At 46.5% G+C, this 144,179-nt stretch overlaps 1 protein-coding gene and 1 long non-coding RNA gene across 6 annotated transcripts; one reads left to right on the top strand and one right to left on the bottom strand.

Moving 5' to 3' along the window:
• Positions 1 to 39,568: 39,568 nt before the first annotated feature.
• LOC146404480 (melanoma inhibitory activity protein 2-like) lies at positions 39,569 to 46,431 on the top strand. The gene has a single exon (XM_085017272.1). It carries the CDS (start codon positions 44,595 to 44,597, stop codon positions 46,194 to 46,196), a length of 1,602 nt encoding a protein of 533 aa, XP_084873398.1. The 5' UTR covers positions 39,569 to 44,594; the 3' UTR covers positions 46,197 to 46,431.
• A 3,936-nt stretch (positions 46,432 to 50,367) lies between these two features.
• On the bottom strand, positions 50,368 to 143,616 carry LOC110258474 (uncharacterized). 5 transcript variants are annotated; one of them, XR_014840479.1, is made up of 9 exons: positions 143,485 to 143,616; positions 117,720 to 117,813; positions 88,202 to 88,435; positions 78,991 to 79,131; positions 68,939 to 69,065; positions 68,741 to 68,827; positions 59,870 to 59,944; positions 58,974 to 59,320; positions 51,299 to 52,955 (listed from the first exon to the last, which is right to left on the bottom strand). It is a non-coding gene; the product is annotated as an uncharacterized LOC110258474 (long non-coding RNA). The 5 variants fall into 5 exon arrangements; XR_014840477.1 differs by lacking the exons at positions 51,299 to 52,955; positions 58,974 to 59,320; positions 59,870 to 59,944; positions 78,991 to 79,131 and adding exons at positions 61,736 to 62,761; positions 87,932 to 87,973; XR_014840476.1 differs by lacking the exons at positions 51,299 to 52,955; positions 58,974 to 59,320; positions 59,870 to 59,944 and adding an exon at positions 61,736 to 62,761.
• Positions 143,617 to 144,179: the final 563 nt, after the last annotated feature.

Genomic DNA, 144,179 nt, shown 5'->3' with positions numbered 1-144,179 from the left:
AGCTGTGCTGGGGGAAGGCTCTGGAGAGGAGATCCAGTGCAATTCAGCATCAGCCACTCTGCTAGCATACTCTCCTTGGGACAGTAAAGATACACACCCAGGCTATGGACATTTGCCCAAGTGTTACACTAAGGGGCAAATTTGCTACTTCACCCCTGAAAATGCAATCCAAGCTGGCTGCCCAGTGGGTGTCTGCTTTAGCTCTCTTAAAAGCTTTAGGAAATCAAATTTGAGGACCCACACACCCAAGTGCACACACGCCTGGTGGAGAAGCACCTCTGGTCAGGTCACTTGGTACCTTGATTCCTGCATTTGGGGTAGAGTGAAGGCAAGTGGTGAGCTGGGTAAAGCAGCCCAGGTGCTCTCCAGGTCACATCTGTATCATTACAGCTGCTTTCCCTCACAAGATGTCATCCTGGCATTCCCCACCCTTGGTCCCAGAACTCCAACTCCAGAGCAGAACATGCTCTCTCCACATGCAGACTCACCAGACCTACAAACCAATTCTCCTCTCCCTCCTCAGCTCTTTGAACTTCCCAAAGCAAAGACAGTTCCTACCACCACAGAGAAATGACTCCTCTTCTTGCAATACAATAAGGCAAGAGACCAGGTCAGCTGCTGCCTCCACCTGCATTGCTCTGTGCTAGGTTGGAAAGTGCCAGCCTTACCTTGCTGCTGTGTTGTCTATGCCTCTGAGGTATTCTGGGGGTCACCCAGTCCACCTTCTGCTGGTTGGCTCCCACCAGCTTTCAGGAAGCAAGTGTCCTAGGATGAGAACCCATGCCCAGGGCTTCCCTTCTATTAATCACCCCTCTTCCCAGAACTGCTGTCTCCACCCTGGCAAAATGATAAGGAGCATGGGAATTTGAAGTGGCACTGACTTGCCCCAGCGGTGTGTGCTCCTGGTTCCAGTGCTTTCCACCCATGGGCAGGTAAGGCTCACAGCACAAATTGCCTCCCAGCAGCTGCCTTCTCACCAGCCCCAGTGCAGAAGCTCCTGCTCTGCCCCAATGCCTCTCACCCCCTGCATGCTCCAGGCTTTCACTGCACATCCTTTTCCCTCTGTAACCTCTTCACTTTCCCCTTCTTCTTTCCCTGTTCTTGCTTACCTCATAGTCTCTTTTTCCAAAAGCCGACACCAGGTGCTTCAAGGAGTGGAGAGTCCTTCCCTCCTCAACAACACCTCCTCCACCTGGGGGTGGCAGTCTTAGCTACCCACACTGCTCCTGGGTTTCTGGGGTGCTTCTGTAATGCTCACACTGCCTCCAGAGACCCTACTGCCAGGCTTCTGAGCATGCTCATTTGCCCTGCTGGTGTGGCCATGACTCACACTTGCCTCCTCAGCCTGCAGGATGCCCCTGGAACAGGATGAGGGAACCCTGTTGTATGAGAGCCCAGCCACACACCCCCACCCCTGTGGGCTCCCCAAAGTTGGGAGACTCACCAAGCCAGTGTGGCCACATGTGTCCCCTGATTGCAGGCCAGGTCCTTCAAGAGCAGATTTTGTTGGCCCGTTAGTTTCATTGTGTTCTCTCCTAAATTGGTTTTCTTAAATTGCTTGTAAATATTGGAAGGAAGTAGAGTTTTGGGAACAATTCACTGATGTTAAAACACTGGCTCAGTTACATTTATTTTGTTACTTTTCCCATCACACTCATGGCATATGATTGAATCTGAGCCACATCTGTGACCTATGCCACAGCTGTGGCAACACCATTTCCTTAACTGACTGTGCCACAGCAGGATCTCCTCAGTTTCATTCTTTTACAAAGAAAAGCTTTCTCTTTCTCTTCCACTCCTGTTCAATGTCATCAGTATTTTAGCAAAGGGAACATAGGATGAGACATGATACCAGATCTGAGTTCAGAAAGGGACTGAAAAGTCACCTAGTCCACCCGCTTGTTTCTCCATCAGCCCAAATCTCAATGGTAACATTTTACTTTCCTTCTAAGGTTACCTTAACAGCATCCCCACACCCAGTTCCTAGTTACATTCCTGACCTGCACTATCTAGAAAGGCTGTCTTTCTCCTAACATGAATATACTATAAGAATATTTAAATATACTTCCCTGCATTAGGTTCTCAGTGGTTTCCACCCCCACATCTTCCCTAAAACTTCTATCAAAATGTCACCAAAGGCCCCCCAATGGGTTAACCCAAGGGACTGTGTGTAGTTCTCAACCCAGCAGACTTCATGGGACCCTGCTGGTTGCCACCTTCTTTCTATGCTGAGTATAAATGTGCCTTTGCCTAAATTCTTCCATCTTGCTTCTAGTGCTTTGCCTCTAATCTACCTTTCCCAGACCCTATTCTCTTCTTCCAGCAAACTTTTAACTAGCGCTGGCCTGGGTGGCCATGAGCAAACAGAGCAGAGAAACGCTCTGTATGCAAAGGGATACACAACAGGGACGCTATCCTCCTGAAAAAGATGAGGATTCATGGTGACTTATAGCTTCTTCAAATCTGGAATTCACACAACAGCCCACTTGCTATGTGGTGACTGATTCAGAAAGACCAGAGTCAGGATTTTCACAGCAAAGAACAGCTACTTGCTGTTACCAGAGTCCATGCACAGTAAATTAAACTGCAGCCTGGTTGACCCACTAATGTTCTCACTTATCAAACTACAATAGAGCTAACAGGTTTCCTTGTTCTCAAATAGGCATGACATCCTACAAGATACATATGAGGGGATTCATTATAAATCCCATCATCTCAGGTCCCTATATAGAAATCCTCAATGGAGTCTTGCTGGATTTAGAACACAATCTGTACTCCTTATGCTGCTCTAGAAGGCTAAAATATTTGGTCCCTGCCTACTTTTCAAATCTTCCTGGTCTTCTTTGTGGATCCTTCAAATATATCCCCCTGAATCCAACCTCTCAAAAGAGAAAAAAATTAGATTTGAAAAACTTGTGTATGTTCATTCCATGTAATAATATATACCAAATCATTGAATAAGATACATAGTATATGATATTGTTATAAAGTTCAAAAGTGAAAAACTCTAAAAATACATTGTTTGGAATAGATTCATAATGTTTATGGTGAAAATAAAAGAAAGCAAGAGAAGAAACAAAGAAGAGTAAGATGGTAGAGTTTCCAGAAGAGGGAGGGGAGCCCTGGATGGATCAGGAAGAAGAGGGAGGCTGCACTTTACATTTAAGCCACAGGAACTCCATGTATATCACATGTGATCTTTCATCTGTACCCAATGTTTCATAATTCAAAAAAACAACTGAAGACCAAGTCTACAGTGGCACAACATGGCTGCCTGCAACTGAACTACAATTCAATTTACCATGAACCATCTTGAACGACAGCCACTGCTCTTTGTGGGCAATATCCTAATTCAAGTGCTTCTGGATCAACCACAACTTAACAAGCCATAACAATTCTCTTACAGGAATTACACATTAGGATAGAATTACAAATCGCTTCTTGGCCTTTTGGCTAAGATCATGTGTAGAATAGAATTATATCACCACATATTTGTCTCTTTTTCAAAATATATCATCCAGTGACATCATCCTTTGCCCACAGACCCTACTTTGCATCCATCCAGCATAGATCTGAGACCTGTAATGCCCGTTAGCAGCCATTGTGCAGTGGTTATTTTCCCAGGACACCGAGGCCAGGCTGGTTTGGTTTCTTGTGTTCCACACCATCTCTAGTGAGACATATCAGAGTCAACTTTGCAAACATAAGTTCCCAGCAGCCTTCAGCTCTGCCACATCATCTAAAGCAGGTCACTGACACATCCTTGGCAGTTCAGACATTCCTGGTATGTCTTTTGAGGAATGCCCAGATGCTAAAGGGACATCTAGATCACTCTCCTGAGTTCAAATCTTGGCTCCCCCTCTCAACAACAAGCTTGCCTTTGAGTTAAGATTTAACATGGGAATAATGAATTGCTGGACCTTCTCTCTCAGGCTATGGTAAGGATTAAATGAGATAAATCATGAATGCACCAAAAGGAGGGGCTAATCTGCTCAGTGAGGGCCAGAAATAAAAATTACTAAAATTACTGCTGTTGTGTTGCTATTATTGTTATTATCAGTACTAATAGAATGATGATGATGATGATGTGTTATCCTCATCCAGTGGAGATGACCAGATGATGATGATGATGATGATCTGAGCTGACTGGAAAGACAAGTCAGATAAACATGAGTTTGCACTAAAAGATCAAATTTCAGAATGGAATTCTTGAAGGACAAAGTTGAATTGGGTATTAGGAAGGAAAAGAAGGTCAGTAGAGAGGCATCAATAGAGAAACCAAGGTCCAGAAGAAAGAAAAATTGTAAATGCAGGCCACACAGGGCGCTCAGGGTCTATCGCTGCAAGTGGAGGGAGAGCAGACAAGGGCTGAGAGCTTGGAGGTGGGCAGCCTGGAACCCTCCACTGTTATCTGTCACCAGTGCTGTTATCACACACCTACTCCCTCTTCTCAGGCCCAGGACAAGGGACAGAAATGCAGCCTCATCCATCAGGCCATCACCTAGGCTCTATCTCCCAATGGGCTTTCTCTGCTACGGATCTTGAATCACCCTTAGCATCTCACTGTGGCCTGCTATGGATGACAAGGATGTGGTTCAGCAAGCTGGATTCCCTGTCAACAGACCACCAAGAATCAAAGTCTTATGGCCCACAGTGCAACAGTCTTGAAATTTTTTCAGAAAACTTGTGCCTCTCTGGCACCTTGCACTATCCCCCAACTCACTAAGGCCCTGATCACCATCTTGAATCTCTTTGGTTCCTCTTGGTCCATCAAGCAGAATTCAGCCCCAAAGACTCCCTGTGGGGATAACAGGAATTGCAAGGCATGGACTGAATGGGAAGGGTTGCCTACATCTCTGAGCCTGTCTCTAAAGCCAGTCCCAGAACCCCATCCACAGCACACAGGAGGTGGGGCAGCTGGTGTGAGTGGGAAGCATGGGGGCCCTGGGCACAGACAGAGGGGTGTGGAGCCCTAATCAGACACCCAGGAACCACATGAACTCCCCTGACTTACTTCCCACTCCAGTCAGTTTTCTCAGTTACAAGATAATACTCTTATCACTGAGATGCTAAGGTAACTCAAATCATGCGGCAAAGAGTTTTATGAAAGCAACTAGAATTCATAGGTTCTGATAAATACTGCCTCTTCCTCTCTGCTTCTTCCTTCTCCCATCTTATGCAGGATGATTTCAAGTGCTTCTAAGGTATTTCTAGACTCCCAATTTTAAAGGAACTCCTGGGGGATTACAAGCAGAATCTAATACCAGCTTCTAAATTTATTGCTAGGTCTTCACACTTGGTTATAAAAAATATAACGAGAAAGACTGGGTTAAATACAATGTGATTAACCTCATGAGTAGATGGAAGTTTTAATGACTCTTTGTCCAACAAGCTCTACATGGATGTCTCTTCCCTAATACTTGTCTATTCAGTTTTCATTTTGCCTTCTTTCAGAGCACAGATGAAAGAAATATAGAAATCCCAGGATGATTTTTGTTCCTTTGTGATCTGTCATGTGGAAGAGATGACACTTGCTCATCAAGACGCTTCTGAAGAAGAGCAAGGGCTGCTCTAAAAGATATCACCCAGCATAGCACCTACTGTAACTCAGACAGGGTAGTGTTGGCATAGGGGTAGACAAACTTAGAAGGACAGAGAGCTCAGAAACACACAGATGACAAAGGTGGCAATGAGCAAAGATGGTCTTTTCAATAAATAATGCTAGGGTGATAGTGTATGTACATATTGAAAAATAAGTTTAGGAGTTCCCATCGTGGCGCAGTGGTTAACGAATCCGACTAGGAACCATGAGGTTGCGGGTTCGGTCCCTGCCCTTGCTCAGTGGGTTAACGATCCGGCGTTGCCGTGAGCTGTGGTGTAGGTTGCAGACGTGGCTCGGATCCCGCGTTGCTGTGGCTCTGGCGTAGGCTGGTGGCTACAGCTCCGATTAGACCCCTAGCCTGGGAACATCCATATGCCGCGGGAGCGGCCCAAGAAATAGCAACAACAGCAGCAACAACAACAAAAGACAAAAAAAAAAAAGAAAAATAAGTTTAGATATCTACCTCATGTGAGAGAATACACACTAATAAAAATTGATGGTTAACACGGACTTAAAAGTTGAAGGTATAAATTTGAAATTATGAGAAATCTTTTTCTAAATGCTATGACCTTGGTGGGAGAAGGATTTCTTAAATCAAATACAAAGAAGCTCAGTGATAAAGAAAATGAACAGATAAATTATCTTATTATAATAATTAAGGATGTCGAGTCCACATTGTGGCTTAGAGGCTTAAGAACTAGACTAGTAGCCATAAGGATTCACATGCAATCCCTAGCTTCACTCAGGGGGTTAAGGATCCAGCATTGCCACAAGCTGTGGTATAGGTCACAAATGCAGCTCAGATCTGGTGTTGCTATGGCTGGGGTGTATATAAGCAGCTGCAGCTCTGATTCATCCCCTAGCCTCATACTTCCATATGCTGCAGGGCTGGCCCTAAAAAATAAGGGGGAAAAAAAGGAAAAAATAAAAAGAATTAAGAATTCCAGTCCAGGAGTTCCCACCATGAAAGCAATGGGTTAAGAACCTGACTGCAATGGTTCTGGTCACTGCAGAGCTGCAGGTTTGATCCATGGCCTGGTGCAGTCAAAGAATCCAGCATTGCTACAGCTGTGGCTCAGATTCAGTTCTTGGCCTGGGAAATTCCATATGCCACAGGTACAGCCATAAAGTTTAAAAAAAGAAAATACCCATTCAAACTCTGAGACAGAGAACACACCTGTGGTGGCCAAGGAGGAGTAGGGGGTGGAGAAGGGACAGATTGGGAGCTTGGGATTAGAGATGCAAACTATTACATGTAGATTGGATAAAAGATAATGTCCTGCTGTAGAGCCCAGGTGACTATACTCAATATCCTGTAATAAACCATAATGGGAAAGAATAAGAAAAAGAATATAGATATGTATCACTGAGCTATTTTTCTGTACAGCAGAAATTAACACAACAGGGTAACTCAAGTACACTTCAACAAACCTAAAAAAATTTAAAAAAGGAATGCCTGGTCACCACAGATCTCTAAGGAAAGTGTGGATAAGAAAAGACAATAGTAGAACGAAGAAGAATGTTCCCAGCACATCACAGACAAAAAAATGCCCTCTTGAAAATACAAAGAAAAAAGGCAAAATGAAAACTGAATAGACAAGTATTTCCAGCCAAGGCCATAGGAAAAGATAGTTGAGCATATTAGGAATCAGAGAAATGATCATTAAAACCACAGTGATGTATTATTCTACAAATCTGATTGGCAAAAATCAATGCCTGATACTATCATATACAGCAAGAATGATAAAGATGCTGCATTCTTATCACTCTATGATAAGAACACAGGTCAGAAAACTCTGTAAAACAATTTGGCTTTATTATATAATATGATGTCTATTTGTTACCCTGGGAACCATAGTTTTCTCATACATAAACATTGTAAACATATATTTCTTTGAAAATTTTGGAAGATTTGTCTTGAAATTGGGCAAACAAAGCCCTAAAAACCCCACAGGGAAAAGACAGCAAACAGATGAGGGCACAAGAAAGGCCAGGAGGCTGACTAACCTTCACAAAGGTAGCTTGCCCAACCCAGGTCCAGGTGGGAGGAACCCAGTGGGTCCCCTGAGGACAGGAGGACAAAAGCCAGGCCCACCAGGGAGGTGACAGCACTGCCAGCTGTGGGACTGCCACCCTGGGGGATCTAAGAGAGATCCCCACCAACCAGAGGAGGGACCTGAGGCTAGAGGAGGCAACAGAAAGGTGGAGGGGACAGAAGGAAGAAGCAACTGGGCCCAAGCACAACAGGGAAACACCCATTGGAGGAGAGGCCTGCTGAATGCAGAGACCGAGGAACATACGCGATTAACTTGTATGACCCGCATCAGTTGAAGATGCATTGCTGCCAGCTGGGGCCTGGCGAAGATGGGCAAGGGACAGTCAGGATCCTGGACCCTTGGCCAGGGCCCTGCACAGGATGGGAGAGCAAGGCTCAACCCCTCTCTGCCTCACACTTCCAGGGGGTGTTCCTGGGCAGGGGTGAGAAAGCAAGCAAGCCCTGTGACCAATCTCAGTTCTGGGATCACTCAGCAGGAGGCAGTACCTACAAGCAGCACTTCCAGCAAACTGGGGGTTGGGGCCAATAGCACAAAAGAAAAGCCTGCAGAGAGTGGAACCAGGGCACAGGATTCTTGCTGCCTTGGGCCTGTCTACTGAACCTCAGCACCAAACCACTTGCACAGCAAGTCCCTGGAAATGGTTCCTAGGTTTGGTGCTCACCCAACCACAACACTTGCAAAACCTATTAGGACTCTTGCCCTCTGATACTCTTCCAGGTTTTACACAAGGAAAGCCTAGGAAGGGCAAGGCTGAACCACCGGCAACTGCGGAGTCACGTTAGGGTACCATAAAGCACTCCACATACACATCAAATAAATGGAATCGGTAAGGGTGACTGTACCGCACGGTCAAAACCACTCAAGGAGACAATGCACTTAATCAATGCTCTAGCCCAACAGTTTTTAATTTCTTTCTTCCTTCACTGAGATATGTGGAGCCTAAATCTGCAATCCTCATTCAGTCACTCAATGTAAGTATGTTACAGATCATATTTGCAAAACAGTGACCATAATAAAAAGACGAATAAAAACCATGGTTCCTTCCCTCAAGATGATGACCTCTGGATAAAATATGTACATGCATACATGTTGACACACACACAAACACACACATGCACCGAAAAAGGTTACTGTTCAAGATAGGATGAAACACAAGAAACAGCTACAAATATACTGTTATGGAAGGTCAGAAAAGAAAGGAATTGATTAAGAATGGCAAAAAAGATATTCTGATGTAACAGAAATGACAATTCCAATGAGCATTGACACATTGTTTAAACAAACCAATTCCCTAGGACCTCTCACAGATTACTGTCATTCCATGGATGTCAGAACTTACCAAAGAAATTATGAAAGATGACTGGATGATTCACACTTTTGTGCACTTACCTAAATGTTGAAATTGGAGAAAATGAAAGTGTGAGTTTCAGAAAAAACGAATGCACCCTCCAGGTGGACAACGTCTGAGGTCGTCGCCTGTCTTGCCACCAGCCTGATCATTTTCCAGGTGGGAAACCTGACAGCCAGCAGAGCCAGGGCACCGCCTGACCTTCGAGGTTGGCTCGTGGCCACATCCAGCTCCAGGCGGCCATCCGCCCTTGGCTCGCCCCAAAGGCACTGCTCAGGTGACATCACTGAGCAGGGGGCGGAGCCATCCGAGAGCAGGGCTTTCTAGAACCTGGCGGGCCTCCCCCTCCCCCAGCCCCAACGGCCATCTGCCCTGGTTGCCAGGCACCCGCGTGTTGGGGCGGCAGAGTTCCGTGGGGTCAGTTGTGGCCCACGGGCAGAGGCAGAGCGGTGGTGCCTGTGGGGCCGCAGAGGGCCTGCTCCCTGCCACCACAATGTTTGGGCTGCCGGCCCTGGAGCTCCTGGGGGACACTCTCCTGGTGCTGTCGGACACCTTGAGAGGAGTTCTGGGTCTCCTGGGGCTTCCCTGGGAGACCCCACTCTGGGCCGCTCTGCTGGTCTGGGTCGTCCAGAGCGGCCGTCCTTTCAGAAGAGGAGGAGAGCTGGCCGAGAGGGGTTCTGGCTGGGCCGAAGTCTACAGAAAGGCCGGGGGGAAGAACGGACGGAGGGCCCGAGGCCTTGAAGTCCTCCAGTCACCCGCTGTGGAGGCCAGCGCTCCCACGTTGCAATGCCTGTGCTTGGCGGCACTTCCTCCCATCCCCAACACGTCACCTCCCAACAGGCAAGGCTTCCTGGGAAAAGGACGCAAGAGCCAGCCCTCTCACCTCTGCTGTCTCGGGCTCATGTGGGCTCGTCTCCAAGGACAGATCCAGTCCCTTGGAGCCACCTCAGAAGCGTACCAAGCCCAAGGGACCCAGGCCCAAAACGCCTTGCAGACAGCCCAGGAGAAGGTCCACCACCTCCGCGAGAAACTCATGGTTGGGCTGCAGGAAAACGCTCATCTTCGGCAATGCCTGGAAAGGCTCTGCCGGGAAACGGAGGGATGGAAGCAGAGAACGCGGGTCCTGAGGGGACAGAAAGATGTGCTGGCACGTTTACACACACGGAGCCGGTGGGTCCTGGAGGAGAAAGGGAGCCAGCTGCCATCTCTGGCTGAAAGCACCCTGAAGACCATCCATTGGCCTGAGCCCTGGGAGGCAGAGGGACCCCGAGTTGCGGACCATGACCACCCCCCGGCCCGGCGGCCGCAAGCCCATCGGAAGCGTCTCATGGACCCTGGGCACGGCGAAGGGTCCCTGCAATGGCACGAAGAGCACGTCGAGGCCATCTCCAGAAAACGGCCTGAAGACCATCCACTCAATGGAGAGCTGGCGGGACAAGTACAAAGGCTCCAAGCCGAGTGCGCGTCCTTGCAGGCGGACAACACGCAGCTGGAAAGGGAGATTCAGGGGCTTCGGCTCCAACTCAGGATGCTGCCTCAATTACATGAAGAGCACCTCAAGCTGCTCCTCAGAAGATCCATTGAGGAGGAGGCTCGCGGCCTCGCCTTCCAGAAGAAATGCCCCCAGGTGTTCAGGCGCCTGGGCTCTCTGTGTCAGCAGGGCAGAGTCTACAAGAAGCGAGCGGAAGACGTGGGCAGAGAGGTGGCCAGGACCGCTGTCTCTTACCAGAACGGGATCCTCTTCCATGAGACAAGAGCCCACGAAACAGGGATGGCAGCTCTGTGGGCGGAGAGACAGCTCCTGCAGCTCAGAAGGGAAAACGCGGCCATGAGACAAAGGCTGGCCCACCTCCACTTCGAGCTCCAGCCTTGCCCCAGCAGGGCTGTGGCGCCTGCTGTTCCACACAGGGCCCACAGGTGCCCGCAAGTCCCCGGGCAACCCCTCGCTCCTCAGCTTCCCCAGGAAGCGGGACGCTCGCACCGGGAGGGCTCGGCCTTCCCCAGTCCCACCCAGGTTGGATGCCTTGGTCAGACAGACAGCTGGGTCGAAACACCCACCGCCACGCCGAGACCTACACCTGTGACATCGCCCTAGACAGGGACAGTGGATCTCTCCCTTTCCAGTCCACCTGCTCTCTTGAGCTGATGCTCTCCCTCCTCCCAGTTACGTCTGCTGGCACCAGCGTGCCTCATCGGTATTGGCTCCGATAGGGCCCATATCATTTCGTAACCTTCTCAGGAATACCTGCATCTCGGGGTCCTGGGCCCTCACATTGAACGTGGATAAGGATTGTATTTTGATTTCAATAAATGGTCCCCTTTTCACGAAACCATTGTGGCCGTCTCACATTCATCCTTTCAACTCACAAAGCTTCCTTGACTAGGAGAGGAAGTGTGAGAAATTGGGGAAAGGAACTTCATCTTTCCCCTCATGCATCCTCACTGTGGTATGGTTTGGTTGTTGTTGTGTTTTTTTTTTTTTTTTTTTTGATTGTTTGTTTTGGTTCCACAGATGCCAAAGAAGGCCAAATGAAGCCGCCAAACCCAAAACCGACCGATGCCTTCCCCTCCCTTTCTCCTGGCACCACGGAGGCCTTCCCCCATCTGGCTCTGACCATCCGGGGGCTTCTGTGGAGAACTCCAAGCCTGGCTTCTTCCCTCCTCGGGGCACCTGCACTGGCCGTTCTGGCTGCTGGCCTCTCCCCATGGCTGGGGCCCTATCGTCCAGCCTCAGCTCAAAGGCCACCTCCTCCAGGACGCCTTCTCTGGCCACCATGCTGAAAGGGGTGGCCCTCCCTCACCCCTGGAGAACCTCCCTCTCACACAGGGCCTTCGGTGCACGGCTGCTGGCCAACATCACCCCCGCTGCTCTTTGCTGACGGCTTGAGTGCCTGCTGCGACAGGTCACCTCCAACTGGATGGCAGCCTGCAGCTCGGTGGGGCTGGGACCTTGTCAGGGGGCTGGGGGACCCCTTAGCCCAGCATGCAGCACAGAGGGTAGGTGGGAAACAGGCAGGGCCCAAATGGGTGGAGGAAGGCGGTTTGGAGAAGTGCTTGGACCCAGGGACTTCCGTCTCGACCCCAGGGCCTAGATGAGAGCACCAGGGCACACTGTGCTCCAGGTGGACCCAACACAACCAGGCCCACCTCAACAGGCCCTCCCCAAGTGCAGACCAGAAAGGACAGCAGGGCTCTCCAGGCTGTGGTCCCCTGTGTCTTCTCAGGGGGTCCCAATCCTTCCCTCACCCCCACCACAGCCTGAATCCACCTTCCTCTCACAGCTCCGACCTCTGAGAAGAAAGCTCATGAACGGGATTAGAGTGGAATCCTTGGAGGGAAATGGAGAAGGCTCACAGTGACTCCTCCATGAGACGATGTGCCTTTGTCTGGTGAGATGAAGTTAGGCTGTGTCAGATGGGAGCTTGTCCGTGTGTGTGTATGGGGGGTGTGTGTGTGTGTGGGTGGGTGGGTGGGTGTGTGTGTTTGTATGAGTGTGTGTGTGGATAGATGTGTTACATCACGGAGGTGGTGTATGGATACACGTATGCCTGTACCTACACTGAAAAGGCAATAAATACAATACATCATATGTATGTTAGGATGCCATATATATTCCTTTTCCCCAGGAGAAGTTCAGTGTCCTTTCCAAGCAAACCACTCTGCAGTCGACAAGCAGGAGGCTGACGGGACGCGGCACTTTTTTCTTTTCCGGCTGTACCTGCGGCATGCGGACGTTTGGGGGCCAGAGGGAGTGTCCGAGCCGTATGTGCAGCCTAGGCCAGAGGTATCAAGAGCAATGCTGGACGCTGGACCCCCTGCTCTGGTCCAGGGATAGAACCAGCAATGCCACAGACACACGCCAGATCGCGAACCCGCTCTGCCACAGCAGGAACACCTCATGACCTGTTTGCAGAGCAAGCATATTTGGCCCCCCAAGGAAGGGCTCCATGACGTTCTGGCTGGGATGGCTCCTCAAAGGAGAGTCAAGAAGGCACGGGAGCCAACACCCCAGCTTGTGCCCCAGTCACTACCAGGGATGCACCAGAGGCTCCAGGTCCTGTGGTCAGGTGCGGAAATGCACACAGACCCACCTAACTCTCACAGCAGCCGTCTGTGTGTTACAATGGTTCCCGTTGGTCGCATGGGGAAACTGAGCCTGGGGTCGTGACCCTGTCCTGGGATCACGTCACTGGTGGGCAGCAAGGCCAGAAGGAGATGACAGAAAGCCTGTCTCTGGACCCCATGCTCCAAACCAAGTCTCTCAAAGTGGGGTACCTGAGAAGCAGGATCATCCCCCCCCGCCACCGCCTCGCAACTTGGGGTTGTCTGGGTTTGGGCCGACCCAGGTCATCCGGAAGATCCCAGGCCAGAGGTCTTCCAAACCTGTGCCACAGGAGTCCCCGCTGTGGCTCAGCAGAAGGGAATCTGACTCGTAACCATGAGGGCATGGGGTCAATCCTTGGCATCGCTCAGTAGGCTGAGGAGCCAGCATTGCCGTGACCTGCGATTTGGGTCACGGACACGGCTCGGGTCTGGCCTTGCTGTCCCTGTGGGGTCTGCTGGCGGACGCAGCTCTGATTCCACCCACAGGCTGGGAACTTCCAGGTGCCGTGGGTGTGGCCCTAAGAGGATTCAAAATAATCCAAAAACTCTGCACCACCCTAGCTAGGAACCAGAGCCACGGCAGTGACAACACCAGATCCTGAACCTGCGGAGCCGCCAGCCAACGGCGGGGTATCTGTTCCAAACGCCAAGGTTTTCGGTCCTATACCAGATCCACAAACTCAGAAACCCTGGAGGCGGGTTCCAGCCCTCCGGGGCTGAGAAGGCCCTCTGCGGCATTCTGACTGGTGCTCACCTTTGGCAAGCATCACTGGAGTCCTTCCGAAGAGACACGGGTTTCTGAAGGGAACACACCGTACAGCTTCAGAGCCACGGACATGCTCAGATAGGAACCCAGCTCAACACAGCTCACGCAGGGCCAGCCACCATCTCCCCCGCAGGGCACTCCAGCGTGGCCTGAGGGGTCAGGGCGAGAAGCAAGGGGGACAACGTGGGGACACGAGGAAGCCGCCCCTCCCCCCAAATCACCCTCCACCTCGAGGAAGACTGCAGCTCGTTTCAAGACAGTCGGGTCCAGGACGACGTTGCTGGCCAAAAGCCAACCGCTTTCCTCTCCACATGGATTTCTCTTTCTTTGGCCAGCCACGCCTGTGGCCTGGGCCACAGCCACACCAAGCCACACCAAGCCACACCTGCGACCTCCGTCACACCTTGGGGCAATGCCGGATGCGCCACCTACTGAGCCAGGCCAGGCATTGAGCCTGCGTCCTCAGAGACCATGTCAGCTCCTTAACCCCCTGAGCCACCAGGGCATCTCCACCCCTTTCCGCGTCCTCCCTCGCTCTCGTTCCTGCTAGGGACTGCAGTGAGGGAAGAGTCATTCGGTGGGTGTGTCCCAAGGGGAAGACACGTCTAGGACAGCATGTTCTCATGCACCACCCTGGGAGGCGGAGCGTGTCATTGTCCCCATTGTGCAGACGGGGATACTGAGGCGCAGCAAGGTGAACAGGCCTGGTGTCATACAGCGAGCAAGCAGGTGGTGGAGCTTGGATGGGAACCCAGACCGGACAGGTGGAAAAGTCTGGATCATGCCCTTGCAACACAAGGCCTGTGCAGCTGAGGGGTACCCCCAGCCACAGCCCTTCGTCCCCCGGGAGTCCTCTGACCAAGGCCGCGTGGAGTCCAAGCTCCCTCGGCATACACACACACACATCAGCATGCCAGCGGTGAGCCAGGGGGCCTAAAACCCAAGGATGCCTCAGGCTCTGGACTTCGTCATTCATTTTGCTATGGAACAGTCCTTGTCTTTACAGCTCATCAAGCCAAAACCAAAAAGCCGGTTGGAAGACTCGGCTACCATTGGTGGGAAAGGAAACCAAAGAATACATTTATACCTCTGCCTATCCTTCCGTAAACTTCCTACATATGGAGTTCCTTAAAGATGCTGAAAAGCTATCTCTACCTAGGAAGATGCCAGGAAAAATGGGGCCAGGGCAACTCAGTTCTGGCAGGCCGGGCTTTTTCTTTCAAACTCCATTTTGGGACCTTTGACCTTTGTGGATCCATTGCCCGTGAAAAGAAAAAGGACAAGAAAGTCTAATCCCTGGCTACTCGCTCATGCGGTGTCTTCTGAAAAAGCAACCCGTTTAAATGGTACAACCAGCCTCTCCACCAGTCTTTTGGACAACAGGCACCAGGGAGTTCCTTTTTTTTTTTTTTTTTAATGGGAAACCATTGGCATGCCCACTGTCGCCAATTTCGTAGGAAAACATGTCCACACCTAACGTCTCTCTTCCTTTCCCTCGCCCCTGCGACACCTCGGTGCTAAGGCTTATTATGCACGAGTCCATTCAGCTCTCTGTCCACCTCTTTCGCCATCCACACAGAGGGCACAGAGCGCCCGTGCAGATTGACCCTTCGCCTTTCCGGGAGCAACGGTGCTCTCTGGTCCTGGTGGAGGATCTTCCCATTCTTGGGAGCAGTAGTTCGTTGCATGAACCACAACTTTTTCAAGAACCAATGGGGAGTGGGTCTTTCTCTTCTCTCTATCATGCCCAATAAAGGCCACACTGTAGATCCCCGTGTCCACGGTGATAGCATGGCAATGGATATCATTCTTTGGATAAAATTCCCTCACTAACTTATGCCCTGGGCAAAGATGCAGAGATTCCGGACCTTGCTGCCTCAACACCAACAGGAGGCCTGGTGTATCTTTACAAAGAAAGAAAAAGCTGTGATCTTGACTTTTGAGGGCCTCACCCGTGGCATGGGGCAGTTCCTAGGCTAGGGGTCAATTCGGAGCTACACCTGCCGGCCTACGCCACGGCCACAGCCACGCAGGGTGCGAGACGCATCTGCAACCTCATCCAGAGCTCAAGGGTCCTTAACCCACTGAGCAAGGCCAGGGATCAGACCCGCTTCCTCATGGGCAGGACTTGGGTGCACTACTGCTGAGCCACAAGGGGAACTCCGTTTGGAGCACCTCCCCTTGGGCACTGTTGGAAGTTGGACTATACGAATGGATGAGTTTCAGGAAAAACGAATGCACCCTCCAGGTGGACAACGTCTGAGGTCGTCGCCTGTCTTGCCACCAGCCTGATCATTTTCCAGGTGGGAAACCTGACAGCCAGCAGAGCCAGGGCACCGCCTGACCTTCGAGGTTGGCTCGTGGCCACATCCAGCTCCAGGCGGCCATCCGCCCTTGGCTCGCCCCAAAGGCACTGCTCAGGTGACATCACTGAGCAGGGGGCGGAGCCATCCGAGAGCAGGGCTTTCTAGAACCTGGCGGGCCTCCCCCTCCCCCAGCCCCAAAGGCCATCTGCCCTGGTTGCCAGGCACCCGCGTGTTGGGGCGGCAGAGTTCCGTGGGGTCAGTTGTGGCCCACGGGCAGAGGCAGAGCGGTGGTGCCTGTGGGGCCGCAGAGGGCCTGCTCCCTGCCACCACAATGTTTGGGCTGCCGGCCCTGGAGCTCCTGGGGGACACTCTCCTGGTGCTGTCGGACACCTTGAGAGGAGTTCTGGGTCTCCTGGGGCTTCCCTGGGAGACCCCACTCTGGGCCGCTCTGCTGGTCTGGGTCGTCCAGAGCGGCCGTCCTTTCAGAAGAGGAGGAGAGCCGGCCGAGAGGGGTTCTGGCTGGGCCGAAGTCTACAGAAAGGCCGGGGGGAAGAACGGACGGAGGGCCCGAGGCCTTGAAGTCCTCCAGTCACCCGCTGTGGAGGCCAGCGCTCCCACGTTGCAATGCCTGTGCTTGGCGGCACTTCCTCCCATCCCCAACACGTCACCTCCCAACAGGCAAGGCTTCCTGGGAAAAGGACGCAAGAGCCAGCCCTCTCACCTCTGCTGTCTCGGGCTCACGTGGGCTCGTCTCCAAGGACAGATCCAGTCCCTTGGAGCCACCTCAGAAGCGTACCAAGCCCAAGGGACCCAGGCCCAAAACGCCTTGCAGACAGCCCAGGAGAAGGTCCACCACCTCCGCGAGAAACTCATGGTTGGGCTGCAGGAAAACGCTCATCTTCGGCAATGCCTGGAAAGGCTCTGCCGGGAAACGGAGGGATGGAAGCAGAGAACGCGGGTCCTGAGGGGACAGAAAGATGTGCTGGCACGTTTACACACACGGAGCCGGTGGGTCCTGGAGGAGAAAGGGAGCCAGCTGCCATCTCTGGCTGAAAGCACCCTGAAGACCATCCATTGGCCTGAGCCCTGGGAGGCAGAGGGACCCCGAGTTGCGGACCATGACCACCCCCCGGCCCGGCGGCCGCAAGCCCGTCGGAAGCGTCTCATGGACCCTGGGCACGGCGAAGGGTCCCTGCAATGGCACGAAGAGCACGTCGAGGCCATCTCCAGAAAACGGCCTGAAGACCATCCACTCAATGGAGAGCTGGCGGGACAAGTACAAAGGCTCCAAGCCGAGTGCGCGTCCTTGCAGGCGGACAACACGCAGCTGGAAAGGGAGATTCAGGAGCTTCGGCTCCAACTCAGGATGCTGCCTCAATTACATGAAGAGCACCTCAAGCTGCTCCTCAGAAGATCCATTGAGGAGGAGGCTCGCGGCCTCGCCTTCCAGAAGAAATGCCCCCAGGTGTTCAGGCGCCTGGGCTCTCTGTGTCAGCAGGGCAGAGTCTACAAGAAGCGAGCGGAAGACGTGGGCAGAGAGGTGGCCAGGACCGCTGTCTCTTACCAGAACGGGATCCTCTTCCATGAGACAAGAGCCCACGAAACAGGGATGGCAGCTCTGTGGGCGGAGAGACAGCTCCTGCAGCTCAGAAGGGAAAACGCGGCCATGAGACAAAGGCTGGCCCACCTCCACTTCGAGCTCCAGCCTTGCCCCAGCAGGGCTGTGGCGCCTGCTGTTCCACACAGGGCCCACAGGTGCCCGCAAGTCCCCGGGCAACCCCTCGCTCCTCAGCTTCCCCAGGAAGCGGGACGCTCGCACCGGGAGGGCTCGGCCTTCCCCAGTCCCACCCAGGTTGGATGCCTTGGTCAGACAGACAGCTGGGTCGAAACACCCACCGCCACGCCGAGACCTACACCTGTGACATCGCCCTAGACAGGGACAGTGGATCTCTCCCTTTCCAGTCCACCTGCTCTCTTGAGCTGATGCTCTCCCTCCTCCCAGTTACGTCTGCTGGCACCAGCGTGCCTCATCGGTATTGGCTCCGATAGGGCCCATATCATTTCGTAACCTTCTCAGGAATACCTGCATCTCGGGCTCCTGGGCCCTCACATTGAACGTGGATAAGGATTGTATTTTGATTTCAATAAATGGTCCCCTTTTCACGAAACCATTGTGGCCGTCTCACATTCATCCTTTCAACTCACAAAGCCTCGTTGACTAGGAGAGGAAGTGTGAGAAATTGGGGAAAGGAACTTCATCTTTCCCCTCATGCATCCTCACTGTGGTATGGTTTAGTTGTTGTTGTGTTTTTTTTTTTTTTTTTGATTGTTTGTTTTGGTTCCACAGATGCCAAAGAAGGCCAAATGAAGCCGCCAAACCCAAAACCGACCGATGCCTTCCCCTCCCTTTCTCCTGGCACCACGGAGGCCTTCCCCCATCTGGCTCTGACCATCCGGGGGCTTCTGTGGAGAACTCCAAGCCTGGCTTCTTCCCTCCTCGGGGCACCTGCACTGGCCGTTCTGGCTGCTGGCCTCTCCCCATGGCTGGGGCCCTATCGTCCAGCCTCAGCTCAAAGGCCACCTCCTCCAGGACGCCTTCTCTGGCCACCATGCTGAAAGGGGTGGCCCTCCCTCACCCCCGGAGAACCTCCCTCTCACACAGGGCCTTCGGTGCACGGCTGCTGGCCAACATCACCCCCGCTGCTCTTTGCTGACGGCTTGAGTGCCTGCTGCGACAGGTCACCTCCAACTGGATGGCAGCCTGCAGCTCGGTGGGGCTGGGACCTTGTCAGGGGGCTGGGGGACCCCTTAGCCCAGCATGCAGCACAGAGGGTAGGTGGGAAACAGGCAGGGCCCAAATGGGTGGAGGAAGGCGGTTTGGAGAAGTGCTTGGACCCAGGGACTTCCGTCTCGACCCCAGGGCCTAGATGAGAGCACCAGGGCACACTGTGCTCCAGGTGGACCCAACACAACCAGGCCCACCTCAACAGGCCCTCCCCAAGTGCAGACCAGAAAGGACAGCAGGGCTCTCCAGGCTGTGGTCCCCTGTGTCTTCTCAGGGGGTCCCAATCCTTCCCTCACCCCCACCACAGCCTGAATCCACCTTCCTCTCACAGCTCCGACCTCTGAGAAGAAAGCTCATGAACGGGATTAGAGTGGAATCCTTGGAGGGAAATGGAGAAGGCTCACGGTGACTCCTCCCTGAGACGATGTGCCTTTGTCTGGTGAGATGAAGTTAGGCTGTGTCAGATGGGAGCTTGTCCGTGTGTGTGTATGGGGGGGGGTGTGTGTGTGTGTGTGTGTGGGTGGGTGGGTGGGTGGGTGTGTGTGTTTGTATGAGTGTGTGTGTGGATAGATGTGTTACATCACGGAGGTGGTGTATGGATACACGTATGCCTGTACCTACACTGAAAAGGCAATAAATACAATACATCATATGTATGTTAGGATGCCATATATATTCCTTTTCCCCAGGAGAAGTTCAGTGTCCTTTCCAAGCAAACCACTCTGCAGTCGACAAGCAGGAGCCTGACGGGACGCGGCACTTTTTTCTTTTCCGGCTGTACCTGCGGCATGCGGACGTTTGGGGGCCAGAGGGAGTGTCCGAGCCGTATGTGCAGCCTAGGCCAGAGGTATCAAGAGCAATGCTGGACGCTGGACCCCCTGCTCTGGTCCAGGGATAGAACCAGCAATGCCACAGACACACGCCAGATCGCGAACCCGCTCTGCCACAGCAGGAACACCTCATGACCTGTTTGCAGAGCAAGCATATTTGGCCCCCCAAGGAAGGGCTCCATGACGTTCTGGCTGGGATGGCTCCTCAAAGGAGAGTCAAGAAGGCACGGGAGCCAACACCCCAGCTTGTGCCCCAGTCACTACCAGGGATGCACCAGAGGCTCCAGGTCCTGTGGTCAGGTGCGGAAATGCACACAGACCCACCTAACTCTCACAGCAGCCGTCTGTGTGTTACAATGGTTCCCGTTGGTCGCATGGGGAAACTGAGCCTGGGGTCGTGACCCTGTCCTGGGATCACGTCACTGGTGGGCAGCAAGGCCAGAAGGAGATGACAGAAAGCCTGTCTCTGGACCCCATGCTCCAAACCAAGTCTCTCAAAGTGGGGTACCTGAGAAGCAGGATCATCCCCCCCTGCCACCGCCTCGCAACTTGGGGTTGTCTGGGTTTGGGCCGACCCATGTCATCCGGAAGATCCCAGGCCAGAGGTCTTCCAAACCTGTGCCACAGGAGTCCCCGCTGTGGCTCAGCAGAAGGGAATCTGACTCGTAACCATGAGGGCATGGGGTCAATCCTTGGCATCGCTCAGTAGGCTGAGGAGCCAGCATTGCCGTGACCTGCGATTTGGGTCACGGACACGGCTCGGGTCTGGCCTTGCTGTCCCTGTGGGGTCTGCTGGCGGACGCAGCTCTGATTCCACCCACAGGCTGGGAACTTCCAGGTGCCGTGGGTGTGGCCCTAAGAGGATTCAAAATAATCCAAAAAATCTGCACCACCCTAGCTAGGAAGGAACCAGAGCCACGGCACTGACAACACCAGATCCTGAACCTGCTGAGCCGCCAGCCAACGGCGGGGTATCTGTTCCAAACGCCAAGGTTTTCGGTCCTATACCAGATCCACAAACTCAGAAACCCTGGAGGCGGGTTCCAGCCCTCCGGGGCTGAGAAGGCCCTCTGCGGCATTCTGACTGGTGCTCACCTTTGGCAAGCATCACTGGAGTCCTTCCGAAGAGACACGGGTTTCTGAAGGGAACACACCGTACAGCTTCAGAGCCACGGACATGCTCAGATAGGAACCCAGCTCAACACAGCTCACGCAGGGCCAGCCACCATCTCCCCCGCAGGGCACTCCAGCGTGGCCTGAGGGGTCAGGGCGAGAAGCAAGGGGGACAACGTGGGGACACGAGGAAGCCGCCCCTCCCCCCAAATCACCCTCCACCTCGAGGAAGACTGCAGCTCGTTTCAAGACAGTCGGGTCCAGGACGACGTTGCTGGCCAAAAGCCAACCGCTTTCCTCTCCACATGGATTTCTCTTTCTTTGGCCAGCCACGCCTGTGGCCTGGGCCACAGCCACACCAAGCCACACCAAGCCACACCTGCGACCTCCGTCACACCTTGAGGCAATGCCGGATGCGCCACCTACTGAGCCAGGCCAGGCATTGAGCCTGCGTCCTCAGAGACCATGTCAGCTCCTTAACCCCCTGAGCCACCAGGGCATCTCCACCCCTTTCCGCGGCCTCCCTCGCTCTCGTTCCTGCTAGGGACTGCAGTGAGGGAAGAGTCATTCGGTGGGTGTGTCCCAAGGGGAAGACACGTCTAGGACAGCATGTTCTCATGCACCACCCTGGGAGGCGGAGCGTGTCATTGTCCCCATTGTGCAGACGTGGACACTGAGGCGCAGCAAGGTGAACAGGCCTGGTGTCATACAGCGAGCAAGCAGGTGGTGGAGCTTGGATGGGAACCCAGACCGGACAGGTGGAAAAGTCTGGATCATGCCCTTGCAACACAAGGCCTGTGCAGCTGAGGGGTACCCCCAGCCACAGCCCTTCGTCCCCCGGGAGTCCTCTGACCAAGGCCGCATGGAGTCCAAGCTCCCTCGGCGTACACACACACACATCAGCATGCCAGCGGTGAGCCAGGGGGCCTAAAACCCAAGGATGCCTCAGGCTCTGGACTTCGTCATTCATTTTGCTATGGAACAGTCCTTGTCTTTACAGCTCATCAAGCCAAAACCAAAAAGCCGGTTGGAAGACTCGGCTACCATTGGTGGGAAAGGAAACCAAAGAATACATTTATACCTCTGCCTATCCTTCCGTAAACTTCCTACATATGGAGTTCCTTAAAGATGCTGAAAAGCTATCTCTACCTAGGAAGATGCCAGGAAAAATGGGGCCAGGGCAACTCAGTTCTGGCAGGCCGGGCCTTTTCTTTCAAACTCCATTTTGGGACCTTTGACCTTTGTGGATCCATTGCCCGTGAAAAGAAAAAGGACAAGAAAGTCTAATCCCTGGCTACTCGCTCATGCGGTGTCTTCTGAAAAAGCAACCCGTTTAAATGGTACAACCAGCCTCTCCACCAGTCTTTTGGACAACAGGCACCAGGGAGTTCCTTTTTTTTTTTTTTTTTAATGGGAAACCATTGGCATGCCCACTGTCGCCAATTTCGTAGGAAAACATGTCCACACCTAACGTCTCTCTTCCTTTCCCTCGCCCCTGCGACACCTCGGTGCTAAGGCTTATTATGCACGAGTCCATTCAGCTCTCTGTCCACCTCTTTCGCCATCCACACAGAGGGCACAGAGCACCCGTGCAGATTGACCCTTCGCCTTTCCGGGAGCAACGGTGCTCTCTGGTCCTGGTGGAGGATCTTCCCATTCTTGGGAGCAGTAGTTCGTTGCATGAACCACAACTTTTTCAAGAACCAATGGGGAGTGGGTCTTTCTCTTCTCTCTATCATGCCCAATAAAGGCCACACTGTAGATCCCCGTGTCCACGGTGATAGCATGGCAATGGATATCATTCTTTGGATAAAATTCCCTCACTAACTTATGCCCTGGGCAAAGATGCAGAGATTCCGGACCTTGCTGCCTCAACACCAACAGGAGGCCTGGTGTATCTTTACAAAAAAATAAAAAGCTGTGATCTTGACTTTTGAGGGCCTCACCCGTGGCATGGGGTGGCCTAGTTCCTAGGCTAGGGGTCAATTCGGAGCTACACCTGCCGGCCTACGCCACGGCCTACGCCACGCAGGGTGCGAGACGCATCTGCAACCTCATCCGGAGCTCAAGGGTCCTTAACCCACTGAGCAAGGCCAGGGATCAGACCCGCTTCCTCATGGGCAGGACTTGGGTGCACTACTGCTGAGCCACAAGGGGAACTCCGTTTGGAGCACCTCCCCTTGGGCACTGTTGGAAGTTGGACTATACGAATGGATGAGTTTCAGGAAAAACGAATGCACCCTCCAGGTGGACAACGTCTGAGGTCGTCGCCTGTCTTGCCACCAGCCTGATCATTTTCCAGGTGGGAAACCTGACAGCCAGCAGAGCCAGGGCACCGCCTGACCTTCGAGGTTGGCTCGTGGCCACATCCAGCTCCAGGCGGCCATCCGCCCTTGGCTCGCCCCAAAGGCACTGCTCAGGTGACATCACTGAGCAGGGGGCGGAGCCATCCGAGAGCAGGGCTTTCTAGAACCTGGCGGGCCTCCCCCTCCCCCAGCCCCAACGGCCATCTGCCCTGGTTGCCAGGCACCCGCGTGTTGGGGCGGCAGAGTTCCGTGGGGTCAGTTGTGGCCCACGGGCAGAGGCAGAGCGGTGGTGCCTGTGGGGCCGCAGAGGGCCTGCTCCCTGCCACCACAATGTTTGGGCTGCCGGCCCTGGAGCTCCTGGGGGACACTCTCCTGGTGCTGTCGGACACCTTGAGAGGAGTTCTGGGTCTCCTGGGGCTTCCCTGGGAGACCCCACTCTGGGCCGCTCTGCTGGTCTGGGTCGTCCAGAGCGGCCGTCCTTTCAGAAGAGGAGGAGAGCCGGCCGAGAGGGGTTCTGGCTGGGCCGAAGTCTACAGAAAGGCCGGGGGGAAGAACGGACGGAGGGCCCGAGGCCTTGAAGTCCTCCAGTCACCCGCTGTGGAGGCCAGCGCTCCCACGTTGCAATGCCTGTGCTTGGCGGCACTTCCTCCCATCCCCAACACGTCACCTCCCAACAGGCAAGGCTTCCCGGGAAAAGGACCGAAGAGCCAGCCCTCTCACCTCTGCTGTCTCGGGCTCATGTGGGCTCGTCTCCAAGGACAGATCCAGTCCCTTGGAGCCACCTCAGAAGCGTACCAAGCCCAAGGGACCCAGGCCCAAAACGCCTTGCAGACAGCCCAGGAGAAGGTCCACCACCTCCGCGAGAAACTCATGGTTGGGCTGCAGGAAAACGCTCATCTTCGGCAATGCCTGGAAAGGCTCTGCCGGGAAACGGAGGGATGGAAGCAGAGAACGCGGGTCCTGAGGGGACAGAAAGATGTGCTGGCACGTTTACACACACGGAGCCGGTGGGTCCTGGAGGAGAAAGGGAGCCAGCTGCCATCTCTGGCTGAAAGCACCCTGAAGACCATCCATTGGCCTGAGCCCTGGGAGGCAGAGGGACCCCGAGTTGCGGACCATGACCACCCCCCGGCCCGGCGGCCGCAAGCCCATCGGAAGCGTCTCATGGACCCTGGGCACGGCGAAGGGTCCCTGCAATGGCACGAAGAGCACGTCGAGGCCATCTCCAGAAAACGGCCTGAAGACCATCCACTCAATGGAGAGCTGGCGGGACAAGTACAAAGGCTCCAAGCCGAGTGCGCGTCCTTGCAGGCGGACAACACGCAGCTGGAAAGGGAGCTTCAGGAGCTTCGGCTCCAACTCAGGATGCTGCCTCAATTACATGAAGAGCACCTCAAGCTGCTCCTCAGAAGATCCATTGAGGAGGAGGCTCGCGGCCTCGCCTTCCAGAAGAAATGCCCCCAGGTGTTCAGGCGCCTGGGCTCTCTGTGTCAGCAGGGCAGAGTCTACAAGAAGCGAGCGGAAGACGTGGGCAGAGAGGTGGCCAGGACCGCTGTCTCTTACCAGAACGGGATCCTCTTCCATGAGACAAGAGCCCACGAAACAGGGATGGCAGCTCTGTGGGCGGAGAGACAGCTCCTGCAGCTCAGAAGGGAAAACGCGGCCATGAGACAAAGGCTGGCCCACCTCCACTTCGAGCTCCAGCCTTGCCCCAGCAGGGCTGTGGCGCCTGCTGTTCCACACAGGGCCCACAGGTGCCCGCAAGTCCCCGGGCAACCCCTCGCTCCTCAGCTTCCCCAGGAAGCGGGACGCTCGCACCGGGAGGGCTCGGCCTTCCCCAGTCCCACCCAGGTTGGATGCCTTGGTCAGACAGACAGCTGGGTCGAAACACCCACCGCCACGCCGAGACCTACACCTGTGACATCGCCCTAGACAGGGACAGTGGATCTCTCCCTTTCCAGTCCACCTGCTCTCTTGAGCTGATGCTCTCCCTCCTCCCAGTTACGTCTGCTGGCACCAGCGTGCCTCATCGGTATTGGCTCCGATAGGGCCCATATCATTTCGGAACCTTCTCAGGAATACCTGCATCTCGGGGTCCTGGGCCCCCACATTGAACGTGGATAAGGATTGTATTTTGATTTCAATAAATGGTCCCCTTTTCACGAAACCATTGTGGCCGTCTCACATTCATCCTTTCAACTCACAAAGCTTCCTTGACTAGGAGAGGAAGTGTGAGAAATTGGGGAAAGGAACTTCATCTTTCCCCTCATGCATCCTCACTGTGGTATGGTTTAGTTGTTGTTGTGTTTTTTTTTTTTTTTTTTTGATTGTTTGTTTTGGTTCCACAGATGCCAAAGAAGGCCAAATGAAGCCGCCAAACCCAAAACCGACCGATGCCTTCCCCTCCCTTTCTCCTGGCACCACGGAGGCCTTCCCCCATCTGGCTCTGACCATCCGGGGGCTTCTGTGGAGAACTCCAAGCCTGGCTTCTTCCCTCCTCGGGGCACCTGCACTGGCCGTTCTGGCTGCTGGCCTCTCCCCATGGCTGGGGCCCTATCGTCCAGCCTCAGCTCAAAGGCCACCTCCTCCAGGACGCCTTCTCTGGCCACCATGCTGAAAGGGGTGGCCCTCCCTCACCCCCGGAGAACCTCCCTCTCACACAGGGCCTTCGGTGCACGGCTGCTGGCCAACATCACCCCCGCTGCTCTTTGCTGACGGCTTGAGTGCCTGCTGCGACAGGTCACCTCCAACTGGATGGCAGCCTGCAGCTCGGTGGGGCTGGGACCTTGTCAGGGGGCTGGGGGACCCCTTAGCCCAGCATGCAGCACAGAGGGTAGGTGGGAAACAGGCAGGGCCCAAATGGGTGGAGGAAGGCGGTTTGGAGAAGTGCTTGGACCCAGGGACTTCCGTCTCGACCCCAGGGCCTAGATGAGAGCACCAGGGCACACTGTGCTCCAGGTGGACCCAACACAACCAGGCCCACCTCAACAGGCCCTCCCCAAGTGCAGACCAGAAAGGACAGCAGGGCTCTCCAGGCTGTGGTCCCCTGTGTCTTCTCAGGGGGTCCCAATCCTTCCCTCACCCCCACCACAGCCTGAATCCACCTTCCTCTCACAGCTCCGACCTCTGAGAAGAAAGCTCATGAACGGGATTAGAGTGGAATCCTTGGAGGGAAATGGAGAAGGCTCACGGTGACTCCTCCATGAGACGATGTGCCTTTGTCTGGTGAGATGAAGTTAGGCTGTGTCAGATGGGAGCTTGTCCGTGTGTGTGTGTGTGGGGGTGGGTGGGTGGGTGGGTGTGTGTGTTTGTATGAGTGTGTGTGTGGATAGATGTGTTACATCACGGAGGTGGTGTATGGATACACGTATGCCTGTACCTACACTGAAAAGGCAATAAATACAATACATCATATGTATGTTAGGATGCCATATATATTCCTTTTCCCCAGGAGAAGTTCAGTGTCCTTTCCAAGCAAACCACTCTGCAGTCGACAAGCAGGAGCCTGACGGGACGCGGCACTTTTTTCTTTTCCGGCTGTACCTGCGGCATGCGGACGTTTGGGGGCCAGAGGGAGTGTCCGAGCCGTATGTGCAGCCTAGGCCAGAGGTATCAAGAGCAATGCTGGACGCTGGACCCCCTGCTCTGGTCCAGGGATAGAACCAGCAATGCCACAGACACACGCCAGATCGCGAACCCGCTCTGCCACAGCAGGAACACCTCATGACCTGTTTGCAGAGCAAGCATATTTGGCCCCCCAAGGAAGGGCTCCATGACGTTCTGGCTGGGATGGCTCCTCAAAGGAGAGTCAAGAAGGCACGGGAGCCAACACCCCAGCTTGTGCCCCAGTCACTACCAGGGATGCACCAGAGGCTCCAGGTCCTGTGGTCAGGTGCGGAAATGCACACAGACCCACCTAACTCTCACAGCAGCCGTCTGTGTGTTACAATGGTTCCCGTTGGTCGCATGGGGAAACTGAGCCTGGGGTCGTGACCCTGTCCTGGGATCACGTCACTGGTGGGCAGCAAGGCCAGAAGGAGATGACAGAAAGCCTGTCTCTGGACCCCATGCTCCAAACCAAGTCTCTCAAAGTGGGGTACCTGAGAAGCAGGATCATCCCCCCCCGCCACCGCCTCGCAACTTGGGGTTGTCTGGGTTTGGGCCGACCCATGTCATCTGGAAGATCCCAGGCCAGAGGTCTTCCAAACCTGTGCCACAGGAGTCCCCGCTGTGGCTCAGCAGAAGGGAATCTGACTCGTAACCATGAGGGCATGGGGTCAATCCTTGGCATCGCTCAGTAGGCTGAGGAGCCAGCATTGCCGTGACCTGCGATTTGGGTCACGGACACGGCTCGGGTCTGGCCTTGCTGTCCCTGTGGGGTCTGCTGGCGGACGCAGCTCTGATTCCACCCACAGGCTGGGAACTTCCAGGTGCCGTGGGTGTGGCCCTAAGAGGATTCAAAATAATCCAAAAAATCTGCACCACCCTAGCTAGGAAGGAACCAGAGCCACGGCACTGACAACACCAGATCCTGAACCTGCTGAGCCGCCAGCCAACGGCGGGGTATCTGTTCCAAACGCCAAGGTTTTCGGTCCTATACCAGATCCACAAACTCAGAAACCCTGGAGGCGGGTTCCAGCCCTCCGGGGCTGAGAAGGCCCTCTGCGGCATTCTGACTGGTGCTCACCTTTGGCAAGCATCACTGGAGTCCTTCCGAAGAGACACGGGTTTCTGAAGGGAACACACCGTACAGCTTCAGAGCCACGGACATGCTCAGATAGGAACCCAGCTCAACACAGCTCACGCAGGGCCAGCCACCATCTCCCCCGCAGGGCACTCCAGCGTGGCCTGAGGGGTCAGGGCGAGAAGCAAGGGGGACAACGTGGGGACACGAGGAAGCCGCCCCTCCCCCCAAATCACCCTCCACCTCGAGGAAGACTGCAGCTCGTTTCAAGACAGTCGGGTCCAGGACGACGTTGCTGGCCAAAAGCCAACCGCTTTCCTCTCCACATGGATTTCTCTTTCTTTGGCCAGCCACGCCTGTGGCCTGGGCCACAGCCACACCAAGCCACACCAAGCCACACCTGCGACCTCCGTCACACCTTGAGGCAATGCCGGATGCGCCACCTACTGAGCCAGGCCAGGCATTGAGCCTGCGTCCTCAGAGACCATGTCAGCTCCTTAACCCCCTGAGCCACCAGGGCATCTCCACCCCTTTCCGCGGCCTCCCTCGCTCTCGTTCCTGCTAGGGACTGCAGTGAGGGAAGAGTCATTCGGTGGGTGTGTCCCAAGGGGAAGACACGTCTAGGACAGCATGTTCTCATGCACCACCCTGGGAGGCGGAGCGTGTCATTGTCCCCATTGTGCAGACGGGGACACTGAGGCGCAGCAAGGTGAACAGGCCTGGTGTCATACAGCGAGCAAGCAGGTGGTGGAGCTTGGATGGGAACCCAGACCGGACAGGTGGAAAAGTCTGGATCATGCCCTTGCAACACAAGGCCTGTGGAGCTGAGGGGTACCCCCAGCCACAGCCCTTCGTCCCCCGGGAGTCCTCTGACCAAGGCCGCGTGGAGTCCAAGCTCCCTCGGCGTACACACACACACATCAGCATGCCAGCGGTGAGCCAGGGGGCCTAAAACCCAAGGATGCCTCAGGCTCTGGACTTCGTCATTCATTTTGCTATGGAACAGTCCTTGTCTTTACAGCTCATCAAGCCAAAACCAAAAAGCCGGTTGGAAGACTCGGCTACCATTGGTGGGAAAGGAAACCAAAGAATACATTTATACCTCTGCCTATCCTTCCGTAAACTTCCTACATATGGAGTTCCTTAAAGATGCTGAAAAGCTATCTCTACCTAGGAAGATGCCAGGAAAAATGGGGCCAGGGCAACTCAGTTCTGGCAGGCCGGGCTTTTTCTTTCAAACTCCATTTTGGGACCTTTGACCTTTGTGGATCCATTGCCCGTGAAAAGAAAAAGGACAAGAAAGTCTAATCCCTGGCTACTCGCTCATGCGGTGTCTTCTGAAAAAGCAACCCGTTTAAATGGTACAACCAGCCTCTCCACCAGTCTTTTGGACAACAGGCACCAGGGAGTTCCTTTTTTTTTTTTTTAATGGGAAACCATTGGCATGCCCACTGTCGCCAATTTCGTAGGAAAACATGTCCACACCTAACGTCTCTCTTCCTTTCCCTCGCCCCTGCGACACCTCGGTGCTAAGGCTTATTATGCACGAGTCCATTCAGCTCTCTGTCCACCTCTTTCGCCATCCACACAGAGGGCACAGAGCACCCGTGCAGATTGACCCTTCGCCTTTCCGGGAGCAACGGTGCTCTCTGGTCCTGGTGGAGGATCTTCCCATTCTTGGGAGCAGTAGTTCGTTGCACGAACCACAACTTTTTCAAGAACCAATGGGGAGTGGGTCTTTCTCTTCTCTCTATCATGCCCAATAAAGGCCACACTGTAGATCCCCGTGTCCACGGTGATAGCATGGCAATGGATATCATTCTTTGGATAAAATTCCCTCACTAACTTATGCCCTGGGCAAAGATGCAGAGATTCCGGACCTTGCTGCCTCAACACCAACAGGAGGCCTGGTGTATCTTTACAAAAAAAGAAAAAGCTGTGATCTTGACTTTTGAGGGCCTCACCCGTGGCATGGGGTGGCCTAGTTCCTAGGCTAGGGGTCAATTCGGAGCTACACCTGCCGGCCTACGCCACGGCCACAGCCACGCAGGGTGCGAGACGCATCTGCAACCTCATCCAGAGCTCAAGGGTCCTTAACCCACTGAGCAAGGCCAGGGATCAGACCCGCTTCCTCATGGGCAGGACTTGGGTGCACTACTGCTGAGCCACAAGGGGAACTCCGTTTGGAGCACCTCCCCTTGGGCACTGTTGGAAGTTGGACTATACGAATGGATGAGTTTCAGGAAAAACGAATGCACCCTCCAGGTGGACAACGTCTGAGGTCGTCGCCTGTCTTGCCACCAGCCTGATCATTTTCCAGGTGGGAAACCTGACAGCCAGCAGAGCCAGGGCACCGCCTGACCTTCGAGGTTGGCTCGTGGCCACATCCAGCTCCAGGCGGCCATCCGCCCTTGGCTCGCCCCAAAGGCACTGCTCAGGTGACATCACTGAGCAGGGGGCGGAGCCATCCGAGAGCAGGGCTTTCTAGAACCTGGCGGGCCTCCCCCTCCCCCAGCCCCAACGGCCATCTGCCCTGGTTGCCAGGCACCCGCGTGTTGGGGCGGCAGAGTTCCGTGGGGTCAGTTGTGGCCCACGGGCAGAGGCAGAGCGGTGGTGCCTGTGGGGCCGCAGAGGGCCTGTTCCCTGCCACCACAATGTTTGGGCTGCCGGCCCTGGAGCTCCTGGGGGACACTCTCCTGGTGCTGTCGGACACCTTGAGAGGAGTTCTGGGTCTCCTGGGGCTTCCCTGGGAGACCCCACTCTGGGCCGCTCTGCTGGTCTGGGTCGTCCAGAGCGGCCGTCCTTTCAGAAGAGGAGGAGAGCCGGCCGAGAGGGGTTCTGGCTGGGCCGAAGTCTACAGAAAGGCCGGGGGGAAGAACGGACGGAGGGCCCGAGGCCTTGAAGTCCTCCAGTCACCCGCTGTGGAGGCCAGCGCTCCCACGTTGCAATGCCTGTGCTTGGCGGCACTTCCTCCCATCCCCAACACGTCACCTCCCAACAGGCAAGGCTTCCTGGGAAAAGGACGCAAGAGCCAGCCCTCTCACCTCTGCTGTCTCGGGCTCACGTGGGCTCGTCTCCAAGGACAGATCCAGTCCCTTGGAGCCACCTCAGAAGCGTACCAAGCCCAAGGGACCCAGGCCCAAAACGCCTTGCAGACAGCCCAGGAGAAGGTCCACCACCTCCGCGAGAAACTCATGGTTGGGCTGCAGGAAAACGCTCATCTTCGGCAATGCCTGGAAAGGCTCTGCCGGGAAACGGAGGGATGGAAGCAGAGAACGCGGGTCCTGAGGGGACAGAAAGATGTGCTGGCACGTTTACACACACGGAGCCGGTGGGTCCTGGAGGAGAAAGGGAGCCAGCTGCCATCTCTGGCTGAAAGCACCCTGAAGACCATCCATTGGCCTGAGCCCTGGGAGGCAGAGGGACCCCGAGTTGCGGACCATGACCACCCCCCGGCCCGGCGGCCGCAAGCCCATCGGAAGCGTCTCATGGACCCTGGGCACGGCGAAGGGTCCCTGCAATGGCACGAAGAGCACGTCGAGGCCATCTCCAGAAAACGGCCTGAAGACCATCCACTCAATGGAGAGCTGGCGGGACAAGTACAAAGGCTCCAAGCCGAGTGCGCGTCCTTGCAGGCGGACAACACGCAGCTGGAAAGGGAGCTTCAGGAGCTTCGGCTCCAACTCAGGATGCTGCCTCAATTACATGAAGAGCACCTCAAGCTGCTCCTCAGAAGATCCATTGAGGAGGAGGCTCGCGGCCTCGCCTTCCAGAAGAAATGCCCCCAGGTGTTCAGGCGCCTGGGCTCTCTGTGTCAGCAGGGCAGAGTCTACAAGAAGCGAGCGGAAGACGTGGGCAGAGAGGTGGCCAGGACCGCTGTCTCTTACCAGAACGGGATCCTCTTCCATGAGACAAGAGCCCACGAAACAGGGATGGCAGCTCTGTGGGCGGAGAGACAGCTCCTGCAGCTCAGAAGGGAAAACGCGGCCATGAGACAAAGGCTGGCCCACCTCCACTTCGAGCTCCAGCCTTGCCCCAGCAGGGCTGTGGCGCCTGCTGTTCCACACAGGGCCCACAGGTGCCCGCAAGTCCCCGGGCAACCCCTCGCTCCTCAGCTTCCCCAGGAAGCGGGACGCTCGCACCGGGAGGGCTCGGCCTTCCCCAGTCCCACCCAGGTTGGATGCCTTGGTCAGACAGACAGCTGGGTCGAAACACCCACCGCCACGCCGAGACCTACACCTGTGACATCGCCCTAGACAGGGACAGTGGATCTCTCCCTTTCCAGTCCACCTGCTCTCTTGAGCTGATGCTCTCCCTCCTCCCAGTTACGTCTGCTGGCACCAGCGTGCCTCATCGGTATTGGCTCCGATAGGGCCCATATCATTTCGGAACCTTCTCAGGAATACCTGCATCTCGGGGTCCTGGGCCCTCACATTGAACGTGGATAAGGATTGTATTTTGATTTCAATAAAAGGTCCCCTTTTCACGAAACCATTATGGCCGTCTCACATTCATCCTTTCAACTCACAAAGCTTCCTTGACTAGGAGAGGAAGTGTGAGAAATTGGGGAAAGGAACTTCATCTTTCCCCTCATGCATCCTCACTGTGGTATGGTTTAGTTGTTGTTGTGTTTTTTTTTTTTTTTTGATTGTTTGTTTTGGTTCCACAGATGCCAAAGAAGGCCAAATGAAGCCGCCAAACCCAAAACCGACCGATGCCTTCCCCTCCCTTTCTCCTGGCACCACGGAGGCCTTCCCCCATCTGGCTCTGACCATCCGGGGGCTTCTGTGGAGAACTCCAAGCCTGGCTTCTTCCCTCCTCGGGGCACCTGCACTGGCCGTTCTGGCTGCTGGCCTCTCCCCATGGCTGGGGCCCTATCGTCCAGCCTCAGCTCAAAGGCCACCTCCTCCAGGACGCCTTCTCTGGCCACCATGCTGAAAGGGGTGGCCCTCCCTCACCCCCGGAGAACCTCCCTCTCACACAGGGCCTTCGGTGCACGGCTGCTGGCCAACATCACCCCCGCTGCTCTTTGCTGACGGCTTGAGTGCCTGCTGCGACAGGTCACCTCCAACTGGATGGCAGCCTGCAGCTCGGTGGGGCTGGGACCTTGTCAGGGGGCTGGGGGACCCCTTAGCCCAGCATGCAGCACAGAGGGTAGGTGGGAAACAGGCAGGGCCCAAATGGGTGGAGGAAGGCGGTTTGGAGAAGTGCTTGGACCCAGGGACTTCCGTCTCGACCCCAGGGCCTAGATGAGAGCACCAGGGCACACTGTGCTCCAGGTGGACCCAACACAACCAGGCCCACCTCAACAGGCCCTCCCCAAGTGCAGACCAGAAAGGACAGCAGGGCTCTCCAGGCTGTGGTCCCCTGTGTCTTCTCAGGGGGTCCCAATCCTTCCCTCACCCCCACCACAGCCTGAATCCACCTTCCTCTCACAGCTCCGACCTCTGAGAAGAAAGCTCATGAACGGGATTAGAGTGGAATCCTTGGAGGGAAATGGAGAAGGCTCACGGTGACTCCTCCCTGAGACGATGTGCCTTTGTCTGGTGAGATGAAGTTAGGCTGTGTCAGATGGGAGCTTGTCCGTGTGTGTGTATGGGGGGTGTGTGTGTGTGTGTGTGTGTGGGTGGGTGGGTGGGTGGGTGTGTGTGTTTGTATGAGTGTGTGTGTGGATAGATGTGTTACATCACGGAGGTGGTGTATGGATACACGTATGCCTGTACCTACACTGAAAAGGCAATAAATACAATACATCATATGTATGTTAGGATGCCATATATATTCCTTTTCCCCAGGAGAAGTTCAGTGTCCTTTCCAAGCAAACCACTCTGCAGTCGACAAGCAGGAGCCTGACGGGACGCGGCACTTTTTTCTTTTCCGGCTGTACCTGCGGCATGCGGACGTTTGGGGGCCAGAGGGAGTGTCCGAGCCGTATGTGCAGCCTAGGCCAGAGGTATCAAGAGCAATGCTGGACGCTGGACCCCCTGCTCTGGTCCAGGGATAGAACCAGCAATGCCACAGACACACGCCAGATCGCGAACCCGCTCTGCCACAGCAGGAACACCTCATGACCTGTTTGCAGAGCAAGCATATTTGGCCCCCCAAGGAAGGGCTCCATGACGTTCTGGCTGGGATGGCTCCTCAAAGGAGAGTCAAGAAGGCACGGGAGCCAACACCCCAGCTTGTGCCCCAGTCACTACCAGGGATGCACCAGAGGCTCCAGGTCCTGTGGTCAGGTGCGGAAATGCACACAGACCCACCTAACTCTCACAGCAGCCGTCTGTGTGTTACAATGGTTCCCGTTGGTCGCATGGGGAAACTGAGCCTGGGGTCGTGACCCTGTCCTGGGATCACGTCACTGGTGGGCAGCAAGGCCAGAAGGAGATGACAGAAAGCCTGTCTCTGGACCCCATGCTCCAAACCAAGTCTCTCAAAGTGGGGTACCTGAGAAGCAGGATCATCCCCCCCCGCCACCGCCTCGCAACTTGGGGTTGTCTGGGTTTGGGCCGACCCATGTCATCTGGAAGATCCCAGGCCAGAGGTCTTCCAAACCTGTGCCACAGGAGTCCCCGCTGTGGCTCAGCAGAAGGGAATCTGACTCGTAACCATGAGGGCATGGGGTCAATCCTTGGCATCGCTCAGTAGGCTGAGGAGCCAGCATTGCCGTGACCTGCGATTTGGGTCACGGACACGGCTCGGGTCTGGCCTTGCTGTCCCTGTGGGGTCTGCTGGCGGACGCAGCTCTGATTCCACCCACAGGCTGGGAACTTCCAGGTGCCGTGGGTGTGGCCCTAAGAGGATTCAAAATAATCCAAAAAATCTGCACCACCCTAGCTAGGAAGGAACCAGAGCCACGGCACTGACAACACCAGATCCTGAACCTGCTGAGCCGCCAGCCAACGGCGGGGTATCTGTTCCAAACGCCAAGGTTTTCGGTCCTATACCAGATCCACAAACTCAGAAACCCTGGAGGCGGGTTCCAGCCCTCCGGGGCTGAGAAGGCCCTCTGCGGCATTCTGACTGGTGCTCACCTTTGGCAAGCATCACTGGAGTCCTTCCGAAGAGACACGGGTTTCTGAAGGGAACACACCGTACAGCTTCAGAGCCACGGACATGCTCAGATAGGAACCCAGCTCAACACAGCTCACGCAGGGCCAGCCACCATCTCCCCCGCAGGGCACTCCAGCGTGGCCTGAGGGGTCAGGGCGAGAAGCAAGGGGGACAACGTGGGGACACGAGGAAGCCGCCCCTCCCCCCAAATCACCCTCCACCTCGAGGAAGACTGCAGCTCGTTTCAAGACAGTCGGGTCCAGGACGACGTTGCTGGCCAAAAGCCAACCGCTTTCCTCTCCACATGGATTTCTCTTTCTTTGGCCAGCCACGCCTGTGGCCTGGGCCACAGCCACACCAAGCCACACCAAGCCACACCTGCGACCTCCGTCACACCTTGAGGCAATGCCGGATGCGCCACCTACTGAGCCAGGCCAGGCATTGAGCCTGCGTCCTCAGAGACCATGTCAGCTCCTTAACCCCCTGAGCCACCAGGGCATCTCCACCCCTTTCCGCGGCCTCCCTCGCTCTCGTTCCTGCTAGGGACTGCAGTGAGGGAAGAGTCATTCGGTGGGTGTGTCCCAAGGGGAAGACACGTCTAGGACAGCATGTTCTCATGCACCACCCTGGGAGGCGGAGCGTGTCATTGTCCCCATTGTGCAGACGGGGACACTGAGGCGCAGCAAGGTGAACAGGCCTGGTGTCATACAGCGAGCAAGCAGGTGGTGGAGCTTGGATGGGAACCCAGACCGGACAGGTGGAAAAGTCTGGATCATGCCCTTGCAACACAAGGCCTGTGGAGCTGAGGGGTACCCCCAGCCACAGCCCTTCGTCCCCCGGGAGTCCTCTGACCAAGGCCGCATGGAGTCCAAGCTCCCTCGGCGTACACACACACACATCAGCATGCCAGCGGTGAGCCAGGGGGCCTAAAACCCAAGGATGCCTCAGGCTCTGGACTTCGTCATTCATTTTGCTATGGAACAGTCCTTGTCTTTACAGCTCATCAAGCCAAAACCAAAAAGCCGGTTGGAAGACTCGGCTACCATTGGTGGGAAAGGAAACCAAAGAATACATTTATACCTCTGCCTATCCTTCCGTAAACTTCCTACATATGGAGTTCCTTAAAGATGCTGAAAAGCTATCTCTACCTAGGAAGATGCCAGGAAAAATGGGGCCAGGGCAACTCAGTTCTGGCAGGCCGGGCTTTTTCTTTCAAACTCCATTTTGGGACCTTTGACCTTTGTGGATCCATTGCCCGTGAAAAGAAAAAGGACAAGAAAGTCTAATCCCTGGCTACTCGCTCATGCGGTGTCTTCTGAAAAAGCAACCCGTTTAAATGGTACAACCAGCCTCTCCACCAGTCTTTTGGACAACAGGCACCAGGGAGTTCCTTTTTTTTTTTTTTTTTAATGGGAAACCATTGGCATGCCCACTGTCGCCAATTTCGTAGGAAAACATGTCCACACCTAACGTCTCTCTTCCTTTCCCTCGCCCCTGCGACACCTCGGTGCTAAGGCTTATTATGCACGAGTCCATTCAGCTCTCTGTCCACCTCTTTCGCCATCCAAACAGAGGGCACAGAGCACCCGTGCAGATTGACCCTTCGCCTTTCCGGGAGCAACGGTGCTCTCTGGTCCTGGTGGAGGATCTTCCCATTCTTGGGAGCAGTAGTTCGTTGCACGAACCACAACTTTTTCAAGAACCAATGGGGAGTGGGTCTTTCTCTTCTCTCTATCATGCCCAATAAAGGCCACACTGTAGATCCCCGTGTCCACGGTGATAGCATGGCAATGGATATCATTCTTTGGATAAAATTCCCTCACTAACTTATGCCCTGGGCAAAGATGCAGAGATTCCGGACCTTGCTGCCTCAACACCAACAGGAGGCCTGGTGTATCTTTACAAAAAAAGAAAAAGCTGTGATCTTGACTTTTGAGGGCCTCACCCGTGGCATGGGGTGGCCTAGTTCCTAGGCTAGGGGTCAATTCGGAGCTACACCTGCCGGCCTACGCCACGGCCTACGCCACGCAGGGTGCGAGACGCATCTGCAACCTCATCCGGAGCTCAAGGGTCCTTAACCCACTGAGCAAGGCCAGGGATCAGACCCGCTTCCTCATGGGCAGGACTTGGGTGCACTACTGCTGAGCCACAAGGGGAACTCCGTTTGGAGCACCTCCCCTTGGGCACTGTTGGAAGTTGGACTATACGAATGGATGAGTTTCAGGAAAAACGAATGCACCCTCCAGGTGGACAACGTCTGAGGTCGTCGCCTGTCTTGCCACCAGCCTGATCATTTTCCAGGTGGGAAACCTGACAGCCAGCAGAGCCAGGGCACCGCCTGACCTTCGAGGTTGGCTCGTGGCCACATCCAGCTCCAGGCGGCCATCCGCCCTTGGCTCGCCCCAAAGGCACTGCTCAGGTGACATCACTGAGCAGGGGGCGGAGCCATACGAGAGCAGGGCTTTCTAGAACCTGGCGGGCCTCCCCCTCCCCCAGCCCCAACGGCCATCTGCCCTGGTTGCCAGGCACCCGCGTGTTGGGGCGGCAGAGTTCCGTGGGGTCAGTTGTGGCCCACGGGCAGAGGCAGAGCGGTGGTGCCTGTGGGGCCGCAGAGGGCCTGCTCCCTGCCACCACAATGTTTGGGCTGCCGGCCCTGGAGCTCCTGGGGGACACTCTCCTGGTGCTGTCGGACACCTTGAGAGGAGTTCTGGGTCTCCTGGGGCTTCCCTGGGAGACCCCACTCTGGGCCGCTCTGCTGGTCTGGGTCGTCCAGAGCGGCCGTCCTTTCAGAAGAGGAGGAGAGCCGGCCGAGAGGGGTTCTGGCTGGGCCGAAGTCTACAGAAAGGCCGGGGGGAAGAACGGACGGAGGGCCCGAGGCCTTGAAGTCCTCCAGTCACCCGCTGTGGAGGCCAGCGCTCCCACGTTGCAATGCCTGTGCTTGGCGGCACTTCCTCCCATCCCCAACACGTCACCTCCCAACAGGCAAGGCTTCCCGGGAAAAGGACCGAAGAGCCAGCCCTCTCACCTCTGCTGTCTCGGGCTCATGTGGGCTCGTCTCCAAGGACAGATCCAGTCCCTTGGAGCCACCTCAGAAGCGTACCAAGCCCAAGGGACCCAGGCCCAAAACGCCTTGCAGACAGCCCAGGAGAAGGTCCACCACCTCCGCGAGAAACTCATGGTTGGGCTGCAGGAAAACGCTCATCTTCGGCAATGCCTGGAAAGGCTCTGCCGGGAAACGGAGGGATGGAAGCAGAGAACGCGGGTCCTGAGGGGACAGAAAGATGTGCTGGCACGTTTACACACACGGAGCCGGTGGGTCCTGGAGGAGAAAGGGAGCCAGCTGCCATCTCTGGCTGAAAGCACCCTGAAGACCATCCATTGGCCTGAGCCCTGGGAGGCAGAGGGACCCCGAGTTGCGGACCATGACCACCCCCCGGCCCGGCGGCCGCAAGCCCATCGGAAGCGTCTCATGGACCCTGGGCACGGCGAAGGGTCCCTGCAATGGCACGAAGAGCACGTCGAGGCCATCTCCAGAAAACGGCCTGAAGACCATCCACTCAATGGAGAGCTGGCGGGACAAGTACAAAGGCTCCAAGCCGAGTGCGCGTCCTTGCAGGCGAACAACACGCAGCTGGAAAGGGAGCTTCAGGAGCTTCGGCTCCAACTCAGGATGCTGCCTCAATTACATGAAGAGCACCTCAAGCTGCTCCTCAGAAGATCCATTGAGGAGGAGGCTCGCGGCCTCGCCTTCCAGAAGAAATGCCCCCAGGTGTTCAGGCGCCTGGGCTCTCTGTGTCAGCAGGGCAGAGTCTACAAGAAGCGAGCGGAAGACGTGGGCAGAGAGGTGGCCAGGACCGCTGTCTCTTACCAGAACGGGATCCTCTTCCATGAGACAAGAGCCCACGAAACAGGGATGGCAGCTCTGTGGGCGGAGAGACAGCTCCTGCAGCTCAGAAGGGAAAACGCGGCCATGAGACAAAGGCTGGCCCACCTCCACTTCGAGCTCCAGCCTTGCCCCAGCAGGGCTGTGGCGCCTGCTGTTCCACACAGGGCCCACAGGTGCCCGCAAGTCCCCGGGCAACCCCTCGCTCCTCAGCTTCCCCAGGAAGCGGGACGCTCGCACCGGGAGGGCTCGGCCTTCCCCAGTCCCACCCAGGTTGGATGCCTTGGTCAGACAGACAGCTGGGTCGAAACACCCACCGCCACGCCGAGACCTACACCTGTGACATCGCCCTAGACAGGGACAGTGGATCTCTCCCTTTCCAGTCCACCTGCTCTCTTGAGCTGATGCTCTCCCTCCTCCCAGTTACGTCTGCTGGCACCAGCGTGCCTCATCGGTATTGGCTCCGATAGGGCCCATATCATTTCGGAACCTTCTCAGGAATACCTGCATCTCGGGGTCCTGGGCCCCCACATTGAACGTGGATAAGGATTGTATTTTGATTTCAATAAATGGTCCCCTTTTCACGAAACCATTGTGGCCGTCTCACATTCATCCTTTCAACTCACAAAGCCTCGTTGACTAGGAGAGGAAGTGTGAGAAATTGGGGAAAGGAACTTCATCTTTCCCCTCATGCATCCTCACTGTGGTATGGTTTAGTTGTTGTTGTGTTTTTTTTTTTTTTTTTGATTGTTTGTTTTGGTTCCACAGATGCCAAAGAAGGCCAAATGAAGCCGCCAAACCCAAAACCGACCGATGCCTTCCCCTCCCTTTCTCCTGGCACCACGGAGGCCTTCCCCCATCTGGCTCTGACCATCCGGGGGCTTCTGTGGAGAACTCCAAGCCTGGCTTCTTCCCTCCTCGGGGCACCTGCACTGGCCGTTCTGGCTGCTGGCCTCTCCCCATGGCTGGGGCCCTATCGTCCAGCCTCAGCTCAAAGGCCACCTCCTCCAGGACGCCTTCTCTGGCCACCATGCTGAAAGGGGTGGCCCTCCCTCACCCCCGGAGAACCTCCCTCTCACACAGGGCCTTCGGTGCACGGCTGCTGGCCAACATCACCCCCGCTGCTCTTTGCTGACGGCTTGAGTGCCTGCTGCGACAGGTCACCTCCAACTGGATGGCAGCCTGCAGCTCGGTGGGGCTGGGACCTTGTCAGGGGGCTGGGGGACCCCTTAGCCCAGCATGCAGCACAGAGGGTAGGTGGGAAACAGGCAGGGCCCAAATGGGTGGAGGAAGGCGGTTTGGAGAAGTGCTTGGACCCAGGGACTTCCGTCTCGACCCCAGGGCCTAGATGAGAGCACCAGGGCACACTGTGCTCCAGGTGGACCCAACACAACCAGGCCCACCTCAACAGGCCCTCCCCAAGTGCAGACCAGAAAGGACAGCAGGGCTCTCCAGGCTGTGGTCCCCTGTGTCTTCTCAGGGGGTCCCAATCCTTCCCTCACCCCCACCACAGCCTGAATCCACCTTCCTCTCACAGCTCCGACCTCTGAGAAGAAAGCTCATGAACGGGATTAGAGTGGAATCCTTGGAGGGAAATGGAGAAGGCTCACGGTGACTCCTCCATGAGACGATGTGCCTTTGTCTGGTGAGATGAAGTTAGGCTGTGTCAGATGGGAGCTTGTCCGTGTGTGTGTGTGTGGGGGTGGGTGGGTGGGTGGGTGTGTGTGTTTGTATGAGTGTGTGTGTGGATAGATGTGTTACATCACGGAGGTGGTGTATGGATACACGTATGCCTGTACCTACACTGAAAAGGCAATAAATACAATACATCATATGTATGTTAGGATGCCATATATATTCCTTTTCCCCAGGAGAAGTTCAGTGTCCTTTCCAAGCAAACCACTCTGCAGTCGACAAGCAGGAGCCTGACGGGACGCGGCACTTTTTTCTTTTCCGGCTGTACCTGCGGCATGCGGACGTTTGGGGGCCAGAGGGAGTGTCCGAGCCGTATGTGCAGCCTAGGCCAGAGGTATCAAGAGCAATGCTGGACGCTGGACCCCCTGCTCTGGTCCAGGGATAGAACCAGCAATGCCACAGACACACGCCAGATCGCGAACCCGCTCTGCCACAGCAGGAACACCTCATGACCTGTTTGCAGAGCAAGCATATTTGGCCCCCCAAGGAAGGGCTCCATGACGTTCTGGCTGGGATGGCTCCTCAAAGGAGAGTTAAGAAGGCACGGGAGCCAACACCCCAGCTTGTGCCCCAGTCACTACCAGGGATGCACCAGAGGCTCCAGGTCCTGTGGTCAGGTGCGGAAATGCACACAGACCCACCTAACTCTCACAGCAGCCGTCTGTGTGTTACAATGGTTCCCGTTGGTCGCATGGGGAAACTGAGCCTGGGGTCGTGACCCTGTCCTGGGATCACGTCACTGGTGGGCAGCAAGGCCAGAAGGAGATGACAGAAAGCCTGTCTCTGGACCCCATGCTCCAAACCAAGTCTCTCAAAGTGGGGTACCTGAGAAGCAGGATCATCCCCCCCCGCCACCGCCTCGCAACTTGGGGTTGTCTGGGTTTGGGCCGACCCATGTCATCCGGAAGATCCCAGGCCAGAGGTCTTCCAAACCTGTGCCACAGGAGTCCCCGCTGTGGCTCAGCAGAAGGGAATCTGACTCGTAACCATGAGGGCATGGGGTCAATCCTTGGCATCGCTCAGTAGGCTGAGGAGCCAGCATTGCCGTGACCTGCGATTTGGGTCACGGACACGGCTCGGGTCTGGCCTTGCTGTCCCTGTGGGGTCTGCTGGCGGACGCAGCTCTGATTCCACCCACAGGCTGGGAACTTCCAGGTGCCGTGGGTGTGGCCCTAAGAGGATTCAAAATAATCCAAAAAATCTGCACCACCCTAGCTAGGAAGGAACCAGAGCCACGGCACTGACAACACCAGATCCTGAACCTGCTGAGCCGCCAGCCAACGGCGGGGTATCTGTTCCAAACGCCAAGGTTTTCGGTCCTATACCAGATCCACAAACTCAGAAACCCTGGAGGCGGGTTCCAGCCCTCCGGGGCTGAGAAGGCCCTCTGCGGCATTCTGACTGGTGCTCACCTTTGGCAAGCATCACTGGAGTCCTTCCGAAGAGACACGGGTTTCTGAAGGGAACACACCGTACAGCTTCAGAGCCACGGACATGCTCAGATAGGAACCCAGCTCAACACAGCTCACGCAGGGCCAGCCACCATCTCCCCCGCAGGGCACTCCAGCGTGGCCTGAGGGGTCAGGGCGAGAAGCAAGGGGGACAACGTGGGGACACGAGGAAGCCGCCCCTCCCCCCAAATCACCCTCCACCTCGAGGAAGACTGCAGCTCGTTTCAAGACAGTCGGGTCCAGGACGACGTTGCTGGCCAAAAGCCAACCGCTTTCCTCTCCACATGGATTTCTCTTTCTTTGGCCAGCCACGCCTGTGGCCTGGGCCACAGCCACACCAAGCCACACCAAGCCACACCTGCGACCTCCGTCACACCTTGAGGCAATGCCGGATGCGCCACCTACTGAGCCAGGCCAGGCATTGAGCCTGCGTCCTCAGAGACCATGTCAGCTCCTTAACCCCCTGAGCCACCAGGGCATCTCCACCCCTTTCCGCGGCCTCCCTCGCTCTCGTTCCTGCTAGGGACTGCAGTGAGGGAAGAGTCATTCGGTGGGTGTGTCCCAAGGGGAAGACACGTCTAGGACAGCATGTTCTCATGCACCACCCTGGGAGGCGGAGCGTGTCATTGTCCCCATTGTGCAGACGGGGACACTGAGGCGCAGCAAGGTGAACAGGCCTGGTGTCATACAGCGAGCAAGCAGGTGGTGGAGCTTGGATGGGAACCCAGACCGGACAGGTGGAAAAGTCTGGATCATGCCCTTGCAACACAAGGCCTGTGGAGCTGAGGGGTACCCCCAGCCACAGCCCTTCGTCCCCCGGGAGTCCTCTGACCAAGGCCGCGTGGAGTCCAAGCTCCCTCGGCGTACACACACACACATCAGCATGCCAGCGGTGAGCCAGGGGGCCTAAAACCCAAGGATGCCTCAGGCTCTGGACTTCGTCATTCATTTTGCTATGGAACAGTCCTTGTCTTTACAGCTCATCAAGCCAAAACCAAAAAGCCGGTTGGAAGACTCGGCTACCATTGGTGGGAAAGGAAACCAAAGAATACATTTATACCTCTGCCTATCCTTCCGTAAACTTCCTACATATGGAGTTCCTTAAAGATGCTGAAAAGCTATCTCTACCTAGGAAGATGCCAGGAAAAATGGGGCCAGGGCAACTCAGTTCTGGCAGGCCGGGCTTTTTCTTTCAAACTCCATTTTGGGACCTTTGACCTTTGTGGATCCATTGCCCGTGAAAAGAAAAAGGACAAGAAAGTCTAATCCCTGGCTACTCGCTCATGCGGTGTCTTCTGAAAAAGCAACCCGTTTAAATGGTACAACCAGCCTCTCCACCAGTCTTTTGGACAACAGGCACCAGGGAGTTCCTTTTTTTTTTTTTTTTAATGGGAAACCATTGGCATGCCCACTGTCGCCAATTTCGTAGGAAAACATGTCCACACCTAACGTCTCTCTTCCTTTCCCTCGCCCCTGCGACACCTCGGTGCTAAGGCTTATTATGCACGAGTCCATTCAGCTCTCTGTCCACCTCTTTCGCCATCCACACAGAGGGCACAGAGCACCCGTGCAGATTGACCCTTCGCCTTTCCGGGAGCAACGGTGCTCTCTGGTCCTGGTGGAGGATCTTCCCATTCTTGGGAGCAGTAGTTCGTTGCACGAACCACAACTTTTTCAAGAACCAATGGGGAGTGGGTCTTTCTCTTCTCTCTATCATGCCCAATAAAGGCCACACTGTAGATCCCCGTGTCCACGGTGATAGCATGGCAATGGATATCATTCTTTGGATAAAATTCCCTCACTAACTTATGCCCTGGGCAAAGATGCAGAGATTCCGGACCTTGCTGCCTCAACACCAACAGGAGGCCTGGTGTATCTTTACAAAAAAAGAAAAAGCTGTGATCTTGACTTTTGAGGGCCTCACCCGTGGCATGGGGTGGCCTAGTTCCTAGGCTAGGGGTCAATTCGGAGCTACACCTGCCGGCCTACGCCACGGCCACAGCCACGCAGGGTGCGAGACGCATCTGCAACCTCATCCAGAGCTCAAGGGTCCTTAACCCACTGAGCAAGGCCAGGGATCAGACCCGCTTCCTCATGGGCAGGACTTGGGTGCACTACTGCTGAGCCACAAGGGGAACTCCGTTTGGAGCACCTCCCCTTGGGCACTGTTGGAAGTTGGACTATACGAATGGATGAGTTTCAGGAAAAACGAATGCACCCTCCAGGTGGACAACGTCTGAGGTCGTCGCCTGTCTTGCCACCAGCCTGATCATTTTCCAGGTGGGAAACCTGACAGCCAGCAGAGCCAGGGCACCGCCTGACCTTCGAGGTTGGCTCGTGGCCACATCCAGCTCCAGGCGGCCATCCGCCCTTGGCTCGCCCCAAAGGCACTGCTCAGGTGACATCACTGAGCAGGGGGCGGAGCCATCCGAGAGCAGGGCTTTCTAGAACCTGGCGGGCCTCCCCCTCCCCCAGCCCCAACGGCCATCTGCCCTGGTTGCCAGGCACCCGCGTGTTGGGGTGGCAGAGTTCCGTGGGGTCAGTTGTGGCCCACGGGCAGAGGCAGAGCGGTGGTGCCTGTGGGGCCGCAGAGGGCCTGCTCCCTGCCACCACAATGTTTGGGCTGCCGGCCCTGGAGCTCCTGGGGGACACTCTCCTGGTGCTGTCGGACACCTTGAGAGGAGTTCTGGGTCTCCTGGGGCTTCCCTGGGAGACCCCACTCTGGGCCGCTCTGCTGGTCTGGGTCGTCCAGAGCGGCCGTCCTTTCAGAAGAGGAGGAGAGCCGGCCGAGAGGGGTTCTGGCTGGGCCGAAGTCTACAGAAAGGCCGGGGGGAAGAACGGACGGAGGGCCCGAGGCCTTGAAGTCCTCCAGTCACCCGCTGTGGAGGCCAGCGCTCCCACGTTGCAATGCCTGTGCTTGGCGGCACTTCCTCCCATCCCCAACACGTCACCTCCCAACAGGCAAGGCTTCCCGGGAAAAGGACCGAAGAGCCAGCCCTCTCACCTCTGCTGTCTCGGGCTCATGTGGGCTCGTCTCCAAGGACAGATCCAGTCCCTTGGAGCCACCTCAGAAGCGTACCAAGCCCAAGGGACCCAGGCCCAAAACGCCTTGCAGACAGCCCAGGAGAAGGTCCACCACCTCCGCGAGAAACTCATGGTTGGGCTGCAGGAAAACGCTCATCTTCGGCAATGCCTGGAAAGGCTCTGCCGGGAAACGGAGGGATGGAAGCAGAGAACGCGGGTCCTGAGGGGACAGAAAGATGTGCTGGCACGTTTACACACACGGAGCCGGTGGGTCCTGGAGGAGAAAGGGAGCCAGCTGCCATCTCTGGCTGAAAGCACCCTGAAGACCATCCATTGGCCTGAGCCCTGGGAGGCAGAGGGACCCCGAGTTGCGGACCATGACCACCCCCCGGCCCGGCGGCCGCAAGCCCATCGGAAGCGTCTCATGGACCCTGGGCACGGCGAAGGGTCCCTGCAATGGCACGAAGAGCACGTCGAGGCCATCTCCAGAAAACGGCCTGAAGACCATCCACTCAATGGAGAGCTGGCGGGACAAGTACAAAGGCTCCAAGCCGAGTGCGCGTCCTTGCAGGCGGACAACACGCAGCTGGAAAGGGAGATTCAGGAGCTTCGGCTCCAACTCAGGATGCTGCCTCAATTACATGAAGAGCACCTCAAGCTGCTCCTCAGAAGATCCATTGAGGAGGAGGCTCGCGGCCTCGCCTTCCAGAAGAAATGCCCCCAGGTGTTCAGGCGCCTGGGCTCTCTGTGTCAGCAGGGCAGAGTCTACAAGAAGCGAGCGGAAGACGTGGGCAGAGAGGTGGCCAGGACCGCTGTCTCTTACCAGAACGGGATCCTCTTCCATGAGACAAGAGCCCACGAAACAGGGATGGCAGCTCTGTGGGCGGAGAGACAGCTCCTGCAGCTCAGAAGGGAAAACGCGGCCATGAGACAAAGGCTGGCCCACCTCCACTTCGAGCTCCAGCCTTGCCCCAGCAGGGCTGTGGCGCCTGCTGTTCCACACAGGGCCCACAGGTGCCCGCAAGTCCCCGGGCAACCCCTCGCTCCTCAGCTTCCCCAGGAAGCGGGACGCTCGCACCGGGAGGGCTCGGCCTTCCCCAGTCCCACCCAGGTTGGATGCCTTGGTCAGACAGACAGCTGGGTCGAAACACCCACCGCCACGCCGAGACCTACACCTGTGACATCGCCCTAGACAGGGACAGTGGATCTCTCCCTTTCCAGTCCACCTGCTCTCTTGAGCTGATGCTCTCCCTCCTCCCAGTTACGTCTGCTGGCACCAGCGTGCCTCATTGGTATTGGCTCCGATAGGGCCCATATCATTTCGGAACCTTCTCAGGAATACCTGCATCTCGGGGTCCTGGGCCCTCACATTGAACGTGGATAAGGATTGTATTTTGATTTCAATAAATGGTCCCCTTTTCACGAAACCATTGTGGCCGTCTCACATTCATCCTTTCAACTCACAAAGCTTCCTTGACTAGGAGAGGAAGTGTGAGAAATTGGGGAAAGGAACTTCATCTTTCCCCTCATGCATCCTCACTGTGGTATGGTTTAGTTGTTGTTGTGTTTTTTTTTTTTTTTTTTTTGATTGTTTGTTTTGGTTCCACAGATGCCAAAGAAGGCCAAATGAAGCCGCCAAACCCAAAACCGACCGATGCCTTCCCCTCCCTTTCTCCTGGCACCACGGAGGCCTTCCCCCATCTGGCTCTGACCATCCGGGGGCTTCTGTGGAGAACTCCAAGCCTGGCTTCTTCCCTCCTCGGGGCACCTGCACTGGCCGTTCTGGCTGCTGGCCTCTCCCCATGGCTGGGGCCCTATCGTCCAGCCTCAGCTCAAAGGCCACCTCCTCCAGGACGCCTTCTCTGGCCACCATGCTGAAAGGGGTGGCCCTCCCTCACCCCCGGAGAACCTCCCTCTCACACAGGGCCTTCGGTGCACGGCTGCTGGCCAACATCACCCCCGCTGCTCTTTGCTGACGGCTTGAGTGCCTGCTGCGACAGGTCACCTCCAACTGGATGGCAGCCTGCAGCTCGGTGGGGCTGGGACCTTGTCAGGGGGCTGGGGGACCCCTTAGCCCAGCATGCAGCACAGAGGGTAGGTGGGAAACAGGCAGGGCCCAAATGGGTGGAGGAAGGCGGTTTGGAGAAGTGCTTGGACCCAGGGACTTCCGTCTCGACCCCAGGGCCTAGATGAGAGCACCAGGGCACACTGTGCTCCAGGTGGACCCAACACAACCAGGCCCACCTCAACAGGCCCTCCCCAAGTGCAGACCAGAAAGGACAGCAGGGCTCTCCAGGCTGTGGTCCCCTGTGTCTTCTCAGGGGGTCCCAATCCTTCCCTCACCCCCACCACAGCCTGAATCCACCTTCCTCTCACAGCTCCGACCTCTGAGAAGAAAGCTCATGAACGGGATTAGAGTGGAATCCTTGGAGGGAAATGGAGAAGGCTCACGGTGACTCCTCCATGAGACGATGTGCCTTTGTCTGGTGAGATGAAGTTAGGCTGTGTCAGATGGGAGCTTGTCCGTGTGTGTGTGTGTGTGTGTGTGCGTGGGTGGGTGGGTGGGTGGGTGTGTGTGTTTGTATGAGTGTGTGTGTGGATAGATGTGTTACATCACAGAGGTGGTGTATGGATACACGTATGCCTGTACCTACACTGAAAAGGCAATAAATACAATACATCATATGTATGTTAGGATGCCATATATATTCCTTTTCCCCAGGAGAAGTTCAGTGTCCTTTCCAAGCAAACCACTCTGCAGTCGACAAGCAGGAGCCTGACGGGACGCGGCACTTTTTTCTTTTCCGGCTGTACCTGCGGCATGCGGACGTTTGGGGGCCAGAGGGAGTGTCCGAGCCGTATGTGCAGCCTAGGCCAGAGGTATCAAGAGCAATGCTGGACGCTGGACCCCCTGCTCTGGTCCAGGGATAGAACCAGCAATGCCACAGACACACGCCAGATCGCGAACCCGCTCTGCCACAGCAGGAACACCTCATGACCTGTTTGCAGAGCAAGCATATTTGGCCCCCCAAGGAAGGGCTCCATGACGTTCTGGCTGGGATGGCTCCTCAAAGGAGAGTCAAGAAGGCACGGGAGCCAACACCCCAGCTTGTGCCCCAGTCACTACCAGGGATGCACCAGAGGCTCCAGGTCCTGTGGTCAGGTGCGGAAATGCACACAGACCCACCTAACTCTCACAGCAGCCGTCTGTGTGTTACAATGGTTCCCGTTGGTCGCATGGGGAACCTGAGCCTGGGGTCGTGACCCTGTCCTGGGATCACGTCACTGGTGGGCAGCAAGGCCAGAAGGAGATGACAGAAAGCCTGTCTCTGGACCCCATGCTCCAAACCAAGTCTCTCAAAGTGGGGTACCTGAGAAGCAGGATCATCCCCCCCCGCCACCGCCTCGCAACTTGGGGTTGTCTGGGTTTGGGCCGACCCAGGTCATCCGGAAGATCCCAGGCCAGAGGTCTTCCAAACCTGTGCCACAGGAGTCCCCGCTGTGGCTCAGCAGAAGGGAATCTGACTCGTAACCATGAGGGCATGGGGTCAATCCTTGGCATCGCTCAGTAGGCTGAGGAGCCAGCATTGCCGTGACCTGCGATTTGGGTCACGGACACGGCTCGGGTCTGGCCTTGCTGTCCCTGTGGGGTCTGCTGGCGGACGCAGCTCTGATTCCACCCACAGGCTGGGAACTTCCAGGTGCCGTGGGTGTGGCCCTAAGAGGATTCAAAATAATCCAAAAACTCTGCACCACCCTAGCTAGGAACCAGAGCCACGGCACTGACAACACCAGATCCTGAACCTGCTGAGCCGCCAGCCAACGGCGGGGTATCTGTTCCAAACGCAAGGTTTTCGGTCCTATACCAGATCCACAAACTCAGAAACCCTGGAGGCGGGTTCCAGCCCTCCGGGGCTGAGAAGGCCCTCTGCGGCATTCTGACTGGTGCTCACCTTTGGCAAGCATCACTGGAGTCCTTCCGAAGAGACACGGGTTTCTGAAGGGAACACACCGTACAGCTTCAGAGCCACGGACATGCTCAGATAGGAACCCAGCTCAACACAGCTCACGCAGGGCCAGCCACCATCTCCCCCGCAGGGCACTCCAGCGTGGCCTGAGGGGTCAGGGCGAGAAGCAAGGGGGACAACGTGGGGACACGAGGAAGCCGCCCCTCCCCCCAAATCACCCTCCACCTCGAGGAAGACTGCAGCTCGTTTCAAGACAGTCGGGTCCAGGACGACGTTGCTGGCCAAAAGCCAACCGCTTTCCTCTCCACATGGATTTCTCTTTCTTTGGCCAGCCACGCCTGTGGCCTGGGCCACAGCCACACCAAGCCACACCAAGCCACACCTGCGACCTCCGTCACACCTTGAGGCAATGCCGGATGCGCCACCTACTGAGCCAGGCCAGGCATTGAGCCTGCGTCCTCAGAGACCATGTCAGCTCCTTAACCCCCTGAGCCACCAGGGCATCTCCACCCCTTTCCGCGGCCTCCCTCGCTCTCGTTCCTGCTAGGGACTGCAGTGAGGGAAGAGTCATTCGGTGGGTGTGTCCCAAGGGGAAGACACGTCTAGGACAGCATGTTCTCATGCACCACCCTGGGAGGCGGAGCGTGTCATTGTCCCCATTGTGCAGATGGGGACACTGAGGCGCAGCAAGGTGAACAGGCCTGGTGTCATACAGCGAGCAAGCAGGTGGTGGAGCTTGGATGGGAACCCAGACCGGACAGGTGGAAAAGTCTGGATCATGCCCTTGCAACACAAGGCCTGTGGAGCTGAGGGGTACCCCCAGCCACAGCCCTTCGTCCCCCGGGAGTCCTCTGACCAAGGCCGCGTGGAGTCCAAGCTCCCTCGGCGTACACACACACACATCAGCATGCCAGCGGTGAGCCAGGGGGCCTAAAACCCAAGGATGCCTCAGGCTCTGGACTTCGTCATTCATTTTGCTATGGAACAGTCCTTGTCTTTACAGCTCATCAAGCCAAAACCAAAAAGCCGGTTGGAAGACTCGGCTACCATTGGTGGGAAAGGAAACCAAAGAATACATTTATACCTCTGCCTATCCTTCCGTAAACTTCCTACATATGGAGTTCCTTAAAGATGCTGAAAAGCTATCTCTACCTAGGAAGATGCCAGGAAAAATGGGGCCAGGGCAACTCAGTTCTGGCAGGCCGGGCTTTTTCTTTCAAACTCCATTTTGGGACCTTTGACCTTTGTGGATCCATTGCCCGTGAAAAGAAAAAGGACAAGAAAGTCTAATCCCTGGCTACTCGCTCATGCGGTGTCTTCTGAAAAAGCAACCCGTTTAAATGGTACAACCAGCCTCTCCACCAGTCTTTTGGACAACAGGCACCAGGGAGTTCCTTTTTTTTTTTTTTAATGGGAAACCATTGGCATGCCCACTGTCACCAATTTCGTAGGAAAACATGTCCACACCTAACGTCTCTCTTCCTTTCCCTCGCCCCTGCGACACCTCGGTGCTAAGGCTTATTATGCACGAGTCCATTCAGCTCTCTGTCCACCTCTTTCGCCATCCACACAGAGGGCACAGAGCACCCGTGCAGATTGACCCTTCGCCTTTCCGGGAGCAACGGTGCTCTCTGGTCCTGGTGGAGGATCTTCCCATTCTTGGGAGCAGTAGTTCGTTGCACGAACCACAACTTTTTCAAGAACCAATGGGGAGTGGGTCTTTCTCTTCTCTCTATCATGCCCAATAAAGGCCACACTGTAGATCCCCGTGTCCACGGTGATAGCATGGCAATGGATATCATTCTTTGGATAAAATTCCCTCACTAACTTATGCCCTGGGCAAAGATGCAGAGATTCCGGACCTTGCTGCCTCAACACCAACAGGAGGCCTGGTGTATCTTTACAAAAAAAGAAAAAGCTGTGATCTTGACTTTTGAGGGCCTCACCCGTGGCATGGGGTGGCCTAGTTCCTAGGCTAGGGGTCAATTCGGAGCTACACCTGCTGGCCTACGCCACGGCCTACGCCACGCAGGGTGCGAGACGCATCTGCAACCTCATCCGGAGCTCAAGGGTCCTTAACCCACTGAGCAAGGCCAGGGATCAGACCCGCTTCCTCATGGGCAGGACTTGGGTGCACTACTGCTGAGCCACAAGGGGAACTCCGTTTGGAGCACCTCCCCTTGGGCACTGTTGGAAGTTGGACTATACGAATGGATGAGTTTCAGGAAAAACGAATGCACCCTCCAGGTGGACAACGTCTGAGGTCGTCGCCTGTCTTGCCACCAGCCTGATCATTTTCCAGGTGGGAAACCTGACAGCCAGCAGAGCCAGGGCACCGCCTGACCTTCGAGGTTGGCTCGTGGCCACATCCCGCTCCAGGCGGCCATCCGCCCTTGGCTCGCCCCAAAGGCACTGCTCAGGTGACATCACTGAGCAGGGGGCGGAGCCATCCGAGAGCAGGGCTTTCTAGAACCTGGCGGGCCTCCCCCTCCCCCAGCCCCAACGGCCATCTGCCCTGGTTGCCAGGCACCCGCGTGTTGGGGCGGCAGAGTTCCGTGGGGTCAGTTGTGGCCCACGGGCAGAGGCAGAGCGGTGGTGCCTGTGGGGCCGCAGAGGGCCTGTTCCCTGCCACCACAATGTTTGGGCTGCCGGCCCTGGAGCTCCTGGGGGACACTCTCCTGGTGCTGTCGGACACCTTGAGAGGAGTTCTGGGTCTCCTGGGGCTTCCCTGGGAGACCCCACTCTGGGCCGCTCTGCTGGTCTGGGTCGTCCAGAGCGGCCGTCCTTTCAGAAGAGGAGGAGAGCCGGCCGAGAGGGGTTCTGGCTGGGCCGAAGTCTACAGAAAGGCCGGGGGGAAGAACGGACGGAGGGCCCGAGGCCTTGAAGTCCTCCAGTCACCCGCTGTGGAGGCCAGCGCTCCCACGTTGCAATGCCTGTGCTTGGCGGCACTTCCTCCCATCCCCAACACGTCACCTCCCAACAGGCAAGGCTTCCTGGGAAAAGGACGCAAGAGCCAGCCCTCTCACCTCTGCTGTCTCGGGCTCATGTGGGCTCGTCTCCAAGGACAGATCCAGTCCCTTGGAGCCACCTCAGAAGCGTACCAAGCCCAAGGGACCCAGGCCCAAAACGCCTTGCAGACAGCCCAGGAGAAGGTCCACCACCTCCGCGAGAAACTCATGGTTGGGCTGCAGGAAAACGCTCATCTTCGGCAATGCCTGGAAAGGCTCTGCCGGGAAACGGAGGGATGGAAGCAGAGAACGCGGGTCCTGAGGGGACAGAAAGATGTGCTGGCACGTTTACACACACGGAGCCGGTGGGTCCTGGAGGAGAAAGGGAGCCAGCTGCCATCTCTGGCTGAAAGCACCCTGAAGACCATCCATTGGCCTGAGCCCTGGGAGGCAGAGGGACCCCGAGTTGCGGACCATGACCACCCCCCGGCCCGGCGGCCGCAAGCCCATCGGAAGCGTCTCATGGACCCTGGGCACGGCGAAGGGTCCCTGCAATGGCACGAAGAGCACGTCGAGGCCATCTCCAGAAAACGGCCTGAAGACCATCCACTCAATGGAGAGCTGGCGGGACAAGTACAAAGGCTCCAAGCCGAGTGCGCGTCCTTGCAGGCGGACAACACGCAGCTGGAAAGGGAGCTTCAGGAGCTTCGGCTCCAACTCAGGATGCTGCCTCAATTACATGAAGAGCACCTCAAGCTGCTCCTCAGAAGATCCATTGAGGAGGAGGCTCGCGGCCTCGCCTTCCAGAAGAAATGCCCCCAGGTGTTCAGGCGCCTGGGCTCTCTGTGTCAGCAGGGCAGAGTCTACAAGAAGCGAGCGGAAGACGTGGGCAGAGAGGTGGCCAGGACCGCTGTCTCTTACCAGAACGGGATCCTCTTCCATGAGACAAGAGCCCACGAAACAGGGATGGCAGCTCTGTGGGCGGAGAGACAGCTCCTGCAGCTCAGAAGGGAAAACGCGGCCATGAGACAAAGGCTGGCCCACCTCCACTTCGAGCTCCAGCCTTGCCCCAGCAGGGCTGTGGCGCCTGCTGTTCCACACAGGGCCCACAGGTGCCCGCAAGTCCCCGGGCAACCCCTCGCTCCTCAGCTTCCCCAGGAAGCGGGACGCTCGCACCGGGAGGGCTCGGCCTTCCCCAGTCCCACCCAGGTTGGATGCCTTGGTCAGACAGACAGCTGGGTCGAAACACCCACCGCCACGCCGAGACCTACACCTGTGACATCGCCCTAGACAGGGACAGTGGATCTCTCCCTTTCCAGTCCACCTGCTCTCTTGAGCTGATGCTCTCCCTCCTCCCAGTTACGTCTGCTGGCACCAGCGTGCCTCATCGGTATTGGCTCCGATAGGGCCCATATCATTTCGGAACCTTCTCAGGAATACCTGCATCTCGGGGTCCTGGGCCCCCACATTGAACGTGGATAAGGATTGTATTTTGATTTCAATAAAAGGTCCCCTTTTCACGAAACCATTGTGGCCGTCTCACATTCATCCTTTCAACTCACAAAGCTTCCTTGACTAGGAGAGGAAGTGTGAGAAATTGGGGAAAGGAACTTCATCTTTCCCCTCATGCATCCTCACTGTGGTATGGTTTAGTTGTTGTTGTGTTTTTTTTTTTTTTTTTGATTGTTTGTTTTGGTTCCACAGATGCCAAAGAAGGCCAAATGAAGCCGCCAAACCCAAAACCGACCGATGCCTTCCCCTCCCTTTCTCCTGGCACCACGGAGGCCTTCCCCCATCTGGCTCTGACCATCCGGGGGCTTCTGTGGAGAACTCCAAGCCTGGCTTCTTCCCTCCTCGGGGCACCTGCACTGGCCGTTCTGGCTGCTGGCCTCTCCCCATGGCTGGGGCCCTATCGTCCAGCCTCAGCTCAAAGGCCACCTCCTCCAGGACGCCTTCTCTGGCCACCATGCTGAAAGGGGTGGCCCTCCCTCACCCCCGGAGAACCTCCCTCTCACACAGGGCCTTCGGTGCACGGCTGCTGGCCAGCATCACCCCCGCTGCTCTTTGCTGACGGCTTGAGTGCCTGCTGCGACAGGTCACCTCCAACTGGATGGCAGCCTGCAGCTCGGTGGGGCTGGGACCTTGTCAGGGGGCTGGGGGACCCCTTAGCCCAGCATGCAGCACAGAGGGTAGGTGGGAAACAGGCAGGGCCCAAATGGGTGGAGGAAGGCGGTTTGGAGAAGTGCTTGGACCCAGGGACTTCCGTCTCGACCCCAGGGCCTAGATGAGAGCACCAGGGCACACTGTGCTCCAGGTGGACCCAACACAACCAGGCCCACCTCAACAGGCCCTCCCCAAGTGCAGACCAGAAAGGACAGCAGGGCTCTCCAGGCTGTGGTCCCCTGTGTCTTCTCAGGGGGTCCCAATCCTTCCCTCACCCCCACCACAGCCTGAATCCACCTTCCTCTCACAGCTCCGACCTCTGAGAAGAAAGCTCATGAACGGGATTAGAGTGGAATCCTTGGAGGGAAATGGAGAAGGCTCACGGTGACTCCTCCATGAGACGATGTGCCTTTGTCTGGTGAGATGAAGTTAGGCTGTGTCAGATGGGAGCTTGTCCGTGTGTGTGTATGGGGGGTGTGTGTGTGTGTGTGTGTGGGTGGGTGGGTGGGTGGGTGGGTGTGTGTGTTTGTATGAGTGTGTGTGTGGATAGATGTGTTACATCACGGAGGTGGTGTATGGATACACGTATGCCTGTACCTACACTGAAAAGGCAATAAATACAATACATCATATGTATGTTAGGATGCCATATATATTCCTTTTCCCCAGGAGAAGTTCAGTGTCCTTTCCAAGCAAACCACTCTGCAGTCGACAAGCAGGAGCCTGACGGGACGCGGCACTTTTTTCTTTTCCGGCTGTACCTGCGGCATGCGGACGTTTGGGGGCCAGAGGGAGTGTCCTAGCCGTATGTGCAGCCTAGGCCAGAGGTATCAAGAGCAATGCTGGACGCTGGACCCCCTGCTCTGGTCCAGGGATAGAACCAGCAATGCCACAGACACACGCCAGATCGCGAACCCGCTCTGCCACAGCAGGAACACCTCATGACCTGTTTGCAGAGCAAGCATATTTGGCCCCCCAAGGAAGGGCTCCATGACGTTCTGGCTGGGATGGCTCCTCAAAGGAGAGTTAAGAAGGCACGGGAGCCAACACCCCAGCTTGTGCCCCAGTCACTACCAGGGATGCACCAGAGGCTCCAGGTCCTGTGGTCAGGTGCGGAAATGCACACAGACCCACCTAACTCTCACAGCAGCCGTCTGTGTGTTACAATGGTTCCCGTTGGTCGCATGGGGAACCTGAGCCTGGGGTCGTGACCCTGTCCTGGGATCACGTCACTGGTGGGCAGCAAGGCCAGAAGGAGATGACAGAAAGCCTGTCTCTGGACCCCATGCTCCAAACCAAGTCTCTCAAAGTGGGGTACCTGAGAAGCAGGATCATCCCCCCCCGCCACCGCCTCGCAACTTGGGGTTGTCTGGGTTTGGGCCGACCCAGGTCATCCGGAAGATCCCAGGCCAGAGGTCTTCCAAACCTGTGCCACAGGAGTCCCCGCTGTGGCTCAGCAGAAGGGAATCTGACTCGTAACCATGAGGGCATGGGGTCAATCCTTGGCATCGCTCAGTAGGCTGAGGAGCCAGCATTGCCGTGACCTGCGATTTGGGTCACGGACACGGCTCGGGTCTGGCCTTGCTGTCCCTGTGGGGTCTGCTGGCGGACGCAGCTCTGATTCCACCCACAGGCTGGGAACTTCCAGGTGCCGTGGGTGTGGCCCTAAGAGGATTCAAAATAATCCAAAAAATCTGCACCACCCTAGCTAGGAAGGAACCAGAGCCACGGCACTGACAACACCAGATCCTGAACCTGCTGAGCCGCCAGCCAACGGCGGGGTATCTGTTCCAAACGCCAAGGTTTTCGGTCCTATACCAGATCCACAAACTCAGAAACCCTGGAGGCGGGTTCCAGCCCTCCGGGGCTGAGAAGGCCCTCTGCGGCATTCTGACTGGTGCTCACCTTTGGCAAGCATCACTGGAGTCCTTCCGAAGAGACACGGGTTTCTGAAGGGAACACACCGTACAGCTTCAGAGCCACGGACATGCTCAGATAGGAACCCAGCTCAACACAGCTCACGCAGGGCCAGCCACCATCTCCCCCGCAGGGCACTCCAGCGTGGCCTGAGGGGTCAGGGCGAGAAGCAAGGGGGACAACGTGGGGACACGAGGAAGCCGCCCCTCCCCCCAAATCACCCTCCACCTCGAGGAAGACTGCAGCTCGTTTCAAGACAGTCGGGTCCAGGACGACGTTGCTGGCCAAAAGCCAACCGCTTTCCTCTCCACATGGATTTCTCTTTCTTTGGCCAGCCACGCCTGTGGCCTGGGCCACAGCCACACCAAGCCACACCAAGCCACACCTGCGACCTCCGTCACACCTTGAGGCAATGCCGGATGCGCCACCTACTGAGCCAGGCCAGGCATTGAGCCTGCGTCCTCAGAGACCATGTCAGCTCCTTAACCCCCTGAGCCACCAGGGCATCTCCACCCCTTTCCGCGGCCTCCCTCGCTCTCGTTCCTGCTAGGGACTGCAGTGAGGGAAGAGTCATTCGGTGGGTGTGTCCCAAGGGGAAGACACGTCTAGGACAGCATGTTCTCATGCACCACCCTGGGAGGCGGAGCGTGTCATTGTCCCCATTGTGCAGACGGGGACACTGAGGCGCAGCAAGGTGAACAGGCCTGGTGTCATACAGCGAGCAAGCAGGTGGTGGAGCTTGGATGGGAACCCAGACCGGACAGGTGGAAAAGTCTGGATCATGCCCTTGCAACACAAGGCCTGTGCAGCTGAGGGGTACCCCCAGCCACAGCCCTTCGTCCCCTGGGAGTCCTCTGACCAAGGCCGCGTGGAGTCCAAGCTCCCTCGGCGTACACACACACACATCAGCATGCCAGCGGTGAGCCAGGGGGCCTAAAACCCAAGGATGCCTCAGGCTCTGGACTTCGTCATTCATTTTGCTATGGAACAGTCCTTGTCTTTACAGCTCATCAAGCCAAAACCAAAAAGCCGGTTGGAAGACTCGGCTACCATTGGTGGGAAAGGAAACCAAAGAATACATTTATACCTCTGCCTATCCTTCCGTAAACTTCCTACATATGGAGTTCCTTAAAGATGCTGAAAAGCTATCTCTACCTAGGAAGATGCCAGGAAAAATGGGGCCAGGGCAACTCAGTTCTGGCAGGCCGGGCTTTTTCTTTCAAACTCCATTTTGGGACCTTTGACCTTTGTGGATCCATTGCCCGTGAAAAGAAAAAGGACAAGAAAGTCTAATCCCTGGCTACTCGCTCATGCGGTGTCTTCTGAAAAAGCAACCCGTTTAAATGGTACAACCAGCCTCTCCACCAGTCTTTTGGACAACAGGCACCAGGGAGTTCCTTTTGTTTTTTTTTTTTAATGGGAAACCATTGGCATGCCCACTGTCGCCAATTTCGTAGGAAAACATGTCCACACCTAACGTCTCTCTTCCTTTCCCTCGCCCCTGCGACACCTCGGTGCTAAGGCTTATTATGCACGAGTCCATTCAGCTCTCTGTCCACCTCTTTCGCCATCCACACAGAGGGCACAGAGCACCCGTGCAGATTGACCCTTCGCCTTTCCGGGAGCAACGGTGCTCTCTGGTCCTGGTGGAGGATCTTCCCATTCTTGGGAGCATTAGTTCGTTGCACGAACCACAACTTTTTCAAGAACCAATGGGGAGTGGGTCTTTCTCTTCTCTCTATCATGCCCAATAAAGGCCACACTGTAGATCCCCGTGTCCACGGTGATAGCATGGCAATGGATATCATTCTTTGGATAAAATTCCCTCACTAACTTATGCCCTGGGCAAAGATGCAGAGATTCCGGACCTTGCTGCCTCAACACCAACAGGAGGCCTGGTGTATCTTTACAAAAAAAGAAAAAGCTGTGATCTTGACTTTTGAGGGCCTCACCCGTGGCATGGGGAGTTCCTAGGCTAGGGGTCAATTCGGAGCTACACCTGCCGGCCTACGCCACGGCCACAGCCACGCAGGGTGCGAGACGCATCTGCAACCTCATCCGGAGCTCAAGGGTCCTTAACCCACTGAGCAAGGCCAGGGATCAGACCCGCTTCCTCATGGGCAGGACTTGGGTGCACTACTGCTGAGCCACAAGGGGAACTCCGTTTGGAGCACCTCCCCTTGGGCACTGTTGGAAGTTGGACTATACGAATGGATGAGTTTCAGGAAAAACGAATGCACCCTCCAGGTGGACAACGTCTGAGGTCGTCGCCTGTCTTGCCACCAGCCTGATCATTTTCCAGGTGGGAAACCTGACAGCCAGCAGAGCCAGGGCACCGCCTGACCTTCGAGGTTGGCTCGTGGCCACATCCCGCTCCAGGCGGCCATCCGCCCTTGGCTCGCCCCAAAGGCACTGCTCAGGTGACATCACTGAGCAGGGGGCGGAGCCATCCGAGAGCAGGGCTTTCTAGAACCTGGCGGGCCTCCCCCTCCCCCAGCCCCAACGGCCATCTGCCCTGGTTGCCAGGCACCCGCGTGTTGGGGCGGCAGAGTTCCGTGGGGTCAGTTGTGGCCCACGGGCAGAGGCAGAGCGGTGGTGCCTGTGGGGCCGCAGAGGGCCTGTTCCCTGCCACCACAATGTTTGGGCTGCCGGCCCTGGAGCTCCTGGGGGACACTCTCCTGGTGCTGTCGGACACCTTGAGAGGAGTTCTGGGTCTCCTGGGGCTTCCCTGGGAGACCCCACTCTGGGCCGCTCTGCTGGTCTGGGTCGTCCAGAGCGGCCGTCCTTTCAGAAGAGGAGGAGAGCCGGCCAAGAGGGGTTCTGGCTGGGCCGAAGTCTACAGAAAGGCCGGGGGGAAGAACGGACGGAGGGCCCGAGGCCTTGAAGTCCTCCAGTCACCCGCTGTGGAGGCCAGCGCTCCCACGTTGCAATGCCTGTGCTTGGCGGCACTTCCTCCCATCCCCAACACGTCACCTCCCAACAGGCAAGGCTTCCTGGGAAAAGGACGCAAGAGCCAGCCCTCTCACCTCTGCTGTCTCGGGCTCATGTGGGCTCGTCTCCAAGGACAGATCCAGTCCCTTGGAGCCACCTCAGAAGCGTACCAAGCCCAAGGGACCCAGGCCCAAAACGCCTTGCAGACAGCCCAGGAGAAGGTCCACCACCTCCGCGAGAAACTCATGGTTGGGCTGCAGGAAAACGCTCATCTTCGGCAATGCCTGGAAAGGCTCTGCCGGGAAACGGAGGGATGGAAGCAGAGAACGCAGGTCCTGAGGGGACAGAAAGATGTGCTGGCACGTTTACACACACGGAGCCGGTGGGTCCTGGAGGAGAAAGGGAGCCAGCTGCCATCTCTGGCTGAAAGCACCCTGAAGACCATCCATTGGCCTGAGCCCTGGGAGGCAGAGGGACCCCGAGTTGCGGACCATGACCACCCCCCGGCCCGGCGGCCGCAAGCCCGTCGGAAGCGTCTCATGGACCCTGGGCACGGCGAAGGGTCCCTGCAATGGCACGAAGAGCACGTCGAGGCCATCTCCAGAAAACGGCCTGAAGACCATCCACTCAATGGAGAGCTGGCGGGACAAGTACAAAGGCTCCAAGCCGAGTGCGCGTCCTTGCAGGCGGACAACACGCAGCTGGAAAGGGAGCTTCAGGAGCTTCGGCTCCAACTCAGGATGCTGCCTCAATTACATGAAGAGCACCTCAAGCTGCTCCTCAGAAGATCCATTGAGGAGGAGGCTCGCGGCCTCGCCTTCCAGAAGAAATGCCCCCAGGTGTTCAGGCGCCTGGGCTCTCTGTGTCAGCAGGGCAGAGTCTACAAGAAGCGAGCGGAAGACGTGGGCAGAGAGGTGGCCAGGACCGCTGTCTCTTACCAGAACGGGATCCTCTTCCATGAGACAAGAGCCCACGAAACAGGGATGGCAGCTCTGTGGGCGGAGAGACAGCTCCTGCAGCTCAGAAGGGAAAACGCGGCCATGAGACAAAGGCTGGCCCACCTCCACTTCGAGCTCCAGCCTTGCCCCAGCAGGGCTGTGGCGCCTGCTGTTCCACACAGGGCCCACAGGTGCCCGCAAGTCCCCGGGCAACCCCTCGCTCCTCAGCTTCCCCAGGAAGCGGGACGCTCGCACCGGGAGGGCTCGGCCTTCCCCAGTCCCACCCAGGTTGGATGCCTTGGTCAGACAGACAGCTGGGTCGAAACACCCACCGCCACGCCGAGACCTACACCTGTGACATCGCCCTAGACAGGGACAGTGGATCTCTCCCTTTCCAGTCCACCTGCTCTCTTGAGCTGATGCTCTCCCTCCTCCCAGTTACGTCTGCTGGCACCAGCGTGCCTCATCGGTATTGGCTCCGATAGGGCCCATATCATTTCGGAACCTTCTCAGGAATACCTGCATCTCGGGGTCCTGGGCCCTCACATTGAACGTGGATAAGGATTGTGTTTTGATTTCAATAAATGGTCCCCTTTTCACGAAACCATTGTGGCCGTCTCACATTCATCCTTTCAACTCACAAAGCCTCGTTGACTAGGAGAGGAAGTGTGAGAAATTGGGGAAAGGAACTTCATCTTTCCCCTCATGCATCCTCACTGTGGTATGGTTTAGTTGTTGTTGTGTGTTTTTTTTTTTTTTTTTGATTGTTTGTTTTGGTTCCACAGATGCCAAAGAAGGCCAAATGAAGCCGCCAAACCCAAAACCGACCGATGCCTTCCCCTCCCTTTCTCCTGGCACCACGGAGGCCTTCCCCAATCTGGCTCTGACCATCCGGGGGCTTCTGTGGAGAACTCCAAGCCTGGCTTCTTCCCTCCTCGGGGCACCTGCACTGGCCGTTCTGGCTGCTGGCCTCTCCCCATGGCTGGGGCCCTATCGTCCAGCCTCAGCTCAAAGGCCACCTCCTCCAGGACGCCTTCTCTGGCCACCATGCTGAAAGGGGTGGCCCTCCCTCACCCCCGGAGAACCTCCCTCTCACACAGGGCCTTCGGTGCACGGCTGCTGGCCAGCATCACCCCCGCTGCTCTTTGCTGACGGCTTGAGTGCCTGCTGCGACAGGTCACCTCCAACTGGATGGCAGCCTGCAGCTCGGTGGGGCTGGGACCTTGTCAGGGGGCTGGGGGACCCCTTAGCCCAGCATGCAGCACAGAGGGTAGGTGGGAAACAGGCAGGGCCCAAATGGGTGGAGGAAGGCGGTTTGGAGAAGTGCTTGGACCCAGGGACTTCCGTCTCGACCCCAGGGCCTAGATGAGAGCACCAGGGCACACTGTGCTCCAGGTGGACCCAACACAACCAGGCCCACCTCAACAGGCCCTCCCCAAGTGCAGACCAGAAAGGACAGCAGGGCTCTCCAGGCTGTGGTCCCCTGTGTCTTCTCAGGGGGTCCCAATCCTTCCCTCACCCCCACCACAGCCTGAATCCACCTTCCTCTCACAGCTCCGACCTCTGAGAAGAAAGCTCATGAACGGGATTAGAGTGGAATCCTTGGAGGGAAATGGAGAAGGCTCACGGTGACTCCTCCATGAGACGATGTGCCTTTGTCTGGTGAGATGAAGTTAGGCTGTGTCAGATGGGAGCTTGTCCGTGTGTGTGTATGGGGGGTGTGTGTGTGTGTGTGTGTGGGTGGGTGGGTGTGTGTGTTTGTATGAGTGTGTGTGTGGATAGATGTGTTACATCACGGAGGTGGTGTATGGATACACGTATGCCTGTACCTACACTGAAAAGGCAATAAATACAATACATCATATGTATGTTAGGATGCCATATATATTCCTTTTCCCCAGGAGAAGTTCAGTGTCCTTTCCAAGCAAACCACTCTGCAGTCCACAAGCAGGAGACTGACGGGACATGGCACTTTTTTCTTTTTCGGCTGTACCTGTGGCATGCGGACGTTTGGGGGCCAGAGGGAGTGTCCGAGCCGTATGTGCAGCCTAGGCCAGAGGTATCAAGAGCAATGCTGGACGCTGGACCCCCTGCTCTGGTCCAGGGATAGAACCAGCAATGCCACAGACACACGCCAGATCGCGAACCCGCTCTGCCACAGCAGGAACACCTCATGACCTGTTTGCAGAGCAAGCATATTTGGCCCCCCAAGGAAGGGCTCCATGACGTTCTGGCTGGGATCGCTCCTCAAAGGAGAGTCAAGAAGGCATGGGAGTCAACACCCCAGCTTGTGTTCCAGTCACTACCAGGGATGCACCAGAGGCTCCAGGTCCTGTGGTCAGGTGCGGATATGCACACAAACCCACCCAACTCTCACAGAAGCCCTCTGTGTGTCACAATGGTTCCCGCTGGTCGCATGGGGATACAGATTCTTGGTAACCTGGTCCTGTCCAGGATTCATATAACCGGTGGGCAGCAAGGCCAGAATGAGATGACAGAAAGCCCGTTTGTTGACTCCATGCTCCAAACCATTTCTGTTAAATTGGGGTGCCCAAGAAGCAGGATCAACCCCCCCGCCTTACAACTTGAGGTTATCTTCTTTGCTCCGACCCGTGTCACCTAGAAGGACTCAGTATAGAGAGGTCTTCCAAGTCTGTGCCACATGAGTCCCCACTGTGTCTCAGCAGAAGGGAATCTGACTAGTAACCATGAGGGCATGGGGTCAATCCTTGGCACTGCTCAGCAGGCTGAGGAGCCAGCATTGCTGTGACCTTCGATTTGAGTCTTGAACATGTCACAGATCCGGCGTTGCTGTCCCTGCAGTGTCTGCCCACAGTTGCAGCTCTGATTCCCTCCACAGCCTGGGCCCTTTTAAGTTCCATGGGTGTGGCCCTAAGAGAGTGATAAAAAGTCCAAAATTTTACACCACACTAGGAACAAGAGCCATGGCAGTGACAATACCAGATCCTGATTCTGCTGAGCCATCAGAGAACTGCTTTCCATCTATTCAGAGCAATGTTTTTGGTCCTATTCCAGATTCACAAAATTAGATATCCTTGGGCCTGTATCCTGATCCTCAGCACCAAAACCATGTCGACAGTTAATCCTTGGAAATGGCCCCTAGCATTGGTGCTCACCCAACCTCATTATTTGCCACTCACATTAGGACTCTTGCCCTCTGATCATCTACCAGGTTTCATTCAAGGAAAGTGTCAGAAGGGCAAGGCTGAAGCACCAATGACAGTGAAGTCTATCACCTTACAGTATCATCAATTTCTCCACATAACCATCCAACAAATGGATTCAACAAGGTTCACACTACTCTACTGTAAAAGCCAACCAAGGAACCAACACACTTGATCAATGATTCTAGCCCAACAGCTTTTACTATCTTCCTTGTTTCACTGAGGTATCTGGGGACTAAACCAGAAACCATCAATAATTCATTCAGTCAGAGTAAGTATGTTACTGATCACACTTGCCAAACAGCGACCATAATTGAAAGATGAAAAAAAAAAACAAGGATTCCTTCCCTCAGGATGCTGACCACTGAATAAAATGCACACACACACACACACATTCATACATACACACACACACACACACATACACACACGCATGCACCATACACTTCAAGATAGGACTAAACACCTGAGACAGCTACAAAGATGCTTCTACCAGAGATCATGATAAAAAAAGCAGTTGCTTATAAAGGGCACAACAGATTTTTTCTCCTGTATCGGGCCTGCTGATCCCAAAGAGCGTGGATTCATTTTTTTCACACTCTATATCCCCCAGAACCTCTCACTGACCATTTTCCTTCTATGGACCTCAGGCTTTCTGGAATAATTGCTGAAAGGTGACCAAATGATGCCTCCCAGTCACCTTTATGGACCTCTCTTTTCTCTGCACACAGCTAAGATGTTGGCCACCCCACTGTTTCTTAAAATGCCATTCCCTACCCTCTCTCCCTCTTTCAGATGACCTGACACAAGCACTACCCCATCCCAACCTAGACCAAAATGCACCCCACTGGAAAACCTTAGGAAAGCTAACCCAAATATCACCAAAAACATATGAAAATGCACTGATTCCATACCTACATAAATATAGACAGACACACAGAAACACATAAGTAGACGCAATGTTGGAAAATAGCAAGCAAGTGCCAAAAGCCACAGACTTTTCCAAATGTGCCATCTAGGAATGAACTTCCTAAATGACCAACGTCCAAACACATAGCCAGCGAGGAAGTGAGCCAAACAACCAAGCACCAGGCACCAGGCACCAAGCACCAACCTCAGAGGTCCAGACCTTCCCAAATTCGAGCCCATGCTGGGAATGCTTCTCATTGACTCTTTGGGGACACCCGCTTCCCAGAGAAATGACAGCCTGACCTGGATATGGGCTCCTGAGGAAAGTGGAGACAACCTACTTCATGAACTGACATGCAGAGAGACAAGCAGACTATGAACTGACAACGACGAGACCAGGACACCAGCATCCAGGGAAGAAGAGGATCTGTGGAGGATTTCTGCTCAGGCACATCTGAAAAGGAGGCTTTGGGCACTCATGGGGCCCAGCCTGCCCATCCGCCAGACAGCCCTGGGATCCCAGAGGACCTGAAGGTTGCCTCTGGCCAGGTTCAGTCTAGCCCAGGCTGCTGGGGTGCCCTGGGCCACTCTGAAGTGGGGTCAACTGCCGAGCAGGCACCACCCCATCCAAGATCAGCAGCCAGGGTGTCTCCTCTGAGCCCAGGGACTCCAGGAAACCAAAATGGACAAAAATATCTTGACACTGGTCCAACCAAAACATCTATAGCCCCATGGGGAAAAGGGAACAAACAGAAAAGGGCACAAGAAAGGCCAAGAGGCTAACTAACCTCCACAAAGGGACCTCACCTGACCTGGGACCAGGCAGGAGGCACCCAGTGGGGCTCCTGAGGATAGGAGGCCAAAATTCAGGCCCACTGGGGACGTGACAGCACTGCCAGCTGCCCAACTGCCACCCTGGGGGGTCCAAGAGAGATCCCTGCCAGCCAGAGGAGGGACCCAGGGCTAGAGGAGGCAACAGGAAGGCAGAGGAGACAGAAGGAGAGAAGGGAGTGGGCCCAAGCCCAACAGGGCAACACCCACAGGAGGAGAAGCCTGCCACACAAAGCAACCTAGGGAGGGGCCTGCTTACCTTGGTGACCCGCACAGGTTGACAATGCCTTGCTGCCAACTGGGGCCTGGGGAAGATAGGTGAGGGATGGTCAGCATCCTGGACCCCCAGCCAGGGCCCTGCCCAGGGTCCAACGCCAGATGGGAGAGTGTGGCTCGAACCCTCTCTGGCTCACACCTCTAGCTCTGGCTCCTGGGCGGGCAGACAGCAAGTGAGCCTTGTGACATGCCACACTTCTGGGTTCACTCAGCAGGAGACATGCACCTGCAAGCAGCACAGCCAGGAAGCAAAGGGGCTGGTCTAACAGCACAAAAGGAAAGCTCACAGGGGGTGGAACCAGGGCTCAGGACTCCTGCTGCCTTGGGCCTGTCTCCTGAACCTCAGCCCCAAAACCACTTGGATAGCTAATCCCTGGAAATGGTCCCTAGCATTGGTGCTCAACTAACCTCAACATCTGCAACACATATTCGGACTCTTGCCCTCTGATCATCTACCAGGTTTCATTTAAGGAAAGCCTAGGAAGGGGAAGGCTGAATCACCAACGACAGTGCAGTCAGTCACCTTACAGTACCATCAAGTGCTCCACATATCCATCAAACAAATGGAGTCTACATGGGTCACTCTACTCCATGGTCAAAGCCAACCAAGGAGCCAATGCACTTGATCAATGGTTCTAGCCCTACAGCAAAAGTTGTTTTTCTGTTTCGTTTGTGACCTTGGGGCCTAAATTGGCAACCATCAGTCAGTCGGTCATTCACCATAAGTGTTGTCTTATAGATCGCTTGTGCCAAACACAGTCCACAAGTCAAAGATGAATGAAACCATGTTTCTGTCCCTCAGGAAGCTGACCACTGTCTACCACAAATAACAAAACCAAGAAATAAAATCATACATTCATGATACTGCTCAAGATGGGACTAAACCCTTGAGACAGCTACCTACAAAGATACTGCTCCCATCATTCAGAAAAAAAGGAGTTGCTTACAGAAGGCACAACACATTTTTCACATCTAACAGAACTGCTGATCCAAGGAGCATGGGTTCCTTTTTTTCATACTTGCTCTCCCCCAGGATGTCCCACTCACCGTTTTCCTTCCATAGACCTCAGACTCTAATGAATTCTTCCTGGAATGTGACTGATGGATCCCTCTGCATCCCCTTGATGGGCCTCTCTTTCCTCTGTACACAGCTTAGATATGGATGCCCCATTGTTTCAAGTGCGATCATCTCTCACCTTTCGTCTTTCCAATGACCTGACACAACCACTAGCACCATCCCAACCAAGACCGCAATGCACCCCATTGGAAAACCTTAGGAAAGCTAACACAAATTCCACCAAACATATATGAAAACCCACTGATTTCATACATACATACCTACATACATACATTCAGACATAAATAAATAGAATCAGTGCTTTAAAATATCCAGCAAGTTCCAAAAGCAACAGACTTTTCACAAAGTACCATCTACACAAAAACTTATTAAATGCTCCAATGTGCAAACACTTAGCAGGCAAAGGAGCAAGCCAGACAACTAACCAACCACCAACCATCAAACTCCAGTTTCCACACTCTCCCAATTTAGAACACTGGGAAGAATTTTCAATGATTTTGGGGAAAACAGTGTCCCAAAGAAACCATAGCCTGCTCAGGATATCAGCTCATGAGGAAAGTGGAGACCACCTCCTTCGTTCACTGATATGCAGAGATTCCAGCAGAATATTAACTGACAATGATGAGACTAGCAAACCAGGATCCACAGCAGAAGAGGATCTGTCATGGATTAATGCTCATGCTTTGTGTGCTAGGGGGGCCCACCCTACCCAGCCTGCAAACAGCCCCGAGAACCCAGGGGGCCTGAAGCTCGCCCCCAGCCAGGTTCGGACCAGCCCAAGCTGCCTGGGTGACCTGTGCATCCACCTGCCTGTCTGGAGACACACCAGGCCTCCGGTCTCCATCTCTGAGCTGAAAACCCATAGCTCATGTGTTAAGCTGATGTTCCTTTCCCTTGTTTTCACATATCTATTAGAGGATTTTGATTTATGGTTACCTTGGGTTTCATATATGTTGATCTATATCAATGTCTAGTTGTTTTAAACTGATACTCATTGAAGTTCAAATAAGTTCTAAAAGATCTACTCTTTTATGCCCTCCCCCATATTTTCTGTTTTTGATGTCCTCTTTTCCATCTTCTTATCTGTCCCGTAACTATTTGTCATAGGTGGAGTTGATTTTATAATTCTTTTCAAACATTCATAGTCGCTTATTTAAGTGGTTTCATTCACAGCCTTTTGTATGTTTCCTTCTTTCTTTCTTTTTTTTTTTTTAGGGCTATGAACACAGCATATGATTTGACACCAGAGCTGGGGGTGGAATCACAGCTGCAGCTTCTGGACCACACTTCAGACACAGAAATGCAAGATCTGAGCCACATCTGTGACCCGTGCTGCAGCTTGTCCCTATACCAGATCCTTAACCAGTGAGGCTAGGAATTAACCATGCAGCCTCCTGGATATGAGCTGGGTTCTTAACCTGCTAAGCCACAATGGGAACTTCCATTTTTTGCCTTTAAAGTCGGATTTTCCCCTTGCTATCCATTCTTATCTATCTTTTGTCTTTTTTGGGAGCTACACCTGTGGCCTATGGCAGTTCCCATGTTAGGGGCCAGTGGAGCTGTAGCTGCCAGCCTGCACCATAGCTCAGGGCAACACAAGGTCCTTAATCCACTGAGTGAGGCCAAGGAACAAGCCCATGTCCTCATGGATATGAGTCGGGTATGTTACCAATGAGCTGCAATGGGAACTCCCATTATTTCTTGTAGTCTTTTCTTTTTCACTGCAAGAAGACCTTTGAATATTTCTTATAATGTCAGTTGAGGACTGATGAGCAGATATAGGGAGCGGTTAACATACTTGAAAAACAATTGCAACCACATATCCAAACCAAACACTAAATTCACCAAAACCAAAAAGAAGAGAAAACAACCCTAAAGTAAAAGGAAATCATCCAAGAAAGAAAGAATGAAAAAGATAAGAAAGGAATGAAACAAAGTGAAACACTAACTCAACTGGGACATGAGTTATAAAACACAATAAATACATATTTTTCAATAATCACCTTAAATGTCAATGGACTGAATGCTCCAATCAAAAGACAGTGGCAGACTGCATTAAAAAACAAAAAGCCTACAATATGCTGCCTCCAAGAGACACAACTGAGGGCAAAGACCCCTATAAACTGAAACTGAGGGAATGGAAAATGATATATCATGTGAATGGAAAAGACAAGGAAGCAAGTCTTTGTAACATTCACCTCAGACAAAGTAGGCTTTAAAACAAAGGCCATAAAGAAAAGCAAAGTAGGACACTAATGATAAAAGGAAAATGTAAGAGGATATTACAATCATCAATATATATGCCTCTAAAATAAGAGCATTCAAATACATAAAATTAATACTAACAGACATAAAAAGACAAATTGAGGGGGATACAATAAGGTTAGAGGAGATTTTAACACCCCACTCACATCAATGCACAGGTCCTTGGGACTGAGTATCAGTAAGCCAAACAAGATCTTCAATGACACAAAAGAAACATTACGCTTAATGATATTTTCAGGACTTTATACCCAAATGTATACATTACATCCAAAAATATCAGAATATACATTCTTTTCAAGTGCATGTGGAATAGTCTCATGGACTCACCGCATATGGGGGCATATAACTGAAGTCAACAAATTTCAGAGTAAAGAAATTTCTTCAAGCATCTTCTCTGACCACAATGGCATGAAACTAGAAATCAACCACAGGACAATAAAATAAGACTACATGGAGACTAAACAACATGCTACTAAACACACACAATGGGTCAATGAGGAAATCGAAAGGGAATTTTAAACATACCTTGAGATAAATGACAGAGAAAACACAATCAGTCAAAATCTATGGGATGCTGCAAAAGCTGTTCTCAGAGGGAAGTTCATAACAATACAGTCCTTCCTCAAAGAAGAAGAAAATCATCTTCTACCTCCTAAAAGCATTAGAAAAAGAAGAACAAACAAAAAAGAAAGTCCTCAAAAGGAAGGAAATCATAAACATCAGAGAGGAAATCAAGACAATAGAGATTCAAAAAACAACAGCAAAAATTAAGAGAACCAACAGCGGTTCTTTGAAAGGGTAAAACAAAACTGACAAAACTCTGGACAGACTCACCAAGAAGAGGAAAGAACTCATATCAACCCAGTGAGAAATGGAAAAGAAGACATCTCAACAGATACTACAGAAACACAAAAAACCAAAAGAGAACACGATGAACAATTAAAATGCTAACAAATTTGACAACCCAGAAGAAATGGACATTTGAGACACATGAATTCTTCCTATCAAGGAGAAATAGATATGTTGAACAGAATTATCATTAAAAATGAAATCAAATATGTAAGAATAACATTCACTACAAGCAGAAGTTCAGGACATGATGGCTTCAGGAGCAAATTGTACCAAACATACAAGAAGGAATTTAGACTCATCCTTCTTAACCTTCTCCACAGGGTGCAAGAATAAGGAACATTCCCAAGGACATTCGATGAAGCCACCTTCACCCTCATAGCAAAATAAGACAATGACATTACCAAAAAGAAAATTATAGGCCAGTATCTTTGATCCATCGAAACGTAAAAATTCTCAACAAAATTTTAGCCTACTGAATCCAACTACATATAAAAAAGATCATACACCATGACCATGTGGGATTCATCCCAAATTCACAAGGATGAGTAAGCATGTACAAAACATTCAATGTCATACACCACATTAAAAAAAAAGGAGAGTTAAAAACCAGAAGAGAAGTTCGACAGCTACAGAAAAAGCATTTGAAAAAAATCCATCTTCCACTCATGATAAAAAAAACTCTAACCAATTTGAGTAAAGAGGGAATATGTCTTAACATAACAAAGGTATATTATCTTTATATCCAATAAAATCCTCAGTGGGGAAAAGCTGAAAGCCTTCCACTAAAATATGGAACCAGACAAGGATGCTCACTCTAACCCCTTTTATTCAACCTAGTATTAGAACTCAAAGCCATGGTAAGCAAACAAACCAAAATGAAAGGGAATACGAGAGGTAAAACTCTGACTCTATGCAGATGACATGATAGCTAGAGCAAAAACCCTAAGGGCTCCACACAAAAGCTACTTGAACTGAACGACGGATTCAGCCAAGTTGCAGGACACAAACTATCACTCAGAAATTGGCTGCATTTTGGTATACTAACAATGAAATATTAGAAAAGGAATATAAAAATACAATGCCTTTTCTTTATTTATTTTTGTCTTTTGCCTATTCTTGAGCTGCTCCCACGGCATATGGAGGTTCCCAGGCTAAGGGTCTAATTAGATTTGAAGCCATCGGACTATGCCAGAGCCACAGCAATGCAGGATCTGAGCCACATCTGTGACACACACCACAGCTCATGGCAATGCTGGATCCTTAACCCACTGAGCAAGCCCAGGGAATGAACCTGCAACCTCACTGTTCCTAGTCGGATTTGTTAACCACTGTGCCATGATGGGAACTCCTAAAAAGCCTTTTAAAATCAAGTCCACCAACACTGAATACCTAGGAATAAACCTGACCAAGGAGGTAAAAGACTTTTATGCTGAGAACTATTAAACATTATTCAAGAAAAATAAAAAGGATACTTACAAATGGAAAGATATTCCATACACCTTGATTGGAAGAATTCATATTGTTAAAATGGCCACAGTACCCATAGCAATCTGCAGGGTTAATTCAATCCCTTGCCAATTACCCATGACATCTTTCACAGAACTAGAACAAATGATCTGAAAATTCACGTGGAACCATTAAAGACTGAGAATGGTCTACAAAAAATCTAAGGGAAAACAACAACAACAATAACAACAAACATCCAGATGCATAACTTTTCCAGACTTTAAACAATACTTCAAAGCTACAGTAATCAAGGCGGTGTGGTACTGGTAAAAAAAAAAAAAAAAAAAAAAAAAAAAAAAAAAAAAAAAAAAAAAAAAAAAAAAAAGACATGGAGATGAATGGAACACAATAGAGAGCCCAGAAATTAACAAAGACACCTAAGGTCAATTCACTTCCAACAAAGAAGGCAAGAATACAAAACTGGAAAAAGACACTCTCTTCAGTAAGTGGTGCTGGGAAAACTGGAGAGCTAGGTGTAAATCAAGGAAAACACAACACACCCTTGCACTGTGCACAAAAGTAAACTCAAAATGGCTCAATGTCTTAAAACTAAGACAAAACACTCTAAAACACCTAGAAGACAACACAGGCAAACATTCTCTGACAGTGTGCATACAGATATTTTCTTAGGCCAGTCTCTTAAGGTATTAATAGAAAGAGAAACAAAAATAGACCAATGGGATGTAAGCAACTTGAGAGCATTTGCACAGCAAAGGAAACCAGGACAAAATCAAAAAGACAACCTACAGAATGGGAGAAAATAGTTGCAAAGGCTGCAACTGACAAGGGCTTCATCTACAAAATAAACCAACAACTCACAAACTCAACAGCAAAACAGCAAACAACCCAAGTCATTAATAACAGGCAGGAGACCTACATAGACATTTCTCCAGAGAAGACATGCAGATGGGCAATGGACATAGGAAAAATTGCTCAACATCACTACTATTAGAGAATGGCAAATAAAAAATGACAATGAGATACCACCTCACACCAGTCTGAACAGCTACCATTTATAAAGAAGTCTACAAATTACAAATGCTGGAGAGGGTATGGATAGAAGAGAACCTGCCTAACTGTTGGTGGGAATGTAAATTGGTACACCCAGTATGGAAAATGGTATGGACATACTTCAGAAAACTAAATCTAGAACACCATAGGATCCAGCAATCCCACTCCAGGCCATATCTGGACCAAGCTTTCATTAAAAAAGATCAATGCACCAATGTGTTCACTGCAGCACTATTCACAGTAGCCAAGACATAGAAACAACCTAAAAGCCCATCTACACATGAAAGGATTAAGAAGTGGTACTTATACACAGTGGAATACTACTCAGCCACAAAAAAGAACTAAATAATGCCATTTGCAACAAGAGGGATGGAACTGGAGACTCTCATACCAAGTGAAGAAGTCAGAAAGAGAAAGACAAATGTCATATGGTATCACTTATGCCTGGAATCTAACATATGGCACAAATGAACCTACCTACAGAAAAGAAACAAGTTCATAGACATACAGAAGAGACTTGTGGGTGCCAAGGAGAAGGGGGTGGGTGTGGGATGGCATGGGTCTTTGAGGTTAGTAGATGTCAACCATTGCCTTTGGAGTGGATAAGCAATGAGATCATGTTGCATATCACAGGGAACTCTATCCAACCACTTGTAATGGAACAGGAGGGTGGATGGTGTGAGAGCAGAAACTGACACAACATTGTAAATCAACTATAATACCTTTCAAAAAAGTTATATGCACCCATAAGCTCATGGCAACTTAATTGACAGTATCCAATATAAGTAGGTCAACAAAATCTCTACTGATTTGTGAATTCATTTGTGAAAGAGGTTGGGGGGGTAGAGAGTATGGACTTAAAAAGAATGTGAGACAAGGACAAAGCCAGAAAGAATGACAGAGAAAGAGCAGAGAGAAAGAGCACCGAGAGACAGAAAGAAGGAACACAGGGAAAGGGGAGATAGTAGAACTCCCACAATTATCCTGAGCTGATCTATATGTTAGAACCCAGTCACCAGAGTCCATCCACTCTGGAAAGCTGAGGGTTACACGCGGATGGTTGAACTGGAAGCAAGAACGCCCCAGGAGCCATTGTGGGGGCAGCATGCCACAGAGGCTGAGAAGAGGCACTTGGACTTGAACCTAAATATATCAGGTGGACCTGGAAGGTTGTGTGCCAGAGGGGTGATCCCTGAATTTTATTGAATGTCAACCCTCCCATGGGGGGACTAGGAAATAAGAAGAAATGGGACTTTCTCTAGATCCTAGAGCAGACTCAGGCCTGTCTCTCTTGTATTTTGGGCTATGCCAGCCCTTTAGGTCACCTTTCCTTCACCAAGTGTATATGTGAACTCCATGGCATTACCAGCCCAGTGGGTTTTAAAGGCTCTGTCAGTTGTTCTCATTCTATGCACCTGATGGCTTCCATGGGAAGTAGAGGGTGGAATGACCTCCACTGTGCAGAGGGAGGATGGGGAGATGCTGAGAGGAATGTAGCTGGTCCAGGCTCACATGACTGGTAAGCAGGAGAAGCTGGGTCTGAAGCCAATTGTATCTTCAGAGTTGGGGCCCTGGTGGCACCCAGGCCTCTTAGAAATTTGGGGGTGGGCTGTGTGTGTGTCAATGGGCTGGGACTTGGCCTGCAGTCCAGGATGAGCAGTCAGCATCCCAGATATGTCATTGGGAATCATTCTGTGAGGAAGCCTGGGTAAGGAGACTCAGGCAGTGACCTCATGTCCCTGGCAAGAAAGGCCAAGAGAACTTACAATCTGGGTAACAAGGGACCCACACTCTAGACAAGACTCCTTCACAGTTGACTTCATTGGAGAACCTCAAGGGAACATGTGGTATTGTGGCCTTGGGGAAGCCATCCGTAACAGCTGGTTTCAATGGTTGTAGGCACTGGGTCAGGTCTCACTTGAGGTGCCTATGACCCTTTGCCCAGAGGAAACCAAAGGCCCAAACGGAGCCCAAGGGTAGGGAAGTCCAGGCCAGGCCACTACTCTGATCTCAGCTAGGTAGCCCTCTCTGCCCTCCCAGTATGTATGGAGGTGGGGGCAGGGAGGGTTGAGGAGGAGTGGGTCTGCCTCTAGGCTGATGACAGGTCAGAAGCCTGGTGAGCCAGCCATGTCCAAAGCCCAGGTCAAAGCTGGCTGCTTGAGGACATGGGGAGCTAGAGCAGCATCCTTCAGGCCAAGCTTTATCCCAAGACCTCTAGGAATACCTCTTTCTACCTGGGTGGATATCTGAACAGACACACATATGGACCTGATTTGGAGGAAGGTCGTGTGGGCAAAAGCAGCAGTGAGGATGGTCAGGTGGGACTCTGATACCTCTGGGGTGGACTCACTGCTGGTCTTGTGGGTGCAGATCCCCACACCAGAGCTTGGCGATGGTCTGGTTGATGGGGAAACCCAATCTCTCTCTGTGAGTGAGGGGCTGGTGAGCCACACCAGCACTGAGGGCCAGTTCACACTTGTGTCTGCATCTGGTCCTGCAGGAAACCCAGAGGCAAGACAGTATCCACAACTCCTGCAGGGGGAACATGCACCTGCTCCTGCAGGAGATCCACAGCAAGATCAGGATCCACAGCAACAAGAAGAAACTGCACCTGATGCTGCAAGAGACCCAGAGCCTGGTCAGGATTCCCAGCTCCTGCAGGGAGAACCAGCATCTGTTCCTGCATTAGACCCTCAGCCCAGTGAGGACTGACCACCCCTCAAGAGAGAACATGCCCCTGGGCCTGCACGAGAACAAGATCCAGGTACAAAACTAATACTCCTGGTGGGTGAACCTGGAACTACTATTCCTCCTGTTCCTGCACTGGTAGGAGCCACATCAGCAGTCACTGAGCCCATGGGCCCAATGCCTCTGCAACCATTCTCACTGTCCGCTCTAGTTCCACACCATCGACCCTCTCACCAACCCGATCTTTATTTCATTCTACACGACATATTTTCTGTTTTTATTTATTTGATTCTCTTTCTTTCTTTTTGCTGTCATGTTATTCAGCTTCTATATATTTAAGTTCAAAATAAAACATTAGAAATAATAGTAATAATAATAAAATTTAAGTTTAAAATAACATTGAAGCATTTTCCATTTTAAACGGTGTCATTCAGATGCATTCCCAATGTGTGTCACCATCACCACTGTCTAGCTTGAGACTATTTCATTCCCCAAAATAAAACCAAAGCGGAGTCCCCATTCCCCCATCCCCCAGCCCCTGACAACTTCGAATCTTTCTTTCTCAGCATCTTTCCCTATTCTGGCTGTTTCCTGGAATGAATCCATACAAACTCTGTCTTTCTCTCTCTGCCCACATATTTTAAGAGGGCAGAGAAGGCCTGAACATGCCTGTGCTCCAAAATCCTCTCAAAACAAATGTTCTAACAAGAACCTGAGCAAACACATGCAATTCCAACAAGAGGCCATGCACATGGCTAGTCTCTGTTAGAAATGCCTGACCACTCTGAGGAGAACACACACAAATGTAAGCATTATGGAGACAGCATTGGTTATCATCAATCTGGCAGGTTGTTAGTTGGGTGACCACCAGCCCAGGTGACAATGTGAGGATGCAGAGCACCCCAGGAGATCTCCGAGGGAATCATGAACAGTCCACTCTGGGAGAAAAGTGTGCAAGACCCAGCAAAGTCCCAGGGGTGTACCCCTTTCCTAGAATTGGGTTTCCTTAGAGTTGATCCCACTAAAATTTGTGCTCAAATCTTTAAACACGTCTTTTCATGTGAATCCATCACAGCATGAGTTCACACAGTAGGGGACTGGAAAGAACACAGATTTTTATGGGAGGGGATGGGATCCATGAATTCTGCTCCAATGAACAAATGAAGACTGTGCAGCTCACAAAGGGGGTGCTGAATCTCAACCAGTTAACAGGCAATACACATTTAAAAAAAAATTATATGCACCCATATGCTCATGGCAGTAAATTGACAATATCCAATACATGGGCATTATATGCCAAAAAAGCAGCCCTAAAGAGACAAAAACAAAACAAAATAAAATAAAATAAAATAAAATGGGAAAAGATACTCTCTTCAGCAAGTGGTACTGGGAAAATTGGAGCGCTGCATGTAAATCAATGAAACCAGAACACACCTCACACCATACACAAAAATAAACTCAAAATGGCTTAATGACTTAAACCTAAGACAAGACACTATAAAATGCCTTGTAGAGAACACAGTCAAAACATTCTCTGACATCAACCATACAAATGTCTTCTTAGGTCATTCTCCCAAGGCAACAGACATAAAAACATAAATAAACCAATGGGACCTAATCAAATGGACAAGCTTTTGCACAGCAAAGGAAACCAGAAAAAAAAAAAGACAACCAAGAGAATGCGTGGAAGTAGTTTCAAATGGGGCAACTGACAAGGGCATAATCTGCAAAATATACAAACATTTCATTACAACTCAACAGCAAAACAACCACTCAACTGAAAAACCATTAGAAGACCTCCACAGACATTTCTTCAAAGAAGACATATGGATGGCCAACAGGCACATGAAGAGTTGCTCAACATCACTAATGATTAGAGACATGCAAATCAAAACTACCATGAGGTACCACCTCACACCAGTCAGAATGGCTAATACTTACAAGTCTACAAATCAGAAATGCTGGAGAGGGTGTGGAGAAAAGGGAACCCTCCTACACTTTTAGTGGGAATATACACTGTTACAATCAATATGGAAAACAGAGTGGATGTACCTCAGAAAACTAAACATGGAACTACCATATTATCAAGCAATCACACTCCTGGGCCTATCTCAGGACAAAACTTTCATTGAAAAAGATACATGCACCCCTATATTCATTGCAGCATTATTCACGACAGCCAAGACATGGAAATAACCTAACTGTCCATAGATAAATAAATGGATAAACAAGATGTAGTAAATATACATGATGGACTACTACTCAGCTATAAAAAAGAACAAAATAATGCCATCTGCAGCAACATGGATGCTCTCATACTAAGTGAAGGTAGTCCAAAAGAGAAAGACAAATTCCATATGATGTCACTTATATCTGGAATCTAATGTATGGCACAAATGAACCCATCTACATAAAGAAATAAAACCCATGGACAGGGAGGACAAACATGTGGTTGCCAAAGAGTGGGGAGGGCACTGGATGGACTGGGAGTTTGGGGTTAGTAGATGCACTTGGAGTGGACAAGCAATGAGTCCCGCTGTATAGCAAATAGAACTACATCCAATCACTTGGGATGGAATATGATGGAGGATAATGTCAGAAAAAGAATGCATATGTGTGTATTACTAGGTCACTGTGCTGTACAGCAGAAATTAACAGAACATGAGATGTCAACTATAATTTACATAATTTCTATAAAAAAATAGATAACAAGGACATACTGTACAGCACAGGAAAATCTACTCTATACTGTGTGATGACCTACATGGGAATAGAATCTGAAAAAAATGGATATAAGAACATGTATAACTGATCTAAATTACTGGCCATCTGAAACTAACAACTCTGTAAGTTAAATATACTCAAATAAAAATTTTTAAAAAAAGACACAGAGTGGCTGAATGAATGGAGAACAAGACCCTTATCTATGCTGTCTATGAGAAACTCACTTCAGACAAGAGGATGGAAAAAGCATTCCATGTATATGAAAAACGAGAAGAAAGCTAGGATAGCAATATTTGTATCAGATAAAATATACTTTAAAACAATGACTCTAAGAGACAAAGAATGCCAACACATGGTGATAGATCCATCCAAAATGAAGATATAGCTGTAAATACATAGGCAACCAACATAGGCCCACCTCAAAACACAAGGCAAAAACAATCAAACACAAATGGAAACCATGACAGTAACACAATAAAAGTAGGGGGCTTTAGGACCCCACTTACATCAATGGACAGATTACTCATACAAAATCAATAAGGAAACCCTGGCCTTTAATGACACATTAGACCTCCCCAAAATTTATACATATAAAATTTTCATTCAAAAGCAGGAGGACACATGATTTGACGTTTCATGCAAGAGAACCAGGAAAGCCAATGGTCAATGCAGTCCAAGTCTGAAGGCTGAGAACCAATTAAGCCAATGCTGTAAATCTGAGCCCAAAGACTTGAGAATCTGAGACTCTGTGGGCCAGTGGTGGAAGTCCCGATCTGGTCTGAAGGCCTAAAAACCAGGAGCACCTATATCCAAGACAAGAGATGGAGGTCCCAGGTCATGACCATAAGAAAATGTCTTCTTCACTTTTGTCTTCTATTTAGACTCTCATCAGGTTGGACTATGCCCACAAGCATTGGGGAGGGCAAACTTCTTTATTTCGTCTACTAATTCAAATGCTAATCTCTACCAGAAATACCCTCACAGACACACCAGAATTCTTTTACTAACTATTAGGGCATACCCTAGCCAGTACAGTTGACATACACAATTAAGCATAATAGAAGTCCCATTTGGTTTTGCTTATTTTGACTCAAAGTATACCCTCCAAATTCCATAACCTAAGACACAGATTTGGGCAAAACAGCTTGCCACCTTAATCTTTCCAAAACATAGCCTGTAGCTATAACACACAATTCAGCATTTCAAAATGTCCTCTAAGTTCTAGGGCTGTGACTATTTATCTGTTCTTGCAATAAAACTATGAGAATTTGTTGTGCATTAGAGACTCTTCCCCAGGAAATATGCATGATTCATATACACATACAAAGGAGTGAAACTAGACTACTGTCTTACACCATATATAAAACATTAACACAAAATGGATTAAAGACACGAATGCAGAACCTGAAAGCATAAAATTGCTCAAAGATAGCACAGATGAGCTCCTTGACACAGGTCTTGTCAATGATGTCTCGGGTCTGCCTCCAAAAGCAAAAGCAACAAAAGCTAAGATAAGCAAGGAGAGCTACATCAAACTAAAAAGCTTCTGCAGAGCAAAGGAAATCACCAACACAATTAAAAAGCAACCTACTGAATGGGAAAAGAATGTTTGCAAATCCTACATCTGATGAGGAGTTAATCTCCAAAATATATAAGAAACTCATCTGGCCCACACCAAAAACCTAAGGAATACAATTACAAATGAGACAGAGTAGTTATCTAACCCCTCCTCTTGAATGTGGGCTAGCATTACTAATTTCCCTTGAACAAACAGAATGTGACACTATGAGACTTACAAGGCCAGGTCAGAAAAGTCTCTACAAATTATGCCAGGCTCTCTCCCTTGGGGCATTCATTCTGAGATTCTTCAGCTCTCATGTAAGTCGTTCAGTTGCCTGCAAGCCACCATGGTCAACTGAAAATTGTATAGAGACCATCTGGAAAGACAGACAGACAGACACACACACACAGATATACAAAAATACAGAGAGATAGAGTGATACCCACCCATGCAGCCCCACTATATCTGGAGTGGATAGACAAGGGAGGGTGTCAGATTCCTTCCTGCCAGAGGAAGTCTGAAGTGAGCAAGTGATTACCATTAATACATTAAGGCTAGTACACAGGGCTGAAGGACAACAGGTTACATTTTTTTTAATTCTAAACTTTAATTCTAAACATTTACTACCACAAGATCCCTACAAAACAGACATCTTTTACATAAGGATTTTGATAGAAAAATGTTTGAGTACACTGTGACATTTGCAAGAATTGCTGTGTCTTCAACTAATACTTCAAAGAAACTATATTTCTCCTAATCAAAATATCTATTATTTATCACAACCCATCTTTGGAAAAAGTGCATAATGTTTTTGGACCAATTCAAAGTCATTACCCATATCCATACCTGCTGATCAATTGCATGTGTGTGTCAAACACAATTACACACCATCCTAATTACAGACTGGGAGCGATGAAATAGGGCTCAGAGAACATGGGTCTACCACTCATTTTTCATAAGAGGAAATTAAGGCCAGAGAGAGTGAGATATATCTGCACAGCACCACAGCCCCACAGATGTTCTTTCAATAATTCATACATAAAAAGTCAAACCTTTCGCTAGTGTAAGATTATGAAAATGAGCTTTGAAAGTCCATAGTGTTTATATATTTCATCTTTCTGAAATGAATACGGTACATTTTGAGCTAAGATTATTGCTGTATTTCTTTCTTGATAAGTACTCAACTATTTTATCCATTTAAGGAAGAATATATCCTTTCCTTATTGATAAAGAAAAATCTGTTTCTAACTATAATGATCATTCTGCTCTCTTCCATGTTGATGCCTCTCCTATATTTTAATTTTCTGGTTATTTGCACTCCACTTCATTTTTTAAAAATCGCAGTAATCTACTGGAAAGGGCTAAATATGACCATAAGACTTTGAGGGGACTCAAGATACATTTTTGCCCTTAGGCTCAACAAACTACAGAATCACACAATGAATTCATCAACCAACATGATATGTGCAAAGAGTACTTATGATTTAAAAGTCAATTAAATCAGGAGTTCCCATCTTGGCTCAGTGGTTAACAAATCTGACTAGGAACCATGAGGTTGTGAGTTCCATCCCTGGCCTTTCTCAGTGGATCAAGGATCTGGCATTGCCATAAGCTGTGGTGCAGGTCACAGACACAGCTTGGATCCTGCATTGCTGTGGCTCTGGTGTAGGCTGGGGGCTACAGCTCCAATTTGACTCCTAGCCTGGGAACCTCCATATGCTGTGGAAGTGGCCCAAGAAATGGCAAAAAGTTAAAAAAAAGTCAATTAAATCAATGAGGCAAACAAAGCTGACTTAGCTGTCAAAATGTTAACAGATCAATAATTTATCAACAGAAATACAGTACACATTCCAAAAGCAATGAGATCCTGCTGTGTAGCACTGGGAACTATATCTAGTCACTTAGGATGGAGTATGATAATGTGAGAAAACAGAATGTGTACATGTAGGCATAGCTGGGGCACCACGCTGTACAGGAGAAAAAAAATGTATTGGAAAAGAAACTATTTAAAAAATAAAATAACAAAAAAAGAAATACAGTACACAGAATAGAGAAGATGGTTGGTCTTCCAACTTAAAGCAAAATTAAATTTAAAATCCATAGTGAGGAGATGGGATGAAGATGGTGGAATAGAAGGACTGGAGCTCAACTTCTCTCCTAACAACAACAAAATGCACAACTAAAGACTGAGCAATCTCCACTGAAATGGACTGGAAACCTTAAAAAAGGTATCCTACTCTAGAAGAAAAAGAGGAGGCCACATCAAGAGGTAGGAGGGGTGATTTCCTGACATAAACAACCTCATACCTCCTGGGTTGGAAGCCCCACAGACTGGAAACTAACTGGCTCACAGAGATGCACCTCCAGGAGTTAGAGTTCCCAGCCCCACATCAAACCCTCAGATGCTGGGATCTGTCACTGGGAGAAAGAGCCCCTGGAGCATCTGGCATTGAAGGCCAGTGGGGCTTGTGTGCAGGAGCTCCACAGGACTGGGGGAAACAGAGACCCCATTCTTAAAAGGCACACACAGACTTTCACATGCACTGGGTCCCAGGGCAAAGCAAAGTCTCCATAGGAATCTGGGACAAACCTGACTACAGTTCTTGGAGGACATCCCAGGAAAACAGGGGTGAATGTGGCTGGTTGTGAGGGAAGAACATTGAAAGCAAAGCTATCTGGAATATTCAGCAGCTGCCTTTCTCTGGAGGTGGCCATTTTGGGAAAATATGGCCCCACCCATCAGTCAGCTCTGAGAAGCCCCAGGGCAAACAACAATCCAGGTGGGATCATAACCCTGACCCTCAGTAAACATGCTACTTAAAGACCCCTCAGGAACACAGCTGCCTCTAATCCCATCCAGAGACTAAGTCCCATCCACCAGAGGGATTACAATCAGCTCCACCGACCAGTGGGCAGGCATCAGCCCCCTCCCATCAGGAAGCCTACAACAAGCCCCCATGCTGACTTCAGCCACAAGGGAGGCAGGCACCAGAAGCAAGAGCAGCTGCAACTCTATTTTCTGTAAAAAATCACCACACCAAAAACCTATAAAAATGAAAAGACGGAGAACTATGACTCAGATGAGGGAGAAAGGGAAAACCCCAGAAAATCAGCTAAGCCATTAGGAGACTCTCAGCCTCCAGGAAAAAGACTTTAGATTGTTGATGCTGAAGATGATGCAAGACATTGGAAATTCACTGGAGGCAAAGATGGATAACTTACAGGACACACTGAGATACAAGACATAAAACTTAAACCAGAAGAGATACAAAATACAATAACTGAAATAAAAAATTCACTAGAAGTAGCTAACAGCAAAATACAGGAAGCAGAGGAATGAGTAAGTGAGGTGGAGGACGGATTAGTGGGAATTACGGATGCAGAACAGAAGAGAGAAAAAAGACTGAAAACAAATGAAGAGAGTCTCAGAGAACTCTGGGACAATGTTAAACGCACCAACATCCATACTACAGGGGTGCCAGAAGGAGAAGAGAGACAGAAGGGGACAGAAAAAATATTCCAAGAGATAGTAGCCAAAAACATTACTAACATGGGAAGGGAACTACTCACTCAAATCCAGGAAGCACGAGTACCATATAAAATAATCCTAAGGAGGAATACACCAAGACACATATTAATCAAACTGACCAAAATTAATGACAAAGAGAAAATCTTGAAAGCACCTAGGGAAAAGAAACAAATAACATACAAGGGAACCCTGATAAGGTTATTGGCAGATTTTTCAGCAGAGACTCTGCAGGCCAGAAGGGAGTGGTGTGATATACTTAATGTGATGAGTAGAAAAAAACTCCAACCAAGATTACTTTACCCAGTAAGGCTCTCCTTCAGATTTGAAGGAGAAATCAAAACCTTCACAGACAAGCAAAAGCTGAGAGAATTCAGCAACACTAAACTAGCCTTACAACAAATACTAAAGGAACGTCTCTAGGCAGAAAAGAAAAGACAGCAACAGGAAACAAAAATTCCTCAAATGAAAAGGCTCACCCGTAAACGTATATATAAAGTAAAAATACAAAATCATCCATGCACAATTATACCACCAAAATCAGAAATCATGAGAAAAGGTGGGTGTACAAATGCAGGACACTGGAGATGAACTTGCAATTAAGACACCAACAACTGAAAACCATCTCATATACATATAGACTCATATCAAAACATCAGAAAAACTGCAGAAATCTACAATGCATACACAAAGAAAAATCAACTCAAATACAACACTAAGGATAGTCATCAAACCAGAAGATGACAGAACAAGAGATGAAGGAAAGAAAAAAGAGCAATGAAAACAAATCCAAAGCAATTAATAAAATGGCAATAAGAACATACATATCAATAATTACCTTAAATGGTAATGGACTAAATGCCCCAACCAAAAGTCATAGACTGGCTGAATGGACACAAAAATAAGACCCATATATATGCTGTCTTCAAGAGACCCACTTCACATCTAGGGACACATACAAATTGAAAGGGAGAGGATGGAAGAAAATATTCCACGCAAACAGGAATCAAAAGAAAGCTGTTGGAGTTCCCGACGTGGCGCAGGTGTTAACGAATCAGACTAGGAACCATGAGGTTGCGGGTTTGGTCCCTGCCCTTGCTCAGTGGGTTAACAATCCGGCGTTGCCGTGAGCTGTGGTGTAGGTTGCAGACGCGGCTCGGATCCCGTGTTGCTGTGGCTCTGGCGTAGGCCGGTGGCTACAGCTCCGATTCGACCCCTAGCATGGGAACCTCCATATGCCGCGGGAGCAGTCCAAGAAATAGCAGCAACAACAACAACAACAAAAGACAAAAAGACAAAAAAAAAAAAAATGAAAGCTGGCGTAGCAATACTCATATCAGACAAAACAGACGTTAAAATGAAGAATATTTTAAGGAACAAAGGTCATTACATAATGATCAAAGGATCAATCCAAGTAGAAGATATCACAATTTTAAATATCTACGTACCCAACACAGATTCACCACAATATATAAGGCAACTGCTAACACCCTTAAAAAAGGACAGATGGACAATAACACAATCATAGTGGGGGATGTTAACACCCTACTTATAGCAATGGACAGATCAACCAGACAGAAAATCAATAAGGAAACACAGGCTCTGAATGATGCATGAAACCAGATGGACTTAATAGGTATTTATAGGACATCCATCCTATAACAGAATACACATTCCTCTCAAGTGCACATGGAACATTCTCTAAGACTGAGCACATCCTGGGCTACAAATCCAACCTCGGTAACTTTAAGAAAATTGAAATCATATCAAGCATCTTTTCCGACCAAGACACTATATGACTGGAAATCAACAACAAGAAAAAATCTGCAAAAAACACAAACACCTGGAGACTAAACAACATGCTACTAAACAACCAATGGATCACTGAAGAAATCAAAGAGGAAATTAAAAAACACCCAGAAGCAAATAACAATGTAGATACAACACTGCCAAACCTATGGGATGCAGCAAAAGCTGTTCTAAGAGGAAAGTTTATAGCAATACAAGCCCACCTCAGGAAACAAGAAAAAGCTCAAAGAAACAAGCTAACTTTACATCTAAAGCAGCTCAAGAGAGAAGAACAGACAAGACCTAAAGTTAGTTAAAGAAATGATAACGATCAGGGCAGAAATCAATGAAATGGAAACAAAGAAAACCATAGAAAAGATCAATGAAATGAAAAGCTGGTTCTTTGAAGTGTTCAACAAAATTGATACACCCTTACCCAGACTTAGCAAGCAAAAAACAGAGAGGGCTCAAATCAATAAAATTAGAAACAAAAAAGGAGAAGTAACAATGGACATCATAAAAATACAAAGGATCATAAGGGAGTAGTATATGCAACTATAGGCCAATAAAACAGAAAACCTAGAAGAAAAAAGTACAATCTTCAAAGACTAAACCAAGATGAAATAGAAAAGATGAATGCACCAATCACAAGCACTGAAATCGAAACTGTTATTAACAAACTTCCAACAAACAAAGTCCAGGATCAGATGGCTTCAGAGGTGAAGTCTATCAAACATTTAGAGAAGAGCTAACACCTCTCCTTCTGAAACTATTTTAAAAAATTGCAGAGGAAGGGACACTCCCAAACTCATTCTATGAGGACACCATCACCCTGATACCAAAACCAGACAAAGATACAACAAAAAAAGAAAACTACAGGCCAACTTCACTGATGAACATCGATGCAAAAATCCTCACTAAAATACTAGCAAATCGAATTCAATACACTAAAAGGATTGTACATCATGATCAAGTAGGATTTATCCCAGACATCCAATGGTTCTTCAATATCCACAAATCCATCAGTGTGATACACCACATTAACAAACTGAAGAATAAAAACCATATGATCCTCTCAATAGACATGGAGAAAGCCTTTGAAAAAATCCAACACCCATTTCTGATAAAAACTCTTTAGAAAGTGGGCATGGGGGAACCTACCTGAACATAATAAAGGTCATATATGAAAAAAACACAGCAAACATCATTCTCAATAGTGAAAAGCTGAAAGAATTCCTGCTGAGATCAGGAACAAGACAACGATGTCTGCTCTCACCACTACTCTTCATCATACTTCTGAAGTCCTAGCCATGGCACTCAGATAAGTAAAAGAAATACAAGGAATCCAAGTTGGAAAGTAAGAAGTAAATCTATCCCTATTTGCAGATGACATGATACTATACGTAGAGAATCCTTAAGACTCTACCAGAAAAATGTTAGAGATCATCCATGAATTTGGCAAAGTCGCAGGATACAAAATTAATACCCAGAAATAAATGGCATTTCTATACACTAAGAATGAAAGAGCAGAAAGAGAAATTAGGAAAACAATCCCATTTTTCCATCAATTCCAAAAGAATAAAAACCTAGGAGTAAACCTACCTAAAGAGACAAAAGACCTGTACTCTGAAAATTATGAGACTCAGATGAAAGAAATCAAAGATGACACAAAGAGATGGAAAGATATACCATGCTTGGGGAAGGGAAGAGTTAATATTATCAAAATGACTATACTACCTAAGGCAATCTACACATTCAATGCGATCCCTATCAAATTACCAAGGACATTTTTCACAGAACTCAAACAAAATATTTTACAGTTTGTTCGGAAGCAAAGAAGACTCAGAATAGCCAAAGACATCCTGAAAAAGAAAAATGGAGCTGGAGGAATCAAGCTCCCAGACTTCAGACTATACTACAAAGCAACAATCATCAAAACCATATGGTACCGGCACAAAGATGGAAATAGACATCAGTGGAACAGGATAGAAAGCCTGGAATTCAACCCACGCACCTACAGCCAACTCATCTATGACAAAGGAGGCAAGAATATACAATGGAGAAAGGAAAGCTTGTTCCATAAGTGATGCTGGGAAAACTGGACAGCCACATGGAGAAGAACGAAATTAGAACACTCCCTAACACCATACACAAAAGTAAACTCCAAATGGGTTAAAGACCTAGATATAAGACCAGACACTATAAAACTCTTAGAGGAAAAACATAGGCCAAACACTCCTTGACATAAACGACAGCAACATCTTCCCAGATCCACCTCTTAGAGTATTGACAAGAAACACAAAAATAAACAAATGGGACCTAATCAAACTGAAAAGTTTCTGCACAGCAATGGAAAGCCTAAAGAAAATGAAAAGACAACCCACACAATGGGAGAACATCTTTGCAAGTGAATCCACTGACAAGGGACTCATCTCCAAAAAGTTATAAACACCTTCCACAGCTCCACACCAAAAAAACAAACAACCCCATCCAAAAATGGGCAGAAGATCTAAACAGACAGTTCTCCAAAGACATACAGATGGACAAAAAACACATGAAAAGATGTTCAACACCACTCATGCTTAGAGAAATGCAAATCAAAACCACGATGAGGTACCACCTGACACCAGCCAGAATGGCCACCACCCAAAAGTCTACACACAATAAGTGCTGGAGAGGCTGTGGAGAAAAAGGAACCCTATGACACTGGTGGTGGGACTGTACACTGGTGCAACAACTGTGGAAAGCAGTGTGGAGATTCCTCAGAAAACTAAACATAAAACTACCATTTGATCCAACCATCACACTCCTGGGCATCTATCCATAGAAAACCTAACTCGCAAAGAAACATGTTCTCCAATGTTCATTGCAGCACTCTTTACAATAGCCAAACATGGAAACAACCTAAATGTCCATCGACAGAGGAGTGGAGCCAGAAGATGTGGTCCATATACACAATGGAATATTTCTCAGCCATTAAAAAGAATGAAATACCCGCATTTTTAGCAACATGGATGGACCTAGAAATTATCATGCTGAGTAAAGTCAGCCATACAATGAGACACCAACATCAAATGCCTTCACTGACACTGGAATCTGAAGAAAGGACAGAGGAACTTCTTTGCAGAACAGATACTGACTCACAGACACTGAAAAACTTATGGTCTCTGGAGGAGACAGTGTGGGGGTGGGAGGATGTGCTTGGGCTGTGGGGTGGAAATCCTATGAAATTAGATTGCTATGATCATTATACCAAAAAAAAAATGTCACCTTGGTTTTAGGTCAAGAATGGTGGAAAGGGGAACTTTTTCACTAAGATTTCACATGCAGTAATGTTACAATCTCCCCCAATTTCTTTCTAATTACTGCAGTTATCCATATGGGAAGATGGGCGGAAATGTTTAAAATTACTTTTTTATATATTAATTTTTTTTGTCTTTTTGCTATTTTTTGGGGCCACTCCCGTGGCATATGGAGGTTCCCAGGCTAGGGGTCTAATCGGAGTTGTAGCCACTGGCCTACACCAGAGCCACAGCAATGCGGGATCCGAGCCGCGTCTGCAACCTACACCACAGCTCACGGCTACGCCGGATCGTTAACCCACTGAGCAAGGCGCAGGGACTGAACCCGCAACCTCATGGTTCCTAGTCGGATTCGTTAACACCTGCGCCACGACGGGAACTCCTATATTAATTTTTTAATTAAAAAATAAATAACAGCTTCTGGAATATAAAAAAAGGTCTAAGATATCTATTGAACTATACACAATATAAACAGAACCAGTAAGTTCCAGATATAGACACACCTATGGATATAAATATAGATATGGGTATGGAGATTTTTAAAATGGAAGTCAACTCACAATTCTGAAGTCTGACAAATCCCATAATCTGCCACCTGGAAACTGAAAAATTAGAAGTGTCTGTGAGTTGTGTGAGTGTTAGCCCAGCAGCCACTTGGCCCCTGGCCTCGCCTGGTCATGACCATCCTTTCTGCCACAGGTTTCTGCCACGATCTCAGATCTAAGCACCAGACTGAGGGACAGGCACCGAGTATGCGGCCACAAGGTGGCTGCCAAACACCCCAAGCAGTATGTGGTCTTCTGCGAGGGGCTCCCCAACACCCTGCTTACCTTCTTTGAGCTTCCCATACTGGATTCTCCTACCCAACATCACTCCACTCAGAGGGATGCCTTCAGATCCAGGAGAGAACAGCTGCCTGGTTGTTCACTGTCCACAAGATGGCAGACTCCCAGGAGCCCCTGTGCGGCACCACGGAGGAGCTGAAGACCCAGATTCCCGGCTGTATCGTGAGAGTGTCTGTCCTCCTTGGGCTGCTGTCTTGGGGTCCTCCACATCGTGCAGAGCTGTTACCATAAGCACATTCACATAGAGCACTTACAGAAAACTGTAGGTCATATCAAAGTCAGTATAAACCACTGAAACCATATTATGTATGCAACCCTCAAGGCATTCAGCAATCAATAATGATCTCTTCACTCTGGCATACCAAAATATGCAGTAGTTCAAATTATAAGAAAATCATATAGAGTAACATTTTAACAAAATGAGGAATTGTGCCATCAAGAATGTTACTTTTTTCTTTTTGACAGGTTTATTCACTAGCATACCGTATATTGTTTCTGACACATGAGTAAATCCATTGTTTAGATGTTCTTGAGGAAAAAAAAGTAATTCTTTCACTAAGTCATTTTCTTTTGCTGAACACAGTTTAAAGTTCCTACTATGTCAATAGAAGGTTGCATAAGTAATAACACAGAACCCTGATTTGGAGATTTCATTTTCAAGTCAGGGAGATAGGTTGGTAGTAACTTATAAAAAATGTAAGTTAAAAATTGGACGGTAGATATTAACTGCAGGATAAGACAGGACCCAAGTGAAGGTGCATCAACAATTTGGCACTCAGGAAAAGGTGAAATTAGAAGGATAATTAGAAATTATTCTGGGGAAGCGATGAGGGAAAGGGCTGCTGGGAGGGGAGGTGGAAATTCAGAAGAGGGGGCTTCTTGAACAAAGCCATGGGTGCATAAAAGAATAAGGCAGTTCTCCTCAAGACAGGGTTCAATGTCTGGAGTTTAGTGTGAAAAGCAAAGTAACTAAAAGAAAATGGAAGGTTAAATGTGGCCTAGATTATGAATGACCTTGTAGCCAAGGCCATCAAATTTACAGTATCCTGTAGAGTCTATGGTGAATTACTTCCAACCCATCTATTATCTGGGGAGGAATTTTGCCTTTTCTCCATACATGTTCTCTCTGTTTTGTGTATATTTAACCCACATCAATGACTCTGTCTTTCACTAGTTTTTATAAGAAATCTGTATATGTAAAACATATTTCTCATCTATTCTAGATTTCACTGAGAATTTGGGAGAAACAGGAAGGTCTCATTTCATACATGCAACAGCATTCTGCCACTCTGTTCTTATCCTTCTCCTGCTGCAGATTTATTTCCTCTTGAACAAACCAGTTTCCCTTGAAACTTGGTATGGTTCCGCCCAGAATCTAGAAACTCATTGTTAACTAGGAGACTAATTATAATCTTTCTTCTCAAATGTGGGTCTCTACTGAAACAAAATAATTTGAGGTGGCCTATGCCATAGTCACAGCAATGTGGGATCTGAGCTGCATCTGCAACCTACACCACAGCTCATGGCAATGCTGGACCCTTAACCCACTGGGGAAGGCCAGGGATGGAACCCACATCCTCATGGACCCCAGTCAAGTTTGTTAACCACTGAGCCAAGAAGGGAACTCCCTCATCCTTGATTTCTATATTTGCAATATATTGTATTACTAACACTGTACAGTTTGTATTATGACTTATTGAAAAGGTATATTTAGTGTTTAAAAGAGAGAGTACTGTATAATAGAATAAAAATGATGCTCTTTCCCCCAAAATTCAAACACATACACACCTAGAAACAATTTTAATGCACACATTTCAGAGTGAATAAAATAAATCAAACAAGGAATTCAACACATGCCCAAAGAACCGTCAATGTCAAAATACACTTCTTCAAATGAGACATATTGACGTTATATTGTTATTGTTTCAAATATGAGTCAATCAGTATAATCCTTACAATGACACCTTGTCTCAGTTATTCTATATAAATACAGTACTTTTCTTTTTACATATATGTCAGCTCTTCAGTGGTATTAACTCTCAACAAATGAACAGATTAAAGCTGTGACTGTCACATAGAGTGAGAACTATTCTGCAGAGAGGCTAATTATTTCAACTCTAGGCTTCAGATTTGCCTAAGGGAACCACTGTGATTGCAGGTTCATTTCCATTCTGAAAGTAGTGGTCATCCTTTCTCTGTTTCACCCCTCTAAACAGAGCTGTTGGAGTGTGTTAGTTCAATTGAGTTTCCACGTCCTGCAGGCACAAGTTCCTGTTGCAGCTGTGTACATGTTTTAAAATGGGCCACCACAGAACCCACGGTACGGTGATACACCACATTAAATAAAAGCCTAGTCTGATGTATATTGGATTAGTACCTAAAAAAGCAAAAGAAGGAACTAAATGACAGGTTTTCAAATTCTAGGCCATCTAAACCTCTGGACATTGATTACAGAGGTGACGTTGGAGCAGTCTGTCATAAAACAGCTAAGATTTGTAAAACTGTCCCCTTTAAAAGATTAACCAGTGCACTGAATTCTTATTAATGAGAGAATAGTCAGTAAAATAATCCATTGCTTTTTGAAGCAAGCATTACCTTTACCAAATGCTTTTTTGCATCAGAATTATTCTGTTGTAAAACTGTTAAGAGCTAGAAAGCTCTCATTACTGTTTTGTCCTTTCACTTTCTAGAATAGCATGAAGTCTTCTGGCATTAAGAAGTGGTTTATTATGATTTGATTTTTTTTTTCATTTCCCTGCCAAAGCCTAAGAATGCCACTGAGATATTGTACTTTCTCCCTGATTGTTTAGTTCTACATTCATAGAGGCTAACATATTCAAGATGGAACCCCTAGGCACCAATGTTACCTGACTTTCATTCAAATCCACCACTGGGAGGTACTGACAAGGGATTGGAGTGTGGGGAGAGAGAGAAGCCAGAGCAATTCTTCCTCTAGTTCTCTATGTAGATGGTGTTTTTGGCAGTAGTCCTGTCTCCATCATGGTTCAGTTCCTTCTCAACAGCACATGCTATTAGATTCTATTGGGTGATCCCTGCTTCAGAGGTCATATGATCCATTGTGGTAATGACCTCCCAACATAATGTTTCCAAATCATAATCTCAGAAGTCTGTGAATATGTTACCTTACATAGCAAATAAACTTTGCAAATATAATTATGGTCAGGATATTGAGATGGAGAGATTATTTTGGATTGTTTGAGGGCAACCAATGTAATCACAAGGGTTCTTCTAAAACAAAGACAAAAGTGTTGGGGAATCAAATAACACATAGTGCTGAATGAGAGTGAAATTACAATGTATCAACATAGAGAGGATATAATTAAATTAAAAACAAAAAACCTCAGGTCTAGGAATTCCCAACCTGGCTCAGAGATTAACAAACCTGACTAGGATCCATGAGGATTCGGGTTCAATTTCTCACCTCTCTCCGTGGGTTAAGGATCCGGTGTTGCCATGAGCTGTGGTGTAGGTCACAGACATGGTTCAGATCTGGTGTTGCTGAGGCTGTGGTGTAGGCTGGAAACTGTAGCCCCCATCTGACTCCTAGCCTGGGAATGTCCATATGCCACAGATGTAGCCCTAAAATAAAAAAAAATCTACAATCAATATCTTAGTCCCTTCCTCAAAACCTAGAAAAGAAATAGCAAAGTAAAACTAAAGGAACGTAAGTAATAACTATAAAGATAAGAGCAGGAAAAAATTATTGAAAACAGGTAAAATAAATACTTAAGCTAAATCTAACAATAGATTTACAAGTTCTATAGAAGGAAAACTAAAAAACAGTGGTCAATAATTCAAAACAACTAAATAAATGAAGAGATATTATGTTTATTGATAGGAAGTTTCAATGGTGGGAAGATGCCAGTTTTTCCCAACTTCGTCTACAGATCCAGTGCCCTATCAAAATTCCAGCGAGTTAGTTCATGGATATTGACAAAACAGTTCTAAAGTTTACATGGAAACCCTTGATCCAACACAACATTGAAAGAGAAGAATAAAGTTAGGGGACTTACATTACCCAATTTTATGACTTACCATAAAGCCAGAGTGATTAAGATTATATTGGTGAAAGACTAGGGAAATAGATCCATGAAACAGAATGGAGATCCCAGAAATAGACCCACATAAATATAATCAACTGCTTTTTGATAAAGGTGCAAATGCAGTATAATAGAGCAAATATACTCCTTTCAGCAAATGGTGTTGGAACAACTGGATATACACATACCAAAAAAAAATCTACACCGAAATAAATCTTTCACAAAAATTAATTCCAAGTGGATCATGCCTTAAATGTAAAGCAAAAACCCCATAAAAATACTGGAATGTAGCATAGAAAAAACCTAGGATGATCTTGGGTATAGTAATGACTTTCAGACACAATACGAAAGATACTATTTATGAAGGAAATGATGAATAAGTTGTGCTTTGTTAAAAACTTCTGCTCTACAAAAGACATCAAGAGATTGAGAAGACAAGCCACAGATGGGAAGAAAATATACGCAAAACATACATCAATAAAAGACCATTACAAAAACAAATACAAGCAATACTTAAAACGCAATAATAAGGAAATAGCACGCTTAAAAAATAGGCCAAAGTCCTTAACAGACACCTCACCAAAGGAGATAAACAAATCACAAATATGCAAATGCAAAGATACTCCAGGCCTATGTTATCAGGTAAATGCAAATTCAAGCAACAATGAAATACCACTTATACACTAATTAGAATGGCCACAATGCAAAGCCTTGGTAACACCCAATGCTGACAAGGATTTGAAACCAAAGCAAATTTATTCATTGCTTGTGTGTAATGAGTGCAAATTGACAGCCACTTGTGAAGGCAGTTGGGTCATTTCTTACAAAACTAAATATCCTGTTACTATGTAATCCAGCAGTTGTCCCCAAAAGAGTTGGAGATTTCTGTCCACATAACAACTGTACATGGATATTTATAGACATTTGACTCATACCACTGCTGGTGATGTTAATTGGTGCAGCCACTATGGAGAATAGTATAGAGGTTCCTTTAAAAACAAAATATAGAGCTACCATATGATCCAGCAATCCCACTTCTGGGTATTTATCTGGAGAAAGCCATAATTCATAAAGATACCTGCATTCCAATGTTCCTTGCAGCACTATTTATAATAGCCAAGATGTGAAATCACTTAAATGTCTATCAACAGAGGAATAGATAAAGATGTGATACATATATACAATGGATTATTACTCAGCCATAAAAACATATGAAATAATGCCATTTGCAGGAACATGGAGGGACTTGAGATAATCATCCTAAATGAAGGAAGTCAAACACAGAGAGACAATATATCATATGAGATCACTGATATATGGAAAATGATATAAAAGAACTATTCGCAAAACAGAAACAGACTCTAAGACTTAGAAACCAAACTTATGATCGTTACCAGAGAGGAAATGTTGGGAGGAGGGAAAAATTCAGAGGTTGGGATTAACATATATACACTCGTGTATATAAAATAGATAACATAGGGAGGTCTACTCAATATTCTGTAATAACCTAGATGGGAAAAAAGAATGGATACGGTATGTGTATCGCTGATTCACTTTGCAATACACCTGAAAATAATAATATAACATTGTAAATCAACTCTATACTCCAATAAATCTTGCATATATGCATATTTTTAAAAATTTAAAAATGATACAAATGAACTTATATGCAAATGAATGATACAGAAATAGATCCACAGACATAGAAATCAAATTTATGGTTACCAAAGCAGAAAGACGGGTAAATTAGTAGCTTGGGATTAACCTATACATACCTCTATACACAAAATAGTTAATCAACAAGGACCAACAGTATAACACAGGAAACTATAATCAATATTTTATAATAATCCATGAGAGAAAAGAATCTGAAATATATATAATCTGATATATATATAACTGAATCACTTTTCTGTATACATGAAAATAATGCAACATTGCAAATCAACTATGCTTCAATTTAAAAAAAATGAAAGTGACAAAAGACAGGAAGAAAAATTTTGCTAAGGAGGATATATAAAGAGCAAATGGACACATAAAATCACCATTTAGGAAACATGAATTAAAACTACAATGACGGAGTTCCTGTCATGGCACAGTGGTTAACGAATCTGAATAGGAACCACGAGGTTGTGGGTTCAATCCCTGGCCTCACTCAGTGGGTTAAGGATCTGGTGTCACTGAGAGTTGTGGTGTGGATTGCAGACGCAGCTTGGAATGGAACTGTGGCTGTAGCATAGGCTGGCAGCTTCAGCTCCGATTAGGCCCCTAGCCTGGGAGCCTCCATATGCCATGGGAGCAGCCCTGGAAAAGGCAAAAAGACAAAAAACAAACAAACAAAAAAAATCTACAATGACAAAAACAATGAGCTGTCTCTATACTTACCAGAATGTCTATAATTTTTAAACACATACACACATAGTATATATACATACACATACACATACATATAGTAACACCAAATGCTAGAGAGAATGCAGAGGAACTAGATCACTCAAAGATATCTAGTGAGATTAAAAGAAAACAAACCTGTTTTTATGTTTCTTCCAAAAAACTAAACATTTAATTACCATATGACCCAGCAGTAGCACACCTAGGCATTTGCCTCAAGAAATGAAAACATTATCACCTAATTCCACATAAAATTTATACATAATTCCTCATAACAGTTTCTCTTTAATAATATCTCCAAATTGGAAATAACTTGGATGTCCTTTCATAGGAGATGGGTAAAACCATCTGTGGTGCATCCATACTACAGAAGAGTACTCGGCAACAAAGGAAAATAAAATATTTATACACATAACAACTCTCATGATCTCCAGAGAGTTACACTGAGTGGGGAAAAAAGTACTTATCCCAAAAGGTTCCATTTTAGTAGCATTCTTGAGATGATGTGACTGTAGTAATGAAGAGGAGTTGAGAAGAAAATGAGTGTAATATGAGTGATTTTGTCATCATGGAAATGTTCCATGTCTTTTATATATCAGTGTCAATGCTGGCCTGTGATAGTGTACTATGGTTTTGCAAGACATTTCCATTGGAGAAAACTGTTAAAAGGTACTTGGAAATCTATGTTATTTCTTACAAGTGCATTTTAATTAAAAAAAACTACATTGGAATTTAATTAAAAATGATTAGGGACAGAAAGTGAATCCCTATCTTGGAGAAAATAATGGTAAATTATAAACCTTTCCAGAATAAAAATATAAGAAAGTGTTACTAAAAACCTGCAGCTGTATAGCACTGGCAACTATGTCTGGTCACTTGTGATGAAGCATGATAATGTAAGAAAAAAAGAATGTATACATGTATGTGTGACCAAGTCAGCTTTCTATGCAGTAGAAAAGTGACAGAACACTGTAAATCAGCTATAATGGAAAAAATAAAAATTATTATTAAAAAAATAAAATATATATTAAAGGAGATCTTCAGGACAAGTTACAATAATACCAGGTTCAGAATTTAGGATTCAGTCTAGTAGTGCAAGTTGTCTGATTTGCACCATTTTTCATTTATTCAGTAATTATACTTTTTTCATGTCATGTCTTTTCTCTTATTTTGTTTTGCTCCTTTATTTATATCCAGTTTGATAATTCTAATTTTCCATGAAAATGAGTAGTCCTATGTTTAGTTTTTTGGCATATTTAAAAATAAAGTTACCATAATGGTATTTATACTATTTATTCTATTTTTTTGTCTCCCTCCCACACACTTTTCATGCCTTTTTTAGGATCTATTAAATATTTTAAGGTTACTTTCCCTTCTCTCCTTTATTACATCATCTTTTAATAGTTGCACTAGAGGTTGGAACATGGTTTAAAATATACCATGTAAAGGTGCTTTATGACTACCCAACACAGGAATGAATTTACAATAGCATAAAACCATTGATGGCTTCTCTTGTTTTGTTACTCTTATCTGACTTTCAATATCAGATATAGTTTGAACTCAAAGTACACTCTTTTTTTTTTTTTTTGGCTATTTCTTTGGGCCGCTCCCTCGGCATATGGAGGTTCCCAGGCTAGGGGTCAAATCGGAGCTGTAGCCACTGGCCTACGCCAGAGCCACAGCAATGCTGGATCTGAGCTGTGTCTGCAACCTACACCACAGCTCACGGCAATGCCAGATCCTTAACCCACTGAGCAAGGGCAGGGACCGAACCCGCAACCTCATGGTTCCTAGTCGAATTCGTTAACCACTACGCCACGACGGGAACTCCTACACTCTTATTTTTAATAGATCATCATTTTATATTTTAGTTTTGCCCATATATTGCCTTATGTTGGGTTTTTCATTCCTTCTTGCAAGCACAGGCTGAATTCTGAATGAGCCACTACATTCAATGAAACAGCTGGGATTTATAGCTTAGCTAAAATGATGCAAGGAAAGGAGACGTGTGAAGGTGGGAGAACTCATAGAAGTAAAAGTAAAAATCTAATGAAAATCTAATGATATTAAAAACATGGTGTTAAATCAGAGGGTAGATTCGAAAATAATTATGAACACATCTTAAGGAAAAAAAAAAGCTAGACTGATGATGTTTTCTAAATAGTCTAAATACTTTATATATGATAAGTAATATTTTCCTCACAGATACATTTGCATGTTTTAGTTGATAATTTATTATAAATCTAAATAAAGGAACCACAAATTATACTGGAAAACAGAAAACTAAAAGTAGGGCTTTACTGATTTCAATTATGCAACCAGAACCATCAGCTATGATTTTTAAAATGTTTATTTGAAAACCAAAAGTTTCAGAAGCCTGAATTCTCATAATTGTAAGTTGCTTAAAAGTATTGATTAAAGTTCAGATACATTTATTTTTAAAATATATTTTGTGAGGCATCTGCCACTTCTTTAAATAATTAAGTGCCCTTTGAGAATGTTTCAGAAATTCTTGTTAGAAATTTGAAGATAGAAATGTTTTTAGGAGTTCCCGTCGTGGCGCAGTGGTTAACGAATCCGACTAGGAACCATGAGGTTGCGGGTTCGGTCCCTGCGCCTTGCTCAGTGGGTTAACAATCCGGCGTTGCTGTGAGCTGTGGTGTAGGTTGCAGACGCGGCTCGGATTCCGCGTTGCTGTGGCTCTGGCGTAGGCCGGTGGCTACAGCTCCGATTCAACCCCTAGCCGGGAACCTCCATGTGCCGCGGGAGCGGCCCAAGAAATAGCAACAACAACAACAACAAAAAGACAAAAAAAGAAAAAAAAAAAAAAGAAATGTTTTTAAACATCCACTTTTTTCAAAAGCTTTATGAAATATTGTGTTCTACCCAAAGTCTAATATACTGCACACCCCCTTTGGAGTACAATAAAAAAGACTTCTATGTAGTTCATCTGCCTTTTTTTCTGACTAATGGAAAGCAAATGAAATGATGAAAAAGTCACATTAGAGTCAGTCACACATCATAAATTGCCTTTCTTAGTGTGTCATTGTATAAAATGACTTGTGCTCCAGGGGAGACGTCTATGAAAACACATACCCTTTTCATTCAGAACTTTAGCTTCATAAAGCAGGAAAGATAGAAAAGTGTAGTAACTCCCATCTCAACAGCTTGATGTTATAAGAGATGTAGGCAGCTATGATTGGGACTCCATGAAAAGTTATGGCGAATGTCCCTTCTATAATGGTCCCTGTGTAAGAAGATGATTAAGGAATTTATTTCTAAGTTCCTCTTGTCTTTCATTAAACTGCCTGAAATACCCACCCATTCACCTAAACCTCATACAACTTCTGTTGTAAGTGAATGGTAGCAATATTTGTGCATGCTGGTCATTTAATGAAAATATTGAATTTTCTCTTTCCATAAGCTCATCAAGGGACTGGTTTTAAGTGATGGGCTTAATACCAATCAACCCTGCATACAAATTCTGTATTAGGTTGATTCTAAATGATACTCTGTCTTGCACATACACACACACACAATTTTTAAAATCCTCTCAAAGTGACAACAAATGAAAAAGAATAGAAAGCACTTTTGCATATATACCACCTGCTACATTATACTTACAATCCATTTAACAGAACTCCCATTTCAGCTTTGGAAAACAATATACACTAGTTTCATGCCATCCAAATCCAGCAGACACCATTTGTACAGAATCTAACTTGCCTGGCCACATTCCACACCTGGTTATTCTCCTAATAACTTATTTTACATTAGGACAAATAAAACATTTCACATTGATATGGTAGACAAATATAAAAGGCAGAATTTTAAAAATTTTAAAAAGTCCGTACTGCTTATGGTAAACTCTCATCTAAGATGCTAGATGGTTACAGAATCTATCATTGCTTGATTCTGATATCCTGCAAATACATGTTGTCTTCTTTTATTTAAATCTACTTCTTTTTTTATTCGAGTATAATTGATTTACAGTGTTGTGTCAAGTTCTGTTGTATAGCAATGTGACCCAGTCATACATATATACACATTTTTTTGGTCTTTTTCTAGGGCTGCTTCCATTGGCATATGGAGGTTCCCAGGCTATGGGTCTAGTCAGAGCTGTAGCTGCCAGCCCACACCAGAGCCACAGCAACACAGGATCCAAGCCATGTCTGCAACCTACACCACAGCTCATGGCAATGCTGGATCCTTAACCCACTGAGCAAGGCCAGGGATTGAACCCACAACTTCATGGTTCCTAGTCAGATTCATTAACCATTGCACCATGATGGGAACTCCTGTATATACATTCTTTATCTGAACCTATTTTCCACCATGTTCTATCCCAAGAGATTGGATATAGTTCCCTGTGCGGAACAGGAGGTCCTCATTGAGAGGCTACTTCTTATTTAAACTATCCCTTTATTGATAGTTATTGATTAGAAAAACCATCCCTTAGCTCTGAAATACACAAAAACAAGAGCATTACATTAGTAACATGAGTATACACTGTTACCTTCTCAATTTCCACATCCACACCACTTCTGTTCCATTTTTATGGGACCTCAAATCCTTTGAAGAACAGTTTCTCATTTTTTTTTTGCACTTTACTTGCTCACCTTTTAGCCATTGCCCAGTGAAAACCATCATAACTTGAGTATCTGATTTACTATCTCTTTGTCCACCACAGATATGATTTTACTGAACAAATACATTTTCGACACAGTCGTTTTCCTAACATTCCTAATCTCCACAGATCAAAAAACCTTTTCTTGCCTTGTTTTTTTTTAGCTTCCCACCCTCATGGTCAGAATTTAGCCAAGCATGATCCAATAGAAACATAATACAACCATACAAAACAAAAGTCTAGTATACACACAGTATGAAGAAACATGTAAAATTAATTTTAATTGTATACTGTTCTTAAACCAATGTTTCCAAAATATTTTGGACGTGGCTGAATATTCCTCTGCTATTTCTTACAATATGTTTCATCCACACTAAACCTAACAAGGAAATTTATGGTGTAGAAGTAACTTGAAACTTCAGAAATTTGAGGAAATTAAATTACAAATAGAACAAAATACATTTTCAGCCACCCTGATAAAAAAGTATTTTTAAACAGGAATCAGCTGAGATGCAGAATGTAGAATGACACTTTTCTTTCACAAGAGTAAAGAGACTAATACCTAACACGCTATTAGCAAGGGAAAATATGTTTTCTCTTTTTATCATAATACAATTACATTCTGATATGCCAGTGAAGTGCTCATTTATTTTCTTTGAAATAATTTCAATAAAAATAATTACAGAATATGGCTCCCAAAAAAGCTCCTAATATTAATGACATGACTTGAAACATGCAAATTATAACAAATTATACTTATTATCACTCCACATTTTTCACATATACTGTATTTTAATGGCATTTTTGGAAAGTTGCAGGTATGCCTTTTACCACTTTCTTCTGCTCTTAAGGTAACTGACAGCAGCAGCTTCTTTGTGCCTCTGCTTTGAAAAATTACAAAACTCCATATTGTAGCCATAATTTCCACAGGTCCATTAGCAGTATCCTTTGGCAACAAAAATTTTATGCTTTATCTTTTAAACTAAATTTGTGCTACCTTTTCTGTCAAATATACTTTAATATATCAAGATATAATATTTGACAGAAAAACCCCAACTAAACAGAGACTGTCAAAACCCCACAGTTCTGGTTTCCTAGCAGCTGTTGACCTTCATAATAAAATTGCAGGATTAAAATAAAAGAGAATACAAAAATACCAACAAAATACTATACACAGAAATAGAGGTGTCTCAATTTTAAGGAGGAAACTGCTTTTCAACATGCTATTATTGAGGATTAAAAATACATATGAAAATTCTGGAGTTCCTGCTGTGGTGCCAGGGGTTAAGAATTCAACTGAAGCAGCTTGGGTTTGATCCCTGGCCCAGTGGGTTAAAGGATCTGGCATTGTTGTGGCTGGGGCATAGGTTGCACCTACAGCTCAGATCCAGTCCCTGGCTTGGGAACTTCCATATGTTGTAGGTATGGCCATTAAAACAAACAAATGAACAAACATATAGAGAGACACACATATTATATATAATGTACTTACATGTGAAAATTCTATATAAAATGTATATGGTTATTTTATCTACCTCTAAAACTGAAAGGAAAAGGCAAATTTACAAGTGGGAGGAAGAGGATTGTCAGCTAGACACATCTTCCTTACCTTGATAATGCCTGAGAGGAAAGGAAATTGAAAAAAAATGTTTTGTCAAAATTATTTGCAAATGTGCTGTTCAATCATTATGTTGGTTTCCAAAAGAGGGAGATAAGGAGAGTTTTAATCTATGGGATGCTTCTAGCATGATGCTCTTGGGCCTCTGGCCTTCTTAGGATAAACCTGGAATTGTGATTAGGGGGCATGGCCACTGGAGTTGGCTCAAATTGGTACTCTGAGCACAAACTATGTACATTCCTTTCTTACTCCAAATCCAGTGACACCACACTGGTAGCTTATAATCACCCATATATTTACATCACAAAAATTACACATGGTATACATAAGGGCTGTTGTACAATCTCCAGAAACAGAGAGCCATTTTTTTTGGTCTTTTTGCCTTTTCTAGGGCTGCTCCCACAACATATGGAGATTCCTAGGCTAGGGGTCTAATCAGAGCTGTAGCCACCTGCCTATGCCAAAGCCACAGCAACATGGGATCCAAGCCACATCTGTGACCCGAACCACAGCTCATGGCAACACCGGATCCTTAACCCACTGAGCAAGGCCAGGGATCAACCCCACAGCCTCATGCTTCCTAGTTGGATTCGTTAACCTCTGCACCATGACTGGAACTCTGAGACAATTGTTAAACACATCACAGCATGTCATGTCTGTTTCCCCCTTATATTTGGTTCTAGTGTAAAGAAACATCCCTGTCTTTAAGGAGCTCCTCCCTCATTTTCATCTGAATCAAAACATACATCTTCCCTTAGGTCATTGTTTCTCACATGACATCTGGAGAATTTGCTAATCTTCCTACAGCTGATGCTTCAAATCTCCTCTGGAGCTAGCCTGCTAGAAAATGTCAGATTCATTTTTTTAGTCACTGGAGTAGAAAATGGAGATGTTTCAAGTCCAAAATTGCTCCCTTTCAGTAAAAAATGATTTCTACCTGCCTCACTCAGAGACCTGTTGTTTCAAATATGGAACATGAAACAGCAAGGAAAGACCAAGGAAGTTGTACAGAGGTTTTTTCAGACTCCACCCTAGTTTATCTGTAACACGTTTACATGTATCTTTTGGATGATTAGGAAAAAGTTTGAAAATGGGTAACATCAGGGATTCTTGGGACCAAATCTTGACACTCTGACTCAGAGTATTTTCAACAAATAAGAATGAACACATTTAGTAGAATGTGTTCCACACTGCAATTCCCTAATTCAACCTTTGGAAACTCGAGAAACCCAAAAAAGAGTAAAAAATCTCAGGAATTAATAACAACAACAAAAGTTTTAAAAAATAGATAAATACATCAGTAAAGTCCTCCTGGGAGCAGTAAGTATTATGAATTGGGGTGTGTTTATAAGAGGAATGCCTAAAACATGAGGCAGAGATGGCTGTCAGGCACAGCTGAGATTCCCTTAAGACAATCGTTGCCTTAACTCGCACCAACTGCATATGCCACTAGCAGCTGTGGAGTAAGATCAGGACATGGCCAAAGTCCTGCTGAGGTGAGGATTTTATAACTGAAGGTGTGGGTTGACCCCCACCAGCCTTTGGGAATTAACTGACAAAATTCACTATCTTCCTGAACTCTAGAGATTCTGACCAGGGCTGAATTCCTGACCAGATGAGTCACCTGATGAAGATGCAGAAAAGGGACATGGTTGGGGGTGGGGGGCACAAAGAGCTCAATGGATCTTCTTCCAAACGAGCAACAACAAGGAAAAACCAGGGCAAAGTTGTCAAACCAAATCCTGGAAAGATCATGGACAGCAGTGAAACAGCATGTAATAATCTGGAAACATAATTCAAGAATACCTATTGAATCTCACTAAGAGTTTGGTATTTAACCAGAGGCTGCTTTCCTCATGGCTCCCCAGAACCATGGAGTGGGAATTCTGCCCAGCTAGGCAGGGCAGACCATTAGGATTAATGCTCTCTGACTAGAGGAGGTTGATGTTATTTGGAGCAGCCTGTGAAAAAAACCCATGCCCAGATCTTAAAAGACTTGTCTAGGACCAGCCAGTTAGTGGACCAGACTGGTTAAAAGCCCCGAGAATACCTGAACAGTCAGCAAGTCTCAACACTTCAAAAAGAAAACCACCATTCATTTTGAACAGCTTCAAATTTGTTTCTTCAGCCTGTGTCTGTCTCAAACCTCTCCACACCTGCAACTCTTTGCCAATGTTCCTAAATTCAGTTCAGTTCATAAAACTTCTTTCATGGAGCTCCACACTCCAAATGACATGTGTACTTTCTCTCCAATCTCTATCTCCTAATGCCAACTGTCTAGCCAACATTTTCCCTTGTTCTGCTTTAGTTTAGTTCCATTTTAAAGATCTTTCCCCACCCACATCATAGATAGCATCTTTACTAAGACTTTGTCTCTCCTCCTTGCCTGAATTAAAACATGGATCTTCTTCAGGCTGTAACATCTTCAATTTGTCTTCACCAGCATGATTTCCTAAGCTTATAGACATTAGTCTGAACCGATTGGGAATTTGCACTCCAGATTACAATTTATTTTCTTGCCATAATCCTAGATGGTTTCTGTATCTATATAGATGACCATGAGAAGACATTAGTTTTATAATACCAAGACCATGTTTGGAGTTCCCACTGTGGCCCAGTGGGTTAAGAATCTGACAGCAGCAGCCCATGTTGTTTCAGAACTGTAGTTCGATCCCCAACCATTGACCAGCACAGTGGGTTAAAGGATACAGTGTCACTTCAGCCTTGCCATAGGGCACAGCTATTGCTCAGATTCAATCCCTGGCCCCAGGGGACTTGGATATGCTGCAGGTGTGGCCATTATAAAAAAAAGACCATTTTAATTTCTATGCCCTGCTCTCCATTCTTTCCTAGCACTTTACCTCTTTAGATAACACTTTTGATCTTATAATAATCTGGAAATATTTTTTTTTTAATTTTAACTTAATTTAAAATTTTTTAAAATTTTATTTTATTTTTTTATTTTTTGCAGCCATACCTGCTACATATGGAAGTTCCTAGGCCAGTGGTCATATCAGAGCTGCAGCGGCCAGCCTATACCACAGCTGCAGCTACACTGGATCCAAAGTTCATCTGTGGCCCATGATGCAGCTTGCAGCAACACGAGACCCTTAACCCAATGGGTGAGGCCAGGGATCTATCCCACATCCTCATGGAGACTACACTGGGTTCTTTACCCACTTAGCCACAATGGGAACTCCATAATCTGGAACTCTTCAAATAAATGACATCCTATCCAATATTCAGACCATTTCTACCATTCTAGTTTTTCATCACTTATTTCTATCTCACTTTCTCTTTGTCTTTAAGCTTTGAACACCCTATTTCACATCCCACCTTTATATGCTCAGCCCCAGTCACTTTCCCACCAAGTAGCTTTTCCTTTCAACCATAATTTTACCTGCCCTTTCAACTACCTTATTCCTTTAAACTTTTGTGGTATTCTGTAAATATTACTAAATTGAACTTTTATTCATCACATCATTCTTTTTTTTTCCAGTCTTTTTGGAGACTTCTGGTTATTTTTTTTTTAAATTACTGCATAACCACAATAGATACAGTTCAGAGTGATGGTCATCAGTCTCAGGTCTGCTCTTTTTTTTGGAAACCCATTCAAATACCCTTCATCAATTTCATTTCACATTTTCTGTGGTGTTTCATTGAAAAAAAAAATTGGTACCAACCCTAACTTTGAGCACACAAATCTTCCTCTTTGACTGTCTCTCACAATCTTTTTCTGCCTCTCTCTGGGAAATTTCAGGCCTCTTACTTCACAGAGAAAAGTCAAATAAAAAGTAAATGCCTTAATTTGTTTTTCCAAACATCAAGGAAATACTTTGTAACCATGATCTTTTTTTTTAAATGAATTTTATTTTATTTTATTTTCATTTTTTTTTAAATTTTCCCACTGTACAGCAAGGGGGTCAGGTTATCCTTACATGCATACATTACAATTACATTTTTCCCCCACCCTTTCTTCTGTGGCAACATGAGTATCTAGACAAAGTTCTCAATGCTCTTCAGCAGGATCTCCTTGTAAATCTATTCTAGGTTGTGTCTGATAAGCCCAAGCTCCCACTCCCTCCCACTCCCTCCCCCTCCCATCAGGCAACCACAAGTCTCTTCTCCAAGTCCATGATTTTCTTTTCTGAGGAGATGTTCATTTGTGCTGGATATTAGATTCCAGTTATAAGTAATATCATATGATATTTGTCTTTGTCTTTCTGGCTCATTTCACTCAGTATGAGATTCTCTAGTTCCATCCATGTTGCTGCAAATGGCATGATGTCATTCTTTTTTATGGCTGAGTAGTATTCCATTATGTATATATACCACCTCTTCCGAATCCAATCCTCTGTCGATGGACATTTGGGTTGTTTCCATGTCCTGGCTATTGTGACTAGTGCTGCAATGAACATGTGAGTGCATGTGTCTCTTTTAAGTAGAGCTTTGTCTGGATAGATGCCCAAGAGTGGGATTGCAGGGTTATATGGAAATTCTATGTATAGATTTCTAAGGTATCTCCAAACTGTTCTCCATAGTGGCTGCACCAGTTTACATTCCCACCAGCAGTGCAGGAGGGTTCCCTTTTCTCCACAGCCCCTCCAGCATTTGTTCTTTGTGGACTTATTGAGGATGGCCATTCTGACTGGTGGGAGGTGGTATCTCATGGTAGTTTTGATTTGCATTTCTCTTATAATCAGCGATGTTGAGCATTTTTTCATGTGTTTGTTGGCCATCTGTATATCTTCTTTGGAGAAATGTCTATTCAGGTCTTTTGCCCATTTCTCCATTGATTGACTGGCTTTTTTGCTGTTGGGTTGTATAAGTTGTTTATGTATTCTAGAGATTAAGCCCTTGTCGGTTGCATCATTTGAAACTATTTTCTCCCATTCTGAAAGTTGTCTTTTTGTTTTCTTTTGGGTTTCCTTTGCTGTGCAAAAGCTTTTCAGTTTGATGAGGTCCCATGGGTTTATTTTTGCTCTAATTTCTATTGCTTTGGGAGACTGACCTGAGAAAATATTCATGAGGTTGATGTCCGAGAGTGTTTTGCCTATGTTTTCTTCCAGGAGTTGGATGGTGTCCTGTCGTATATTTAAGTCTTTCAGCCATTTGGAGTTTATTTTTGTGCATGGTGTGAGGGTGTGTTCTAGTTTCATTGCTTTGCATGCAGCTGTCCAGGTTTCCCAGCAATGCTTGCTGAATAGACTTTCCTTTTCCCATTTTATGTTCTTGCCTCCCTTGTCAAAAATTAATTGACCAGAGGTGTCAGGATTTATTTCCGGATTCTCTCTTCTGTTCCATTGGTCTGTCTGTCTGTTTTGACCCCAGTACCACACTGTTTTGATGACTGTGGCTTTGTAGTATTTCTTGAAGTCTGGGAGAGTTATGCCTCCTGCTTGGTTTTTGTTTCTCAGGATTGCTTTGGCGATTCTGGGTCTTTTGTTGTTCCATATAAATGTTTGGATTGTTTGTTCTAGTTCTGTGAAAAATGTCCTGGGTCATTTGATAGGGATTGCATTGAATCTGTAGATTGCTTTGGGTAGTATGGCCATTTTCACAATATTGATTTTCCCAATCCAGGAACATGGAATATCTTTCCATTTCTTTCCATCTTCTTTGATTTCTTTGATTAAAGTTTTCTAGTTCTCGGCATATAGGTCCTTTACCTCCTTGGTCAGGTGTATTCCGAGGTATTTGATTTTGTGTGGTGCAATTTTAAAAGGTATTGTGTTTTTGTATTCCTTTTCTAGTATTTCATTGTTGGTATATAGAAATGCAACTGACTTCTGAATGTTAATCTTATATCCTGCCACTTTGCTGAATTTATGAATCAGTTCAAGGATTTTTGGGGTTGAGTCCTTAGGGTTTTCTAGGTATAGTATCATGTCATCTGCCTACAGTGGCAGTTTTATCTCTTCTCTTCCTATATGGATGCCTTTATTTCTTTTCTTTGTCTAATTGCTGTGGCTAGGTCTTCCAAAACTATGTTGAAGAGCAGTGGTGAGAGTGGGCATCCCTGTCTTGTTCCAGATTTGAGTGAGAAGGCTTTCAGTTTTTCCCCATTGAGTATTATATTTGCTGTGGGTTTCTCATAAATGGCTCTGATTATATTCAGGAATGTTCCCTCTATACCCACTTTGGCGAGGGTCTTGATCATGAATGGATGTTGAACTTTGTCAAATGCTTTTTCTGCGTCTATTGAGATGATCATATGATTTTTGACTTTTTTTTTTGTTAACGTGGTGTATGATGCTGATTGATTTGCGTATGTTGAACCATCCTTGTGAACCTGGGATGAACCCAACCTGGTCATGGTGTATAATTTTTTTGCTATGTTGTTGGATTCGGTTGGCTAAGATTTTGTTGAGAATTTTTGCATCTATATTCATCAAAGATATTGGGCGATAGTTTTCTTTTTTGGTGGTATCTCTGTCTGGTTTTGGAATGAGGGTGATGGTGGCCTCATAGAATGTCTTTGGGAGTATTCCTTCTTCTTCAACCTTTTGAAAGAGTTTAAGGAGGATGGGCACCAATTCCTCTTTATATGTTTGATAAAATTCGCCTGTGAAGCCATCTGGTCCTGGACTTTTATTTGTAGGGAGTGATTTTATGACCTCTTCAATTTCATTTCTGGTGACCGGTCTGTTCAGTTGGTCTGTTTCTACTTGATTCAGTTTTGGCAGGCTGTCAGATTCTAGAAAATTGTCCATTTCTTCCAGATTGTCAAACTTGTTGCCATACAGTTGTTCATAGTATTCTCTTATGGTTTGTTGTATTTCTGCTGTATCCCTTGTGATTTCTCCTTTTTCATTTATAATTTTGGTTATTTGGGTTCTTTCTCTCCTCTTTTGAGTGAGTCTGGCCAGGGGTTTGTCAATTTTTTTCACCTTTTCAAAGAACCAGCTCTTGGTTTTATTAATTTTCTCTATGGTTTTTTGAGTCTCTATTTTATTGATTTCTTCTTTGATCTTTATAATTTCCTTCCTTCTGCTGACTTTAGGACTTTTTTGTTCTTCTTTTTCTAATTCGTTTAGGTGGAGGGTTAAGTTGTCAATTTGGGATCTTTCTTCTTTTTTGAGAAAGGCCTGTACTGCTATAAATTTCCCTCTGAGCACTGCTTTCGCAGCATCCCATAGATTTTGAGAGGTTGTGTCTTCATTATCACTTGTTTCAAGGTAGTTTTTAATTTCCTTCTTCATTTCCTCATTGACCCATTGTTTTTTTAGTAGCATGTTGTTTCGTCTCCATGTAGTAGGTTTTTTCTCTTTGCTTTTCCCATGGTTGGTTTCTAATTTCATGGCATTGTGGTCAGAGAAGATACTTGAGATAATTTCTACGCTCCTAAATTTATTGAGATTCGCTTTGTGTCCCAATATGTGGTCGATTCTTGAGAATGTTCCATGAGCATTTGAGAAGAATGTGTATTCTGCTTTTTTTGGATGTAGTGTCCTGAAGAGATCAATGAAGTCTAACTTTTCTATTGTTTCCTTTAGAATCTCTGTTGCTTTATTGGTTTTCTGTCTAGAGGATCTGTCCATTGATGTGAGGGGGATATCCATGATCTTTTTATTTTTATTTTGGTGTCAGAGCTTTCTTTCCTGTTAAAGCAAAATTCCACCCACAGTAAACCAGATCCCATTCTATTCTATATTCCTGAGAATATGTTTAATCAAATGTTTCCTTCCTCTGAATTCTTTATTTTTGTTTTCTCTCTTTACTAAAACTGTCTTCTCAGTATGCAGCTTGGCTCAACTTCCTCCTGTCTCACAAATAAATAACAAACTATACAATTTGAGAATACCACCTCCCCATCCAGTCTGTCTTTCTCTTTAGCTATCACTTTCCATCCGTTCACTGCATTTTTCCTTAGACATAACATGTATAAAAACTATTTTTATTAATATTTACTATATGCCTTACAATAAGAGCTATACACAATCTGAGTTTACAATGAAATACAGGGCAACTTGAAATGAAACAGCAAGGAAAATATTTACCAAAAAGAAGCTGTAGCTTTCCCAGAACTCAATCCATTCACTTTTTGTATTTATTTGAAAAATTATAAAGTGTTCATCCTCAGCTTATATCTCCGTAGCTGACATATAAGTTTCCCCTCTCACCTTCTGAGTTAGAACAGTATCCACTGCTCACCAGTTATTTCTCTCCTGGGCCAAACATCCCAGAAGGTTGTAACTGGTCTCCAAGGTAATGAGTGTAGGAGATGCAAGACATTTTGGAGTTGAGGCAGTGACGAAGCTGCCACAATTCTCCAGTCTTTGTTCCCTATTGTAAATATCATAGGAGAAGCCTTTTACTTAGAATACAGAGCCACATTGGTGTTTTTTGTTTTTTGTTTTTTGTTTGTTTGTTTGTTTGATTTTCAGGTTCACACTCATGGCATATGTAGGTTCCCAGGCTAGGGGTTGAATGAGAGCTGCAGTTGCCGGCCTACACCACAGCCACAGCAATATGGGATCCAAGCAGCATCTGTGACCTGAACCACAGCTCATGGCAACACTAGATCCTTAGCCCACTGAATGAGCCCAGGGATTGAACTCACAACCTCATGGTTCTCAGTCAGATTCATCTCCACTGCACCATGACGGAACTCCTAGAGCCACCTTGTGAAGGCCACCATGATCACTGAGTCACTGCAAGAGATGGGCATGCTGGAGAATTACCTCCCTTGCAGAGGGTTTTAGGTGAGTTGGAAGCAAGTTTTATTGTGTTAATCCAGGCTGAATGCCAGGTTCGTGTCTCTCCTGGAGGTGATACCTTTATAAACTGATACATTCTTACCTTATCCAACTTTCTCTTTAGCCCCTAACACAGTTGACTGCATCTTTGTTTCCAAGGCCTTCTTTCCTTGCCTTATTGGGAAGCCTCACATAAATGTCATAGGGTCATCAATAAATCAAAACACAAATTCATCACCTCCCCAAGCATGATCTGTTTTTCCCATTAATTATCCCTGTGTGACAAAATGCATGGCTACTCAACTAACTCCAACATCCACAAGTCAAATTTTTTCTTCCCCATCTGCCTGACTATCCATTTCCAAAGTTCTTTAGATTGTATCCCTCAATCGCTTTCAGAGCCCTGTCCTGCTGTCTTTTTCCACTGTTATTTTAACTGAGCCCCTTATAACTTCTTCCAAGAGAACTGCAATCAACTCTATATCCATCTCCCTACTTAGAAGTAAGTGCATTGCCATTTGGAAAAGGCAAAGTTGGAAAAAAACAGAAAGTTGTCTCCACTGCTAGTACCTGTCCTATCCTGCCTTATAGAAAAATCAAGAAATCCCAACTCTTCTCAGGCAAAAGGAAGCTTCATGTTCTAATTTCTAGAAGATCTGTCCTATCTCCCATTGCTGTATCTTGCAGTAGGCATTTTGAGCAAATGCCAACACTTGCAGGTAGCACATTCATAGGGTGCCTTTGTTATTCACTCCAGTGGGGTGCCTGTGGATTTCCTAAATTACTGAAAATCCCAAGCTGTTGTCCAGGCCTGAATTTTCCCTGGCATCTCACATGGCCTTCAAACTTTTGGGAGGCTTCAAGGCTTCTTTGCATTTGGTTGATTCATTAGCTAGAGTTCTAGAGATCTAGAAATCTTGATTCATTAGTTTACTTGGATTTTGGTACTTCTGTGTCCTTCCTATAAGCTGTCTTTCTTCCTGCTCATCTCCTAGTCATGTCTCCATGTTCCCCACCTTTGTTTTTGAACAAACAATGCAAAACCACCACCTCAGTGTAGTCGCCCCCATTTTTTTTTTAATGTCATACCTGCAGCATTTAGGAAAACTCAGATACTGAATATATTCTTAAGTCATATTATGAGGAATCTATTACAGTTTTGTCTTGCCAAAACAGTGGCTCTGAAGGAAATAATGAGAACAACTCAGGTAAAGTATTTATAGTATGTGCAAAAGAAGGGAGCATATGTTATTTGAGATAAGGGGTACTGATGATATACATGGTATCAGGTTTGAAACAGAGTTTTCAAATATGAAGTGGATTTCACCAAGAGGATCATATTGCAAAGAATCTTAATGATTGATCAGTATTCCTATAGGCAGAGAAAAAAGGAAAGCATTCTGCTTCAGTGAGAGAAAAGACATACAAATTAAACTCACCTTGTATAGAAGGAAATGTGTATCCTAGTACGATCAGAGATCAGAACTGTATTCAACTATTCATTCCATAAATATCTATGGTTAATGCTGTAAAGACACACTATATAATCTCTGCGACTGGTAGAAGAATGAATACGAAGTACTCACTGTATACCATGAAACAAATGAAGGATAATTATTGGGAAAAAAGCAAGTATATGACACAGAATAAGGGTCAGAAAGATGTCCTGTAGGCCAAATCCATGCCACGACCTGTTTTTATAAATAAAGTTTTATTGGCACCCAACCACACCTATTTATTTCCACACTGTTTATGGCTGCTTCCTTGCTACAATGGCAGAGTTGAGTAATTCTGACCAAGGCCATGTGGGCAAAAAGCCTAAAATATTTCTGATCTGGTCTATTCCAGACAGTCTTATCAATCCTTGGAATAAAATGTAGACAGTATAGAGCAGGCCAAACTTGTGCTTTAGGGCAGGCCAAGCAATCCATTCATTTCAGTCTTTGGCTAAGTACATCACTGAAAACTTTTGATCAGTATATTGGATCCCTATAGCTACTGTAATAAATTACCACAACTTTTGTGGCTTAAGACAACTGAAGTTTATTTTCTCATAGTTCTGGAGGCCAAAAGTCCAAAATTAAGGTTTTGACAAAATTATTCCAGAGGCTCCGGAATAATTCTTGGACTCTTTCAGCTTCTGGTAGCTGTCTACTTTCCATGAGCTAGTCCACATCACATCTGTCTTCAAGGCCAGCAGCCTCAAATATCTTTGTACTTCATCTTCACATCAGTTTCTCAAGTATGTGTGCATGTGAAACCTCTGTCTGTCTCTCTCTTATAAGGATACATGTATGAATGTGATAAAATTTACGGCCTACATGGGTAATCCAGGCTAATCTCTCCATCTTGAGATCCTTATCCTCATTATCTCTGCAAAGCTTTGCCAAATTGGGTGACATTCACAATGTTAACATTCAAATTAGGATGAAGACCTCTGGGAGCATGTGTGTGATTGAGGAAGGGGGCAGGTTTTAGTCTAATAAAATCAGTAACTTGAGAAAATTAACATTTTAATCTGGTGACCAAGTACAGTATTGATTACAGTGAAATGACCCTGGGAAAAAGAAAAAGGAAAGATAGACTGTATTTTAATATGTACAGTGAATTGACTAGTGCTTGAAATATGGTATTGAAAAGGTGAATAAAATGGATAGATACATGTGTAACAAATAAGAAAAAATATAACATTGTATATTTTAATATCATTTGAGATCTAAAAGTATCATCCAATTAAATTAATTACCTAATCAAGAGATTTTGGGTTTTGTTTTGTTTTTTTCTTTCTTTTTAGGGCTGCATCTGTGGCATATGGAGGTTCCCAGGCTAGGGGTCTAATGGAGCTGAAGCTGCTGGCCTACGCCACAGCCACGGCAATGCCAGATCTGAGCCACATCTGTGACCAACACCATAGCTCATGGCAATGCCATATACCCAACCCACTGAGCAAGGCCAGGGATCAACTCTGCAACCTCCTGGTTCCTATTCGGATTCACTTCCACTGTGCTATGACAGGAACTCCTCAAGAGATTTTCAAATCTACTCACTGTCTAAATTTGCCTTCCTATCTTAACAATTACTGTAAAAATAATTGTTACTGATGTGAGCGAGTTACCAGTGAGGATTATGGAGATTAAAAAAAAATAGGAACAAAACAGTTTGAGATCCATTATGTTAACCTAATCTTCACTCTATCAGAATGATATAGGTAGATAGGCCCTAAAGAATGGAATCATCAGAAGAGAAATCTATGGCTTAGGCAGCTTAAACAACATTCCTCAAGTTTTTATGTCCACACACAGGTTTTCTGCTTCACAAAAATATTTGGTGGTGCCATAAAATAAAAGCACTGAGTTACCGTTCCTTCTGGTCCACAGAAATGCCCCAGATTCTGATATAGCTTAGTCCTGCAACTGGTTGACTGACTAGCTGAGGGAATGAAACACTCATACTTGGAGTTGATTTAGAGACAAAATTCTGGATGTGGAGATGAAGTTGTTAGGGAAAATGTTAATCTGTGTTCCTTAGATGATCTGAGTGCACTGTGCATATGGAAATGACATGAAGCATTGTGGGCTGGAGGATAGTGTTAACCAACCTTCATATAGATGCCTGTGATTCTCTTCTTCATTTTCACACCCTTGTGTGGGTCCTGCCTGTGTTGTACTAGAGTTTCTCTAATATGAACAACATATGGCAGAATGGTCTTATGTTACTTCCAAAATTAAGTTATTAAAAATTGTGACCTCTGTCTTATTTTTTCTCTTTTCTGTATTTTGTTTTGTTTTGTTTTTTAGGGCCACATTAGTGGCATATGGAAGTTCCAAGGCTAGGGGTAGAATCAGAGCTACAGCTGCCAGGCTATGCCACAGCAACATGGCTTGTGAGCCATGTCCACAACCACACCACAGCTCATAGCAACCCTGGATCCCCAACCTACTGAGCAAGGCCAGGGATCAATCCTGCATCCTCATGGACACTAGTCATATTAATTTCTGCTGCACCACAATGGGAACTCCTTCTCTCTCTCTTTCTTAGGTCATTCACTCTGGAGAAACTAGCTGCTATGTTCTGAGCAAACCATTGGGAGGACCAGCTTCCCGGGAACTAAGGACTCAGACCAACAGCCCCTGGGTGAGCTCAGAAGCAAATTCTTTAGCCCATGCCTTCAGATGTTTTTAACCCTGGTTCTCAGTTTACCTGAAACCTCGTGAGGCCCAGTTAAGCCATTTATGAATTTGAGGCTCTCAGAAAATGACAAGAGGGATGATAAATATTTGTTATTTTATACTGCCAAGATTCACATAAGTTTCCTCTGTGGTAATACATAACTAAAATTTTGGAAAAAATACGTGTATGTATATACAAATGCATTTGTATGTATACATACTAACACAAAAATTTTAACTAGCCCACATCAGTTGAAAGTTATAGAAAACAATCCTCAGTGAAATATTAGCAAAACCAAATCCAACTACATAATCAAAGGAATGAAAGAAGACATATAGATGGCCAATAAACACAGAAAAAGATGCTCAACATCAATATTTACTAGAGCATTGTAAATCAAAACTACAGTGAGGTACCACCTCATACCAATCAGAATGGCCATCATTAACAAGTCAACAAATAACAAATTCTGGAGAGGGTGTGGGGAAAAGGGAACCTCCCTACACTGTTGGTGAGAATGTAGTTGGTACAACCACTATGGAAAACAGTATGGAGCATTCTCAGAAAACTATATATAGAATTCCTTAAGAAGATGTAGTACATATACCCAACAGAATACTACTAAAACATAAAAAATAATGAAATGATGCCATTTGCAGCAAGATGGATGCAACTAGAGATTGACATACTAAGTGAAGTAAGTCAGAAAGAGAAAGAAAGATACCATATGGTAACATGCATATGTAAATTTAAAATATTATGAATTATGGCACAAATTTCCCTACTATGGAACAGAAACAGATACACAGACATAGAGAACCAACTCATGATTGCCAAGGGGGAGGGGGAGGGAGTGGGATGAACTGGGAGTTTGGGGTTAGCGGATGCAAACTTACATTTAGAATGGAAGAGCAATGAGGTCTTACTGTACAGCAGAGGGAACAGTATCCAATCTCTTGTTATAGAACATGATGGAAGATAGTATGAGAAAAATAAAGTACGTGTGTATACGTATATGACTGGGTCACTAGGCTGTGCAGCAGAAATTGACACAACACTATAAATCAGTAATTTAAAAAGTTAAAAAATTAAGTTATATAAAAGTAAGAATGCATAAAAGGATAGGAATAGTTCAGAAAGGATGTATAATACAGGCCTGCTTGGTTTTCTAAATGTTTAAACATACTATAAAATTACAGTATTTAAAGCAGCATGATTCTGATACATGAATAGAAAGAGTGGGATTGCTGGGTCATATGGTAGTTCTATATTTACTTTTCTGAGGTACCTCCATACTGCTTGTGGTTTCCAAGGGGGAGGGGGAGGGAGTGGGATGGACTAGAAATCTGGGTTTAATAGTTGCAAACTATAGCCTTTGGAATGGATAAGCAGGGAGATCCTTCTATATAGCACTGGGAACTATAGATGGTCAATTATAATGGAGCATGATGGAGGATAATGTGAGAAAAAGAATGTACATATGTATATGTGACTAGGTCTCTTTTCTGTACTGTAGAAAGTTGACAGAACTTTGTAAACCAGCTGTAATGGAAAAAATAAAAATCATTACAAAAAAAGAACACAAATAAATGTTGGCAGAGATGTGAAGAAAAGACCACCACATACACTGGTGGTGGGAGCGCAATTTGGTACAGCCACTGTGGGAAACAGTACATAAATTTCTAAAAAACAATAAACAACCTACCAAATGACCCAGAAATTCTCTTCACAAGTATATATCTGGAGAAAACAAAAACACTAATTTGAAAAGTCAGATGCACCCCACTGTTCACAGCAGCATTACTTATAATTGCCATATATGGAAGTGACCTCAGTGTCTCTCAGCAGATGCATAGATAAAGATAGTACACACACACACACACACACACACACACACACACACACACACACACACACACACGTAATACTACTCATCCATAAAAAAGAATGAGTTTTTGCCATTTGCATCAACATGGATAATCTTGGAGGGGTTTTATCCTTAGTGAAATAAGTTGGAAAAAGACAAATACTGCATGATGGCACTTATATGTGGAATCTAAAAGATACAACAATTTCATGAATATAACAAAAATAAGCAGACTCATAGATATAAAGAACCAAGTAGTCGTTACTAGCAGGGAGAGGGAAGAGAAGAGGGACAGTATAAGGGCTGGAGATTAAGAGGTACAAAATATTGTGTATAAAATAAGCTATGAGGATGCACCATATGATGAACATAGGCATATTTTATAAATATAAATGGAATATAACTTTATAAATCATAAATCACTATATTGTACACCTGTAACATATAATATCATACATCAATTATACTTCAATAAAAATAAAAATAAAGAATTCTTATCAAAACTAAAGTATACCTTTTGGTCTCACAATTCCATATTTAGTTAATTTCCTAAAGATATAATTGAAACTTTACAAAATAAAGTATACATGATATTGTTAATAGGCAGTTTATTTCCTTCTGAAAAATACTGGAAGCTTTATGGTGACTAGAGCTCCATGAATCATATCTATTCATGAAACATCTCCATATGCATTGAGGAGAATGAGGAAACTACATCTGTCCTGCTGTGGAAAAAAATCTGAAAGAGAGTATTAAGTACAAAGAGCAAATGTAGAACATAGTTTTATATGACTTGCCCAAAACAACAATAAAACTATAATTATGAATGGGCACTGTGTGTGTCATGTATGGGGTAATCTCAAAGGATAGAAAGAAGTGGATATTAGGAGCTGTCTCTGGGGAGGAACCTGAGGATTTAGGGATGAAATTCAAGAGAAATATATTTCAGTACTTGTGAATTTTGCACATGAGCCTTATCTATTAAAACAGCATAAATAGTTTAAACTACAAAATAGGATATGTAGGGTTTGCATATAAAGTACCCAAAGTACATAATGCTCAGCTATTAAATAAGCATGGGGTTTCATATTTTAAAGCCATCTTAAATTTTTTAACATAAAAATATATTTCTATGTTCATTAAGGTACAGGTGCATGTCATAAGTCTTTTCAGGGCAGAAAAGATTAAGGATGTGGCTCACCAAGAACAATTTTTAATGTGAAAAATTAAATTGTCAAAATTAGCATAATTTTTTCACTTTTAAAAGGAAAAAGAATATCTACTTTGATTACGGATTAATGAAAGAAAAGGTCTTTGCTCCAAATTGAGAAGTTATGTGCTACTATCATCTTATACTTCAGGAAGAAAAAGTGCCAAAAAGAAATGAAATGAGTGAAACAAGGGGCAGAAATGAGAATTTACTCCTTAAACATGGCTGGCAGCTTGGATTGCTTAATGCCATCACAGTGTATTATAATCTACAGGATTGTTAATTAATTTGAACATTTTACACTAGCCTTAAACTATGCATTTGAAAACGCATTCCAGTGACTTCGATTTCAGACATGTTACTTACATTTTAGATTTTTCATCAGCATTAGAGCATAGAGAATACTAAGATATTTGGGAAATTCATTCTATACACTTATTTCCTAGATGCCACAAAATGGAAGAAAGAATTTTTAAAATGCAGGGCTTATAGCTACTGAAAGAAAGTCAACAATTTTCCTTTAAAAGAGCATCTTCAAAAATGTTCTAGCTTGCAAGTCTGCTGCAAATTCCACTAAAATTACTAGGTGGGAAATTTAGCCTAATGTCAAATGATGAAATCTGAAAGTGGATGAACAGCTTTCCATGAAGACTAACTACAGCTGCAGTGAAATGAATCATAAACTGAACTCAATTTTTATCCATAAAGTTGGAAAGAAAAACCAGAAAGAGGTGAATAATAAGTACCATTTACAGAGAACCACATAACTATAAAATTAGTGTGTCAGATGGTCCCATGATGACATCTAAAGGCAAATCACACTGAGAAGTATTTGTATGGAAGAGCTAAATTTCCCCTACCTTTGCCATTTTTACTCCAGTCCCTCATATTCTCAGCATTCTGCTTTCTGATTGACATCTTTAGGATAGTCTCTTCAAGTGTATATCTGTTGAACTACAAGAAAAAAAACAAAAAACCTCATTTCATAATACAGCTATTCACCTGGTTTCCTTCTTCACAGTTTCACAGAACTGAGTGTGGCACCCCTTTTCTGATTGAAAGAAACTGCCTGCTGTCAGCATAATGTCACTCCTTATAAAATTGCCATTGTGGGTTTGGCCTGTCTCTCTCAGGATAAGATGCCCTATCCTGAAGCGGGCCATGCCAGAAAATCATTTTGATAATATGTTCAAAAATGGGTGGTCTTTCTTTGAAAGTAGGAGGCCTGGCAGTAATATGAAAACATAATTCCTTTAGAAAGACTGTATACATTAGGACACTATTTTTGGAGTTCACAATATGATGTGTAAAAATTCCATGCAAGTCTGGGGAGGGGGAAGCACCCGGCAGCCGCCTCCGCCACTGCAGCTACAGCCCCCGATGTCGCCACAGTAATCACAGCCAAGGCAGCACCCGCACCCTCTCCGGCTGCAGCATCAGCACCGCCAAGCCGAGTACGGAGCCCGCCGCCCCGCAGAGAGAGGACAAGATGGCGGAGGAGTAGGGGGACACGCTCGCTCTCTCCCACAAACACAACAAAAAAAGCACATCTACAGAATAAATGACTCACTCAAAACAGCAACCAATTGCTGGCAGAGAAACCTAAACTCCAATAATGGCAAGAAGTTTGTGACATTACTGGGCAGAATGGGAGAAAAGAGGAGAGTGAGAGAAGGTGAATCCCAGCAGGACGGGCGCTCCCAAAGGGAACTGCGGAGGAGAAAGGGATCCCGCACCCTGGAAAGTCACCTACACGGGGCAAAGATCAAACGAACCGGAGCAATCTCCAGATGCAGAGAAGAGTGTAGCAGTGAGTTGGAGTACGGAAAAGCTGATCAAGAACCGAACGGACCATCTGAACTACGGGCACAGTCACCGAAAATTGAGACGCCTGGGTGGGGGCTGGGCACCAAGACCTCGCCTCTGAAGGTTAGTCCCCGAGAAAGGGCCCGGGGGAACCTGGGTAGGGGCTGGGCACCGAGACCTCGTGTCCAAAGGTTAGTCCCCGAGAAAGGGCCGGGGGAATGCCTGGGTAGGGGCTGGGCACTGAGATCTCGCCTCCAGAGGTTAGTCCCCAGGAAAGGGACGGGGGACGCCTGGATGGGGCTGGGCACCGAGATCTCGGCTCCAGAGGTTAGACCCCGAGAACAGGATGGGGGGGGCGGGGCCGGGCGGAAACTGCTTGGGAGGTCTAGAAACCATTTGACGGGGCAGAGACTGCCTGGGAGACTAGAAAACAAAGCTGTTGCAGAGGAAGGGAACAATACTCTAGGGGCGGGGAAGTGGAAAGCCGCATCAGAGGGAACCTGGGAGAAGAGACTGGTCTACGCCCATGCTGGGGAGGGGAGAGAAGAAGGGGTGGGTCCCCATAGAATATCCCCCATGCCACAGCAAGCTTACAGGCCCGCTAGCTAGCTGAAAGCTGTGCTTCCCAGTGCATCCCCTCCCCCCACACCCACCACCCCCTAAGCTCTCGCTGAACCTGGGGCTGCCTCAACAATTGCCTGAAGCCTACCACCGCAGGGGCTGTCCCTGCACAGGCCTGCTTGCCCTTTGGAGGGGCTACACTTCTGCAGAGCAGCACCAAACACCACCAGCCCCCGAGAAAAGGCCTGCAGCCCAGAAAAGCTAGAACAAGCCTACCCAGGCCATGAATACATCTCCCTAATTCTCAGATGGTTTTTCTGAGTCGGGCTGCCCCGGGGAGGAGTCTCTTGGATTTCCAACGGCCCTGCTACTTGCCCAAGCCCCCAGGGGATGACCTAGTGGATCAGCTGCATAGGACTGCCAGCTCCAGGCAGGACCCCCTGCAGCCCAGAAAAGCTGCAACAAGTCTGGCCGAGTCGGGAAAAGATCTCAGACGGCCTTTCTGAGTCGGGCTGCCCTGGGGAGGAGCCTCTTGGGTTTCCAGCAGCCCTGCTACCCGCCCAAGCCCCCAGGGGGTACCCCACTCCTGCGGTATAGCTGCTCAGCACCACCAGCCCCCTGCAAGAGCCCCTGCAGCCCAGAAAAGCTGCAACAAGCTTGGCCAGACTGTGAAAAGATCCGCCTACATTCTCAGGCCGTCCTTCTGAGTTGGGCTGTCCTAGGGAAGAGCCTCTTAGGTTCTCAGTGACCCAGATAGCTGCTCCAGCCCCCAGGGGGTGCTGCAATCCTGAGGAACAGCTGCCCAACACCGCCAACCCCCTGCAAGAACCCCACAGCCTAAAAACACCAGAGCAAGCTCTGCATGACCAAGTGAAATCTGCTACCATCGTGGTGTGGACCTCCCAGTCCTGTCTGCCCTCAGGAAGCCCTCCTTTGCTTCAAAGAAACACTGTTAGCCCCATCAACACTCCAGAAATGCCTCACTGCCTCAAAAAAGATTGAACAACAACGTCAGCCCTCAGGAAATATTCCACGGCAGTGACAAGGCAAACACTGCCTGATCACGGAGAGTACAACTCCCTCAGGAGAAAGAAAACAACAAGCAAGATGAAGAAGCTGAAAAACCACCCCCAGTCAAACCAACAGGAGAACTCACCTAAAACAGTCAACAATGAAACAGATCTCGGCAGTCTGACAGACCTGGAATTCAAAAGAGAAATAGTGAAAATACTGAAGGAATTAAGAGAAGATATGAACAGTAATGCAGATACCCTCAGAAAGGAACTAGAACATATAAGGAGGAGCCAAGAAAAACTAGAACATTCATTGGCAGAGATGCAAACTGAACTAGGGGCAGTAAAAACCAGAATGAATAATGCAGAAGAACGAATCAGTGATATGGAAGATAGAATAATGGAAATCACTCAATCTGGTCAACAGACAGAAAACCGAATCAAAAAACTGGAAAGCAATATAAGACACCTATAGGATAATATAAAGCGGGGCAATCTATGCATAATAGGAATTCCAGAAAGAGTAGAAAAAGATAAGGGGATGGAAAATATATTTGAAGAAATTATCGCTGGAAACTTCCCAAATCTCAAGGATACTGGGTTCAAGATACAAGAAGCACAGAGGGCCCCAAACAAACTGAACCCAAACAGACCCACACCAAGACACATCATAATAAAAATGGCAAAAGTTAGTGATAAAGAGAGGATCCTAAAGGCAGCAAGAGAAAAACAGAATGTTACCTACAAGAGAACCCCCATAAGAATATCAGCTGATTTCTCTACAGAAACACTACAGGCCAGGAAGGAATGGCAAGAGATATTTAAAGTGCTCAAAGGAAAAAATATGCAACCTAGAATACTCTATCCAGCAAGAATATCATTTAAAATAGAAGGGGAAATAAAAATTTTTCCCAACAAACAAAAACTTAAAGAATACAGCAACACAAAACCTAGGTTAAAGGAAATATTGAAAGGGATTCTCTAAACCAAAAAGAAAGGAAGGAAATGGAAGAAAAAAGACAAGAAAAAAAAAAAAAAGAAGAAGAAGAGGAAGAACTAGGACTGAGGAAACTGCAATCAGAGAGCAGTCACTCAAATAAGCCAGCATACAGATTTAATCATAAACATGCTTCAAAAAAAATAAAATTAAAAAGAAAAAAATAAAAAAGAGTCATCAAAACCATAAAATGTGGGCAAGGGATGTTAGGAAGTAAATAACCCTTTTTGTTTGTTAGTTTGTATGTTTCTCTTCTTAAATTTAATATAGTAATGAAGTGTTTGAACTTACAGGACCATCAGGCTAAAACACACAATTATGGGAAGGGGTTAGCATACTTAAAACACAGGGCAACCACAAGCCAAAACCAAATATTGCATTTGCAAAAAATGAAAAAAAAATACACTCAAGCAGATAATAACAGGAGACCATCCAACCAAAAAAAAAAAAAAAAAAAAAAGGAAGAATGGAGAACCATAGAATCAACTGGAACACGAGGTTCAAATGGCAATAAATAATCATCTATCAATTATCACCTTAAATGTCAATGGACTGAATGCCCCAATCAAAAGACACAGAGTGGCTGAGTGGATAAAAAGGCAAAAACCTTCAATATGCTGCCTACAAGAAACTCACCTTAGGACAAAAGATACATATAGATTGAAAGTGAACGGGTGGGGAAAAATATTTCACGCCAAGAGACATGACAGAAAAGCAGGAGTCACAACGCTCATATCAGACAAAATAGACTTTAAAACAAAAGACATAAAGACAAAGAAGGACACTACTTAATGATTAAGGGATCCATCCAAGGAGAGGATGTTACTATCATCAACATATATGCCCCAAATACAGGAGCACCCAGATACATACAACAAATATTAACAGACATAAAGGGAGATATTGATGAGAATACAATCATAGTAGGAGACCTAAATACCCCCCTCACATCAATGGACAGATCCTCTAGACAGAAAACCAATAAAGCAACAGAGATCCTAAAGGAAACAATAGAAAAGTTAGACTTCATTGATCTCTTCAGGACACTACAGCCAAAAAAAGCAGAATACACATTCTTCTCAAATGCTCATGGAACATTCTCAAGAATCGACCACATATTGGGACACAAAGCGAATCTCAATAAATTTAGGAGCGTAGAAATTATCTCAAGTATCTTCTCTGACCACAATGCCATGAAATTAGAAACCAACCATGGGAAAAGCAAAGAGAAAAAACCTACTACATGGAGACGAAACAACATGCTACTAAAAAAACAATGGGTCAATGAGGAAATGAAGAAGGAAATTAAAAACTACCTTGAAACAAGTGATAATGAAGACACAACCTCTCAAAATCTATGGGATGCTGCGAAAGCAGTGCTCAGAGGGAAATTTATAGCAGTACAGGCCTTTCTCAAAAAAGAAGAAAGATCCCAAATTGACAACTTAACCCTCCACCTAAACGAATTAGAAAAAGAAGAACAAAAAAGTCCTAAAGTCAGCAGAAGGAAGGAAATTATAAAGATCAAAGAAGAAATCAATAAAATAGAGACTCAAAAAACCATAGAGAAAATTAATAAAACCAAGAGCTGGTTCTTTGAAAAGGTGAAAAAAATTGACAAACCCCTGGCCAGACTCACTCAAAAGAGGAGAGAAAGAACCCAAATAACCAAAATTATAAATGAAAAAGGAGAAATCACAAGGGATACAGCAGAAATACAACAAACCATAAGAGAATACTATGAACAACTGTATGGCAACAAGTTTGACAATCTGGAAGAAATGGACAATTTTCTAGAATCTGACAGCCTGCCAAAACTGAATCAAGTAGAAACAGACCAACTGAACAGACCGGTCACCAGAAATGAAATTGAAGAGGTCATAAAATCACTCCCTACAAATAAAAGTCCAGGACCAGATGGCTTCACAGGCGAATTTTATCAAACATATAAAGAGGAATTGGTGCCCATCCTCCTTAAACTCTTTCAAAAGGTTGAAGAAGAAGGAATACTCCCAAAGACATTCTATGAGGCCACCATCACCCTCATTCCAAAACCAGACAGAGATACCACCAAAAAAGAAAACTATCGCCCAATATCTTTGATGAATATAGATGCAAAAATTCTCAACAAAATCTTAGCCAACCGAATCCAACAACATAGCAAAAAAATTATACACCATGACCAGGTTGGGTTCATCCCAGGTTCACAAGGATGGTTCAACATACGCAAATCAATCAGCATCATACACCACGTTAACAAAAAAAAAAGTCAAAAATCATATGATCATCTCAATAGACGCAGAAAAAGCATTTGACAAAGTTCAACATCCATTCATGATCAAGACCCTCGCCAAAGTGGGTATAGAGGGAACATTCCTGAATATAATCAGAGCCATTTATGAGAAACCCACAGCAAATATAATACTCAATGGGGAAAAACTGAAAGCCTTCTCACTCAAATCTGGAACAAGACAGGGATGCCCACTCTCACCACTGCTCTTCAACATAGTTTTGGAAGACCTAGCCACAGCAATTAGACAAAGAAAAGAAATAAAGGCATCCATATAGGAAGAGAAGAGATAAAACTGCCACTGTAGGCAGATGACATGATACTATACCTAGAAAACCCTAAGGACTCAACCCCAAAAATCCTTGAACTGATTCATAAATTCAGCAAAGTGGCAGGATATAAGATTAACATTCAGAAGTCAGTTGCATTTCTATATACCAACAATGAAATACTAGAAAAGGAATACAAAAACACAATACCTTTTAAAATTGCACCACACAAAATCAAATACCTCGGAATACACCTGACCAAGGAGGTAAAGGACCTATATGCCGAGAACTAGAAAACTTTAATCAAAGAAATCAAAGAAGATGGAAAGAAATGGAAAGATATTCCATGTTCCTGGATTGGGAAAATCAATATTGTGAAAATGGCCATACTACCCAAAGCAATCTACAGATTCAATGCAATCCCTATCAAATGACCCAGGACATTTTTCACAGAACTAGAACAAACAATCCAAACATTTATATGGAACAACAAAAGACCCAGAATCGCCAAAGCAATCCTGAGAAACAAAAACCAAGCAGGAGGCATAACTCTCCCAGACTTCAAGAAATACTACAAAGCCACAGTCATCAAAACAGTGTGGTACTGGGGTCAAAACAGACAGACAGACCAATGGAACAGAAGAGAGAATCCGGAAATAAATCCTGACACCTCTGGTCAATTAATTTTTGACAAGGGAGGCAAGAACATAAAATGGGAAAAGGAAAGTCTATTCAGCAAGCATTGCTGGGAAACCTGGACAGCTGCATGCAAAGCAATGAAACTAGAACACACCCTCACACCATGCACAAAAATAAACTCCAAATGGCTGAAAGACTTAAATATACGACAGGACACCATCCAACTCCTGGAAGAAAACATAGGCAAAACACTCTCGGACATCAACCTCATGAATATTTTCTCAGGTCAGTCTCCCAAAGCAATAGAAATTAGAGCAAAAATAAACCCATGGGACCTCATCAAACTGAAAAGCTTTTGCACAGCAAAGGAAACCCAAAAGAAAACAAAAAGACAACTTTCAGAATGGGAGAAAATAGTTTCAAATGATGCAACCGACAAGGGCTTAATCTCTAGAATACATAAACAACTTATACAACCCAACAGCAAAAAAGCCAGTCAATCAATGGAGAAATGGGCAAAAGACCTGAATAGACATTTCTCCAAAGAAGATATACAGATGGCCAACAAACACATGAAAAAATGCTCAACATCGCTGATTATAAGAGAAATGCAAATCAAAACTACCATGAGATACCACCTCCCACCAGTCAGAATGGCCATCCTCAATAAGTCCACAAAGAACAAATGCTGGAGGGGCTGTGGAGAAAAGGGAACCCTCCTGCACTGCTGGTGGGAATGTAAACTGGTGCAGCCACTATGGAGAACAGTTTGGAGATACCTTAGAAATCTATACATAGAATTTCCATATAACCCTGCAATCCCACTCTTGGGCATCTATCCAGACAAAGCTCTACTTAAAAGAGACACATGCACTCACATGTTCATTGCAGCACTAGTCACAATAGCCAGGACATGGAAACAACCCAAATGTCCATCGACAGAGGATTGGATTCGGAAGAGGTGGTATATATACATAATGGAATACTACTCAGCCATAAAAAAGAATGACATCATGCCATTTGCAGCAACATGGATGGAACTAGAGAATCTCATACTGAGTGAAATGAGCCAGAAAGACAAAGACAAATATCATATGATATTACTTATAACTGGAATCTAATATCCAGCACAAATGAACATCTCCTCAGAAAAGAAAATCATGGACTTGGAGAAGAGACTTGTGGCTGCCTTATGGGAGGGGGAGGGAGTGGGAGGGATTGGGAGCTTGGGGTTATCAGACACAGTTTAGAATAGATGTACAAGGAGATCCTGCTGAGTAGCATTGAGAACTTTGTCTAGATACTCATGTTGCCACAGAAGAAAGGGTGGGGGAAAAAAATGTAATTGTAATGTATGCATGTAAGGATAACCTGACCCCCTTGCTGTACAGTGGGAAAAATTATAAAATTAAAAAAATAAATAAATAAAACCCAAAACATTATTAAATAAAACAATCAAGTATATTACCTATTTTAAACATCTAAAACAAGATCTATGCTAAATATGAAGCATTCCATGACAAACGAACAAGAACATCACAAGTTACCATGATAGTTTCATAACTGCATTGCTCATGAGTAAGTTAAAGAAAACTTTAGACTGTGGATTGAAAAATATTTTAACCAAATCCCTACTTCTTTGCCTAATATTTATTTTGCCTAAAACTTTTACTATGCCTAAAGAACTCTACCATATATTACATCATACATTCAGGCAAACCTTGGTGATCTTGCAAGTTCATTTCCAGAGCACTGAAAAAGGTGAATGTTGCAATTAAGCAGTCACATCAATATTTTGACTTTCCAGTGCATGTAAAAGTTATCTTTACATTATACTGTATTCCATTAAGTATGCCTTAGGATTATGTCCAAATAATGTATGTACCTTAAATTAAAAAATACTTTATTGCTAAAAATGCTAACAATTATCTGAGCCTACAGTGAGGGGTAATCTTTTTGAATGGTAATATCAAAGAGCACTGATCACTGAGCACCATAGCAAATATAGTAATAATAATAATAATAATAATAATAATAATAATATTTGAAATATTTCAAGAATTATCAAAATGTCACACAGAGACACCATGTGAGCAAAGGTTGTTATAAAAATGGCACCCATAGACTTGCTGGGCTCAGAGCTGCCACAATCCTCAATTTGCCAAAAAAAGCAATATCCATGAAGCACAATAAAGCAAAGTATAATAAAATGAGGTATGCCTGTAAATACTTTCCATTTTTTACAACAACCCACTTAGGTAAGTACCATTATTTACCCTGTTTTGCAGATGAAGAAACTAATGTACCAAGGTTAATAAAACGACTAGTACAGCATGAAGACAAAAATCAAACTGAGTCCATCTGGTTATGGAGTGCATGCTTTTAACCACTAATTTTGACTTTCAACTGTGTCACTTAAGAAGAAAGACTGCTGTTTTAGTGACTATATGTTGCTTTGCCTATCTACCTTCCATTGGGAAAGATGTCCCTCTTTTAGGAAATCGATTCTATGCCCCTGCCATAATTTTGTTTTACTGAGATCTTCTATGTACTCCACATGATCAAGCTTGAACACATACGATCGTTTTAAAGTTGCTTTGGTTGTTTGTTTAATGAAAAACCATGTAGTTGCTGAGTATGCAGCCCTAATAGCTTCTGACAGTCATATCCCTTGCTGTGTGGAAATAACATGTCTACCCCCTTGAAATAATTAAGCTAATGTGGGGCATATATTTTGAAACAACCGCCCTGCCAGTAAGTACTTCTTATATCAATCTGGGACTTGCCAGGAACACAGAACAATTCTAAGTATTATGGAAATAAAGAAGCTTAACATACAATGAGTATTCAATTTATTCAAATGTGTAACAAGCTAGGCAAGTGAAGATTAAGGAAGGAAATATTCATTGATGACTTCACTGTGACACACTCAATTAGTGCCCCAAAATTTGTTGGGAAAATCCCACTCCTACCTTAACAGGTGTCAGAAAAAAAGCGCTTCCAAAGAAGACTCAGAAATCCCTGTTTCAGTTCCGTGACCTTTCCAAAAAACAGCTTTTCCTCTTCCTAAATTTCAAATATTCTGTAAATTATTCTCAGTGGCAAACTCTAGTCTGGAACTATAGAATGAAGGAGGACCTGGTAAACAATGTTTCTGGGCTCTTCTCTGCAAGGAAATGGAGAGGAAGCCTCCAAAGGGAGTGATGGACAGGCAAAATTGACAAATGACAGCACAGTGTAAGCCATTCTGTCAAATTGCCTGATTTAGTGTTACAGAGTAAGATCTGAGAGCAGGAAGAAATGATGTTGAGCTAAGGAAATGGTGGAGCTGTGTATGGAAATAAATGGTGGCCCCTGATGGCTTAATATCTATGGAAAAACATTTCAACAAAATGAGCTGCATAATTGCTTGGTGATTTTATGAACAATGACATGTTTTAAATTACAGCAGTAGTTGCTACTCTGAAGGACATCACATGAGGTTTCTCATGAACTGAAAGCCATTATACTTCTGGGATACCTCTGGCTGACAAACTGGGATTCCTCTAAAATAATTACACTGAGGTTTCTGAGATCACAAATACTTTCACAAATACATTTCGTCTAGGTCTTTTGATGTCCTTATTTATGTTCTTTCTTATAAACGTTATTAGCTTGGCTCCCGAATTTGTTTACATTTAGAGCCACAATCAATTTTTTTCTTTTTCCTTCTTGTTTTTTAGGGCTGCACCCACAGCATATGGAAGTTCCCAGGCTAGGTGTCAAGTCAGAGCTACAGCTTCTGGCCTACACCACAGACACAGCAACATGGGACCTGAGCCGTGTCTTCAACCTATGCCACAGCTCAGGGCAACACCAGATCCTTAACCCACTGAGTGAGGCCAGGGATCAAACCTGCATCCTCATGGATACTGGTCATGTTAGTTAACCACTGAGCCATGAAGGGATCTCCACCATGATTGATTTTCTTTTCTGTAAGTTTTTTTCTGATAGATGTATGTTCTTTCTATTTAAATATTAATCTGTCTATACTACAGAAACATCCTTTCACAGGGAATACTGATCACTCCTAGAAAACAAATCTATCATCTCTGAAATCATTCCACCAAAATTTAGTCTACAAATTCAAGCTCTTCCTTGTGACTTGGTCATTGTCCACTCACTTGTCCCCTGTAATTTCTGTCTCTTCTTACCCTCTTTGACCCTAGTCTATATTTCCTTCTCATTCCTCACATTCCCTGTTAGGGAAGATAGGATTTCTGCAATTACCATTTGATGAGTTTTCTGAGTGAATCCTGCCCCCAAAGAAATATCAATGAACATGGTCACAGTTATCTAAAACTATCACTTTAAAGCTCTGGAATTTGGCCAAAAGGCATAAAACAGACGCAAAGCATTTTACTTAACAAAACCTACAGACACTTGGTAAGAACAGTGGGAGGCTGTGGCATTTCCCCAGGGGCAGCATCTATCTCCCCAGGATCCTATTGTAGAGGTCTATTCTGGTTGGCACAAGTAAAACCAAGGACTGGTGGAGTCTACCCCTCCCAGGGCTGTATAGTGACAGGTGGTGAGGATGGACTCAGCTTGGGTGATGGACACCAGCTCCCATCTCCCTTAACCCCATGCTGTGAAGACTCCCTTCTGGGTGGGCAGTAAAAGTGAATTAGTGGTGTTCATTCTCCCCAGTCCCACAATTTCCCTTTTGGGGGACTAACATTCAGAGTCATCTAGCATCTCTGTTTCCATGACATACAGAGAGTCAGAAGTTTAAAAGGGAGATGAAGGAAAAAGTCAAGGAAACCCTGTTAAAATCACACTCATCCTAGTACCTGGAAGACTGTTTGCATGTCTAAGGCTGCACTTTTTCAAGAGTGACTTGAAAGGATACTTCTGAGCTTGCAGCCCATGGTGCAGAAAGTGTGACAACTATAAAATTTCCTCAAGGTTGGAATCAGTTCACAGGCCACACAAGACCCAATGGTAAAGGCTGCAGATCTTATGAGCACAGGGGGCTTAAACTCAGCCACTGACCAATAAGTGGCTGATCACTAAGCTGTGCTAACCCAGTAATAACCCAAAGGAATCCAGGTTTAAAAATAAAAACAAAGGTGAAGGAAAAACTGAGCAGAGACATCAAAGGAAGCACAAAGCAGGGGAAATAGACTTTGCAGAATCACTACACAAAAGTCACTAAAGTAGAAAAAAACAGAGCAACATCAAGTCTACAAATTAGGGTGGATTGGATTCCCGACTGCTAATACTCAGCATGTTATTTGAGTGTTTAACCAAAAAAGTTTTGAGATAGGCAAAGAAACAGAAAAGTATGGCCCATACAGATGTAAGAGAAAGAAAGAATAAAGCTTTTGCAGGAACTTGATGTGGAAATTAACAAAATTTTTAAAGCCATGATTACAAATATGTTCAAATAAGGTAAATCAGTTAATCATATTTCAATATCTAAAGGAAAGTATGATGGAGATAACTCATCAAAAAGAGAATATCAGTAAGGAAATAAAATTATTGAAAAAATGGAAACTGCAGAGTTGAAAAATCTAATAGCTGAAATGAAAAATTCGTGGAAAGGGCTCACATGTAAATCTGAGCTGGCAGAAGAAAATAAATACATAAATAAATTTGAGATAGATTAATACAGATTATACAACCTGAAGAACACAGAAGTAAAGCAAGAAGAAGAACAAAAAGACCCCCAGAGAAATAAATGCATAATTGATAGATGATGGGAATAACTAGCAGGAAGAAAAAAATAGAAAAGGACAGAAAAAAATGTTTGAGGAAATAATAGCAGAAAACTTCCTAAATTTGATGAAAAACCTTAACCTACACAACCAAGAATCAAATAAGATTACTGATGTTTTTCAAAAATTAAGTGAAAATAAACATTTTTGTACCTATAAAAAATGAGATCATTTGTTGATTGTAGATTTTCTTAAAAGAAATCCTAAAAGGGAATCCTTCAGGCTAAGAATCCCTATCATTTCTCCCCATGCACGCACATCTTTCTAAGCAGTTGAATTCATATGCTTTTATATTATGAATCCATTAGGAAAGAATCAACACAAGTTTTACATTCACTTTCAAAGTCTTCAACAGACTTTGGATTTTTGTGCTTCAGTTTTTGCTGCTGAGGTGAAAGAGATGAAATACCACATATCCTGTCCAATGCTAATTTCTTTCCATATATTTTTGGTATCATATTCATGTTTTCTTCATGGATTTTCCGCTATCATTCCTTCATTTGTTAGTTCATCTCAATCACTATTATTAGTATTATTTTGCCTGTTCTGACTCTCATCCTTTTGGATAAAAAGCATGTTCAATGTCTTGTTTAATAAAAATAACACCCACAATTTTTTCTTTATCTATGCCCTTCCCCATTCATATAACAGTGGATCTCTTTCTGTCATATACTTGAACTTCTAGAAAATTTTTTAAAAATGTATTGATCATCCTCTATTTCTCCATTCTGAATTCATTTGGTACTCACTGCCACATAGATTCCATTTGATAAAAACAATCCTTAATAATGATCCTCTATGTTATCATCCCTTTCCTGCAAAATTTTTCCCTGACACTTACATGCATGTTCAGAGAATACAGAGTATTATATTTAAGATAACTTTCTCTCAGCCTGTTAAAGCACTTTCTTTTTTCTTACTTCTCGCATTTCTGTTAGGAAAACTAAAACTTGATATTATGACTATTTACTATATGTAGTGATCGATCCCCTTGGCCAGCCTGGCCAGTACTGGTCTACCGCCATGGCCACAGGGTCTGTGACAACCCCACACTGAGCAAGTCTACTGGCACCATCTGTTCAAGAGCATTTCTCTATTTATGTCTCTGTGTCACATTTAAGGAATGCTCAAACTATGTCAAAATCCTCCTTATTATATTTACATTAACAGGGATCTTTGATGTGGCTGTTGCAAAAAAATGACAACTCTCTGAAGGGTTACATGATGTTTAGCATTTTCTATCAACAAATTACTTTTCATAAAGGTATGCACATTTTCCAGACATAATACCATTGCATATTTAATAGAATGCAGTGGTATCAACACAATTTTCATATACATTGGGAAATCAAAAATTCCTGTGCCTTGCTTTATTGCAATATTCACCTACTGTAGTGGTCTGGAGCCAAACCCACCTAGTCTCCAAGGTATACCTGTAAATTAATTCCTCTATATCTCTAGCTATCTGCTACTTATACTAATGGACTGATTACCTAAGTTGAAGATCCAATTTTTCTGAAATTTTCCATATTCTAAATAGTTTTATGTTCTGGAAGATGAGGCACAAGATTAATTTCCAAAACTTCTGGTTAAATATTATTTTTATAGTATTTTAATTACAAAGCTATCCTCTCATGTTCTGATTGTTCCTTTTCATAGCATCACCTTCCTCTCACATATTTCTCAGACTTGACCTGAGGTCTGACAAGATTAAAATCCCACTGTTCTACCCCCAGTGCTCATCTCCCTGTTAGTCCTTCCTGCTTCCTTCAAATTTATTTTGATTGTCTGTTGACTTGCTCTTCGTCATTCATGCAAGATTTTTCTTCATATATAATGGCTACTTCTGTTTAAAAATAAAAAGGAGGCATTACCAATCTCTCAGCCAACGTCACACTGCCACAAGCATATGACTCCTTAAAAACATTGTTGTTTGAAGTTCCTCTGTGGCTCAGCAGGTTGAGAACTCGACACATAGTGCCTGTGAGGATGAGGGCCCAATACCCTGGCCTCACTCAATGGGTTAAGGATCCAGTATCACCACAAGCTGTGGTGCAAATACAGCAGGAATCCCACGTGGCTGTGGCTGTGTCATAGGCCTCAGCTGAAGCTCCAAATCGACCCTGGCCTGGGAACTTTCATATGCTGATGCATATAAACATAAAAACAAAGACACCCATATATGTTCTCTATTGTGCGTAGCTCACACGGATGCTGATTCATTGTCTCCCATGAGCACGAAAATGTTTTATATTGCAATATTTGAAAACTGTCTGAAATGTTCTCAAACACAAAGCTAATAGTTATTTAAATTTTTTGGCCACACCTCCAGCATGTGAAAGTCCCCAGGCCAGAGATCGAACCCATGCCACAGTAGCAACCTGAGCCATTACAGTGAAAACACTTCATCCTTAACCTTCTGTGTCACAAGGGAATGCCTTAAATTTTTATCAAAGAGGAAACATGAGTATAATATCATCTACATCATAGTTTTAATTAATTTTAGGGCATTACACAACACTTAATCTACAGTCAACAACCGCCATGTTACTGAAATTTCACTTTCATTGATCATCTGTGATGACACAAAGTTCATACTCAACTTTTTAAAATTTGCATGCTTTTCACTTGACAACACCTCTCCCCTCACCTCACTCTCTAATTCTCATCTATATTTCCAAACAGTGTATATATTCAGTTTTTCTCCCACGTTTATAATTCTCCCTTTACATTCCCTCTGCTGACAGCACTTCTTACATGCATTTCCCTAAATTTAGACATTTCTACAAATATTCTACTCTTATATCCTTGTCACTTGGCAATTCACCCTTCATCCTTTCATGATTTCAACTACCACAAAATTCAGAATTCTCTCTCAAATTTGATAATCCAATGCCATCAGTATAATCTTAAAACAGAGACATTCTACATTTTTCTAATAGTGACTTGTGAACATCTTTTCATGGCCATCTGCTGGTCTTTTGTTTAGAAATGTTTATTTAGGTTTTCTGCACATTTTTGATTGGGTTTGCTTTGTTGTTGTTATTGAGCTCTGTGTACTATTTTTATATGTTGGAACTTACACCCTTGTTCATCTCCTTGTTTGCAAATATTTTCTCCCAGTTCATAGACTGTCTTTTCCATTTATTGATGGTTCCCTTTCCTGTCCAAAATCTTATGTTTGGTTAGGTCTCATTTGTTTATTTTTGCTTTTATTTGTATTGCCTTGGGAGACTGACTTTAGGGAAACATCAGTACAATGTATGTCAGGGAAGATTTTTGCCTTTGTTCTCTTCAAGTTTTATGGTGTCGTATCTTATAATTAAGTATTTAAGCCATTTTGAGTTTATTTTTGTTTATGTGTGAGGGAGTATTCTATCTTCATGATGTACATGGGTCCATTCAGCTTTCCCAATACCACTTGCTGAAGAGAGTCTATTCTCCATTGTACATTCTTGCCTCTTTTGTCTAAAATCAATTGACCATAAGTGTGTGGGTATACTTCTGAGCTATTTCTTTCCAGTGATCTACATGTCTGCTTTTGTGCCAATACCATGCTGTTTTGATTACTGTAGCTTTATAGCATTGCCAGAAGACTGGGAGGGTTATGCCTCCTGCTTCATTCTTTTACTTCAGCATTGCTTTAGCAATTCTGGTTCTTTTATGGCTCCATATAAATTTCATGATAATTTGTTCTACTTACCTGGAAAATGTCATAGCAATCTTACAGCGATCACATTAAATCTGCAGTTTGCTTTGAGTGGTATGGTCAATTTAACAATATCAATTCTTCAAATGCAAGAACATGGGATATTTTTCATTTCTTTGCATCATATTCAATTTTCTTTATCAATTCTTTATTTTTCTAGCATACAAATCTTTCAGTTCCAAGGTCAGGTTTATTCCTAAATATTTTATTTTTTATATGATTTTAAAAGATATTTTTAAGCTTTCCTTTGATGACATTTCATTGCTTGTGTAGACAACACATTTCTGTACATTAGTCTTGCATCCTGATACCTTGTTAAATTTGTTTATCAGTTCTGATAGTTCTACAATGGGACACCACATCATGCCAGTCAGAATGGCCATAATTAAAATGTTTACTAATAACAAATACTGAAAACAGTGTAGAGAAAACAGAACACTCTTAAACAGTTAGTGGAATGTAAATCAGTGCAGACCTTATGGAAGATAATTTAGAATTGTCTTATAAAACTAAAACATAGAGGTGCCGTATCATCCAGAAACCTTCTCCTGGGCATATATCTGGATAAAAATAACTCAAAAAGAGGCACACACCCCAAAGTTCACAGAAGCAGTGTATACAATAGTCAATACATGCACACAAACTAAATGTTTATCCACAGGTGAATGGATAAAGAAGGTGTGAGATATATATATATATATATATATATATATATATATATATATATATATATATATATAATGGAATACTACTCAGCCATAAAAAAGAAACAATGCTCTTTGCAGCAACATGGATTGACCTAGAGTTTATCATACTAAGTGAAGTAAGTCAGAAAGAGAAATACAAGTATTATATGATATCACTTGCATGTGGAATCAAAAATATAATACAAAAGAACTTATTTACAACACAGAAACTGGCTCACGGGCATAGAAAACAAATGTATGATCACCAAAGTTGAAAGGAGATGGGAGGTAAATTAGGAGTTTGAGATTAGCAGATATAAACTACTACATATAAGAAGATAAACAACATGATCCTACTGTATAGCACAATGGACTCTATTCAATATCCTGTAGTAAACCACAGTAAAAAATAATATGAAAAAGAATATGTATATATGTATAACTGAATCACCTTGCTATATATCAGAAACTAACACAACCTTGTAAATCGACTCTACTCCTATAAACATAAATAATACAGATACTACAAAAACATGCCTAACAGCAGCCCTTTGACAGAAATTGTAGCAACATTTACTTTTGAATCTGCCACCTAAGGTAAAGGACCCAAAGGCAAACATAAACAAATGAGACCTAATTAAACTTGAAAAACTTTTCCACAGTAAAGGAAACTATAAACACGAGGAAAAGACAATCTACTGAGTAGAAGGAAATATTTATAATGTCATGGTCAATAAGGGGTTAATATCCAAAACACATATATAGCTCATTCAACTCAATATGATAAAAAATGGACAGGGAGTTCCCTCTGTGACATGGTTAAGGATCCAACAGCAGTGGCTCAGTTTGCTGAAGAGGTGTAGGGTCAATCCCCAGCCTAGTACAGTGGGTTAAGGATCTGGCATTGCCACAAGTGTGGCTCAGACTTGATTCCTTGCCTGGGAATTTCCATATGCTGTCCACAAAAGAAGAAAAAAAAATGAACAGACACCAGAAGGGTCATTTTTCCAAACAAGACTTATGCATGGTTAAAAGACACATGAAAAGAGGTTCAACATCACTAATCATCAAAGATATGTAAATAAAAAGTGCAAGGAGTTATAACCTCACACCTGTCAGAATGGCTATCATTAAAGACATAAGTAACGAGTGTTGGTGGGGATGTGGAGAAAAGGGAACCCTCATACACTGTTGGGGGGATTGCAAATTGGTACATCACTGTGGAAAACAGGATGAAATTACCTTGAAAGTAAAAATGGAGCTATCACATGACCCCAAAATTCCACTCCCTGGTATATTTCAAAGAAAATACAAACAAATTAAAAAGATATAGATAGAGAGATACATGGATATAGATAAAGATATAGATATATATATAGCAATGGTTAGAGTAGCATGATTTACAACAGCCAAGATATGGCATCAATCTAAGCATCCATCAACAGGTAAATGGATAAAGAAGAAGTGGTGCACACACACAATGGAATAATAATCAGCCATGAAAAAGAATGAATGTTGCCATCAGAAATGACATGGATGGACCTGAAGGGTATCATACTTTGTGAAGTACTCAGACAGAGAAAGAAATATACTGTAAGTTATCACTTACATGTGGAATATAGTGATGGCAAACAAACAAACAAACAACAATAACAAAACAGAATCACAGTTACAGAGAACAAACTAGTGGTTACCAAAGGGGAGAGAGAAGTGGGGAGTGGCAGAGTTCCCACTGCGAAGCAGCAAAAACAAATCCAACTAGTATCTATGAAGATTCAGGTTGGATCCCTGGCCTTGCTCAGTGGGTCTGGGATCTGGTACTGCCGCAAGCTTTGGTGTAGGCTGCAGACATGGCTCAGATCCTGCATCGTGGTGGCTGTGGCATAGGCCAGTGGCTGTAGCTCTGATTCAACCCCTAACCTGGGTATTTCCATATGCAGTGGGTGCAGCCCTTCAAAAAAAAAAAAAAAAAAAAAAACAAGGGGGGGATAGCAACACAGAGGTAAGACATTAAAAGTTACATACTATTAGGTATATAAAATAAGCTTCAATGATATATTGTATATCACAGGATATATAGCCAATATTTTATAATAAATTTTATTACTGCATAATCTGTAAAATTACTATATTGCTATGCTGTGCATTTGAAAAAAAATTTTAAATTGTAAATCAACTATACTGCAATAAAAACAATAAAAATATCAATCAATGAATACAGACTCAGCATACAGCTGACATGTATTCACATAACAATTCCGCAATGGTCAGGACCAAAAAAAAAAAAAAAAAAAAAAAGGAACAAAGTTCGAAAAGGTTTACTTACAAACATATACCAAGCAGACATACTTTCTTATGTATGAATGAAGGGGCATGATATTTATAGACTTTGAAAGGAAAAAAAAAATCCTTAATTGCAATTCCAGATAAATCTTTCATGAATAAATATTACAAAAAGTGTTAGATAAACAAAGAGCAGGGCAAATACCCAGTAAGCCACCTCGAAAATATTGGAATGACTTAAAACGTGGATTTTAGAAAACAGAAATGATAAACACAAACTTCTGAAGAGCTACAATTAACTAAAATAAAGATTGACCCAATTTGTGTTTTTCAACAGGGATGACATTATCCTCAGAGGACATTTGGCAAAGTCTTCAGACATTTTCGACTGTTACAACTAGGCAGAGTTTGCTAAACATCCTACAATGCTCAGGACAGCTTCCCACAATAAAGACTAATTTAGCCACAAATGCCAACCATACTGCAGTGGAAAGGATCTCTTCTAAATAAGTATTGTAAAATCAGTTTTATATGACACATGCAGAAATTTTAAAAATACTATCTGAAGACACTAGTTAAGGTAATACAAATAATCTCAATCTGTCACTCTTCGTTATATTTTCAATGATTCGTCAGTACTTGGGGAAAGAAGAATTGGAAGGTTTGACATAAAATAATTTGCTTACACATCTTAAATTAGCTGAGATCTTAGAGTTGCTAATTCAGTCTGAAGAATGAAAGAATGACAAAATATAGGCTTAATAAATACATCTGAATATTTATAAGTAAGTACTATGTGCAATAAAACACCTGGCATTATTATTATGCCGTAAGGATGGAGAAAACAAAATACTTTAAAAATGGACCTGTAAACAAATGGAACCTAACCAATTAAGCTTTGACATAGCAATGGAAACCATTCAACAATTAAAAAAAGATAGCCCAAAGAATGGGAGAAAATAGTTGCAAATGATACAACCAACAAGGACTTCAACTCCAATTATACAAACAACCTATACAACTCAACAACAACCAAAAAAACTCAATCAAAAAAATGGGCAGAACACCTAAAGAGACATTTGTCCAAAGAAGACATACAGATGGCCAGTAGGCCCATGAAAAATTCTCAGCATCACTAGTTACTAGAGAAATACAAATCCAAACTACAATGAGGTATCATCTCACACTGATCAGAATTGCCATCATTAAGAATTCTACACATACCAAAACCTGGAAAGGTGTGGAGAAAAAGGAACCCTCCTATACTGCTGGTGGTGATGTAAGTTGGTACATCCACCATGGAGAACATTATGGAAGCTCCTCAAAAAACTGAATATAGAACTACCATATGATCCAGCAATTCCACTCCAGGGCATTTATTTGGATAAAACCACAATTCAAAAAATATGTCTGCACCCCTTATGTTCCTAGCATCACTATTCCCAATAGCCAGGACATGGAAACAACCTAAATGTCCATCAATACATGAATGGATTCAGAAGTAGTGGTACATATATACAATGGAATACTACACAGCTATAAAAGGAATGAATAAAGCCATTTTCAGCAACATGGATGGACCTGAGATTATCATACTGAGTCAATTAAGTCAGAAAGAGAAGGACAAATACCATATGATATCACTTCCATGCAGAATGTAAAATATGTCCCAAATGAACCTATCTACAAAACTGAAATGGACTCACAGACATAGAGAACAGGCTTGTGGTTGCCAAGAGGGAAGGGAGAGGATGGATTGGGAGTTTGGGATGAGTAGATACAAGCTATTACATTTCAGATGGATAAGCAATGAGGTCCTACTGTACAACCCAGGGATCTATATCTAGTCTCTTCTGATAGACCATGAAGGAGATAATACAAGAAATGTATGTATGTGGAGTTCCCATTGTGGCTCAGTGCTTAACAAATCCGACTAGGAACCATGAAGTTGCAGGTTTGATCCCTGGCCTTGCTCAGTGGGTTAACGATCCGGCATTGCCATGAGCTGTGGTGTACATTGCAGACACGGCTCAGATCCCATGTTGCAATGGCTGTGGCACAGGATGCTGGCTACAGCTCCTATTTGACCCCTAGCCTGGGAACCTCCAAACGCTGCAGGAGCACCCCTAGAAATGGAAAAAAAAAAAGACAAAAAAAAAAGAAATGTATATATGTATATGACTGGGGCACTTTGCTCTACAGCAGAAGTTGGCACACTGTAAGTCAACTATACTTTAAAAGTGGACATACAGAAAATATAACTAAAGTTGAAACAACATTTTAAGATATGATATAAAAGGAAAGCATAGAGACAGAATCGATGTGCTGTAAACATAAGTACAGTTAGAAATAAGTTCAAATCTATCTTACTCATAGTAAGATTATAATTTAAAAATCACAGGAATTTGTTAAACATAGTGTTCAAAATAAAGTAAATGAAAATGAAAAGAAATCAGGGATCACATATATATCAACCATGTATAACTCAAGGAAAAAAGCACCAAGAACAACAATGAACAATGATTTGTGCAAAGTTTTTTAAAATCTGCAATACAGATGAAACCATGATAATCACTAAGATGTAAAAACAAAGAAATGAATTAAACAAAGTAACAGAAATAAATAATAAGTATGAAAAAGAGATTACCACATTACCAATCAAAAACATTTGAAGTCAATCAAGAAATATAAAAAGAATTACAACAGTTAAAGCAAAAAGAGAACACTTATAAATAATTATATGACATGTAAAATGAGTTAGGCATGACCACAAATATAGAGACATTTAAAAATCATAGAACTATTCACACTTAACTTTTGTGCCCGTAAATAATAAAAATAGATTCAGTACTTTCTAGGAAGTTGTACATTTCCAAACCAAACAGAAAAAAAGAGAAAAAAATGAATCCATGTTTAAATAAAGACAATTACATAATTTTGAAATAAGTACTATTGAAAAGCAATTTGCCAACAAAAATTTTCAGGTAAGCGTCATTACATTTTTGAAAAATAGATTATTTTTATATTAGTTAAATGGATTTGTCTTATTTTTTAATTGTAATTTTGAAAGAATATACAAGAGAACAATGGAATGGAACTACAAATCTAAATATAAACCCATTTAAGGATGGCCAAATGATCTGTAGCAAATGCAATACAAAATGAAGTAATAAATGCCACAAATCAATAAGTGCATGCAATAAAATGACTTTTGGTGAATTCATTAAAATAAAGCAAAGATAATCTTTTCAACAAATGATACTAGAAGAACAGAACAGCTGCATGCAAAAGAATGGATCTACATCTGGACATTACACCCTTCACCAAAATTAACTCAAAAGTGGGTAACAGGCCTAAATGTAACATCAAAAATGAAACAACTCAAAGAAGATGACACAGGAGAAAACATGGACAACCTTGGGGATGGCAATGACTTTTTAGATACAACTCAAAAACTCATGATTCATGAAGGAAACCGTTGCTAATTTGGACTTCATTAAAATAAAAATCTTCTCTATCAAAGATGATATTAAGATAATGAGAACACAAGCTATAGGCTGGGCAAAAATCTGCAAAGCATATATCTGATAAGGGACTGTTATTTAAGATATAAAAACAGTAGTTAAAACAACAGCAAGAAGACAAAATTAGAGGTGTATGCCAATCCCATACACTTTCCACTCAATTTTGCTGTAAATCTGAAATGACTGTAAAGTTTATACGTGAAAAACAAAGTTTTAAATATATATATATATATATATATATAATTAGTCTCCCAAAATGAATGAGAGGAGGAGGAGGAGATTTTCAAAAGGAATAGGGAATCAAGCAATTGTACAAAGACAGGCAAAATTTTCCCATATAGTCTGAAGTAAATTCAAATTTCAAAAAGAAAAACAAACCTCAAAAAGAAATAAAATAAAAAAAAAAAAAAAAAACATTGGGGGAGTGCCCGTCATGGCTCCATGGTTAATGAATGCGCCTAGGAACCATGAAGTTGCAGGTTAGATCCCTGGCCTTGCTCAGTGGGTTAAGGATCTGGCATTGCCATGAGCTGTGGTGTGGGTTGCAGATGTGGCTCGGATCCCACAATGCTGTGGCTCTGGCATAGGCCAGTGGCTACAGCTCCAATTGGACACCTAGCCTGGGAATCACCATATGCCGTGGGAGTGACCCAAGAAATGGCAAAAAAAGACAAAAAACAAAAACAAAAATTAGGTGCCCATAAATGTCAACCTTCTGAAAAATAAAAATAAGCTTTTTTTTTTTTTTAAATAAACAACATCCAGAACAACCCTTTACTTACAAAGGTATGAGACAGACCATTTCTTACTTTGCATCAGAAATTGAACCCATAAGACAAAGAAATGTCATATTTAAAGCACTAAACAAACTTTAAACTATTTTGTTTGAGTTCTGTGAAAAATGTCATTGGTAATTTGATAGGGGTCACAATGAATCGGTATATTGCCTTAGGTAGTATAGTCATTTTGATAATATTAACTCTTCCAATCCAAAGATTGTTTGGAAGCACAAGAGACCCAGACTAGCCAAAGATGTCCTGACAAAGAAAAATGGAGCTGGAGGAATCAAGCTCCCGGACTTCAGACTATACTACAAAGCAACAATCATCAAAACCATATGGTACCAGCACAAAGATGGAAATAGACATCAGTGGAACAGGATAGAAAGCCCGGAATTCAACCCACGCACCTACAGCCAACTCATCTATGACAAAGGAGGCAAGAATATACAATGGAGAAAGGAAAGCTTGTTCCATAAGTGATGCTGGGAAAACTGGACAGCCACATGGAAAAGAGTGAAATGAGAACACTCCCTAACACCATACACAAAAGTAAACTCCAAATGGGTTAAAGACCTAGATATAAGACCAGACACTATAAAACTCCTAGAGGAAAACATAGGCCAAACACACCTTGACATAAACGACAGCAACATCTTCCCAGATCCACCTCTTAGAGTATTGACAAGAAACACAAAAATAAACAAATGGGACCTAATCAAACTGAAAAGTTTCTGCACAGCAATGGAAAGCCTAAAGAAAATGAAAAGACAACCCACACAATGGGAGAACATCTTTGCAAGTGAATCCACTGACAAGGGACTCATCTCCAAAAAGTTATAAACACCTTCCACAGCTCCACACCAAAAAAACAAACAACCCCATCCAAAAATGGGCAGAAGATCTAAACACACAGTTCTCCAAAGACATACAGATGGACAAAAAACACATGGAAAAATGTTCAACATCACTCATGCTTAGACAAATGAAAATCAAAACCACGAAGAGGTACTTCCTTACACCTGCCACAAAGGCCAGCATCAAAAAGTCTACACACAATAAGTGCTGGAGAGGCTGTGGAGAAAAAGGAACCCTATGACACTGGTGGTGGGACTGTACACTGGTGCAACAACTGTGGAAAGCAGTATGGAGATTCCTCAGAAAACTAAACATAAAACTACCATTTGATCCAACCATCACACTCCTGGGCATCTATCCATAGAAAACCTAACTCGCAAAGAAACATGTTCTCCAATGTTCATTGCAGCACTCTTTACAATAGCCAAAACATGGAAACAACCTAAATGTCCATCGACAGAGGAGTGGAGCCAGAAGATGTGGTCCATATACACAATGGAATATTTCTCAGCCATTAAAAAGAATGAAATACCCGCATTTTTAGCAACATGGATGGACCTAGAAATTATCATGCTAAGTGAAGTCAGCCATACAATGAGACACCAACATCAAATGCTTTCACAGACATGTGGAATCTGAAGAAAGGACAGATGGAACTTCTTTGCAGAACAGATACTGACTCACACACACTGAAAAACTTATGGTCTCTGGAGGAGACAGTGTGGGGGTGGGAGGATGTGCTTGGGCTGTGGGGTGGAAATCCTGTGAAATTAGATTGCTATGAACACTATACCAAAAAAAAAAGCCACCTTGGTTTTAGGTCAAGACTGGTGGAAAGGGGAACTTTTTCACTAAGATTCCAGGTGCAATAATGTTACAATCTCCCCCAATTTCTTTCTAATTATTGCAATTATCCATATGGGAAGATGGGGGGAAATGTTTAAAATGACTTTTTATATATTAAATTTTATTAATTAAAAAATAAAATAAAAAGTTTCTGGAATATAAAAAAGTCTATGATAACTATATTATATTATATGTACATTACATATAATATGTACTACATATACATTATATGTATATTATACACAATATAAACTGAACCAGTAAGTTCCAGATATAGATACATATATGGATAAAAATATAGATATAGGTAAGGGATTTTTAAAATGGAAGTCAATTCACAATTTCAAAGGCTGACAAATCCCATAATCAGCCACCTGGAAACTGAAAAATTAGAAGTGGCGGCAAGTTGTGTGTGAGCCCAGCAGCCACTTGGCCCCTGGCCTAGCCTGGTCACAAACATCCTTCCCACCACAGGTTTCTCCCACCACCATCGGCTCCAAGGACCACACTGAGGGACGGGCACCGAGGCTGCCGCCACAGGGCGGCTGCCGAGCACCCCAAGCAGTAGGTGGTCTTCTGCAAGGGGCTCTCTGACACCATGCTTACCTTCTTTGAGCTTCCCATACCGGATTCTCCTGCCCAACATCCTGCCCAACATCGCTCAGCTCCCAGGGACGCCTTCAGCTCTGGGAGAGAGCAGCTACCTGGCCGTTAACTGTCCTTAACTGTCCGCAAGATGGCGGACTCCCAGGAGCCCCTGCAGCACCACGGAGGAGCTGAAGACCCGGATTCGGCTGTCTTGCGAGAGTGCCTGTCCTCCTTGGGCTGCTGTCTTGGGGTCCTCCACATCGTGAGAACTGTTATGGAGACTCTCCCTGCCCAGAGGAAAATGAAGAAAAAATACCTTTTTCGGGGAATAGAGGACTTCAGGTAAGATTCACGACAGTGGGTTTTTTTGTTTGTTTTTCAATAATTCTTCTAATTCAATTCGTTTATTTTTTTCCCGCTGTACAGCATGGGGACCGTGCTGTTTATATTGTGTATAATTCAGTAGTTATCATATTTTTTTATATTCCAGAAACTTATTATTTTTTTAATTAATGTATGCATGTATACATTTTTTCCACTCTTTGTTCTGTTGCAATATCAGTATCTAGACATAGTTCTCAATGCTACTCAGCAGGATCTCATTGTAAGCCCATTCCAAGTTGTATCCAATAACCCCAAGCTCCGGACACCTTCCACCCCCTACCTCTCCCCCTTGGTGGCCACATGTCTATTCTCCAAGTCCATGATTTTCT

The sequence above is a fragment of the Sus scrofa genome, chromosome 3, assembly GCF_054392235.1.
Source record: "Sus scrofa isolate SSC_HxYL_T2T_F1_AM1 chromosome 3, Sscrofa_HxYL_maternal_Yorkshire_Landrace_v2.0, whole genome shotgun sequence".
In the NCBI taxonomy this organism is placed as follows: Eukaryota; Metazoa; Chordata; class Mammalia; order Artiodactyla; family Suidae; genus Sus; species Sus scrofa.
Note: the sequence above shows the minus strand (reverse complement) of the source record. Positions and strands in the feature narration are given on the sequence as shown.

What these genes read in the sequence shown, in the direction of transcription:
- LOC146404480 (XM_085017272.1), top strand. Translation starts at nt 44,595, where the DNA reads ATGTTTGGGCTGCCGGCCCTGGAGCTCCTGGGGGACACTCTCCTGGTG.